Below are 116749 nucleotides of genomic sequence, written 5' to 3'. Positions count from 1 at the left end.
TTTCCAAGTCTACTATTCGTCTTTCCAAGGTGTCCGTACGGCTCACGATTGTGTTACATTTCTCCTCTATCTGATCTAGCCTAGTTTCAATGCTAGTAACCCTCTGCAAGACGGCGTCTACTTTAACTCCGTTCTGCTGAATTGCATCCAGGACTTCCCGAAGCGTAACATCTGGTTTTGACTGAGCAGACCTACGATTACTGACTGTGCACGTGGTACATATCCATCCCTGTTTCTGCTCGGTCGTGAAGGACTTAAATGCAGACTTTGTCAAAGAGCTACAGGTGCCAACGTGATATGCGCATCTGCACTCAGAACAATACACTCGTAGCTCATTCTCAGCTACAGTAGTCATACAGACGAAACACATTTCTTCGTCCGTAGCACTCATTGCAGTCTCGAGGAGCGCACTACCTTATGTACAGTGTACAAAAAAGGAAGTATGGATCTTTCGCTCACCTATACAAAATGATACACCATTAGAGACCACACTCTACTTCGCTCCAAGAGACTGCAGAGCCAGGGCGCGTTGCATGCTGCTTATAAGGACGGGTCTCCCGTAAGGCGGCGTTGGCACATCATTGTTTTTCGACCTTGACTGGGGCGGTTTTGCGTAGGCCAAGTTCTCGGTGCTTTGAAGATAAGCGATCCAGATTGAACAGGAACAGGTACGGGAACAGCAGCAGCTGAAGAATCTATACAAAATGATACACCATTAGAGACCACACTCTACTTCGCTCCAAGAGACTGCAGAGCCAGGGCGCGTTGCATGCTGCTTATAAGGACGGGTCTCCCGTAAGGCGGCGTTGGCACATCATTGTTTTTCGACCTTGACTGGGGCGGTTTTGCGTAGGCCAAGTTCTCGGTGCTTTGAAGATAAGCGATCCAGATTGAACAGGAACGGGTACGGGAACAGCAGCAGCTGAAGAATCTATACAAGATGATACACCATTAGAGACCACACTCTACTTCGCTCCAAGAGACTGCCTAGGCCTAGGCCTAAATCTAGGCCTAGATGGCTATTTGGGACCCAACGCGGCAGAGAAATGCTTGCTCTCGCTCAAGCGATTTAGCGATCAAATCGATAGGTTGAACCGTTGTCCCTCACCGTTGGTCATGAGTATGGAAGACCACTTTCGGCACGCGAGCGCTACACACTGCGAATTTTGTGGAATCGAATTTAACCGACATACGCGGAAGGTGTCGCATCACGACCACACCCGCTTCGTAGAGCCCGGTTCTTCGAATTTTGTCGCGACGCTGTGTGATACGTGTAACCTTACGTGTCGTAACACCAAAGAACTCGTCGTGTGCGTGCACAACCTGCAGTACGATTTGAGCTCCCTTCTCCGCCACATGCACGTTCTAAATCTGGGCGAACCGTGGATCTTAGCTTCGAGCTCGGAAAAGATAAGAGGGTTCAACATTGGCGATCTCCATTTCCGCGATACCACGCAGTTTTTCAACCTGTCCTTGTCGAACCTGGTGGAAACCCTCCTCGCCAGCGGTGGCTAGAGCGCGTTTCATTGTACCCGTCAAATGTATGGTGACCGTTTCCGGCGCCTCCTCAGGAAGGGCATTTACCCGTACACCTTCGTCGACAGTTTCGAAGCGTTCAATTTGCCCACACTACCGCCAAAGGAAGCTTTCAAAAGTGACCTGAACGACCAAGAGATCACGGACGAGGACTATCAGTACACCCTAGAGATTTTCGAATTGTTCGAATGTGAGAACCTCGGCGGTTACACGCGTCTCTACGTCACGCTCGACGGTTGTCAGCTCTGCGACGTCGTACTGTATTTCAGGAAGATTGCGCTAGAGACGGATGGGATGGATATCTTACGTGCCATGTCCCTCGCCAGTTACGCGTGGAGCAGCGCTCTGAAGCTCACCAATGTCAAACTCGAGCTCATGAGCGATCGCGAGATGTATGAAACGATCGAGAAGGGAATCAGGGGAGGCATTTGTAACAGCTTCCACAGATACTGTAGGGCTAATCACGAGGGGTGTGAAGATTACGATCCCCACCAAGAAAAGACTTTTATCCAGTACCTCGACGTGAACAGTTTGTACCCGTACGCGATGACTTTCCATCTCCCAACAGGAGGTTTTGAGTGGGTGGATCCTTCGAGGTGGAGCGAGATTGATTTTCTCAACATTCCTCACAATTCGGAAGTGGGTTACGTGTACGTGGTAGACTTGTCATATCCAGAAGAACTGCACGCGCTCACCAGGGATTTTCCCCTGGCACCCGAACACAGGTGCGTGGACGAGAACGAACTGTCCCCCTACCAACGCCACCTGAAAGATGCGTTGTCGCTGAACACCCCTCCCACCAAGAAACTCTTGCTGACGTGCTACGACAAAGAACGCTTTGTCGTTCATTATGCATTGCTCGCTCTGTACGTGAGGTTGGGCATGAAAATAAAACGTGTTCACAGCATCCTCTCGTTCTGCCAAGACAACTTTTTGCGAACCTTCGTGCAGAGAAACGTCGCGTTGAGGAATGCCGCGACCACGAAATTCGAGTGACTTCTGTACAAAACCATGTCGAACAGCACGTTCGATAAGTCTATACAAAATGTGAGATGCATGAATAGGTACGCTATAGCCTACGACAAAGAAAGCGCGCTCCAAAAAGCTAGCTCCGTCGACAGTCAGCATTTTCACATTCTGAGTGATAAGTGCATCTTGTACGAGATGAAGCAACGCCGCATCAAATGCACGCACCCCCTTTACGTGGACTTTGTCATTCTTGAAATATCCAAAGTCCGAATGTACAGCTTCATCTACGAGTCGCTCTTTTCTCGCTTGACATGTCCAGTGCAATTGATCTATAGCGACACAGACAGCATATTTTTTTCTCTCACGTGTGAAAGCCTGGAAGAGCAGCTGATGAAGATTGAGAGTGAGTTAGATCTGTCTTCCTATCCGCCAGACCACCCACTTTTCAACGACGAGCACGCGAATCAGATGGGGTACTTCAAAGGCGAGACGGGGGCGGAGTTATTCAGGAAGTCGTAGCCATCCGAGCGAAAATGTACAGCATCCTCTTGGCTGGGACACACAAACAGATCGCGAGAGCGAAAGGAGTTAAGAAAGACGTGGTGAGGAAACATTTATTGCACGAAGTGTACCGAGATTCTCTGTTCAATGAAAAGGCGGTCTCTCAGAAGCAGTGCACCATCCAGAGTATAAAGCAAACGATGTACACCATTTCGAGACTCAAGAAGAGCTTGGTCCCCTACGACGACAAACGCTATCTCGTGGATGCCGTACACTCCTTCCCTTATGGGAGCTGCGAATACGGTAAGCTTTCCTAGTGTTTTGACGTGTATCTGATATGTAGTATCAAGTGTGATAACATGCGCGCTTAGACTTGTGTGATAACGGGCTACGCCCACCACCTTTTCCTATTTAAGCACATGTCACGATCTGTCTCTTCTTCATTGCAACCGCTTCTCATGTAATGTTCAGTTGGGGTCCGCACGCCGCGGACCAATAAAGTTTGTTGTGTCTGTTAATGGTGCTGCTTCTGAAAGGCATGACATAAATGGCGACGAGAGTTGGACACCCTGCCTTGCTCAACTTCGTGTTCAGCAGCGTTTTGGATATTGTGCCTTTTGGGATACTATAAAGCGACAACATGACGTCGGTGATGAACCGTCTACAGCACACCGCACCATGAGCACAGGTACGCCTTTAATTGGCAGTATTGAGCCATTTGATGAGTCTATATCAGAATGGACGACGTACGAGCACAGCGTTTCATCGTATTTGGCAGTAAATTCAATACCTAAGGAACTGGAGGTCCATGCTTTCATCACTCTCATAGGACCAAAAACTTATCGTCTCTTAACCGACCTTGTTGCACCGTCAGAGCCTACTGCAAAGACTATAGACGAATTAAAGCAGGCGCTCAGAGCACATCTATCACCAAAGCCCTCCGTCATTGCAGAAAGAGCGAAATTCCACATAAGAAAGCAAAAAGCTTCCGAGACTATTGCAGATTTTGTTGCTGCTCTCAAGCATCTGGCACAAACCTGCAAATTCGGTACAAACTTAGACGAAACCATGAGAGACCGATTCGTAACCGGACTCCAGCGAATGGATATACAAAAGTGTCTTTTTGCTGAAGACGAAACTCTGACATTTAAAAGAGCTGTAGAAAAAGCGCTCTCACTGGAGCAAGCGAGTAAGAATGCTTCTAGCTGCCATGAAGACCATAACTTAACAGTAGAAGTACAAAGACTCCAAGTAACTCGCCGAAAGACTGAACCACCCCAGAAAAAACCACAGCGCACATCGTGCTACCGCTGTAAAGCAACCGCACATATCAGCAAAGACTGTCTGTTCAGCAGTGCGAAATGTTTTCGATGCGGGAAGAAAGGTGACATTCAACGAGCGTGCTTATCAAAACGAACTGTGAAGGGAATGCATGCAAGAGGCACGGCGAAATCTTTCCGAAATCTGAGCATAACGAGTAGCGACTGTTCGCCGATTCAATTGAACAGCTTGGAAGGCAGCATTGCTCCCATATGTTTTGAAGTTGACATTGAAGGCCAAAAGGTGAACATGGAGCTCGACACCGGCGCTGCGGTGTCAGTCATTTCGGAAGAAAACTATCTGCGAATGTTTTCTGATGTCAGCCTAAATTGTACAAATGTCGTTCTGCGCACGTACACGGGCGAAATGTTGAAGCCGTTGGGAGTACTGGAAGTGATAGTGGAGTACAGAGGTCAACGTTACAGTCTTCCTCTGCATGTCATCCGTGACCATGGTCCATCACTGATTGGGCGCGATTGGCTAGAGCATATCAAATTTGACTGGACTAGCGTGCATAAACTTGACGCATCAAGAGCGCTGTAAAACAAGAGTTGTTCTACAGCCATATCGGAACTGTGTTCAAAGTACTCTAGCTTATTCAAAGGCGACCTGGGCCACATAAAGGGAGAAGTTGTAAAGCTGCACTTGAAAGGAAATGCTCGGCCATGTTTTTTGAAGGCGCGCCCAGTAGCGTTCGCGCTAAAGCCAAGGGTAGAAAAGGAATTGAAAGACATGGAAGCAATGGGAATTATTACTCCTATTGAAACGTCTGAATTTGCGACACCCGTGGTGCCTGTCGTTAAAAGAAATGGACAGATACGATTGTGTGGTGACTACAAGGTCACGATCAACCCAATTTTAGACAGTGTTCAATACCCACTACCACGAATCGATGACCTGTTAGCCGACCTGGGTGGTGGAAAGAACTTTTCGCGCATTGATCTCAGTCGCGCATATCAACAACTCGAAGTGGATGACGACTCTAAGAAATATTTGGCCATCAACACTCACTTAGGCTTGTACGCCGTCAACTGCCTACCATTCGGGATAACTCCAGCGCCCATGATTGTCCAGAAAGTTATGGACTCAATGCTGAAAAAGTTACCTGGTGTTACGTGCTACCTAGACGACATTCTAGTCACTGGCAAGACAGACGAAGATCACTTGCGCAACTTAGCAGTTCTAAAGACTCTGCTGGAAAAGGGTGTTAGAGTACAACGCGACAAATGTGACTTTTTTAAACCAAGACTGGAATATTTGGGACACTTAATTGATTCTGAGAGCATCAGGCCAACGGGCAAGAAAAAGTCAAAGCTGTTTTGTGTGCGCCCACCCCAAAAGATAAGCGACAACTAAAGTCATTTCTTGGAATGATAAATGATTATGGGAAGTTCCTTCCGAACTTATCGTCTGTGTTGCATCTGCTGAACAACCTTCTGTGTAAAGACAAACCGTGGATTTGGGACTCAAAATGCCAAAATGCGTACGAAGAGGTGAAGGACATGCTTGCTTCGACTGCAGTATTAACACACTACGACCCAGCAAAGCCGATTCCGCTTGGATGTGATGCCTCCCCGTATGGGGTAGGTGCCGTTCTGTCGCACATAGGACCAGACGGCATTAGACCCATTGCATACGCGTCAAGGACATTGTCAAGTGCCGAAAGGAACTATAGTCAGCTCGAAAAAGAAGGTTTGGCATTAGTATTCGCCGTCAAGAAATTTCATGCGTACATATACGGCCGGCATTTTCAACTTCTGATGGATCACAAGCCACTTCAGTTTATTTTCGGGCCAAAACGAGGAATACCAACCATCACCGCTGCACGCCTGCAGCGATGGGCGGTTTTGTTATCTGCTTACGATTTTTCACTTGAACACCGTTCGTCAGAAGATAACGTTGAACCCCACTGCTTATCACGGCTACCACTGCCGAGCACAGAAGGCGAACAGCATGACGATGTCAGTTCTTTTTTTCATCTCTGGATGGACACGCTTCCTGTAACCTGCAAAGATATCGCCAAAGAAACAAAAAGAAATCCCGTGTTATCAACCTTGATGGCGTACACACTCCACGGATGGCCTGCGCATGTCACAGATAAGGAGTTAAAACCCTTCTTTTAACGTCGCCACGAGCTGTCCGTGCAGCAGAAATGTCTTCTTTGGGGACTACGTGTCATTGTTCCACCAACACTGAGCAGGAAAATGCTTGACGAACTACATAATTCCCACCCAGGAATCGTGGGAATGAAAGAATTGGGACGCAGTTACATCTGGTGGCCATCAATTGATGTTGACATAGAAAAGACTGCAAGAATCTGCAATCAGCGTCAGCAGCAACGCAACAATCCATGTTCAGCGCCAGTGCATCCCTGGGTATGGCCAACGAAGCCGTGGCAAAGAGTGCACATTGATTTTATGGGACCGTTCATGAACAAAATGTTTCTCATTTTAGTTGACGCGCATTCCAAGTGGCCGGAGGTGTGGGAGATGTCTTCCACGACGTCTTCAGCGACAATTCAGAAATTGCGCGAAGCCTTCAGCAGGTATGGATTGCCAGAGACTATCGTATCAGATAATGGTACACAATTTACCTCAGAAGAATTCAAAAGTTTTGGGCGCGCTAACAGAATTCGCCACGTGCTAACCGCGCCGTATCACCCTTCGACAAATGGCATCGCAGAACGATTTGTTTAGTCCCTGAAGCAAGGGCTTAAGAAGAGCAACGTTCGTCCTCTACATCTGCGATTGTACAATTTCCTGATGACTTACCGCAACACGCCACATGCCACTACAAGGGAATGTCCGGCAACACTCATGATGGGTAGGCGTCTGCGATCCAGATTGGATCTTGTAAGGCCATCGCTGCACTCCGAAGTCCAACATCGACAGTTCAAGTTCAAGGGTGCCATCAACAGACGTGCTCGCGCAAGAACATTCAACGTTGGAGATACAGTGCTTGTGCGAAATTACCGGGGCCACCCTAAGTGGTTAAGAGGTGTGATTGTTGGACAGTCGGGGCCAGCGTCTTTTCAGGTGAAGGTATCAACCCGGACGGGAGTTCATGTCTGGAGAAGACATCAGGACCAGCTTCTGACCTCTGGGTATCCTGATCAAGTTCAGCACCAAGGATCATCAGCAAACGACCTGTGGTGGGACTCTACTGGAAGTTCCGAACCTGGCACATGCAACGCGCCTATCGAAAGACAGGCTGCGGTCGCCACGCGACGATATCCTCAGCGTCAAAGACGTCCACCCGACTTCTATCGTCCAACATGAATTGCTGCAATTTTTTAGTATTAACTCATTAAGTGGTTCTGTAAACTCACTAAGTTGTGGCATCAAATGAATGCTTTATTCAGTGTTTGAAGAAAGTTTGATTTATGGCTTATGGTTTCTGAACTCTGTGGCTATTTTATATTTGTGCGCAGTATAGCATTTAATGCGTAAAAGAAAAAAAAAAGACGAATTGTATAAGTGTCTTCTGTATAAGGGTGGAGAAGTGATATGTAGTATCAAGTGTGATAACATGCGCGCTTGGACTTGTGTGATAACGGGCTACGCCCACCACCTTTTCCTGTTTAAGCACATGTCACGATCTGTCTCTTCTTCATTGCAACCGCTTCTCATGTAATGTTCAGTTGGGGTCCGCACGCCGCGGACCAATAAAGTTTGTTGTGTCTGTTAATGGTGTGCTGCTTCTGAAAGACATGACAGTATCGCATTACGATAGTACTCCCTCTTTGTGCAGCACCGGAAAACCCGGAAGAGAGCCCGAGACCGTCGACGTCAGGCATCGAATAACCGTGGAACAAAGAGCTGCACGCGCATGTAATCGAGAATAAAAGTTCTAGTCGAGACATGCTTCTCTCTCTCTCGCAGACAGGAGAAGTACGGGTCATCGTGGCAGTGTGGTAGCGGAATGGGTGTACGAAAAGAATTACCATTCTGTCATCGTGCTGGTGCAGTGACCCGCGCAATGACGGCGCTGCGATGAAGATTCCCCTTTTCTGGCACGTCTGATCTCAAGAACGCAGCATTACAAGATGATCAGACAAGGAAGGGGGGGTGCAGGCATCTATTGACCAAATCTTTTGTTTGTATTCAATAAAGATGTTTCAGTGAAAGAACACACAGAGTCTCGTCAAAGTTATTCGGACTGTTTAATGCGTTGCATGTCAATAACCAATCGGTATTTCAATAAATCAATGACCAAATTGGCGATGTAGACTGCTTGCAAATGTCGCTGCTTCCGCAGGGTGTGCTTAATATGAGCGATGGCACGAGCGAGAAGGTCCACGATGTCTGCAGCGATGTAGTTGAATTCTGCGTTAAATTCGCTCATCAGTCCCAGGGGTCCGTCAGGAACCGTTATGCAGACGTTCTTGTAACGGGCGTAGATCCGACGCACCATCTCCTGCAGCGGCCCTGGCGAGATCTCTCCTATATTGCCAAAGCCTACCATGTCTATCACGTAGCGAAAAGCAGTGATGACGAGCTCGTTGCGGGGACTTTCGCTGTTGAAACATCCCTTCTCCACTCCTTCCCAAGAAGCGTGGGTGTGGGAACAATTTTGTAGCAAGTGGTAGCTGAACATCTTCACGTAGTGATGACGCGAGCGCGGTGCACGCTGCCTTTATACAGATAAACGCGCGCGCAAAGAAACGAGAGTGAAACCGAAACTCAGAAGCCACCCGTCGCCGCTAGGAGCGCGCGCGTGCGCGCGCAGCAGAGAGTGGAAACCGAAAACACCCGCGGGCGGCGCAAGAGGGCGCGCGCGCATCCGTAGCTGCCGCTGCGCGTCGCCTCAGTCAGTTTCTCTCTGGCTGTCGTGGAAAGCAGACGTGCACTCCCCGCGCTCGCTAAGTTTCTGGCTGGCTGTCGTAGAGAGCAGACGTGTGTTCCCCGCGCTCGCTCAGTTTCTGCCTGGCTGATGAGCAGTCGCCGCGGGGGAAAAGGTGAGTGATTTGACGCGCTCCTTTTCTCGTATGTTTGCCGTGTTTAGCGGTGACCAACGAGTGATTTGACCGCGCTCGTGTTAAGCCTTTTCTCGCATGTTTAGACTTGTTTTGCGGTGAGCAAGCCTTTTGTTTCATGTTGACGCATGTTTAGCGATGTGTGCCCAGTGGTTCCCGCCTTGTGTTAGCTGCGTAGTGTTGTGACGTTGAGGTTAGGCCTAAGCGATCGCCCCCGTAAGCCTTTTTGCTCGTATGTTTGCCGTGTTTAGCGGGGACCAACGAGTGATTTGGCCGCGCTCGTGTTAAGCCTTTTCTCGCATGTTTAGACTTGTTTTGCGGTGAGCAAGCCTTTTGTTCGTGTTGACGCATGTTTAGCGATGTGTGCCCAGTGGTTCCCGCCTTGTGTTAGCTGCATAGTGTTGTGACGCTGTGGTTAGGCCTAAGCGATCGCCCCCCGTAAGCCTTTTCCCCCGATGTGTACCGTTTTCTCCGTGCTGTTTTAGCAGTAGCGGTTAGACCTTTTCTCTCGCATGCCTAGTCTTGTTTAGCAGTGCTGTCATTGTGCTGTCATTTTTACCTGCCGCTAGTATCTTGTTCTCTGTCTTTCTTATCTAGAGCTATGATGGTGGCGCCATCTGGTGTGATGCCTTGCAACTAAGTGGCCACCTGTCGTCGATCTCTGCTGGGTGCCAACTACCAACATGGCGGGCGCTGGTCACTCGGGTGTTGCGGAGCGGCTTCTTCACCGCGGCATCGTTGATTTTCGAATAAATTGTTTCTCTCCACTCTATTTCTATCTTTTTATTTTATTTTCTGTCTATTTTTTCTTTTTTATGACTACGATTATCCGGAAACGCACAACTAGTCTGGACGCGAGATAGACATTCCCCAATTAGTGTGATGGCTCCCTGGAGGGTGCTGATTAATGTGGGGGGTCCCAATTAGCTCTAATTGCTAATTAATGGCGTCCAGACGAAGGTGTGCGTTTCCGGATAGTCGTGGTCATTCATTACTACTCTCTCTCAAGGACCGGCACAGACTGTAACATCGGAAAATGAAACAATCACAAATGTTGAAAACTTATTTGTTGAGCAACTGTCGATTACAGAGGGGGACATTCTTTTCCATCTCGGAGGATTCATTCTTCGTACCGTTCTCAAGACTGTGGATGACTGTGAACAGTAAGGTGCGCTTCTTGGTGGGAGCGACAGCCAGTACGGTGGCCTCACCGCTCTTAAAGAGCATGTGAATGGTGGGAACAATCTGCTGCATCCTACAAACGATGTGGTTAATGTATTGGTGCAATGTGAAGAGTATTTCAAGAGCATTGTGGCAACAACAGTCTCCGTTTCACGCGGTTGCTTGCTTCTTGGTGGAAAAATTTTCATCGTACCTGGAGACATGTGCCATCCATCGACAGAAACTGGACAAGCCCTTAATTGAGACATACGTGCGTCTTCGAATCAGGATTCACCTGAAGCATGTGTCCACTGGTCAGTTATCTTCCCATTGAAGCAAAACTTGTGCAGGTGTTGCCCTGCCATAATGTGCTTCCACAGAAGAACTGTCACTTGCACAAAGGTCCTATACAGAAAGTGTGTTTCGAAACACTGAATACTGAATTAGTTGTATAATTACCTGTGTTAATAAAAATGAGTGACCATTTTTCTCAGAATACCAGAGGTGAAAATCAGTGATTATTTTGGTCAAGTGAAATTAATCTATTTTTAATTATTTCTCACCATAACTGGTAACGCACAACAAACTGGTGACAACAACAAGGTTAACACGGTGACTGTCATGGGAGATCAAGTGTTTTAGCCACCTCATAAAGGGGGAGTATATGCATCTGTTGAGGAAAGGGCCTCATAAGATGCAAGATGATGCATAAGATGCAAGGGCCTGTAAGATGATTAAGCATTGAAAACAGTGCAAAAACGGAAAGGCATGCATGACGGAAAATATAAAAATGTGCAGCGTATAATTTCGAACATAAGTTTAAATTATAGCAAAATTGTTGTTTATAAATAAACAATGCAATGCGCACCATCGCCGTACTTTGCACAGTTTTCGCTCGTTTTGCATTAACTTCCTCTTTCTTTATGTGCGATACGCTTACGTTCGAGTATTTTGTTCTCCATATATGTTTGTATATGCAAGTACTTCAGTAACGCGTCGAAAAAATGACCAATACCGCCTGTCCCAAATTCCCATTTGCGTTATTTACATGCTGTCACTGAAGCGCATCCTGCGCTTGGCCACGTAATGGCGGACGTCGTAGCAGACGACGGAGTTGTCCTCACCCTGCAAAGAGGGCGCAAGCAGCAACCATCGAGGCACCCTACCTTCCCCCTCTCCCGTTGGGGATGAAGGAAATACGCGTCTTCTAAGAAGCACAATGAACAAAATAAAGAAAAAAATGGCGTTCCTTCACGAATTTTTTGCGGGTGATCTATTGAACGGATTTTTGTTCTGAAAACGGCTACGATATCAGGTGACTGAAAGGAACAGATGTTCTCATTAGGACAACTTTGTAGCTTTTATAATTAAGAAGTTAATTAATGAAAGTTAATTAAGACATTGCCTTTGGAGTTTGCTAATGCCCTGCTAGGGAGTGCCCTTCAGCATATGCTATATTGCAATTGATTTTCATCTTGGAAAAAGTGTTATATATATTTTTAAAAAACCTGTTCACACTTAGCGTGGACACCCTGTATATATATATAATCGTTGTTGCTTTTTGCGAGTCCCCCCAGTATATTTGGTGCAAAAATAAACTGAACTGATATAACTATGGGACGTACACCTTCTGCACCGGGTTGACCCCGAACTAGCCCTGGTCCTCCCAACATCCATGCCACGGCAGCTTACGTCATTGTTTCACAGGCTCCGGCTCAATGTACCATACAGTGCAAGACTCCTGGACAGGCTTGGGAAGGCGGACTCTCCTAATTGTCCAGTCTGTGGCTCAATCGAAGACGTCGAACATATTATAGTTACGTGCCCAAGATACTCTGAGTGTCGTGACAGACTTGTAGCCGCGTTAGGCCGGGTTGACAATCGACCCTTCGGAGTGCAGAAGGTGCTGGGCCCATGGTCACCGAGCACTCAACTGCCAGCTTTGCGAGCCGTTACACAGTTTTTAAGGGACACCAAGCTGTTAGACGGGCTATGACCCTGTCTGTGGCGTTCGTCGCCGCTTCGCGACATCTCCAGTGGGTGTGGGTGGATGTGTCTGGCATTCCTTTCCTTAGGTGATCTGGGGTAGCCGGCCCTCGTGATGAGGGCTACAATCCTCATTTTTTTTCTTTCAAACATCATCATCATCATGGGACGTACAGAAATTCCACGACTCCAATGATTTGTCCTCAAATGCGCCCATGAATAGGTTAGCATAATTCGCAGAAACTGTTGAGCTCATCGCAGCTCCATCAATTTGTACAGCTTGGGACAAAAGTTTACGGAACACTGCACCTGCGTATTTCTTCATCGGAGCGCTTCCCTGCTAGCTATCACGAAGCTATCGAATAGGAAACGGGTGGCGGGCTATTCTATCCACTTCTCAGTATGTATGTCCACTCCTTTTTGCTGCTAGGTTGTCGCTCCATTGAAGAAATGCGACACCCCGGTGTTCCGTAAACTTTTGTCCCAAGCTGTACGTAGTGTGCGTTTCAAAGAGTAAATTTGTTGCATTTTAAGACTAATTCCAGCAGGGGTAATATAGCAGCACCCTCAAGAATCTCAGACGAGTGTAACATCTGTCTAAAGAAAGGGAAGAAGACCGCAGGTACAGCTCATCTTGGTGAGAAGAAGACGAAGCTCTTTGGCCATGGTGACCGTGGACCGTACCCTGGCCTACGTGCCCTCTGCGACTGCACGTAATGCGGCCATCGTATGTGGATTTACGGGTCTACTAATTCTAACATGCTACCTCATATTTTCCCCGCGCACTGGCATGCGCCAGATTTTGCCCATCCGTGCGGAAAACGGCAATGCCAGCGATGAAGGAATGAGGGAGCGACTAAGAAAATGCTCTTGTCCTGAAGGTAAGACTAAGTTCCATAGATTGAACTTAAGGGTGTAGTTCCGTATCGGGACCGCTGTTTTTTAAATATTAGCGCGAGCGTTTTTTCGCAACTTTTTTTGCCAGAACTCGAGCAGTCATGTTCGCTTGGTCAAAATGAAGCAATCTCGCAAGTTTGCGTGGCGCTTTCAGAGCGCTCGGAATTTGCCAGCTAGCACTTTTTTTGCCTGGCCTCAAAACGATCGAGCAGCAGATTGCTCAACTATATCCGGTGTCGTCACATCCGCACTGCAACGGTGGCGAGTGCCCTCATTGGCCCGCATGTTAAAATCACGTGGTTTAGCAGACGACAGAACTCGAAGACGGGCGACCGCGACGCCCCTAGCGTGATCCAAGTAGATTCCTTGCATTCATGTTCGGGTGGCAACGGTCACGTGATCCAGCTCGGTCGCAGACCTTGCAATTTCTGAGCGCTCTGCCGTGTTGCTACGAAATGACCACCCGAATTCGCTATTACATTGGTTCGTGGTGCGCTCTATTGGACACTTCGACGGCCTTTCTAAGCCTAACGGATATGGAGGACGCCATCTTGTGAAAGGGCGAGGAGTGTAACGACACTGTGGGCCACCTGTAGGATAAAATATGAAATCGTCTGCTAATCAGTGGAGCAGTGTCACTGTAGTAGTGTTAATGAAAATATTGAAAGTGGTGGAGAGTGCGACATATTTAGTCAATATTTGAAAAACAAAAGGGACATTCGGAAACGGAGAATATATATCAGGTTTTAATGTTCAAACAGCAGTATATATATCAAAAAATAAGGGGGAAATAGAAACAAGAAGAGAAAGTCTCATTTTTTTACTTGGCTGAGGAGGAAAGTGAAGTTCTGGGAGAAGTGTCCAAGGCGAAATATCATAGTGCCTGATGTGAATGCGAGACTGATATGTAAGAAGATTGCGGAAACTATAGAACGTGCAGACTGAGGAAGGTTAGGTCAGGAGAGCGTTTTACGTATTTCACACGTTGGCGAGTGAGACGGTTGATGTAGAATATGCATCCGTCGAGACTGACCTTGGATAGGTCAGGTTGGGTTTTTACGTATTTCACAGGTTGGCGAGTGAGTGGGTTCATGTAGAATAAGCATCCGTCGAGACTGACGTAGGTTAGGTCAGGTTAGGTTTTTACGTATTTCACACATTGGCGAGTGAGTTGGTCCATGTAGAATATGCATCCGTCGAGACTGACTTAGGTTAGGTTAGGTTTTTACGTATTTCACACGTTGGCGAGTGAGTTGGTCCATGTATAATATGCATCCGTCGAGACTGACCTAGGTTAGATCAAGTATGGTGTTTACGTATTTCACACGATGGCGAGTTACTTGGTCCGTGAGCTGGTCCATATAGAATATGCATCCGTCGAGACTGACCTAAGTTAGGTCAGGTTAGGTTTTTACGTACTTCACACGTTGGCGAGTGAGTTGGTTCATGTAGAATATGCATCCGTCGAGACTGACCAAGGTTAGGTCAGGCTAGGTTTTTGCGTATTTCACACGTTGGCAAGTGACTTGGTCCATATATAATATGCATCCGTCGAGACTGACATAGGTTAGGTCAGCTTGGGTTTTTACGTACTTCACACGTTGGCGGGTGAGTTGGTCCATATCTAATATGCATCCGTCGAGACTGACCTAGGTTAGGTCACGTATAGTTTTTACGTACTTCACACGTTGGCGAGTGAGTTGGGCTATGTATAATATGCATCCGTCGAGACTGACCTAGGTTAGGTCAGGTTGGGTTTTTACGTACTTCACACGTTGGCGAGTGAGTTGGTCCATATATAATATGCATCCGTCGAGACTGACCTAGGTTAGGTCAGGTTGGGTTTTTACGTACTTCACACGTTGGCGAGTGAGTTGGTCCATATATAATATGCATCCGTCGAGACTGACCTAGGTTAGGTCAGCTTGGGTTTTTACGTACTTCACACGTTGGCGGGTGAGTTGGTCCATATCTAATATGCATCCGTCGAGACTGACCTAGGTTAGGTCAGGTTGGGTTTTTACGTACTTCACACGTTGGCGAGTGAGTTGGTCCATATATAATATGTGTCCGTCGAGACTGACCTACGTTAAGTCAGGTTGGGTTTTTACGTACTTCACACGTTGGCGAGTGAGTTGGGCCATGTATAATATGCATCCGTCGAGACTGACCTAGGTTAGGTCAGGTTGGGTTTTTACGTACTTCACACGTTGGCGAGTGAGTTGGTCCATATATAATATGCATCCGTCGAGACTGACCTAGGTCAGGTTGGGTTTTTACGTACTTCACACGTTGGCGAGTGAGTTGGGCCATGTATAATATGCATCCGTCGAGACTGACCTAGGTTAGGTCAGGTTGGGTTTTTACGTACTTCACACGTTGGCGAGTGAGTTGGTCCATATATAATATGCATCCGTCGAGACTGACCAAGGTTAGGTCTGGAGAGCCTTTTACGTATTTCATATGTCGGAGGATCAGTCATTTCATCAGTAGATGATGTGTCGGTAAATGTTTTCCTAGGGGCTTCGTCAAGGTTTGCCAAGAGGTTTCGTCAGTGTTCAGCTAGGAGCGTCGTCAATGTTTGGCTACTGCCTTCGTCAGTGCTTGAAACTCTGCAGAAGGAAAAATTGTGAGTGTGGGAGTTTATGGTAAGGAATAGATGCAAGATTTCATACTCACATAAGTCTTGTTGAAACAAAGCATTGTCCTGATACCGGAAAATGAAGTGAGCGGATTCTCAATGTATTGTTTTTAGTCCAAACCTGGATATGTGTGCCTAATGTCTTCTAAAATTTTGTCGAATGTGTCCTGATGATGGCGCCTGCAATCTCTACTAGATGAAGAAACTCTACTAGATGGCGGCCCATGTTCTCAGTTTTGACTCCCCTCTTTGCCAATTCTTGTCTGAAGGGCCTCCACTGAGATTCAGTTTGGTTTGTGTTGGACCCTGTGTCCGGATCAACGTATTTAAGCTATGATTAACCGTTAAATGTTCGAATCCGTTTCGATCGAGCCCCATGTAGCCTTTCCAGCAATCAGTGATGATCACAGTTTTGTCTTGTACATTGTTGATTTGCGATAGTGTTATCGCATCGCGCTTATTATCCCTGCAAACTTCCAATCTTAGCTCATCTGTGTGGATATTAATCAATCCAATCACCCATGTCCCTTCTACAGCCCTCCCCTTATTATATTTTTGCCTCCCAATTTTGCACTCATCTACTTCTACGACATGGTCATCCCCTCCCAATTTTTCCCATGTCCGAATACTTGGATTTTAGACTTTTCTCGCACACTTCCCTGCAGTAATTATACCAATCAGCCACAGTTTCTCTTGATGTCTGCTTCTCAAGCGATGTCTCGATTATAGCTGTGTCGTAGGGGTAGTCTCTACTGAACGCGTAAGTTAATCCGATCACCTGTCTTGCTGACAGACGAGAGCCCTCAAGCCAGGTGTTCGCTGTCGCTTATTGTTGAAAAGGCCCATTGTCCCCGTGATTTTTGCGACACCCGAATCTGCCGATTTCATTTTCCGTTACTTGTATCGTGAGGACGGTACCGCAAAAGGGGCAATTCCTCGTCCTCGGGACAATTCCGTGCTCGTGGAGCCAGTGCAGGGAGCTCTCCTTGGTTTGCATGAAAACACCTAACTTCATGAGGTTCGTCATAGTGGGAAAGTACAGAAGCGCGTTTCTGTCGTCTGCGTTCTTTCGCGTGTGCGCGCTATTCTTGCGTGTCATGTGATATCGTGCACTCTCCACTAAAGAGGGCGGTGTCGCGCTCCCGGTTGGGTAGTTCCTGTTCTTCTGCCTCCTCGTCAAACATGGCGGACTGTCTTAAGGAAAGCGGCTATAAAAATTAATTTTCATATGTTTCACAGGACATTATACTATGATTTTGGTCGTATTTTGCTCCTTATGTTTTGTTCTTGTTTTGTTGTAAAAGCATCTTTTTTTTAAGCCAGTGGTCCCGATACGGAACTACATCCGAACTTAAGCATGTAGTAAGAGAGCAAAAGTACGAAAGTCCTTACTTCTAGTGTGAAATCAGACGCGGGGAGCTCTTGGCTTCTGGTTCGGTGTATCCACTCGTACCATTTCCACATACGCGGTGCCCTAGCGGAGAAATGACTGAGCGGTACCTCGTGGAGCTCACTGGTTCGTGCCAGTGGCTCACGCTGTTGTATATGTTTCACAGATTGAGAAGGGGGGTCTGGGGGGCGCCCCCCGCAGGTACGCACTAGGCGGTGCGAGCATGAGACTGTGCCTGACCAAAGATGGCGGATATCAGCCCCACTTTCATAGCACAGCCCTTTTTTTTCTCTCATTATGTTTCAGACTTGGTGGGAGCGAAGAGGGATTTTCACATACGTGACGCGCTCTGGTGTTTGCGCGAAGGTACACGAACAATCCGGAGAGGAGAAACAGGCTCTGACCGCTCTAGAGATGCGGCTAAGAAAGCTTTCATTGCGTTCTTCTCTGGAGTGAGCGTAATGGCCGAACAGTCGCTTCTCCCACTACTACGCAACTAGTCCAACTCGGCAGCCAAACTGGCGGCGAAGTTTAGATGGGTTTGCATAGGCCAGCTCGATGTTCAAGCATGTTTGCACTTGCTTTTCCTGTGCATAGCATGTGTAGGAGGACTGAACTGTGTCGAAGCTGTGAACTTCAGCTAAAAAAAACAAATAAAGGACTGAACTGACCCGAGAACAACAAAAAAGCGGCCATACAGACCAGAGAGTCATACCGAACTCGAACTGGAAACCGTTATTTTGTCTGAACCGGAACTGAACCGAACCGAAACGGCCGACGCCATTTCGGAGCTGAACCCGAACTGAACCGTTGAAGGAATACCGGTAAACCGTTGAAATGACGGTCCATAGGGAACTAAGGGTGGAACTTTGCATGTTGCGCTTGAACTTAAAAACAATTTTTTTGTCTTTCCCTCTTCTTTTATTAGCTTCGTAGCCTTCCTCTTGCTTGCTGAAAAAATCGTGACCTAGATGAATGCTGTGGATTTACTGCAGTCGCGAAATAACAAGGAAATGGCAACTGAAAACTTTTATGACTACTAATGTCTAAAGGCATACTCATTAATACGTATATATAAGAATTAGGGATCAGCGACAGTTTTTGTGAGCATTCATGAAGTGACATATATTATACTGATATACTAGCTCAGCTATACTAGGTGCATACACCCTAACTGTAGAAATGATCGCTGACACATAGTGCAATCACAGAGAAACTGACACCTCTCCTATGACGTTTGTGTTACAAACACGTGCTGCATTGTAAGACCCCTTTGTAACGCAAACGTGATAGGAGTGATAGGACAGCTGTCATTTTTTCTTTTACAGTGCTATGTGTTAGGGATCATTTCAACAGTTATCGTGGGCATCCTGTATGTAAATGCGAGTACGCGGACCAACCGATGGATACGTCGTCGGCTGTGTGACTTTCCGTCTTTCAAATTTTCTATTCTTGGTATGTTTGTTTATGTGCTTTCAAGCTATCCCAGCAAACTATCCGAGCTCAACTACAGCATGCGCCCGTGTGTACGACGCTGCAGGATGAGCTCCCAACATGCGTGTGTGAACTTACATAACCCCTCAGACTCAGGACTCATGAACTGCATGCGACGTTGTTATGGTGTCTCTTTCCTTCTTTCCCTCTTTTTCGTCTTTTCCATTTTTTTTCCTATTCCTTGTTTTTGTGGAATATCAAGGCGGCTCTTTGCATGGATAACCTTTCTTTTTTCTTAATAAAAATATTCCCCATTAGAAAGTGAACGACCAGCCGTCCTGGTCAGAATAAAAAGAACATACCAAGCTAGTTTTCTTTGTGCAATTGAAATAAGAGGTGCAACAACCCTACTGACATCGTATTTAAAACTTGGCAATGGGTCGAAAATGAGTCGCACTCTCTGTTTGCACTTGCTCTTGCCCGTGCTCTGTCTTTGTGCCACAGACTTTGTGCCACTCTAACGGCGACATGGTAGCACGGCGGCAGTCTGTGATGACACGATGACTCGCCTTTTACATAAAGACACCAGGTTCAGAATGGCACCATTTCAATCCAACTACCATGAAGCGTCGTTTGCTGATTAACCTGTATTCGCGTCTTCTGGCTGGCAATAAATAATTTCAACGACTTAAATGACTGGCCAAGGTAGCAGGCATGGTTGGCCTGTTATATTCCTGCCGAGATTCTGCGAACCGGGTGGGATAGTTAACCACAGCGAGATGAGCTACGTGCGGGGACAGTTAACTCAAACCGGTAATTCGTGGTATGCTCCTGTGATAACCTCTGCCAGTCTCGTCCTTCATATCACGCAGTCTTTCAAAACCTTGAACGAACCTTTCTGTTCACTATAAGCAGTGTACCATACAAACGGAAGTCTGCTTTAACCTACCTGTTGTGCTTCATTCCCACCCGTGTTCCGTGAACCGATTCGTGAACCGAACAGTCTGAAAAAAAGAAAACGGTGCAAACCATTATGGTTACCTTCCGGAGCTGAACCCTTATCGTCGAACATAAACCCGAACCGAACCGATAAACGTTTCGGTTCGACTCTTTGATACAGACAGCGTTTTAGGGAGAGCTGGCACACAGAAGAGAAATACAAGCATTATTTGCTCATGCCGATGCCTGGCGAACCTTTCAATGCCTGTTGCAACTTTCGCAAATGCACAATTAGTGCAATGATGGCCAGCAGCCTACTCAAGATGACGTTCAGCAGCGACACCATGCAGCCCCAGTACAATAAGCACAGCGTACGCTGGCCTTGTTCGTCTGAACATTGCACGATCAATGTGCTACGAACATTTAATGCATTGTCTCATTGGATCACTTTAAAGGAACCATGAAAGGATATTTGACAAGCCCACGATCATTTTTAATCTGCTCCCCTGTGCCGTTCTTGGGCACTAATAAAAATTATTATTATTATTAAAGCAATCACTCTGTGAAATATGAAGTTGAAAATCGTCCAAATAGCGAAGATATTCTATATTAACCACCGGCGTGAACAGCAGCCGCTACGGCCCGTCTCCGCACGGCGAACTGGCCGTGACATCATACACAGAACATGTTGCCGATTAGTGGACGGGCTTTTGCGCGCAAACTTTGCAAACAAGCTTGCATACTTGGCCATGAAATATGTTTTAATCTGACCCGGAGACAAGATTGTACCTAACCGTTTACACAGAATCAGACGAAAAATGTAACATAGCTGTTGACTGTCAGCATGGTTACCGGAGGACGTTTTCCTCTTTGAACTTCTTCGTGAGAACCTACCTCCGTTAGTGACATTTTACGAGCTGCTGAGTACCGAACGATCCATAGACGCTGTGTGTGTCGCATAATATCTTCCACAATTGCTGACAATTTGCGTTTCGCCATATTTCAAGTGATTTCGACGGCAGATATACGACGTCATTGTTGTCCGAACCGAAACCATGCATCCACATGGTGAGCGCATGCACCCACATGACGTGCGAGATACTTGTCAGTCGAGGGTTCGGCACAGCATTTCCGTGCAGAGCATTTATTGTAGAACTTTCCAACGAGCTGCACCATCGTGTACTTGAATCATATAGAGCACCTGTAAGAGGCGTCTCCATTTTCCCTGGAAGAAAATTTGGAAGAGAGTATCCAGGAGCCCATTACGGAACTCGCATCCCAGCTCCTTTCCGCTGAAGATGTGTCGATGCAAGAGGGAGCTGTCACAAAGGAGCACAAGGTGAAAACCTGTTCGCTGAGCTCTCTTCACTTGCTACGACCTTGCTCTCGTTGCCATTTCTACCACTGGCGTCTAGATATGCCTTGGTGATATGAATGGCGTCAAAAGCGAGTAATGTAACAACTTAGACCTGGACACGCTGCACGGTCTCTTTCATGTCCGCAACGGGCCTCTCAAAATAGAGAAGTGTAGTGAATACCGCCTCCAAAAATTATGTGCTGAAAAAAATTGGAATGATGCCTTCATACGAAAGAACTGAGGCGCATGCACTGAAAGCTGCAGACGTCAACATCAAGGATATTGCGGCCGTTCTTGGGCGCAATAAACTCATTCATTCATGATTTGCGTGCGTCGACCACAGCGCAGGCACTGTCCTTCGTCGGTTGCAGTGCTGTGGCATTTCGCACGCGCTTGGCGGTGCGCCGAAATAGTATCGGAAATACCACCCTGCGCACAGGCGGATATTTCTGCACATTATGAACTCCGTAACAAGTCGTTTTCTGCATTGGGGTATGGCTGCACTGTGATAACTGTTGAGACCTTCGTTATTATGAATGCTTAGTTGCAAGTAGTTGAACCGATCTGTTTCTTTACTTTTCAGTTTCTCCTGTCAGCAAGCCTACGAAAGGTTTGATTTCACGCTCTTCTATTCCAGCTTTTCTCGTGGAATTAGCCTAGAGTGTTAAACGAGTCTGCTTTTTCTACAGATTTTCCCGTCTATTTTAGTCCAAATGCCAACTGAATTAGTCCAGGTGCCACCTGAAATAATCCAAGCGCCATTCAATTTAATTCGTGCGCCACCTGAAAAAGTCCAGATGCTATTCAATTTAATCCGGGTGCCATCTGAATTAATCCATGGTGTTTTCAAGCAATATAACCATGTGTTCACACACGGATATCTTTGTAGAGTATTTTACTGGAAGAAAAAGTAAAAAAAAGAAACTGCTGATGAAACTGAAGTTGTGCCGTGTCTTATGTGGAACATTCGCACGACGCTGAGATATTGGGAGCTGGAGCGGAAGTATAGCAAACGACGGCACTGGTGCTGTCGTCTGCTACACAATATCTTCTCACTGAACTGTTGGATATTCCACGCGGTCAGAAGAACGCGAAAAGGCATGATGCTCATAGCAGATGACACCAGTGTTCCTGTTGACTGCGAAGGAATATCTTATGACTCTGCCGTAGGATATTCCCTGCAGTTTGAAGAGCACGGAAAGATATCCCGCTTAGTCACAGGGTATTCCGTAGCAGACGACAGGACTAAAGGTGTCGTCTGCTACGTGAGCCATGCATATTGTACTCTTTTAACCGCGTGGAATATCCTGCAGCTCAGTGAGAAGACGTTCTGTAGCAGACGACAGTACCAGTGGTGTCGTCTGCTATGGGAGTCATGCCTTTTCGTGCTCTTCTAACCCTGTGGAATATCCTGCAGCTCAGTCAGAAGATATTCTGTAGCAGACGACATGACCAATGGTGTCGTCTGCTATGCTTCTGCTTTAACACTCGATATCTCGGCGCCGTGCAAATGTTCAACATAAGAGGCAGCAGAATTTATGTCCTGTCAGCAGCTTTTTACTTTTCCTTCCACTACATGTCTCTAGAATATTCTGCGGGAATGTCACTCATGTGAGTACACGGTTCTAGTGCTTAAAAACACAATGGATTAATTCAGATGGCACGCGGATTAAATTAAATGGCGCTCGGATTATTTCAGATGGCACTTGGACTAATTCAGATGGCACCTGGACTAAAATAGACGGGAAAACCTGTAGAATTCCTGCGTGGTTTGGTTTCACTTAAACAGTATGTATAGGATACGTATATGCTTTTCAAGTGCCATAAACGTACGGGTGAATGCTCTCCTGGATCAAAGATTTTCCTAGATCTTCATATCGATTCGAATTATCGCGCGTATTGTCATTATGAAATGTGGAAGGATGGAGTTAGCCGATATTTAGGTCATGTATACGAGGATCCTTTAGGATACGTTCTTTGGCCGTGTCGCTGTGCCACACTCGTTTAGTTTTCCATATCTATTTGCGTCTCGTTATATGAGCGCTGATAGAAACTCTCTATTTCATAACTGATAAAGGCTTTGGTCTAATTCGTGTCGTTCAGTACGACGACATAAAAACGCGCATCTTTCCAGTCCTGAGAACAATTGCAGGACTAATTTGCAATGCAAAGAGCATTGCTCTGGTACAGCTAACGCATCTTTTTTTCTCAATGTCATGAATATGTGTAGCACATTGACTAGTGTCAAACTTGTCACAATCATTGCACTTTATAATGAACTTCCGTTCGCCATTTCACGTCAGTCAACTTGCACCTAAATCTGCCAACACATGTACCCGCAGGCTGAAACTGTACTAATAGAAATATGATACCCTTTTGCTCCCTTGTGCATAAGGTACTGTCAGCTTTCTCCAGTAGCAGAAAAACAAGAGCTTTCTTGCATTTCTCTCTATCGTTTTTGTTTTTAAAGGGACCGTGAAAGCATATTTGACAAGCCTACGATCATTTCAATTTGTTCCACTGTACTACGTACAACATTCACACTGTGAAATATGAGATCGAAAATTGTTCTAGTAGTGAAAATATTCAATATGAACCACGGCCGTGAACGGCGGCCGCTACAAAATAAAAAAGCGACGTCAACTTTGCTTTTATCCAGTATGGTGATCAAGGTGAAATCAGAGTTTTAGGAGAACGTACAAGTTTCACGATTACATTTTCTAAAACGATCGCAGTTGTGTCGCGACGTAAAACCCCGAATTATTATTATTTATTTAAAAAAATGATAAGCCAATCGCTTGATTCCTTTGCAGTAGCTGACATGACGTTGATGATTTATGATTAACTAACAGCGATACGGAGTCTGAAACGGATGGCGCTTACGCTTTCTGAAACTCCCTAATAGCGCACCCTTTGTCCGACATGTAAGCCCCTGCTCTGGAATACATGTGTGGTTTCTAGCATACAAGCAGTATCAGTCCAGTCTGTACAGTAGGCCTACTACTTGACATAGAATAGCAGAGCTAACATGATGTAAACTGTGGCAGACTTGACGGCCTACGACCCCAACGACGTAGTTGAGCTTGCAAGCTAACTGCATATAAAAACCATTGTCTTTGAGCAGAGCATTAAAGTGCAGCCAAGCTGGTGTATCGGTATCGACGGTATCATTTCCCAGAGTTTGACGAGAGGGTATGGACACAGCCTAATCCTATCTACTTGTGTTTTGCATCTCTGTCCGTGGAATCTCCTGAAGCTTTGACAAATGTCCACACCTGACTTGTTCACCTTAATTTTTCATGGACTTCGTAGAACATTAAATGAATCGAAGCTTCTGGAAAGTGATTGATCACGACATGGTTCTACTTACTGCGCAGATGAGGTTGCTCTCGACCAGCCACCATGAAAAGAGCGAAATCTATGATTTTCATAGGGAAAGCGACACTGCTAAAATGGCGTCTTACCTGCAAACAGTATAGTTAAATTATTCATGCACTGATGCACAGGATCATTGTTGTGAGCATGTTTGTATTCCTTGTGCGAGTTCTTGCATTCTACACACTTCAACTGTAGCACAGAATGTACATTTAGAAAAAGAAACAGTAATGTACCGTTACAATATTAATTGGCGGTACTTGCTGCTTGTAGTGTGGTCCGTGAAAGAGGGCATCAATTCGACTATGCACGAATGGAGGCCGTACCAGATCTACTTTGTGGGAGATCATTCATACAAAGAAGCTCAGCAATCCGGCGACTTCATGAAGTACGCCGAAGGTCTCTTAACGCAGGCAAGTGTCTCGTGTTCCATTTGAGTAAAAAATCTAGAGGGAAGTTTAACCGCAGACGTTAATGTTACCTCTTCAGCAAACGTTTACAAGTATTCGTGCGCATAGATAGTCGAGTGGCCTCGCGTGCGGTTGCCACCTACAAATACGAAATAAAAAGCGGAAAACCGGATATATGCTGTTCACGGGATTATTGTTGTTGTTGCTCTCCTGTATGTATTGGCGTCGTACGTGACTTTCAAGTCAGGCGATAGTTGATTAGTGCTTATTGGTGATCGTACCACCTTGTTTTTACCTTGGCTCCTCAATGAGGGTATTGGTAGCTGTACAAGGAACGACCAATTCCTGACTTTCTTCACAAATTACTCTGCTTTACAAGTTTGCTGCATCTAGGGAAAGCAATCTTCACAATTCATTCTAGGCAACACTATACATCAACAAGTTGATCTTGGATTGCGCAGTGAAGCTCCTTGTTCTAGGAACGACTGTGGTAAGCACTTATTGACGACAGAAGTAGCATGATGAATAATGCTTTTAAACTGAAATATTCTGGAACAAACCCTGTCAGTTTACACACGAACAAGAATGGAAATACCTGCGGTCAGAATCACTCAACCTGACTGGATTCCTTTCTGAAGATGAGACGGCGAGGATATCTGATATAGTGATTGCACTGTCAAGGTGAGCATTGATCCACTCATCAAATACCAATTCATGCAGCGAAATACAGTCAATGAAGGGAAATAAATACACTACGGTCATGATATTTCTCATGCTTAACCTTGTCACCGCATGAATTTCACGTCCAAATCACTCAGCAATCACCTGCCAGGTATGACTCTGCCCGCGACCAGAATTTCGCTGAATATTTTTTTTCTTAACCCCAGAAACGTTCACAGGACATCCTCAATGTGACGCTTATTGCTGCACATTGCCCTGTGTTGTGATTTAAGTGTTTTCAGTCTCTCTTTGGCGCAACATTTGTATAGTTTACTGGCTCAAGTCGCGACGCGCTTCGTGCTTGTGTGTCAAAGAGCTACTTCATGGCGCTGTGTTATGAAGTAAATCTGCTAAGCGGGAGCGGAATATCATTAGCAGCCACAAGGGAAACAATTTGCGAACACAATGCGAGTACCGCCACGTCACAAAGGACACTTACACCTCCGCCTTTGGCTTGGCAGTTCGACAGCGACGGTGACGCTAAAGGGGCACTAAAATGCAAAGAACAACTTGCTCTAAAATGAAATTTCGTGTTTCAATTAGTGTAATGCAAGCAAAATTAGTTCACAAAGCGCTACCGTTTATAAGAAAAACGGAATGAAAACAGAGCCGTCTTTGGCGGCTACGAATGGCATCGCCGGGAGGCAAAGATTGGCGTCATCCAATGAGAGTGCAGCAGAAGCGCGCGCATAGCTACCGTGGCCGTGTAGATTTGGAAAGGGTACGATTGTAGTGTTCCGTATATGCGCGGCCTGATGCGCACTACTGCATTTTTGGATACCGATACACTGAATTTTAGCCCACAGAGCCGTATCGAGGGGTGTGCGAGAGGGGTACCGGCCCGGGCGTCCTCACCGGAGAGGGCGCCGAACGGCATGTCCAGGCAGGTTGGTTGGCCGGTATAAAGTAGGAATGAAGAGAATTTGAGTTTACAGTCTCGGCAGTGTAAATGCGTGTTTTCTTTTCCTTGTTTACAAGGCTTCTGACAGTAGTGAGGGAGGGGGTGAGGGGCGCTTGAGATTTGCCCTGCCCCTGGCGCAAACTCGCCTGGCTGCGGCTCTGGTAGCCCACAACAGTTCTCGCAAATGTTCCATTGACAACGTTTTTATTTATCGTTAGATCCTTCGGACAGTGACGCCAGACCGCCTCGCAACGCGCACTATGTTTTTCAGAGAAACTGCTTCATGGCGTGGCGCGTGCGTGCACGCGCAGAAACTGGGCTAAACAGGGCTAAAAACACCGATGCACGAGCTGAAACGACGTTCACTGTTTAACGCCGAAGCAAGAAAGAGTCCGGTATAACGTCCGGTATAACTCCGTAACGGAATCAATGTTTTGAATTATAATAACAAGTACGAAATTGACTTAGCGTGCAACGTAATTTGAAGTGGACTTGTTTTTGGATTTTAGTGCCCCTTTCATTTACGAAACGATCTGCCCGCTTACGTACTGTAGTCATAGCCGTGCGGGGCATGTGTAGTTGGTATAGAATTGCTGACCGGCATCCCTCCAATATGTTTAATGCGAAACAGTAGCCAGCACACACTACAACTGCTCAGCCGAATTTAACCAGCTGTCTCGTAGCCATTAGAGGCGCATGGAAGTGACACTTAACATGGCTCGAAACCCTGTCTCATTCGCGAAGATGTCCACCAGGAGTCACCGTGCAAAATATTTTCGCTCTGCGGTGTATTGTCACTGCGGAAAAAAATTTACAAAAGACAGCCAGAGATGTGACAGTGTGGTGCAGAACCTGTTCAGTGCATTTTTCTTTCTTTTTTTTCTCAGCTCACGCGCCGCTTACACATGCCTGCCCAAGCAGCACAGTGTACTGAAAGTCGAGTGCAATAGGGGTGGACGGGTAGGTGGAAGGCCTTGAAGACACTCGTGAAGCTAAAGAACGTTGATAAGACACATACCGTCCACCCCTATTGCACTCGACTTTCAGTACATTGTGCTGCTTGGGTGAGCTGTGCTGTTGAGCGTTATTGGTCACGTGCCGAAGCCCACGATGCGTCACGTCATTTTCTCGTTCCCCGATGCGCTCTTTGCACGGGGAGAGGATTTTTTAAAGGTGTGTGGAACAGAGCCTTGCGCTAGCTCTGTAGGTCACCCGCGCTCATCGTTTTTCTCATTTTAAGCGCTAACCGCATACGACGAATTCTCGACGGAAAAACGGCCACCGTCACTGTTTTTCCGGTGAGCCGACGCGAGCAATGGGAACTTCACCGATTTCTCGACGACAGCGGTAGACAGAAAAATTCGTCGAAGAGCGGAAGCGGCCGCTCGACGGCAGCCAATAAGACCGCTCCGCGCGCTGTCGTTCCACGAGGGGCGTGCCGGACCAGTGGCGGGCATTTCGGATGCCCGTATGGCTAACCTGGGAAGTGGGAAGGATGCTGTCGTCTACTCGCTGCTCTCTGATGGCGCTTTTGTAGCGCTTGCTTTGCGAATATGCATGCTGTGACAGCAAGAACTTCTTCTGTGTGCCACTATAAGTTTTCTATGTGTAGCAAAATATTTATCACTTAATTTGAAGTCAAAATTTAACACGGAGTAACGAAACGCCCGCGAGGACGCCTCCGTCCGCCGCAGTAGAAATCTGTGCATGCGGTTCATCCCACCGTTTTTCCGTCGAGAAATCGTCGTATGCGGTCACCGCTTTATTCCTTGCGGAAGACGCCCCACCGAAAAACAACGAATATTTTGGGGGTCACTTCCATGCTACTTAAGGATTTCTGAACTGAAAATGTTGGTGACGGTATCAACTGTCACCAGTACAGTACAGCTGTACAGCTGTACAGAGCACAGCTGTGCATGCAGTTGCAGCAACACTGGACCTCGTCGTTCTCCTGGTCATCAGCATTACTTCGACCTTATGGTCGACGTTACAGCAGCCCTATCTCGCTAAAGTGGATGCACCGATCAGGCACTGCATGAGCGTGTGTCTCCTGAAGGTGAAAGAAACGCTGTGACGTGGCTCACAAGTGGTGTTGCAGGGACTGGCGGCAGGGGTGGCAGGAAGGCATGTTCGAGTCTGACTTTGGCAGCAAATCTTGCCGGTTCGTAATACGAAGGGTGAAATGGTGATTCTTGTGCTCCGTCCACCAGGGGCCGTCGTACGGTGACTGCAGAGGCAGCTCCGTGCCAGTTTCGAAACTCTGAGAGAAAGGGTGTAGCGCCTACTCTGCGGAGGCGGTTGACGTCAGCGGCATTGTAAGCTGCTGATTTGTCCTAGTACGGAAGGAAATCACCAGCGAGGTGGATGGACGTGCCGTCGACCATCTGGGACGGTGCACTGCCGATATCACCCTTGATTGCCGAGCGGATTTTGTCAGAAGGCAGATTTATGAGCAACTTAAACACTGTACTCAAGTTACGCAATCGTAGCACTTTTGCGAGCAAGTTGGCATCTTACTACAAATACCAGGAAGATACGCAGTAATTTGTGTCCTAACCTCAGTTAGATTTAGGTGGAACACTCATTTCTTAAGTTGTCCCTAACATATTCCCGTTCATTTTCTTTTTCCTTTTTTTTGGGGGGGGGGGAGCAGGAAGGGCGGCATAACATTAACTTCGTGCTTTTTTCTTCTTGTATTGGTTTGGTTTGAACATCTAGTTGTTTGAACGTTTGGTTGGACATGTCTCATAGATTCCTGGCGAGCCAGGTCGGCTAGAAATGTTATCAATTGCAATGAATGGTTCATAAAACACGTTGTCCGATCGCGTTCGGTTTTCTTTTCGTTTCGTTTTCCTCTCTCTCTTCTTCATCCCCTACGCACGGCACACATTACAGTATTAGAACCCCCAAAATGGAAAATTCTGACCGTCTGATGGATGTGTAAAGCCTCAGAGAAAACATATCTGCACCCTTCCTCCTCCCACAACCACGTGCTGCGCATGCGCACTGGTAGATGGAAGACCTCTCTCTCTGTCTCTCTCTCCAATCAGCGCGGCGGCTTGCGCCGATGTTGTGGCTGTGTAGTTATGGGTAGTTAGTAATAGTTAGTGACAGTTAGTGAAAGAATAGTGATAGATGGAGGTGGATAGACATGGACAGGGGTGGATAGTGCTGGATGGTGGTAGTGGATGGCTGCTGGGTCGGCTGTGAACAAAAAATACACAAGAGAATACGAAGAGCTACCGCATTTCCGCCGCATTAATCGTCCTTTAGTCTGCTTTAATTCCGTGTTAGCGCTGCGAAGCAACTGGGGCTGTCAGCGGCGTGCAGATGTGGAGCGATGGAGAGAGGACAGGAGGGGTTAGTATCCGTCCGTGTGGAAACTCTGCCAGAAAATCCAGGGAACCCAAGACAGCAAGCCGGCGCTTGCGTTCAAACCCACGTTACCACCCAGTCTCGGCTAGGAAAGCTATCATCCTGACCACTATATCATGTGAGCTATTAGCAGTGAGTTTATCACAGAAATGTGCATGTTGGCACGCTCTTGATGCAACACTAATATGTAAGCATAGTCACCTGCAATGGTTCAGTGAACATTCTTGGTTTTATTGAATGCTAAGGACCTCAGAACTCGCGGTCTCGTAGCCGGACAGGAGCGTGGTATGTGATTAGCTGGTGCGCCGGTGCACTCGGTGAGGACAATGCCAATTTGTGGGAATGCCATGAGAAACCATGTTGGAAGATGATACTGGAGCAGTAGTGGCACAGATCAATACTAGCAACAGTGGTAATGTAACGACCAAGAATGACGTCATTTCTCACGTCACAACGTCACCCAAGGCAGCATCCGCTCTGCCTTCAGATAAGGAGCATATCTCTAGGGTAACTATGACGTTTTCTAATAAGATATCTAAACAACCATATCATTCACAATGACATTGATCACATCGACATCATCGAGGGCGATGTCAAATGATCCTGATGTCACAAGCGAATTTTAGAAACCGAACTCAGGCGTTTTGCGTTGCAGTCTCGCAGCTTAACCAAAGCATATCTAAACAGGTAGCGCAATCCCCCATAGGCCCCTGTGTCTTCAGAATGACGCCATGATAGAGACTGTCAGCGCGATTCATCCGTTGGGCGGACTGCTGGCATTGTAAATAAATGACGTCAGAGATGACGTCAGCAGTGTGAACAAAAAGTAGTGCATAATTAGCCATGGCACGTTTACATTCGCGCACTTCGTTTGCGGTGTATTCCCTTGTCCTCACCCAGGCAACAACACCAGACGAGAACGCAGAAAAATGTGTCATATCAGGTTTAATTAAATATATCAATTCGAAATATATAAAGTTATCACTGATTTTGACCATCCCAAACAGAACGGCATCGTTGTGCCCACACAAAAATTAGGAGGGTTCACTTAAGGTCCATTTCTCACCTAGAGCTACACGTACACGTAGTGATTAGACGTTTGCATTTATTAAATGAGTGGCCATTATAGGTACCAGGGTGTCGGAGCGAACCGAAAACCGGAACCGAAAACCGAAAAAAACGCTATTTTGGTGCGAACCGGAACGGAATCGAAACCGTATACGTTTTTTTTTGCTCAGGAGGGAAACCGAAAAATATATTTAACGGTTTTCGGTCCAAGAAAAAACTTCGCCGGTTTGGACTACAGATAGGCAAATGAAACAGACGTCGTGTGCTCTGAAGTCATGTCATGGATACCATACGAGGGCTACGGTTACGGTGGAATGTATGTTGGTATACTATGACCCTTAGGCTCCCTTTGTAATGGTTTATCGTTCGCGCACGCACACAGACTTAGAGGTACATGTAACTCTCTAGCAATGTGCCGTAGTGTTCGTTTTAATTTGATCCCCGCAAACTCTCCTCAACTAAACAGCGACCCAAGGGGGCTGCATAACGTGTTCTTTATCGGTAATGTCGCGCAACGCGTCACTTGTTGGAGAGCAGCTAAGTTGAATACATTTACGTATACGCGAGGGCAAGCTCGTGTGAAGTGGCAACTCTTTTGTGGACAGGACACGAAGAAAATAAAGCGGAGCCGTCGAGCGCGTTTGTGAGTGAAGGTGTTCCTCGATTTGCGTCCTACTCGTGCGGTGGTGCTTGCAGGCTAGACAGTAGCAACAGACATTCGGATGGGACGCGATCGCTCCAATCCAGCAAGAAAGTAATTTACGTATGACATCACGACAAGTCCGTTTGTAGCATGTGCTGCAAGAAAGGAGAAAGTCCATTTGAACAGACAGTAACCTACAGGAACCAGGAGCTACCAATTTCACAGCTGTCTATTAATATTAAATACCATGTATGCGGAATAAACGGGTTTACATTTTGTAACATTGATTTTTTTTTTTTTTGTGGGGATGAATATTCCCAGGAGAAGCGGAACCGGTTAAAAACCGGTATGAACCGTTATTTTTTTGCTCCGGAGCAGAACCGGTACCGGATCGTTTATGATGTAACCGGAACGAAAACCGGAACGAAAAACGTTTCGGTTCGACACCCTGACATTGCAACAAAATATAACATCGTTGGTGCACAGCTGATTCCTGCTAACACTCATGCTACCATGGCCGCTCGTCCCATAGCGAATTTTTTTTTATCGCGGGGCTAGCAACAGGGGATGTATTGTATTCATCTGTTCACACGTGTAAATCTTGGTCTACAGCTCTGAGATGTGAACGTCGCTTCCTGTTTAGCCCAAAAAGTGTAAGAACTCCGCATTACAATGCACGGACACACGGCACGGATACAGAGACGCATGGATAAACACGCCCACTGTGACACATGCGCAAGTGTGTGACACATGTGACACGCATGTGACACATGGGAGCAGGACACGGAAATGTAATCGGGTGGTAGATGATTTGATATATGTGCACGTGTGGGGTAACAGAAAGTTTTTCCTACATTGAAATTACGAATAACCTATTACTACACACACAAATCATGCCCACGTTGTAGTTTCTTTTTTTTTTTTTTTTTGTTTACGATTGCACCTCTACTACCAACACCCAGGATCGCTCGTGCCTCATGCTGATAGCTTTGCCGATGGGTCTGATTTGGTATTTTCTCTTGTTTTCGCTACCAGCTTAGATATACCTTCGCTTAACCACAGGGCCAGGTTTTTCGAGAAAACCTAACTGTTTCATAGTTCGGCTCGCTTAGGGCAGATGGCGCCACGATGGCGCCAGAACATTTTCAAAAGAGCCGCCACTAATGTGAAGCAATTTATTTCAACAGATGGCGCCGCCGACACAGCATAGTTCGATATCTGTTCAACATATGGGTATCGGTTTACCAACGGATTCAACAGATGACGCCACTTTCGCGAGATTTGAAAGTCGCCGCCGATATGGGCTTCCAGCTCATCAACCGCTTCTACAGCCGGCGCACATTATTACACTGACTCATTTCACCGGTATCAACACTACCCGTGGCTACCCAAACTTGTTGCAAATGTTAATTTTGCAAAGTTTACAAGCATATCAGCATAGGGAACCGATGATGTCAAGGGGAAGAGTAGGTGTACGGATGGTGCAAATTATTTGTCGAAGCATGAGATATTGTGACAAACTATAGGGGCGATGAAATCTGCTGAGAGAACCACATGGACGCGTTTGTCCGACTGTGAACATCAGAGGCGTTTACCAAGCCATCCTCGAGAACCGGCAAGTAACGGTTCCGGAAATTGCAGCACAGCATAACATTGGGCTGCGTTCACGGGCAACTTTTTCTAGTAACCCGAGCAAACATCTCATGAACAATTTGGAGAACGCGTGCAGGTGTAGCAAGTCGGTGGCTGCACCCACAAGTAACATTACGGCAACCGGAGAATGTGGGTTCAAATCCAACGAATGGTGTTTTTTTCTTTAGCTTCTTTTAAATTCCGTGTTAGCAGCAACTGTGTCCGAAGCAACTGTGGCTATGAGCGGCGTACAGACGTGGACAGGACGAGAGAGGACAGCAGGAAGGAGTGGGGGACAGGGGGGGTTAGTATGCGTCCTGGGACGACTTCAGGGGGAACCGTGCCGGCATTTGTCTGGAAAGTCTTCAGAAAACCCAGGGAAAACCTCAGACAGAACAGCCGGTGACAGGATTTTCCTGAGCTGCTGTTTATTAAATCTTAGCGTGTTTTTTTACGCCAAAATGTCATCATTATCTAAAAAAATGGCTATTGCTATTAAAAAGTTATTTCTCAGCGGTACCTGCAGGAATTGAATCCATTCAAGAACATTCTGGATGAACAGAATGATGTCGGGCGTAACTATGGCGAGCGAAAACATACGAAGGGTGTTCACGTTAACCCAGGGAACACATGGTGGGCTAGTAAACGTCTAAATGACGTCTAAAAAAAGAGATAAGGAATGTCTATAGAATGTCTAGGCAATTAGACCAAATGTCTAGTATCCCTCCACTAGACGTCAAATAACACGTCTAACGTTACGCCACCTAGCCATCTAGCCCTAGACATCCGATGTCTATGTACCTAGCCGTGATTTAGACACTCTTTTGACCTGGATGTCTGGAACAGGGTCAGACACTTAACCATGTATTAGACATGAAGTCTACAGCTAGACCAATTTTATCCCTCCATTCAGGCGACAGGTCTAGGGTTATACATTTCCTGTACCTTACTTTAGCCACCTTTAGACCTACTTTAGACCATGACTAGTCCTGCTACCGTCCTGGCATGCATTCATGCAGAAATATGATATAATTGATAGCAACACGGATCTCAGCATAAACATTTATTCGCAGTAAACCACACACGAAGTCTACGGTACAAAACTCTTGTCTAAAACTGGATTGACTTTGCCGCCAAGCAGGCGTCTTGTGTTTTGACTGAGGAGTGTTGAACTGGCAGCAGGGTGTTGATGGCCACCTCATTCCTTTCTTCCAACGAGTGATTGTTGGTGCTGCAGCACTGCCTCCAATGACTCACTGTGGCTAGAAAATAGAACAAAACATGTCAGAAAGCATTATGTAGCCTGCTAGTTCTAACTAGTTTGTTTAGTGGCTATGCACACTCTTTTACGGGATGCTTGTCTGGCCACATAAGAGCAAAAGCTGTATCAACATTGATCTGAGAGACACAAAGAAAAGAAGCTGCACGTACAAAAATCACAGAACTGTTACAGCTACACAACACAAATTGCAGCAACAGCTGAAAATCTGTTTGCGCGTCACTACCTGATGTGGACGCTAGAACCCTGCACCATCCGCGGATGGAAGCGAATATCAGTAAGATACTTGCGGATTCGGATGAGAATTTATCACTTTCTGTGGTGTGCGGATCGGATGGCTCGAGGTCGGATGCGGATATACCGCATGCTGTAATTTTTCTACTAGCAATTTATTTGTATTGCGCACCGACAGCGAGCGCATGCCCAGGTTCACCTTTAACCATGCACGGCCAAGACGGGAGAGAAGGCATTTTGGCGTCCACACGAGCACCGGTGAGGAAGCGTTCCAGAAGTCTCTCCATATCGCGTTTGTTGAAAGGTTTACCTTTGCTTGTCGCCATGAGTCCTTCCATGAGAGCATGGAGGCATCCGAAATTATACCAACATTCTTCCGGCTGTGTTTACGCGTCCTTCAGAACTTGCGGATCTAAACGGTTGTGTATGCAACGGTGCGGATCAGATAACGTGTACGCGGATGCTAAAAATCTTATCTGCGCAGGGCTCTAGCGGACGCTGCCAGGATCTCGGTGAAATGAGGATGTAACAGCTGTCGCTGTGAAAGTACATCAATGTGACATGCGTTTTCTTGTGACACACGACCTTACCTGGTCGAGCAGGCGACTGCTAAGCACTCCATGATTGGCGCAGCACTTCCATCACTCCATTACGCTAAAAAAACATCTGTGCTGCTCTCATAACTTTGGTGCAAAACTTCTGTACAGGATAAAAATAAACACTGTGTATATTATAAAAGACAATACAAAGCAAGAGCTGTATCACTACGTCAAATATTATAAGTACGTACAAGTAGCATACAAGTTTATTCACATGACATCATCCGCAGGAGACTGCCACTGTCGCTAGCAGGCAGATTTGCTGCCATCGGCCTTATTGTAGATTTCAGTCAAGCTGTTACCCATATTATACTCACCGTATATCTGGTGTTTAAAACTTGTTGATCTGTGATTTGTAGAATCTCTGAGCAATTTCCATATTTTTTGTGTTAATAGTCACCTAAAAGGCATAATGCAGCGAACAAATGCAAGGACTAAACATTGAGGGACCTATAGTATGGCGCTGAGGTGACCTCAGTGAATAAACCTTGTAGGAACTCAAATCTTGCACTACTACCCGGTAGCTGTTTGGGTGAAGTAAGACGGAATGACATAGTCACGCTGTTCTCAATACAATACCAAGGATGTCTCAAAACGACCAAGCACAAAAATACTAGTTTTGTACCGTTTGATGAATATTTTGTCTGCTGCCCACACAGGTTGTGCAGTTCCTTAGCAAGCTTCTGGCAGTCATTTCTTCTACATCGCACTTCCCTGCTGACTTTCACAGCATCTGAAAAAAAGTTTGATTTCGTTAACCACAAGACAACCATGTAAATGGAAAGCAGTTAGAGTCTTCCACCAACTATATTTGCAATACTTTGTTGACAAAAAATTTAAAGAGGCTCCCTCCAGAGTAAGATTAGGGGGTACATCGAACACCAGGAAGATTGGAGGACAACACAGTCACACGTCAGTGACAACTGCTTCCCCTCACCTCACAGGGAACTGTTAAGCTTATGTGCAAATAGCTGTTTCGTAGGGTAGGTTACCACTATTTTCATATCCACCGATGCAAGATAGTCCAAGCACCTATAAAAAGAAAAACCCAGTTGCTATGAAACCATGATATGCAAACAAAAGTACTTGCGCAAAATTTTTAGTGTGTAGTTTCACTACCAGCAAAAAATGCAACAACCGAAGTCGGGCTGACATGACAATGAACTAACCAGCATTTATGTTCCGGCATGTCCGCCCTGCAAACCGTAACTGTCGACTTTCGTTTACTCAAGACTTCAACAGTCATCGAAAACTCGTTAATCTCGATGGTTAATTAGTGATACCGTATTTATTTTAGCACCAAGACGAACCAAGGCACTTAATGAAACTTTGTACTGCCGAACATACAACGTTAATCACTACTTTGAATGCAAGTGCAGTCAGGTCAACCCACACTTCCAATATGCTTCAATCGGTGATACGAAGCCGAAATAAAGGAAACGATATTCCGATATTATGCCACGCATCTCTACTACATGCGGTTTGGTGCACAGAAACAGGCACATACTTTAATGAAGAGTGAACTCACCCCTTAAACTTGAAAGCCAGAGAACAAAGAAACGTTGTCCACCACAGTACTCTGGCGCTGCGCTTAACAGCTTTTATCATTGGACAGTACGGCGTACGTTCTCGCTATGCTCAAAAATTGCAAGACAAAACGCGCGGGAGATTAGAACTTCGAAAGATTTTCGTATAACAACCAGTGGAATGCAGCATGCAGCCGCGAAGACCCCAACTGCTACCCGTTGCGCGTCCGGAAAGTTTGAAGTTTCAACCGTTGAAACTGAACTGGTTCGAACTGGTTGGATGGATGGATGATGGATGGTGATTGGGTAGACGGGCAGACGTCATTGTCATTGCTTTAGCTCGTGCTTATTGAGTACTTATTTTTTGTAATATCTTTAATTTCCGTGGCCGTTCATTATAATTGGGTGGTGGAGGTTAAATGTTAAATAACACATATGCCAATCCAGCGGAAGTGACACCAACATCATCATCATTATGCAATTGCCACCGTTGTTGCAGCGACGAGTGTCGTATTTTGTGATGTGTGTGTTGAAAATCGCTGTTCTTTTTGCAAACATTTTATGAGTGCCTTTGCTACTGAGCTACAGGTGTGCCTAATATGTAGCGCATTGCCTGTTCAGCGGTTTCAAAAAGATACCATGGGCAGTTTCAAGATTTTTTGAAGGGTCCTGAAATCCCTGAGTCACGTCAGATTCCATTTTACTGCTGCAGCTGTGTAGCTTGTGGGAAGATGTTATGTGCAGTAAACAAACATCTGCTATCTGCTGCCTACGTGCAAAGTGCTTCTGTGTTTGTGGAGCTATGGTTTATAGTGCTGCGCTGCACGATTCGTCAGAGTCGTCGTCTTTTTTATTGACGTTTCAGTGATTCAATAATTTAGTTGCTGATTTCTTTAAGTTGGTGTAGCAGTTGGTGCTAAGGTGTTGGTGCAGGGGAGTTACTAACGTACAAAATTTACATTTACCAGCAACGGTAACGCCATCAGGAACGATAGTTCAAGAAACATTGCTCCGAACAAATGCGGGCTTTCGTTAAGAAAGATATATATTCAGTAAAATAAAATATTACTTCACAGCACTTAGATTCTGGTAATGTCTTCTAGTTGTGGATGCTGTCAGTGTATATGCATGTCAGTGAGCCAAAAACACTCGGATCATCATATGTATGGACATTATTTAAATTATCTACGTACCTCAGTCAGACTGCCTTCATCTGACTGATCTTTTGTTACAATATATGGGCATACAACTCACATAGCATGAAAGACTACATACTATCCATTTGGTCATAATATAATTGGACAAAGTTAATGTGGTCCATTCCTTTAATAGTTTCTGAAGGTTGTTGCAGAGTCCAGTTTTATTACCTCAGTATGATCATTTGCAAACAGATTGTACTTGCTGCTCCACACACGTGTGATGGAAAGTAAGAGAATAAGGAATTTCCTTCATGTATGAGGATCATCCAACAAAAGTTCCTCTGCTGTGATCAAAATAATAAACCTATAGCACAACATTGAAAAAATTTATGTACAGATTAGAGCTCAACGTTACTCCCTAACACAGTCACCTTATTTAGCTGTACATTTTTGAAACTGTGAGGCATTCATTTTGCATTTCACCTGATCAATTTGTGTTTCATGATCACTTGCGAATTGGTGACTGCCGAGGGGTGCTTTGAGAGGAAGATGGAACAGCAAATTGGGCAAATTTTCATTGAAGTAGGAATCGTCACCTTGAGCACGAGGAGAACGGAAGTATACAGGAAGCCCACGAAAAGGAAACTCACGTTTGTGTCTCCTGTATACTTCATTCTCCTCATGCTCAAGGTGATGCTTCCTATTTCAACGTTGTACCAGCTCGCTTGTGTACTTTTTCTCTCTTTGGCAAATTTCCAGATGAATTTCTGGAACAAATCCTGAGTCTTTCAAGACGAGTGCAGACAGCGTTGACGTGGTTGTACTACACCCTTCCAAGTCCTGTGCGTTTTTGTTTCATTGTAGTTTGACGCTTTCCCAGGATCTCGCAGTACATCTGCATTTACTGTCATTGTGCATGTGAGATAATCTACAAGTTGCACACAATGATAGTCCTAAAACATTGTCGGCATAGCCTTTCCAGACGAAAACGCGAGCTTGACCTCCTTCAGAATGCTTTCACCGGGCACCCACCATGACTTCCTATGGTATTTTGTCTCAGCACTTGCATAATGCATCCAGGTTTCATTAATAAAAATTGTTCCAAGAAATTCATCTTGACCGTCTTGATACCATTGAAGGAAAATGCAAGCTGCATTTATTCGTTGCTCTTTACAAATGTTACCGAGCAAATGTGGCCCCCATCTCGCATAACTTTTGTTGACCATGCTGAAAGAAATTTGTTCTCATTAGTATCAGAGTGCAGTACTAGTGACCCGCCAGTCTCCGTTAACAATTCTCGGAATTTCAGAAAAGAAACGTCGTTTCGTGGTGTTATAGCTGATCTCCCACTGTACTGTTCATTGTGCAGATTTTCACGACCCTGTATAGAGGACACACCATTTCAATGCCTGTAAAGTGTTTTGTATAAACAGGTGTTAACTGTCAGTGGATATTCTCTAAAGTACTCTTTCACTCTTTTATTCTTTAACGAAAAGTAGGATAACTCTTCCGTACTAGGATAGTCAGACGTACTCGGAAATATTACATCCATGCTTGAATGCCTGACACATTAGGTGAACGGCACTCCATTAACCAACATCTGCAGTGCCGGGATGTCACACCCAACTACTACACCATTCAGTTTGTCCTAGTGGTGTTTCCTTTAAATAACAAATATCGGGAAACTTATTTTTGGATGGCCCTCCTAATTCCAGTTCTCTTTCTGCATTTGGCTACATTTTTTGGATTTCTTGTGACGACTCTTGTGGACAGATACCAGCATGGAAGACTTAATAACAATTGGGGTTTACATTGCGAGACAACTGAGATCATGAGCGACGCCACAGCAGTTGGTCTGTGGATTGCCCACCTGAGTGTCCTTAAATGTGCAATGAAAGCTCACCACATAACACACCGTATTTAATGTTCCTTGTGGAAGATGGCATGTCTAAGCAACCTGTATCCTGGCACTAAGTTGCTGCTGTTTTTGGCCGGGTTCGAACCAGCGATTTCGGGATCAGAAGGCGAACAGACTCACTCACCAGGGCCGGTTCACGGACAACTTGAACACCACAATTATGTTAACTCTGCCATCAAGTAATTCAGTTTCCTGCATATGTTTTGTAACAATTGAACTTCAGTTTTGTAAGCCTGAAAGCTAAGCTTAGAACCACCTCTTATAATATAGTGACTGTATTTGATGTGTGAATGTGTTCACACCTCTTAAAAAGCTAATAAAACAAAAATCTTAAATGATTTCTAATATGTGGTACATACAAGGCCAGCTACAAGACGTCTACAATTAGACGTCAATTACTAAATGTCTACAAGATGTCTAGTAAATCACTAATTTTAGACGTCTAAATAATGGTAAGACTTTTAGACGTCTAGTCAACGTCTAGTTTGGGCACTATCCCTAAAGTCTAGGGCTAGAACAGGTCTGGACGTCTAGTTGACTACCATGTGTTCCCTGGGAAACCTTGACTTCTGTCTCCTGAGTGCACAAATGTCTCGCGCTACTTCTTTTCGTCATTTTCACACGGGACACGAACCCGCGTTCACCACGTGGTGGTCCAAAGTTTCTGAAAAACAGAAGACACGTGCAGGACAAGGTAGCCGACAACGAGGTTCGCGCGCACATCGAACAGCGAATTGTCATGAAATTTCTCGTGAATGCAGGAGTGAAGTCATCTGAAATTCATAGAAGACTTCAGGATCAATATGGCCACGATACAGTTAGCCGCAGCCAAGCGTTTGAGTGGTGCAAACGGTTTCGAGACGGCCGTACATCAGAGCAGGACTATCCGACCGGCAGAGAAGACTGGAAAGCTCCCAAGAGGTAAGGTACACCGTTCCGACACTGAAGGACAGCCGTTCCTTGATCGGATCATCACGTGCGATGAAACGGGGGTGCGCCATTCACTCCTGAGTCTAAACGCGCATCAAAACAGTCGAAGCATCCGGGCTCGCCAGCTCCCAAGAAGTTCCGAAGCAGCTCGTCTCCGGGTAAGATCATGGCCACGTTTTGCTGGGACAAGGCTGGCGTTGTTCATCTTGATTTTCTGCCCAGAGGTACCACCATCAATAGTGCATATTACTGCCAGGTTCTCAGGGATGTGCATAATGCGCTGAAGCAAAAGCGGCCGGACCTCATCACCAAAGGGGCCCTCCTCCTACAGGACATTGCACGCCCGCATACCGCGCATCTCACGACACGCACCTTACAGGAACTTGGCTGGGAGTTGCTGCCACATCCCCCTTACAGTCCAGACGTCGTCCCCAGCGATTTCCATCTCTTCGAGCCTTGGGGGGCGTCACTTCAGCTGCGACGACGAGGTCAAGAATACAGTCCGATCATGGCTGCTATGCGCCGATAAGGATTTCTACGCTGCTGGCATCCAAGCCCTCGTGAAACGCTGGGGCAAGTGCATTAGTGCAGCTGGAGATTACGTTGAAAAATAAAACTAATTTCTCGCCTGTAAGTTCATTTTAATTTTGCGAAAAATGAAAAGTCCAGGTTTCACGTGAATACCCCTCGTACATTCACTCTATAGGAAAACTACCCCACCCAGTGCGAAACTCGTTCCTTTCGTCATCGAGAAAAAATACAGCAACCACAAAATCACCAAAGCAGCACGGTTCATTAGCTTACAATCCTGAATCCGGCTTTCTGTCGTCTTCACACCACAAGCCAAACCGTGAAAAAGCCCCCAACCCTTAATGAGCTGTCGTAAAAATAATTATCTGCTCCACCTACGAACGCCTTGTATGTACTTCAGCATAGTCGGCATGTACTTGTATGTATGGGTCACCACCAGGGAAACACAACTGTCGCTACAGAATGGCAAATAACAATACTGAAGTCAGATTTCCCCACAACTCTTACGCACACACGACGCGCTGGATTCCGGACATTATTGCTGTTGTGTTGATTTCGGTAAAAGCTGGCCCAGGCAAAAGTCTGGAGTGGGACCATTTCAAGGTAGATTATTCATATTGGAGTTCAGGTCCCTCTTTGAATGTGGGACCATTTAGTGAATGGGGCCAGCTCAATGTGGAACTAGTTTTATTATGGTTGTCTCGCGACGTAAACCCCCTATTGTTATTATTATCATGATGGCCCCAGTGGAAGTGGCACCAGTGGAATTGGTCAGGCGGTCCCCTCTGCTAAGTGGTCCCGGATAACGCCACTTAGTAGCTGGGACCACTGAATGCATGGCCAAAAATAATGCGTAAAAATACACATATTATTCAAAGAAATATTGTTTATTCTGCTAAAAGCATACACTGAGCAGAAAGAAATAATCAATGCATCTCATGCGTATTACCTGTAATAACTCACTGCGTCTAGACAAGGCACATTACTGTGTTGATTGTGCGATGCACTCAAGGACCACTGGAAGCATGGCGTTTTGTTGACTGCCTCACATCTTTTGTTTTCTCCGAGAAGATGACAACCCTGTCCTCCACGCATGTCGCGAAATGTATCCCCTTATTATCCCCCATCATATGTTCCGAATGTTTATAAACTCTTCTTATTCTGTTTCACAAGTTCCTCCTAATTTCCTGAAATGAAGCATCTAATTCGCAATAATCAAAGCATCACGGTAAGGACTCAAACCTTCTAACACCAGAACAAGCACTGTGTGCAGTCCGTTTGGCGTGTCTTCGTCCGGTTCTTCCCTGTACGCTGTGTACGTCTTCTTAAAGGAGCATGGAAAGGAAACTTGAATGGCTGAAAACCGTTTTTAATTTGTCAAGCAGTGTGTAAAAATCATTCTCGTAAAATATTTCGGCTGAACAATATTTTGTTACAGCGCAATCCGATTTATAAAATCGCTTCCGTGGCGGGAGGCTCGCGCGCTCCAGCCACAAACCACCCCCCGTTGACTGTGACGTCAAACGTTAAACGTCCTCTCAGTCGCTACGGAAAATTCGTCTGCTTCGGCCACGGCATGCTCCTTGTTGAGAGCGGTTCATTATGTTCTGTTGGTTTGAGGCATAAAACAGAGGTGCAAACGAACAATAAAACATTACGCTCATAATGGTAACGCGATCGTGTGTCTTATAGACATTGTTTTTGTTTATTATACACGTCTCCAACTAACGAAAAGTGCCAGCGTCTCACATGAGGCAATAAGCAGGGTGGTGGTTCGTGCTGTTCGCGAAGCGATGCAACATGACGCGACTCACCTCGTATTCGTTGCTGGAAAACAAGACCAACAAAGTGCGTTCTTTCTGTTTTCAACTTATTGAACTAGTTCAACGATCACAACTTTCACTCGCACTGCACCTGCACGTCCCCATTCCCTTTTTGGAGGAGTGCTGACCTCAATCCACACGCGAGTTCCCGATTTCGTTGCACTGCGTGTCTTCACCGTGCAACCGAAAAGAATCGACTGGCGGCAGACTGATCAGACGACCAATGTTTCCGACGCCATGTTCTGTAAAAAAAAGAAAAGAAAGGTAGCCGTTTCTGATGCGCATCCGTCTCTCGGCAGAACAACGAGCGCGAAAGGAGCCCGCCGTCACCTTGACAATTGTCGGAGTCTGATCGCAGCCGAGGTCACTTGCGAGCCCTAGGAGTGGACGCAACGTAGAACGTCACATCGTGACGAAGGGGCCCGTCATTTCTCACGTGTCTTCCACGGGAGTAGGAGAGAGCTCTCCGCACTCGTGAGAATCAATCGTGCTGCGTGCGATATTTTTCTGCTACGCTCATATTTCTTGCGTGAAAACGTTATTTAGTGATCGGACATTCCATCACGATCAAAAACTAATTTTCTTTTCTCGGTCTTAGACTGCTCCTTTAACGTCAAAACTCCTCCGGGATATTGACAATGTGTTTCACAGGAACCAATGTTATCGCATTGTCTTAGAAAGCGCTCTAAAAATCACGTAAATGCTACACACGGGATGCGACGCGTTCAAATTCCGACTGGCACTCTCGCCCTTTCGGCGTTTGAATTTGAATTTGAATTGAAAGCCGCCCGCAGTACCGTGCCCAGTTAGAAAACTGTTTAAATGAATCCACTTGTAAGTGGATTATGATACCAGAAATGATACTTTCAGCTAGAAATGACTTCCATTTCCAAATCTATAAATACATGAATGCACTTGCAAGGAGATCCACTGAAAAGTGGAAGCAGATTTCTAGGTCCAGAATCAACTTGCAAGTAGATGACGGAACCAGAAATCGAATTCCATTCTAAAGAGGGCTCAGGTGGCAGCCATAAATGGACCAGGCCTCAACATCATTCAAATTATTTCTGAACAGGAATGTATTCTGAAGCCTGTATGAATGAATCTGAAGATGTATAAAGAAGGTAGCTAAGACAATCAATTCCCACCCCTCTGCTTCATTAATTTATCACGCACATTCACTCCACGCCGTATGTAACAGGTGTGATAACAGATACATGGTACATATATTCAGTTTTCATGCGGTAAAGTGACAGCACTGAAAAAATAATGTGATATTCCACAATTTGATGCAAACTTCGGTGATACATCCAGGTGCGAAATTACAAAGGTCATTATCAGTCGCTCTTTCTCATTTTTCCAACAATGTAAATCCGCACAGTAGATGGTGTGTCGAACTGTGTCGATGGTGTCACCATGTACTATGCACACCACAGTTCGAGGTAACTCTTTACTGTAACTATAAGTTCCTTTTTTTGGTAACTTGGAACTAACTCGGTATTTTTGCGCTGTGGCAACTTTCTGAGGAACTTGTTTCTTTTTCAGGTAACTTTATCAATGTAACTTAAGCTAAGTCCCAAGTTATTTTTAATTCCCTTTTCACTCACGTCCACATATTGTCTTCCTTTCTCTCCGGTTCTTTCATGGCATTTTTTGCCGTAAAACGTGATATTCAATCAATGACAGTATTCTATTCAGGAAGTAAGAACCGCTGCCATTGAACTGAAGCTGAACCATTGTGCGGCCACAGGGAGTAAGATGCAAAGCGTTCGAATAGACCACTGCTAGAGAAACTTCATCATGACGTTGGTAGACAGACTAAATCCGAAACAAACGAAGGAGAGGGCTGGGTTCCACGAACGGGCACATGTTCGCTGCCTCCCATTGAAAGAAAAGTAGGACCGAAGGTCGCGTCCCTTTCAGGGGCCGTCGTAATTCCCTCAAGACCGTGGCTTTCGGGCGCGACCTTGTTCACCTCTAGCTTCGAGCGTAGTTCAATTCTACAAAATTTGTGGCGTCCTCCAACACTATGGCGTCATTCGCTTACAAACAGGGAGGGGCCATATCGTTGGACTTAAACGAAAACGATCTAAGCGTGTTGCACTCCTCCGCAGGCAAATAAATGTGTAACTCAACTGCTCACGCGCGCTGCACCTGTGTAGTGCTATTTTGTGTCCGAAGTAACTTGGAAGTAACTCGTTCTTTTTTTAGTAACTCCGTAACTGCGACTTACACTTCAGGCTGAAGAACTTTATTTTTATTCATTTATTTTCAGTACCCTCAGGGCCACAAGGACACAAAAGAGGGGCTTCAATACATCAATACAAACGCATACAAGCAGTGACAAAAAGGCGCACTGGGCGCTCAAAGAATGCGGAATGAACAGACTGTAAGCATATAAGTGTACATGAAAAAAAAATTATTAAATATTACAAAAGAGCCACAGTCTCAAGCCTCAAAATAAATAAAGAAGCAACAATTAACGTATAATATAAAGACATAGTACATAGAAACCGGCAAACAGGAGAGCATGGATGCGAAAATGGGTTATGTAGAAAACAACTCTGTAATGGAATCCCTAGAAAAGGGCAAGTCCTGTATGGTAACAATGTTACTCGGTAACCTGTTCCAGTCACGTGCGGTGCGAATGAAAAAGGAGTCGGAGAAAGAACTAGTATTTGCGTGATGGATTTTAACTTTTCGAAAGTGATCCAAGCGGTGGGAGGTACACGTGGGCGATGATATGTAAGAGGAGAGGATGAGATCGTCATGATAGAATATTTTATGAAAAAGTGATAAGCGAGCAACTTTACGACGACAGGCTAGTAGGGGTAGCTGTAGATGGCTGTTTCATAAGAGAAACACTTGCTGTGCGGTTGTAGTTTCCCATGATAAGATGTGCTGCGTGATTTTGAATGGATTCTAGCATCTTAGTAAGGTTATTGCTTCCGGGGTCCCAAACCGAAGCAGCGTACTCGAGCTTGGGACGCACGAGGGATCTGTACAGGTGCAGTTTAACGTTTGAGGGAACCATATAGAAAGTGCGACGAATGAAACCCAATGAGGAGTTGGCAGAACTGCACATGAGGGAAACGTGGGATTTCTAAGAAAGGTCAGCCTCTATTTGAACCCCAAGTTATTTGTATGAAGTTACGGACTCCAAGGTGGAGTTGCCAATTGTATAAACGGGAATATAGGTGGCGTTACGGCTGCAGGAGATCCTTAAATGCTTGCATTTGTTAATGTTGAGTTCCATGGACCATGTCGAACACCAGTTATGAAGCGAGGCGAGATCAGACTGAAGAGAGTTAGTATCTGAGCTAGAATGAATCGCTTGATATATGACACAATCGTCAGCGTAGAGTGGAATGGAGGAAGAGATGCAGTCGGGGAGGTCGTTGATGTAAATGAGAAAAAGTAAGGGGCCTAGGACAGAACCTTGGGGTATGCCGGAATATACTTGGGACTGTGCGGAGTTAGTTTTGTTAGCAGTGACAAATTGTAAGCGGCCTATCAGGAACGAATGAATCCATGAGATAACTTTAGGATCGATATTAAGTCCAGCTAATTTGAGAAGTAAAAGTCTGTGCGATACCTTGTCGAACGCTTTACTAAAATCCAGGAATAAACAGTCACCCTCAAGACCTCTGTCTGCAAAAGAGTGGATATCATGAATGAAAGATACTAGTTGGGACTCACATGAGAACTGTTTACGGAAGCCATGTTGATAGGAGTTGAAGAATGAGATAGATTCAAGGTGGTTGACTAAGTGAGTATAGATGATATGCTCTAAGATTTTAGATGGCACGCTAGTGAGAGATATGGGTCGGAGGTTAGTAGCTAGATTCTTACTCCCGGACTCGTGCACCGGCACGACTTTTCCAATTTTCCAGGCGTCAGGCAAATGCCCAGTCTCCAAGGATTGTTCAAAGATTTTGCTGAGAATCAAAGATGAGTACAGCTTGGTGTTTTTCAAAAACTTGGCATTTATATTGTCAACCCCAGCGCTAGAAGATAGGCTTAATCTGCCTATGACCTTGGCAATTCCAGCCGGACTGAATGTTACGGGGAGCTAGAACAGAAGGGACGGAATTGGTAGTAGAAAAAGTACTACAGAAGATGGGGGGGGGGGATTGTTAAACACGTCAGCAATGTCGGAATCAGGGACAGCCGTACCGTTATTATCCGTTAAAGATAAGGAGGAGGGCACCTGTTTGTTGACAACGTACCAGAATTGTTTGGGATTGTTTGTTAATAACTGCGGTAGAGTTGAAGAAAAGAAGGTAAGCTTTGCGTCCTTGATGGCAGTTTTGTATTGCCTAGCAGCTATCTTGTAGTCTCTAGCTAGCGAGTCTCTTCGTCAGCTGGACTCTCGCCCATTCTCCCTATCGAAATTGCTTGGTCCCTGGCCTAATCCAGCCCAGCAACGCTCTGCGCTCAAAGCTCTTCTGACATTTCTGGACACCATCGGACTTCGATCGTTATTGTGAAGGAGCTCGTTATTTTATTCCCCACATTCCCACTAGCAATGGGGTAGAGTATTGCCTCTGGCGATGAACCTCCCCGCTCTCCAAAGCCAAAAATAAAGTTGTTGTTGTTGTAGCGCAACCAGTTGGGTTGGGTTCGGGAATGCCGTAAAGTTTTGAAAAGCCTCCTTTTTCGATTTCTTAGTCGCCTGATGGTGCGATTGAACCATGGAGAATCAGGCATGGCTACAATTGTGGTGAGAGGGATGAATTGATCAACAAGGTCGTCAGCCTTATTTGTAAATGAGGTCCAGTTCTCTTGAAGCAGGCGATCGCGGAACTCATCGATGAAATTGTCTAAAAACCTGCCTAGTTCGAGATTGATGATGTCGAAATGAGCCCTCTTGTAATTCCGGATGATTTTGTTATGCCTCACTCGGTAAACACATGGCAGGTTGATGAAAAAAGGCATAACAACATGGTCGCTTAAGGCAGGCAGGTACAAAATATCAGACACCAAAGCGGGGTGGGATGTGAGGACAAGGTCAAGAATATTTGCACTATCTCCAACTATCCGAGTTGGTGCAGTAACTAAGTCGTGACATATATCAATTAAATCAGCAGCGTCACCAGAGCTAACACATACGTGAGGCGAAGGCGAGCTCCAAACTATAGCTGGAAAGTTGAAGTCGCCCAGCACGAACAATGGTGTATTAGGAAAACGTACGTTTATAAGGTTTAATGCGTCATACAGCTCGTTAACGAAAAACCAATTAGAGAGTTTTAGAAGATCGTTGATAACGTGGCTTGCGTCGAACCGTATCAACCGGAACCAATCAGTGGATAAGATTCTGAGTCACGCACCACTGCGATTGGTTCCGATAGGCACGATAACTTTATCAACGGTATACTAAAACTCACTATTATCTGAAGGAGGACGATAACAAATGCCAAGAATTACGGGCTTGTGTAAGCAATCAGCAGTTATCCACAGGGTTTCAAGATTGCAATCTATATGTATGGGAGAGGAGGCAAGACTATTTGACACTGCAATCAATCCGCCAGCACCAGATCTGCTCGGTCTATCAGCACGGTATATAGTGTAGTGTTTACAACAGGAAAAGAGTTCAGAGTTACATCCCAAGCAGCACAATGTACAGAAAGTCGAGTGCAATAGGGGTGAACGGGTATGTGGAAGGCCTTGAACAGACTCGTGAAACTAAAGAACACTGATAAGATACATGCCGCTCACCCCTATTGCACTCGACTTTCAGTGCATTGTGCTGATTGGGATATTTTAGCTGACAGCCAGGTTTCAGTAAGAAAGATAATGTCCGCATCGCATGAGTCGATGACGGAGCAAAGGTCATCTCGTTTATTGATTAAACTACGGATGTTGGTATACAGTAGAGATATTCTGGGGGTGGTTGAGCGACTTCTAGTGGCCGTGTGATGGTGATGGTTATTGGGAACGATTTCCGTCACGTCTAGGACGCAGGCATATGGGAGATCCAACATTTTGGGGATCACGGGAAAGCTCGACAACAGCATTGTTGTTGGATGAAGACGAGGAGCCGTCGACGTTTGGGATAGACCTTGCACGTTCAACTATGTTATCTTATCTCGTGACGAGGAAGCCACTGCAACGATTGGAATATCCCCAGTTCTTTTGGAAACGCATTGTACAGAACAGCTGGGAGGATCGTACATGTAACAATGGTCACCAATCCAGAGCTTGTTGAAACGGAGTTGAAACTGAGTGTTCTGCGCAAGTCCATATTCGAACAAATTTTTTCCTAGCTAGTCTAGTAGCCGGGCAGAACTCCTCCTGAATGGAATATTTAGCTTCGACTTTTGATGCAAAATGGCTTCTCGGAGTTTAAAGGAAGAAAACTTTGCGATAATGGGGCGCAGTCCGTTCTGCCCTTAAGTCCCTATGCGGTGAACACGTTCGAAGGCATTGCTGGGTACAGGGATATGTAGTTGACAGATATGGAAGGCTACAACTTTAGATTCAGATTCAGTCCAGGATGCGGCAGGGGAGTCGGCGATACCACGAAATATCAGATTATCTCTTCGAGATCTATTTTCAATGTCGTCAAGACGGCTACGAAGGTCGTGGTTCGCTGCCTTGAGAGCATCCAGTTCTTGATGCATCAATTCGACAGCGGGTTTCATTGTCTCAACAGAAGAAAGGCGCGAGCTTAGATCAGACAATTGATACGAGATTTCATGCTGCCCGGTTTGAAGAGTTTGAATGGCGCCGAGAATGCCTTCCTGTTGTCGGCTGACAGAGTTCGTCTGGGTTTTGAGCTCCTTTAACACTGCAACCATATCGGACAATTGCTTAGCCAGGGTGTCGTCGGGGGGACCCGGAATAAGTTCCACGTCGCCACTTAGCGCGAGTACCATGCCAACAGCACTGAAGCATTCAGATATGCTAAAGTGCATAACATGTGGGCATGGGAAGACTAACAAGTAGCGGCTACTGGATTTCTTAGCATACAGAGAGGGCAGTGTACCAGCCTGTTGGGATAATAGGATAGAAGAATGAGGCAGCATCGTTGACACAAAGTTCCCATGCCCACTGAAGCAGCGTTCACCAAACCAGTTGCTTAAATTGTCCGGGTGGCGGATAGGTGGTGGGACAGTCAAAGTCGATGAAGACGAGAGGCGAACAGGTCTTGTAGCACTGACACGAGGACTAAAGTTTTGCGGGAAGGTCCAGTGATTCCGTACGTCTGATAATGCGGTTAGGTTAACTGCACACGAGGCATCAACCGGGCGTGGGAGTGCAAACAGCTGTAGGGATAAGAAGATAGCAGCATGAGGCCACATCGTTGACACAAAGTTCCAATGCCCACTCATTCTACTCATCAACTTCATTACTAACTTAGTTACATTTTTCACACGGTAACTTAACTCGTAACGAGTTCTTTTCGACAGGTAACTTCCCGATCTGTGGTGCACACCGTGGTTCACATTTAGGATTTGAGGATGACTATTCACAACCGATCTGCATGATACATCGCCGGTTACCCTTAGTCACAATAAGTCGTAATGGAGCTGCAGGTGCTTAAGTTCAGGAACAAGATGCATATCAGAGCACCTCGCTACACAAATGTAAATATGTTCACATTTTTATGCGGTCTGACAGGGTGAAAAACAGGAGGAAACACCTAATTTACAAGGCTGTGTCTTAGACGCAGACTTGTGCGTAACGCGTTACTAGTAATTTCGTTACTTGTAATCAATTACTTTTTTAGTATTTTTTTTGAATAATCAGTTACCTTTCCGAGTAATCGGTTACTCAGTGATTATAATGACTTTTCCAGTAGAGATTAACTTATCTTTCAGATGTTCTGCCCCAAGTCAAGCCCCTCGTCATCGTAATAACGTACTGGAATTTGAGGGTACTCTCCCTAATCCCTTCCTGCGCCAGCGTGGTACTTGAAGCATTGGAGGTTTAGTGAGTAATGGGGAAGTTCCACGCCAATGTTCTCTACAATCAGATCAACGTGCACTTAGTCACTAGATCTTAGTGCACTAAGATCTACCTGTCTTAGGCGTTTTTTGTTTGTCGTGCTATTTCAGTTGTTCCGCTGTTAAACGTTTTTTCTTTTCTTTTCTGGGGCACACAAAGACGGGTATAATTTACCTGAAGGCAGAGTAACCACCGAAGTAACGCGTTACTTTTCAAATACTTTTCTACTCTTCTGCTTCGTTACTCAATTACATTTGGAGTCGAGTAATTGATAACGGTAATCGATTACTTTTTGCGTAGAAGTAACGGTAACGGTAATCAATTACTTTTTCCGAGTAAGGGGCACATGTCTTAGACGCCAACAGAAACTTTCAACTTCCAACAGATTGTGAGTTGATGCCGATGGCGCTTGGTCGCGTTTGACGATGAGAACACTATAGCTGGGTGATTCCACGTGAGATCAGGCAGATTGGTCCCAACGAACCCCCCCTCCCATTTTTTTATAAGCAATAAGTAGAAGCCTAGCTTATGAAAACCATTCCAGGACAAAAATAAATTGAAAATTATTTTGGGAGTTTGCGTAAAAAATAATTACGTGAAACGGCAATTTTGCGCAGTGGTATTTTCGTCAACTTTTGGACGTTGTATCTCTGGGGCCATGAGGCGCAGGGGGAAAATATTTTTGTCACAGAATATATAGATTGTCGTTAGTTGGCCGCGTACTTTCTACGGTCGCAGCTGTGGCAGATAATTTCCTAAACATTCTCAAGCGTGGTACAGAATGATGCATTTAACGCTGTTGATTAGCTGAAAACGGGAGGCGCACGCCTTTTTTTGGGACACTTATGTAGTTAAGTATGCCGAAAGGCTTATAGTCCCGTTTTCAACAAATGAACAGTGATAAAGGCATTAATCTGTACAATGGCTGGCCGTCGGCCTGCTGTACGGTGAAGCTCTATTTTTAGAGTGCAGGTGGTCTCATGGTCACGATGGCGCTTTCCTTTTCCTTAGACGCTTTCGGACTAATGTCGGTAGAGTTCCTTTAGAAGTCGGTCCAGGATGCACATTCCCCCATGGCGCCAGTCGTGACGTTGCCCTCGTTGTCAAGACATTGCCTATTTGCATAAAAGCTGAGTGTGTTGTCTCAATCCCAATCACAATAATCTAGGTAGTGCATTCAGTTCGCGCCCACGACCACACAGGGGAACAAACAATGCGTCCGATTGAGCGTGAGACAGCTACTTAATTTTCATGCAAAAGGTAGTCAGAATGTGGCTGTATATATACTTCAGAGATGGGCGAAACATGCAGCTGACACTGACACCTCATGCACGCGGAAGGCACGCTCACACGCTAGGGGTCACGTGAAAAGAAAAAAAAAACATTTTATTTCAGAATAGACACACTGCGAGCTAATCGGCGTGCACGGAGTTCAAGACCCTCCTGGTGAATGAATCCGTAGAAACCCTCCTAAGATGGCAGCCTTGCTCGAAATGCATCTCGAAATACAGGGATGTCCTGAAGAAAGGAATAGTAACTGAATAGAACTGTCAAGCCTAATGGCTTTTTATCCCGACTTCTATCCGCAAAGAAAAAATAAACTGAAACTGAAGAATGAGCAAAAGAGTTTCATTGGTGTTGGCGTTGGCGACTCGGTATTTTTTCACGCGCTATTCTGAAACTTACTAATAAGGGTTCTGCAGGCCTTAAGCATAAGTGGCCAGTTTATATCACTACACATTAAAAAAGAGATAGCTGAAGACAAACGAAATGCAGAACATAATCAGAAGAAACGGCGCAGTGAAGTAAGAAGAAAAATAGGCCGCAAAGACTCCATTCTCGGGAGCTACTCAAAAACGTTTGAATTTTTCTCTATCACTGCAACTTGTCATTTCGCCTGGCAAAGAATTATAGCGCACAGATTTGAATGTTAACTGGTGAGGGACGCTTATTATGCAGAATAATGCAGGTCGCGCACGTGGTGCAACCGCGCATATGATTGTCTGCTTGGCAACAATTCCCCATGCATGAAGTTCGGTATTTCCTAATGCTTTCGGGAAAGCAAAGTGGTTTCCGAAAGTGTGCTTGCGTTCATCAGCAGGGCAGAGACACAGAGACAACGCGACACACTTGGCTCACGTTTATCATCCAGTCTTCCTGTGTTTACGCGATTTCATTGCGTTGATCGTTCTGAAAAGAAAACACACTCCAAAGAACTCACCGATACGTCCGTGCTTCACCGGAGGGTGCCCACACGACCACCCTGTCGGGCACACGGATGCGAACGGTACGATCTCATATATTACAGGCACTCGCATTGATCACACCCACAGATTCCTCGACGTGTTCCAGTAACATCAACGCCTGAGTCGCCCGAGTATTCTCGAAAGCGATTTAAATAAGCCATTGTTAGGAGATGGAACAGGACGCGAGAAACCTCGTGCGTGTTCTTCGCTTGAGCTGGCCAAGACTTGCCCATTGTTGGCAGCTGAATGAGAAAATATAGAGCGTTCAAACAGCGAAAATATCAAACCATGTGTCACGGGCAACGGCCGCATCTGCAGCAAGTGTCACACGCCGTCCCAGGCTATGACACCTCGATCACCTCGGTGACAACCGTAAGCATGTTTCCCGTAGCTCCATAGGGAATAAGTTCGCTCTGTGGCACTTTTCAAATCCAAGTTTGGGCTGGCACAGAAGTGTCACACCTGTTTCATGTATCACTAAAGTGTCACAGTTTTTAGAGTGTGAGCTCAGCGAACCAGTGGTGCGCTTTCTCCAATGCGTTCCATTTCTAAGATATCATAGAAAGCTGTGATACCGTTGTGAATTAGACGTCGAACTGTCCATGTGATTATGTGTGAGAGTATTCCATGGCGTACCTTTAGTGCTCGGAAGGAAAGATGTCTATAGGCCTCAGATGTGGTATGTCTGACAGACAGACAACTTCTTAAGATCGAAGCAGTCTACAGACAGTGTCCGTAGACTGCTTCACCCAATAAAAAAATCACGGGATTTCTTTTTGAGCGAAACGGAACTTTCGGTGGGACATTGAGAACAGATATGACAGGATGCAAGGCAAGCCATCCCAAATCCAAACATATTTTTAACTATCCCCTCATTAAGAGTTGTATTGCATCATGTGTAAACATATGTGAAATGCAGTTCATCCAAATATCTTGTAAAAACGTAATTACAGAGACGGCCTTAGATACGACTGACGAAGAATCTGCCTGTCCGGCAACGTCAAATTGGGCAGCAGGCAAAATCCCAACCATTTCCCTTAAGGAGCTCGACCAAATACACATCCAATTCCGTCGAAAAAAAACGTGATTCAATCCAAATCCAAATCATCTGTCAAAAATGTGATCCAATCCAAATCGAAATTCTCGTCATATTTTCTCCGTAAATCAAATCCCAAATCAAATCCACGAGCCCTTTGATGGATTTAAATCAAATCCCCGGATTTAAATCCGCGACACTGCTGTACGCACCTTGGTTCACATTTGGTATTTGAGGATGACTATTCACAACCGACCTACATGGTACACTGCCGGCAGACATGTACAAGATACTCAGAAATGTATTTAAGATAAGGTAATAAATACTAACGTTAGAATGTAATGAAGATAAATACATGAAAATTAACGTAATTAAGATAGAGTACAAAATACTTCAAAAAGTATTTGAAATGCAATTAAGATACTATTTATCCTTGAACGCAAAAAGTCACCGGTCACTGGTCAATGCGGCAAGTCGCCGCTATGTGACATGAATCACCTAAAGCCCGCGCACTACGCTAGCCGCCATAGCCGTCATAGGAGTTGTGATAGGAGTCATCTAAACATAAGTCCCAAAAAGATGACAAAGAGATACCACATAACTCCACTAAGTATATGTGACCCAGAACAAAGCAAACTTCTAGCAAGTGCCTGCTCGGCGAAGTCAGAATTCGGCGTCACCGCGTCAGGGCACACAAAATAGAACCCTCTACTGGCCAAGGACTAGTACACACGGGGCAATTGATATCTAAATGGGAACTTCCAAGAAGGGCCAATGTCCGGGTCAAGTCCGAGGGACTTCGAGGAAGTTTTCACTGAACAAGCAAGATAATGGAAAGACGAGACAAAAAGTTTGAGAGGGAGATCAAAAATATGTAATTAGAGTATTGAGTAGAAAATACCATAAAATGTATTTTAAATAGAGTACAAATCAGGGTGTCGAACCGCAAAAAATACGGGTTCGGTTCGGGTTCGGGTTCGCGTTGTTTTGATTTCGTTCCGGTTCAGTTCCGGTTCGGCCACACCAGAAATCGAACCGGTTCGCAAACCGGTTCGCAGCCCCGAACCGGTTCGCGAACCGGTTCAACGCTTCCGTTTTATATTTTCCATAAAACTGCTTTTATCAGGAAATGCGTGGCTAATAGCTTACTGCTGTTGTCTGCATTGACGTCTCTAGCGGTGAGGTAGCCCTTTAGCGAGAGAAATGAGAAATGGATGAACACTTATTACAACTAGAGTTCACGCTGTTGAAGCGGTGTAGTCCTGCTACTTTCTGTTCCCAAAATCTCTTTTTTCACACGCACAGTGCCAGCAAGATACACTTGAAGGAAGCCTAATAAGATGGACAGCGTAACATAGACGACAGTACATGCCGGCACACTGCCTTCGCAATCGCCTTCGTGAATCGATCTGAAACCGTACTGAAGCATGTCGAAAATAAGCCTGCCAGCCTTACTCTGTCCGAGCTCACAGCAGTGTACTAGTTAATCCACAACACAACGGCAATGTGTCACGACACAGCTGCGCTACCAATAAGCAGAACCACATTTACTTTTCAAACCACGACCAATCAAACAGTCACCGTTCTGCGTACGCTCCTTCTCCACTTCTCATGTTTCTGACTTGTTTAATTTGCACTGCTCACGTGTAAAGGGAAATCTTGGGCGCTTATTTGATCACATATTCGTCCTGTAGAGCTATATAACTGGCCTACTCCATTCGTGTTTCATTCGTCCGCGTGGCACCTCGTCTCTGAAGAGTGCCCCACGCCGCACCGCGTGCGTGGGGCGCTAGCCGCGGCGCTCACAAGGGCAACTGCGCTTCAACATGTTAAAAAGACGCTGAAAGTATACTTACTATACGTCGTCGTCTGACTGCTAGGTGAACATTTCTGAAATCCATAGGCGCGTGATGATGATACCAATGTGTCTTCGTTCGGGGATAGAGAGGAACTCTTATGCTGACTTCTTTTATGTCCGAACCGTTTTGTTGCGAACCGGTTACCGCTATTATTTTTTACGGTTCTGCTCCGGTTCGGGTTCAACAGTGTCATGAAAATTTCGGTTCGGGTTCGGTTCCGGCAAAAATAACGGTTCGGGTACGGTTTTCGGTTCGGGTTCGGGTTCGGTTCGACACCCTGGTACAAATACACAAAACAAAAAGTATTGAGTAGAGTACCAAAATACCGCAAATTGTATTTAAAATACAGTATTTTAAATACAATACTCCAAATACGTACAAGTCTGACCGCCGGTTACCCTTTATTGTCACCATCAGTCGTAATATAGCTGCTGGTGCACAGGTTCAGGAACAAGATGCATAACAGAGCACCTCGCTACACAAATGCAAAGATCTTCACATTGTTATACGGCCTGACGTGGTGAAAGACAGGAGGAAACACACAATTTACCAGGCTGTGTCTAAGGGCCAGTTCTCACTTGGCGACGCCCGACGCGGCGTCGTGAGCGGGCGGCGGATGTAGAGGAGCATTTCCGCCGCCCCGTCAGCGCGCACGATTTTCATGTTCCCACCACAATGGCGTTCCGCCGTCCAAAGCAGACGAAAAACCAGGAGGCGTGGCCTTTCTGTGTCACCTAATTGGTTGCCAGCTGTCGTTCTCGGGAGCTCTCGTGAAAGAAGTTCGGCATGGTAGTTTTTTTTTTTTTTTTCTCAACGTCTCTCCTCTCCCGACTCCGGAAATGCGCTTCTATTTCCACCGCCCGCTCACGACGCCGCGTCGGGCATCGCCAAGTGAGAACTGGCCCTTAGACACCAACAGAAATTGCAAACTTCCAAGTTTACAACAGATTCTCAGTTGATGCCAATGGCGCTTGGTCGTATTTGACGATGAGAGCATTATAGTTATTGTTGCGGTTTCGAAGTCCTCGAAACCTCACGTCGCGTAGCGTATTGCACAAAACGTTTTGCAAGCTAGTCATGTACGTGGAGTTGTGTGCATAACTTCGCACACATTTATGCTTTTGTTTTGTTTGTTATATCGCTATTTTGATTTATTTATTTTCGTTGTTAATATTTGTGCCCATATTAATTGCGCCTATTAGTACAACTAATTTATGATCACAGGGATCTGGCACAATCCATCATTGGTCTAAAGTGAAACCTGGCTGCAATGGTGCAAAAGTCCATTTGCACTCAACTTCAATCACATTGCTGCAAACTGGAATTTCGTCAAGCCCACTTGCCACTCTAATGGAACCACTTCAATCTCCAAAGCTTAGTGGATCCTGCCCAACTAGAACTTGGTTCGAACAAGTTGGACACCACCTGGCAGTCAAGTGGAAATGCTTCACCCGAACTGGAAGCAGTTTGTTCCACTAGAAGCCACTTTGGTACACAATTGGGTCCACTTAAGACCCCAGTTCAAATTTCCAGCTGGGAGGCGTCTTCATACTTCTTGCATTTGCATTGAATCAGCCTCTGCAATTACCTTTCCTTCTTTGTTTTTCTTCTTCTTCTAATTATTGAGCGTAGTTTTTGTCATCATTTGAATGTGTCTTTTGACATTTTGCTGGTACTTTGTCTCATAACATTCAGGTTTAGATGAGAATACTGCAGAATTTAAGTTACAGCATATATTTTATCGCAGATGCAGCTGGATAAAAAAACAATCTAAACAGATAATGCATGTGCTAAAATCGATCAAAATAATAGAGAAAGAAAACCAGAAGGTTACTATGGCAAGAGTGGACCCCTCTCCCATGACATCTCAGAAGGGGAAGCTGTCCTTGACATCTTAAGTGGATTAATCGACCATTGTGGGAACAAAGTGGTACCTGTGAGGCTCCAGCTGGAACTTATGGAACCGTCAGAGCCCAGAGTGGTACCAACGATTTCACCAAAGTGGAACAATGCCAATCCACTTGGAAATTCAGCTGGGACCACCCACATTCAACTGGAACCAGCCTAAATTCAAACTGGGAGTAGATTTACACGTAAAATGAATCCCACTTGTGTGGCGACATGCTGCACGTGGTGCAGGGTAGGGATGCGGATAATTTCGCCCACCTGGGGTTCTTTTGACGTGCGCCGGAAATCTCCGACACACGCTGCTGGAAACAATATTTACCTCAACCACATTGCCACCGTCCTGGAACCATTCCGGGACCAGTCCAGATTTTCGCCTCGGGGTGGTAACATTTTACCATGGCCATAATAATGAATATGATTATATTCATGATTTCGTAATATACTGTAAACTTTTTCACACCTTTAAAGGTGTGCGCTATGAACATTCAACCTGGTTGCGTAACATTGCATCTCCAGAATGATATTTTGCAAAATTTGGAAAGCATTACTAAAGATCAAGTGTCAGTGCAAATCTTGCTTTCATTATGTCTTGGATATCGTAGGTACGAGCTAATGCATATATGCATCGCTATCGATAATCGAGCACGCGCAAGTGTCTACAATACTGTTGAACAATGTTGAGATGTTGCAAGACTGAATTTTTGGAGGACAGACAACACTCGAGTAAAGAAAATTTGTGCGAAACCGTGCTCCATTATGATGTTACCAAAATTACACCTAAAAAGGCGTGCGCCATGCACGTTGTTACACCTTTAAAGGTGTGAAAAGATTTAGAGTGTACCCTTTATTTTATTTGAAGTTCGCTCTCTCTCTCTAAGCCTCGCCCTCCCATTTTCTTTCAGCTCCCCAGTCAAAGCTACAGATGCAAACTTCTTCGGTAAGAGCATTCCCTCTACTGTGATTCTAGCGATTTGAGGCACACTCCCCTTTCCCTAGTTTCTGTCTAACTCTAATCGAGACTTCCTCTGAAATGGGGAACTACTCCATTTGTTTGCGTCTAATCATGAACGTTCCTAAGTTCCTAAACTTCTATTTGACTCATATGTCTCCGTTGTAGCGCAAGAAACTGCTCACAAAGTTTGAAGGGTCGTGCCCTATAGACGCATATTTGGCCGAAACATAACATGCCGAGCCAGGTTCAGCAATTTTGCCCGCGATATGTTTCTGAAAGCGGAATACTTTGTTCCAGTACGAGCGTGTACATATTGCGACATTCCCAGGGTTAACACAAGTGTGCACGTTGTTATAGGCCAGCCTAGTTGAAATTGTGGAATGAAAGCGTAATGAATCTTGCATTATATAATATTATGCATTATAATATATAATCTATGCATTGTACTAGTAGTATGCGATAGTGCAGCAGGACCATGGTGACTAGTTAGCCCATAGCAATGGGTCCTTGGCTTCGTCTGCGACGGTCACTTGCGACACGTTACCGATCGTCGCGCACTATCAATCACCACGCACCCCGCGAGCCGACCCTTGAACGCAATGCCGATGTACACTTCCAATTTGTTATACTTTATGTTTATACTTCTTATTACTGAGAGTTAATTAATTCATCCAATGGATGTAACACACAAGGCACATGCGGAATCTGGCCACGATAACTATTTCCCCATTAAAGCCACCAAGATCGCTCAGAATTCAAAAAAAAATTTTCCCTCCGATTTTTAACACGGACCTTAGTTATTCACTTAAGGGCAAACTTTCTTGACATGTTTGGATACAGGCACTCTCTCAGTGTGCAGTAACGTCCAATATGTTCACATCAACCGAAATCTGAGGAATTTTAGTCACAGTGAGGAAACAGTGAGGCCTAACCGCTTTCATTTAATAAAGGCCCACAAAAAATAAAACAAGCATGCCTTGAATTTTCGTTCTGGATCCATCGCTGACGCAAGGCGTAATGCCAACTGGGAGATGCAAGTGATTGTGGTAGGTGTGCCTGCAGATTACATCACCTGATATGATAGGAGGGGGATTTTTACGTTCCATAACCTCTACATAACTACATATAACGACGACATCTGACTGCCTTCTTTAGATATGCAACTCCTGACGTGAGGAAATCTACTATATCTGCTGTTACACAGATCATTTCTTTCTTACTTCAAAACTTCCTCCCAGCAGCCGTTCCAATGTACATGTGCAGACATTTTTTGCAACACATGCAGATCCTGCTCACTAAGGTTCTAAGGTTGGGTAGTTGGTTAATGACACGGAAGGATCACAACAATGCAACCGCATACTCTCGAGTTTTTAAGGGCAGCTTTTGCTGTCTATGATGTCTAGATTGCACAGTTCTGGCACCAGAGATTCTTGAAGGTTTTGTTGCTCTATCTTGACAGCCCACACTGAGGGGACCATGATGGATTTTGGCGTATATGTGTAACAAGATCACAAAGCACTTGGCCTGACCCGGGAATACGTATCGGCCGCATGTGCCAACTTCATAAGGCGAAATATCGGCAACCTACGGGCACTCTGTTACTCCCGGAACACACAGGTGATACTTTGCGAAGCTTATGAGAAAGGGGGAAGGAGTTCCAACCTTTTTTCTCGAGCCTTTCTTTTGCCAACTAACCAAAGCACACGCATGGCTGCAGCCTGACAGGGAAGGAAAGGTGTGCAAAGTGTCATTAATCTCCTTGAGAGGACCGGCCTTCAGGAGCAGGCGACTGAGAAGTTGGACACAGGAAAGAGGATCGCGCTTCATACCACCACTGCATACCACCCAGCCGCAAATGGATTTCCAGAAAGAGCGATTAGATATATTAAACAATACTTTGTAGTCTACCCTGCTACGAAGGTGGGTGGAAATGCGCCCTCGAGAGTGCAGTAAAACATCACAATAGGTCCCATACGAGTCTCTTAGTTGCAGCCCACATTTTGTTGCCTTCCAAACAGTCCCACATTTCCAAGCTCATCAGCAAATGGGGTTAGCCGGCTGTCTTGACCTCAAAGAACACCTCAAATGCTCAGAAGAGCTAGCAAGGTACCAGAAGATCATGAAGAGCATGAAGCGCAGCTCTTTCAAGCGTTACACCGTCCCATGTCCTGGACATTCGGGAAGGAGACAAAGTAGTTGCTTGACGAGTACCTCGGGCTACCTTTGGCGGACCCTACACCGTCGTGAAGTTAATCGAACAAGGAGGTACGTGCCTCAATGCTCTGAGTTACCGGGGGCCACAGGGTACCGCTTTAAAGGGACTGTCCTGAGCTATCATGCAAAGTTTGCGGGCGTTGTTATACAAGTTCTCGTGTTTCCTGGAGCCACCATGCAAAAGCTTTCCTTTGGATTCGGCCCTGGGAATTGTTTATTGAATTTTGAACTTTGGACACTACCCCCGATTGAAAGCCGCACTCCGATCACTGGTGACGTCACCGGTGTCGAGTTCCGGTGTCTGCTCCGCCGTGCCTCGGACGCCTGTCGCCTGTCTAGCAGTCACCAGTGGCTTTTCGTACTTTCGATATTTCAATACGTGCCGCCTTTCTGCTAATTCGACGTTGCTGAACGTGTTTGTGGCAATGGGAGGACACAGGTTCACTGCAAGAACAACAAAAAGCACACAACAGGAGTATCATTTTTCGGTTTTCCGAAGTGCCAGCGTCGACAACTATGGATAGCAAAGGTTCGTCGCCTCGGATGGCAGTACTACGAATCAAAGCGACCTCTGTTCCGTGGACTTTACCGCGGATTGCTTCGAAGAGTCTGACAGACCTCGGCGGGGGCTCGGCATATCTCGTCCAGGAAAGACGAAACCACATTTTGAAATCTGACGTGGTCCCTTCGGTTTTCATTGATCCTCTGGTTGGTCTCAACGCATCTTCATCGCATCAGCTTCTTCGAGCTACGATAGGCGTAAGTCCCTAACTTTCCTGATCACCTCAGGTTCACATATTGTTTACTCCACATCTTTGATTGATGCACAGGAACACGGCCACGGTGCAGTGCCAGTTCCTTTTGAAGAGACAAGTCAGTATGGTGAAAAATAATTTTGAGCTTTTTAAAAATTTTTGAAAAATACGTATTGAGCCGCAATATTTGTCATCGGCACATTTCCTGAAACTTGTATCGCGCTCCCTGCCGGAGTGGTACTCATGAGTTTGCCCTATGGTTTGCCGTAGTCAAGATCGTAGGGCAACTGCATGGGCAGTATCGGGGAAATGTGTGCTGTGTTTTCGTAGTTCAGTTGACAGAAGGAAAATGGAAGAAAAATATACAGATGAGACAAAGCCTGCACGCGCTGATGTATTCTGGTTCTTTTTTTAAAAGGTGTATCACAACCCTCCCCACCTGACTCCTAGGAGTCTGGTGTGCATTACACTGCATCTTCAGGTAGTGACAAAGGTGGCACAATTTCTGTTCATACTGCATCATTGGGTCTGAAACTCTGCAAAGACCCGTTGTAAAACCATATTGACTAACTACAACACATTTTGCATTCTGGTCGTCGGATGCAAACTAGTTGTTTATTTTACCCTTGCATGTTTAACAATTTTTACTCCAAACATCAGTTTGGTTAAAAGTCAATCATAATGTAACTATATCTCGGTGTTTGTGTATATGTGGAATATAGCAAGTCATTATGGTCCTGAAAACAGTATTTTGTGCACAGTCAAACTAGTCACTCGCTTTAAAGATGTAAGTTGCTCACTGCAATTCCGTCCCAATCACAGGGCCTCGGCATGCAATGAAAAATGCTGCAACACATACAGATGAGAGACATTTGGAGGAAAGCCCACAGTCAAACAATGGAGACCACCCGCACAAGATGCAACCACTCATACAGTGCCTACAGAGGATCCACCTCGTTTGGTCATAGTGGAGGTCCCTGAGCCATCCGATAGTGTCCAAGCTCTCCCTAGATCATCAACGCTTGCTGTGGAGCCTTCACCTGTTTCCTTGTCAGTTTCATCACCAGGGCATGATGACACAGCCGATATTGTCAGTTTTGAGGAGGAACCCAGGAAATTAAGTGTGCAATATCATGCATATTTTTTCAGTACTGTTCACATTGCACTGAAAAAGCATGGGGTGGTTGGGCTTGTCATACTGAATACAAAACTGTTTTGTGTTACAAAACTAGCGAAGGCTATAGAGTGCCAATCTAGTGGTAAAACATAAATGTGGTTAATTTTATACATCTGTGTATGAGGCCGTACTGATGATTCGCTGCCATCTGATATAGGTCAGAGGCTTCGTGTGATGACCCGTCTTACCAACTTAGCTCGGAGCTTAGCAATGACAGTGATGCAGAGTGAGTGCACAATTTTTTACTCCCCCTGTACATTACCTAACCTTCTGCTAACCAAACAGGCGAATAGATGTGGTAGATACGCGCCATATTGTTGATGAGTTGGATGGTGATGACTAAGTATTACAATACATTGTGGGAGGATGCTCTTTACCTTCGCTGTCTGCTTCATTATCATCTGCAAGAAAGCAGTTAATACTTACATTCCTTTACGGCAGTGGGGTTTTGCCACCTGACTCCCCACTTGCTCTTATTATTACAAATATAGCAGAGATGCTATAACAAACTAGCAAAGGCAGGAAATAATTGTGTGATACATTTCCTGGAGCGTTTTCTTTTTTTTTTGTTCACAGTGTGGGGTTGTATGACTCTTGAAGTTTTGTCATGTCAGTAAGATCAAATATTACTCTCAGGTCTGTAGCGCAGCCTTCACCAGTGCCCGACATGTCCATCGAACTCCTAAGACTATATAGAACTCCTAAAGTGTGCACCGGGTGCTCATCATCACTCACAAACGTGCAGCTCACAACAATGGGAACGCTTGCAATCACTTGTGAGAATGGCCACAGCAACCAGTGGAACAGCCAGCCACTTGTTCATGAGAAACCTGTGGGCAATATTGCAATGTGCCCAGCAATCTTTTCTCTGGTAGCAGCATCACCAAGTTGCTGCGCCTGTTTGACATCATGGGCCTTGCTCATATACACCGGAGCCAGTACTTCCTCTACCGCAAGTGCTATTTATTTCTGGCAATACAAGATGTGAGTTAATGCTGGAAAATTATGTGTACTGAAACAGTCATCAATCATGTGATGGTCATGAGTTCCAGTGTTGACGACCCCAAAATTCAGATTCAAATGTGGCTCTGTGTCATTTGTCGTCGTTGCTCAGCTTACTTGCTATAATAAGAATCCACGCCCATGTTGTGTATGCCAGTTACATCATTTAGTGACTGCGGAATAGCGAGACTAAGCTGCAACATGCACAAAGAATTTTCTTATCTTTTTTTTTTGGTTTGCTGAATATCATTTTAAATATCAGTTTGTGTCTTACTTGTTTCACATGGGTAAAATAGGAATATCTTGCATTGTGCGCTAGCATAAAGGTCATTGAAAAAAATGTTCAAATGCGGAGAAATTAAATATCGCAAGTATGCTGAACAATAATTGTCCTCTCTTCTTATTTGCACAATAAAATGAACAAACCGCACAATACACACCAGCCTTACAACTTACCTACTACGCACTACGTGCTGACGAAGAGGCTTACGACGCATTATCCTGCAATGAGAAAGAACGTAATTATACAGAGCAGATAATGTTAAGAAATCTTCCCTAACTGGTTAAGAACTGGACACTATACACACACGTTGTGATTTAGGATGTCTAGGACAATGTGCTAGACATGTAATGCCTAATTTTGAAGCCACATATGTATTTCATATCCGTTATCCCTTCTTGTAATATTTATATTATTAGTTTTCAGTGCAGATGTTCCAAATCGCTTTATCGCTCCATCCAATTCAAGTCGCTGTAAGGGCTGCCATTGAAAACGTCGTCCTATTACCATTCCCGGAGCAATTTACTATAAGCCTGGCAGTATGTAGCATACTGTGACTATTGGTCAGGCGGTGGAAGAATGAGCGACTCAGAACTCCTATCAATAATTGTAATGTTAAAAATAGCTTTAACTCAAATTTGCAGTCCCGTTTCACGTGGTTACCTTATATTTTGGTCCGGGCTTTGACACCTGTAATGTTTCCCCGAAGAGCCATTAACAACAACAACTTTATTACAAGATGATGACTTCGGAGTTCCATCGCCAGGGACGATACTCTGCCCCATTGCTGGTGGCGATGCGGGGAATGAAATGATGAGCCCCGTCACAATTAGGATCGAAGTCCTATGGTATACAGAAAGAGTATGGTTTGGGAAGGTTGGTAGTGTGGGCAATGGAGAAGAATGTGCTCTAGGGGCCCTATTCTCATCTAAACTAATCGACCTCGATTACTTTACGTCACAAGCTGTAGGGCCGGGCTTCCACGAAATACTCCGCCCTTAAATTCCGCCCATTTCAATTGAAATTTATACCTAGTTTTCCTTCGCAGCCTCTCGGCCCTAATCTCTGACCGTGACCCAACGTCATTTTGACGTAACAGTGACGTAAAAGATTAGTTTCAAAGCTGAAAAGTAATGCAACGAAAGACGGTCGATTACTTTGAGCGGCGATGGGTTTCGTGATGGGTCCGCATGTGCATTTCCGTATATTGTGTTGTATAAAATCTGTATGTGCTCAACACAACAAAGAATTCATATCTATCTCCGTTTTTGTTTAATAATGATAGAAAAGCCCCGCGTAACACAGTTTCTCTGCGCCGATCGCTGGCCTAATGCGTGAAAGTGGCGGGCTTTTCGAAGCGTCGTCAAAGCCGGCGTACAATCAATGTTATTGCAACATAGCGGTGTGCACACAAAAAACTCATCGATCAAGTTCATTGTTTGTTGAGTAAAACTATCAATGCTCATTTGCGGTATCATTACCACCCCCACAGCTTACGAGCAAAAGAAGCATATTGAAATGAGAGTTATCATTTCGCATAGTGAGCACACAAACACACAGACTAATATAAAGAAAAACTCACAAACAAAGTTCAAGATTTAAAGCACGAACCGATTTCTGATAAACGTTTACTGCCTCAGAGTTTGTTGCCTGCCATCAGTGCCATCTCACGGGCACATACCGAACTATAAATGTGAAGTACAATCACGATGTCACACAAACATTGTCGTCTTGCACACCTGTACGTCAAGAAAAATGAGAAACAGCAAAAAGAAGATTACGAGCGTGCTTTTCCGCGCATTTTTCACGAGATTCAGTTTTACGCCGGTTGAGTTTTCTGTTTCCGACACCAAAGAACCGAAGCAACAAGGCAGGGCTGGCAGACCGCAGGTGTGGCCTTCGGATTCTCAGGAGGAAACACCGATAAGGTGGGTCGCTTTCCAAGGTAACAGGTGGGGCCATTGGTTGAAAAAAGGTGTCAACCAGTTTTAATGTTCACACCTTTTTCGATTGTGCACCAATGGCAGAAGAAATTTAAAGTAATCGAGGTCGATTACGAGTAGATACGATAAATTACACTATCTCTGTTCCTTAGTGTTACGAATCACTCAGATTTCAACAGATATAAAAGTGTGCGCAACTGCGCATTGGTTTTGATATCTGAATATGAGTTCGAAGCTTGTGTTGTGAATAATTAAGTGTTCAGATTAACATCTGCAGGAAAAAGAAATTGTTCATGTTCTGCCGAAATGTTCAGAACTTTAAGGTGATAAAAAATCATAGCCAACGTCATGCCTTGTGGGTAACATGAATCGGTTGAATTCATTACAACTGGCAATATAAACGTTTTGATGGTGTACATCTGTGTATCCTTTCTATGGGGAAATGTGCAGAGGCGGGATGCGACGGCTCAGGGGGCGAGCTGCCCGGCGGCAGGAAGGGATCTGGCAGATGTCTATCGGCGGCGGAAAGTTGTCTATCGTTGTCTATCAGTTGTCTAAGGCGATTAATACGTCCCTGCATTGTTTGCATGGAGAGATGCGCGGTGTCGGCTCACGAAAATAATAATGGTGCGCGATATTACACAAAGTATGGTGACATGTTGCACGTGCCGCAGGACGGGACTGCCGATGAATGAGCGGTAGCGCGGGGTGATTCATGGCATGGGGTTATAGGGTTGTGGCTATAGATACCATGATGCAAGTGGCTGTTGCAAGGACGCCAAGTACCTACCACTATGGGCTTACTCACTACCATGTTCCATCTGCACTACCGTATACTACTGACGTATACAAAAAGTCATGCGGTATAGACACTGAAGCAGGCAAGTGGAGGTGCTCTAGGACAAAATAAGCCCAGTAAAAGTAAAACTGTTTTTGTACCTCGTGCACATTTTCCATAATATCGAGAAAATTGCTTCCTGGTATGGTACTAGGTTGGTGCTGTTCTGCCGCAGTAGTTTACGGGTGCCATGTAGATAATGGACTCCAGGTAGGCGGATGAAGAGACATGTGAACCCCGTAGAGGTTCATACCATCGTAGGAGGGCAAAGTTTATCCTCGGACCTGTATCGTTTACGCCGCTTGTTGCCACAGCTGTATCGGGACATCAAGCTACAAATGATGACCAATATCGGAGTTTGTGCGCGCATACGATAAACGACCCGCCAATTACAATGTACGGAAGCCATTTTGCACCGAACAAATGTTAGTCGTTTGTCACGGACGCGTCAACCGTTACAGGCGCACACAGTCTGCGAGTCAAACGCATTTGTTGAATGTAGGATAATGTATGGCATATAGGCCACCACGCGTAACTTCTCAAATCCAGCCTATAAACTGCAACGTGTGATAGAGACAGCAATGTGTGCAACAACAATAAAAGACAAACCTATAGAGACCCAAATAGCACGCACTTCCAACTGTGTTACTACGCACTAGCTGCTTGTCACGTGTCCATCTGTCTTTTGTTCTTGTTGTTGCACTCGTACACCATGAAATTAGAAATGATTCCGGGTGTGTGTAGAAAATAGAAACAATAGTATTCCGGGTGTATGCAGGGTAAGGTGGGGCAAGATGAGACAGGGACAAAACGCGACATTTTTTGCTCCACGCCTCCTGTCTCAGAGACGCGCTGCCCCATGCGCTTGAAACCTTACTCGTAGGTGGCTCTGCTTGTCCGCTTTATTGCACGTGAGAATCGTCCGGATTCGTGTTCGCGTTGAAGATAAAAAAAGTCAGTTACTTCTAAAGATCCGCGAAAAAGGCGCGATTTTCTGTTGTCCTTCCTCTTGTTACCTGTGCACCAGCGTTTCGCAGGCATATTCTGTCAATGTAAGTCCACATCCTATTTCTTTATTCATTCATCTAGATATATGCAAAATATGGGCACTCTTGGTTATCCGCTGTTGAACAGAAAAAATAATGCATCCGATGACATGACTGGCCAATGCGCAACAATTTAATGTAATTCAAATTTAATGTAATTTAGAAACTGATAAGTCAACTATTAGGTGGCTTTACGCTTGCTCCTCAGAGATTTTCTTTTTTGCATTTTCCCTGCAATTATTTTCCTGCAAAATTTCCTGTTTCCTAGGATGTTTCTAGCAAAACAGAATTGCACGCAAAAGCGAGCGACCTGCGACAAAATGGACTGGCGGTGCATTGTTTGCAAAGAACGGTGGAGCAAAATAGTACCGGGTTCTGCGTGGTTTTACTCCACATCATGTGGGCGGCGGGCTCAAGGGGGATGCGTAGAGCCCTACGGGCTTTACTTTGTCTGGTTGGATTGCAAAAACTGATTTGTAGAGTTCATTACCACTGCGTGTGTCATTTCGCCCCACGCGATGTCTCGCCTTGCCCCGAGGGTTGGGGCAAGATGAGAAAATGTTCTTGTTCTTTCCTTATTCTGGACCGGCTACGTCCGTTCTGCATTTAAAGGTCAGAAGCTCTAGACCTCTGAGAATGTGCCCAACGCTCGTTTTTTAAAGACGAAAAATAAAAAAAATCATGTTCAATTGCTATTTTTTTTCTCATCTAGCCCCACCTTACCCCACTCCAGACATTTTTCTAACAAATGCACTAAGGTTCATCACATTTTTAAAGATATCGTTTAACATGTTGTCTCACATATTTCCGCATTCCGGTTTTGACGCCCTGCTTAGAACATAAAATGTTTTCCCTGCAGCCCAAAAGAGCGAATCTCTATGCACCAAGGACAAGTTCATCGTCATTATTACATCGCCGTTCAATTACTATGACTTGGATTCCTCCATTAGTCTCGCCCTGGTTAAAACGTAAGCATGCTGTTTGGAAGGCGTGACATTTATAGCAGCTACGCTGTGATTTAGTCACTGTGCAGGGTTTCGGAAGGAAGAGCTTATTTACTTGTCACAAATGGTTGGCACCAACCAGTAAGTCAGAGCGTATAGCCTATTGATACGGGCTTACTTCGCAGTACTGCTCCCAACGATTTCTTGAAATACCGAATACATTCTGAATGCAGTTATTTGTTGAATGTAGGATCCTTAATGTATGGCATACTCCTAGCTTAGAGGAGCACTAATGTTGCTGTTTGTGGGTCTCATAGGCTACTGGAAGCATGTATATTCTGTGCTCAATGGTCATTGGTTCCAATTTACTCGCACTGAGCGCATGAAGAAGTACAGTTATGCGCTATATTGCCTTGCGCGCCGACTGGTCTGTGGAACGAGGAGACCGTGTGGTGTAAGGGGCAGCGCAGGAACACGACAGCGCTGTGGCACATACAATCGTACAATAGCGCAATTATACGAGTAACACTGCTCTAGCTTCTGGCGCACGTGTCTGCAATCCGACCTGTGTGCATTGCTGCGCTCGCAGGTGGTAGTAGCAGAGATCAAAGGAAGAAGTCACTGAAAAGGTTAGTCAGCTGTAGAACTCGAACCCTTCCTTCTTTCACCATTTATTGGTCTTAGGTACTTGGGGCCTTGTGTGTTTGTTCTTTCTCTTTGTTCCAGCCTCAGAACATCAATTTCCTAGGTGTTCCGTAGTAGCAGAGATATTCCCGGGATTTTCATCTTGGGAGGGGGCGGGGGGTGATGGCAGTGCCTGCGGCTTTTGTGGCATTTTTTGCCTTTCCTTCCGGTATTTTGTGGGTGTTGGAACATTATGGGGCATTAGGCTCTGCGGCGGACGCTAGGACAATCCCTGTGTAGTAGCTCTGGCTGCGGCTACTACAGCATCTCAGGATATGTGTCCAAGCAAGGTGTATATGTAGCGCCTCAGGCACGTGGGAGCTCGTACGACGTTCTTTTGACAGAAAACTGCGTGAAGAGAGCGCTTCCGAAGAACTCAAACGCTACTAAGAGTTAACTGAGCTGGCACTGTATTCAAGCATCCATGCACGATACATTTAGAGCAACATTTTAGCAACTCTTAGGCTCAGCATGGCGGACACGAGGGAGTTCCATGTTAGTTAGTTTATTGTTAGGTTAGTCCAGTCTCGGTGTTTGCAGTTTCCTGTCCCGGCTAGTCTAAGTTCGCCGTTGGGAGCTTCCCGCGCGCGACTATGCATTTTTGAGTGTATTTATCGTGTATTTACAGTAGTTTATTTTGCTACGGGGATCTCAATCACTTGATTTCGATGTACATCTCCAATGTTTTGATTTTACAGGTTGGGCTTTCCAGGCCACCCCTGCCTTGGAATTAGTGTACAAATGAACTCATGCTGCAGAGTGATGAAAAACTTGTATAAGTAAGTGTCTGCACTGCGAACTACCCTTGCTTACCCGTGTGAATGTTGCCTACTTGTTTATTGCCTTAGAGTAGAGCTGGGATCGTAATTTCAACAACTTTTCAAGTGAACGAAATTATTTTTAGTGAGTTACTCATCCGCTGAGTGTCCAGCAAATCTACACGAAGGACGCGAACTATAGTAGTGCCCCGCACGAATGACCTGAATGCCGAGCAAAGCAAAGCGGGACTTGCACCACGGAGCAAATAGTGCCGTTTGTGAAATACACTTGTTATAACAAATGTGCAAGATTGACAGTTTGTCTGAAAGCACACGTGCGCACATTTTTTTTTTTTTTTTGTACACTTTGCTGACGTGTTCTGCCAGAAATTTTGCGCGTTTGCATATTTTCCAAATAAGTACCGGATATGCGTCGTCCCTTTCGTGTCTTCCGTGTGCACTCCTTTTGGTTTTCAGTTACGCCACATCAACTCGCCCAGCTTCATGGTGACAGCCCCCTTTAGTCGGCGTGACTCATTTAGATCACACTTTGTGGGGATTTGTGTATGATTTTGGTTGGCAAGGGTGGCGCGCAGTACTCTCAGGGGCGCAAACCTGTAGTAGAAATCTATTGTAGCTGAAAACTCACGTGACCTCCGGACCTGGACCAATGACTGAGGACTAGCCACCCCATTTTTTTATTTTTTTTATTATGTCGGGAATGACGTAGATGACGTGTCATCCGTTTCTCTCTCAACTCTCTTCCTCTCTGCTCTGCTTCCCGTCTTCTTTTGTTGTTCCTTGTTTTTTTATCTTCCGTTCACTGTATTTTTTTTCTTTTTGTTCGCGTTTGTCGGAATGCAGTGGGAGTTACAGGAATACGACGGAGCATTGGTTGTTTTTGTCACGTGAAGTATTTTATTGTGCGACGTACGGTTATAAAAGCAAGGCGTACACAGCATGACTGCGGTAACGAAAACAACATGACTTTAATATTGCTCCAGAATTTGCTTGAAGAAGCCTGATAATGTGGAAATGCCTCTGGCAAGGACTGGTACTGGGGACTGGAGCTGGCTGCAAGATAAAAATTGGTATCAGATATACAGCTATGCATGTGAAAGTTGCAATGTAAATAGAAAGAATAAAGGTGCTATTGAACGCAAAAAATAACAACGGTGGTAGGGTTGGGAGAAGCTCGCAGCCATGGGGTGTGATGAGGGACCTTAGTAGAAAAAAATATATTTTATTGCGCTACTTCACAATGCTATATTCAAGCCGAATAGCCTGACAAACTTGGCTTTGCCGCTACGTACAGAACAGCTACTAAGTCAACGTAGGACGAAACTTGTCGAGCGAAATCACCGAGAATCAGACTTACAGTAGCGTCATATAATTATACCATAATCCATTAACATTACCATATACCATTAAATTATAACATTTAGATGATACTGTTTGACGAAAAGAAATATAGTTTACCACCATATCTGCAAAGCTACGCTGTCAGTCTCGGTCACAGCGTATTCCGGTCCCGATTTACGGTAGCTGTTAAGCAACTTATTCACAATACACGAAGCGAATGTGGTGTTGTAAGGCATCAAGCAATGACAAATGACTTACCTGTCGGCAGTCGCTGACCGGGTATCGGGTACGAGGCGATCGAAAGCTCGAATAGTTTGAGCAGAAATGTTGCGCAGGCGTCTTCCTTGGTCTGACTGTTCGAGGGCACCCACATGATACAGCTTGCGTTTTTAAACAGGAAAAATCAGAACTCATAGAGCAACGTACCCAACCGCTACACAACACAACACGAGCCGTCCGAAACGGACGCGTATTTACAAACCCTGACCGATAAGCGACCTCGGCGGCGGCGCCAGCTCGGAGAACCCAAAACGTGAGACGGGCGCCTCCGCCCGTCTTGGAAATACGGAGGAAAGATGGCGGCTCGCTAACCAAGCGCACTGTTGAAAAGTTTGACGCGATCGCGGGAGAGATGATGTTGTGCTGCTGTGTGGAGCGTTTTCGCACGTTGAGGTGCATAATGCTGACATTGTTGGTGCTCTATGGAATGTCGAGGAGAAACGCGTCAACTGCGCGAAGAATAACAGCCTGATGGGTTGCACTCGCCGTGGTGGTTGAGCTAGTTGAACAGACAGCCGAAGAGGCCACTTTGGTGGTTTCATTCATTGCCGGTGCTGAGCGTTTCATGTGAACAACGTCAGTTTTCTGTTGTGAGCCTAGCCATAAATGTGTGCATCTGAGGTATACTTTTTACCGGCTGATGGATGACATGAAGTAATCGAATCTTCTCCTTAGCCAAAACAATGCCGGCAACAGACTTGAACATTAGATCACGTGCATGAGATACGTGCACCTCAACAGATGATCACCGTTCTGTTGGAAAATCACAACGTGTATTACATGTGACCGTTAATGTGTACACAGCCCGTCCACAGCTAGCAAAAGGCCTATTCTGATCTAAGCACTGCAAGAAAGATCTTGTGTGTGTGTGTGTGTGTGTGTGTGTGACACCATGAAGACATCACTAGAATAGTGCGAGAATAGAATAGAACAGCTGATCGTGATGAAAAACTGCATATATACTTTTCTGACTACTTTTTATTTCAAGGAAGCTGCAGCATCTGAATTGCTGTGTGATACATCTGTTTCTAAGTGCTGAGCGTCTCGAGCACAGATAAGCACAAGCTTGCTAGTTGGCTAATAGGATCGGCGGAATACATGTTTGGACGGTATTGCTCGAGCAGCCAGGGAATGTCTGTGCGCAAGTGTGTGAAGTAGAGTCTAGTGTGAAGCACTCTTACCTACGTGAGGATTGCTGGACTTATTCTGTGTACGATTCTATCTTTTTTTACATATATAATTCAGGGTTTACGTCACGAGACAACTACAGTCATAAGCGACACCACAGTGGTTGTTCTGTGGATTGTATGATTATGTGTGTATGTCGTGATCGAATTGCAAAAAAGAAGCGTGTGGTTGTTGCAGAAGTGTCCATCGCTAACACGTGGCAGAAATTTGCCTTCTGGACCTAACGGAATCAGTATAGGGCAAGGGCGGATTTAAGGCTCTGGTATGGTGTTGTGTGGGCGGGCGGTCCTAAGAAAACTGGGCACCGCCGCCCACCTAGGAACAACGTTGCATGGAAGGCAAGATGGTGAAAGGCGGCTTGCCAGCCATTGCAACGTTTGTCATATTTTACGCGAGTGAGTGTGAAAGAAATGTTTTTGTGAAACTGTGTGGAGTATTTTCACCTTTTGCAAAGCATAATGCTGGCATTGTTTGTGCTGTTGGAATGTCACATGGTCGCGATATAACGGAAGGGCAAAGGGATTACTTGGAAGGAATGTGGAGAATAACATTTTTCACTTGTGGTGGTCACAGATGTGTACATTTGGTGTATATATTTGCAATTTGATAGATGGCTGTACTTGCTTGAACAAACTCAGTCTGCCTCATTGAACAAATGGAAATATGGTGGCACGATGTATTCAAGCACATGCCACTGTATGATTTTTGAGGGAAAAACAAACTTGGACGTGCCATAGGTGCTCATGGGGTACTGCAAGGTGAAAGTGCATTCGGTTGAGGGACATACGTGGCTGTGCATCGCGTGAATATTATTGCGTGCAGCCCATGTGCATCGTGCACATCCCGCTTGAGATCTGCCTCTGGTGCCTTACTGCTGTTTGCGATGTGTAGTAGAGACGAATTGTATTATTATCATGAATAATGGTAAGCTAATATCATCATCAGGCCACATTCATTTAGCTCAGCTGGTAAACAGACGTCGGGCTAGGATGTCACCTCTGGACGCGCGTGGTTGACAGTCACCGAGAAAATACTGTTGTGCTCACCACGTGATCACGTAGTAATGTCTTAGCTATCCATGAAGTATATTCACTTTCATACCTTGTATGGTAGGACAAATTTACAACCGTGTGATCCCACTCTTTGTGTTTAGCAAAGACAAGCATTTGACAATGCTGCTACCCAGCATTCATAATAGTGTGCAAAATGTGAACAGTGCAAGAAAGACCAATGTTTTCCCAAAACATGGCAAAGTGGGCTTGCATGGACGCCTTCAGCTTATCGAACATTTGTATATGCATTATCAGGCATGCTTGACATCTCAGGGCGGCAGAATTGCAGTTCACGTTCTGTTTGTCAGAATTACAGGACATGAAGCCATTCAGTGAACATCAAAGCAAAACATGAAGGTTGTAAGTGCACGTTGCCATTTACAAGGTGATCTTTCCTGACCATATTTTTTAGCAAGTAAACACTGTGCATTAAAGCCAAGGGACGTTCGTCTGTAGTTCTCCGTCGTTCTAGATATTTCATCAGCGCAGTCACCTCTGCTAGTACAAGTATGCGTTGATCAATCAGTTGGGTCACCTCCATTTCGTTCGTTCAGATTGCTGTCAATGCCCGCTGCAGTCTTCACGGTCAGGTCGGTGCAGTCGTTCAGGGGCGTTCAAATAAATGTTCGGTATATCCTGGTCACGGCACCACTTTGTAGAAGACAGTACAACGAGGTGGGCGTCGTCATCCTCATCAGGAAGGATTTAACAGGTACACAACATCCCGTGAACGTAGGCAGTGCTTCCAAGCTCATATATAACTTACAAATAAAATGTGAATAATTTCCATTGGGTGTCACCAATCGTCGTATCACCAACGAAGTGTTGAACGAAAGAATCTACACAGGCACCTGCGATAGCTGTTTTTCTACACAGTCTGTGATGATGAGTAGGTGTATGCAAGGGAATCTGACACTGTGGAGTGAACATGAGGAAGAAACATTCACATTAACATATTTTAACACTGTGTCTGTATATCTATCTTCTTTCTCACATTCATCCCATGTTGTGTGACAGACAACGTTATGATCACGGCACAGTAACCCCCGTGCAGTATGCATAATCGTTGTAGCTGCGAGAACGGGTTATAGTCTTGTAAAAAGGGGGACGGGTAGCAGCTCGGCCATATCTGAGCGCGCCAGCATCACTATACACATGATTACACAGTTCTTCACTAGCGAAATTGTCTCAATCTCAAGCACTGCATCCAGAAAATAGACAATTGAGCCGGATCACAGCACAGAAATTGGGACCAATGCTCGTGTCTCCTATGGAAAGCTGCCTGAGGCAGTTTATTATATCAAAACGACCGTGTCAACAGTTATACAGCCACAGGGAATGCATGCGTAGTGAGTTGTAAGCAGACCTGTAATTAATTACAAGTAATTGAATTACTGTAATTACTTGCTTTCTGAGTAATTCATTACTTCCAGAATTACATTGGGTTTTATGTAATTATAACTGTAATTGAATTACTTTTACAAGTATCGCATTTTGAATTAGTTTCGGCATTACTTACAATGCTATCTGGGAAGGCCCAATATTTAAAGTTAGGGTCAGTTCCACACCTTTTTTTTTCCTTTCTTTTTTTTCACAGTGATTACCCAAAGACTCAATTCAGATCGGTACATTTTTCGGTGCAAATTTTTTACATTCGAATGTGGAAGTGGCAAAACTCTTGCACCATGGGAAAAGGAGTATGAATTGCGGGTATTGACCCGCACTTCAGGGTCGTTAGGGTGCTTGAAAGATCGTCCTTGTGTGATTGAGGTGTTCATGAAGTACAATGTTGGGTTGTCCAGCAGAGCACCAGTGGAGCGTCTGTTTTCGGTTGATGGTCTTGTTATGACAAGGTGACGTGGCAGCCTTGCAGACAATTACGACTGAATTAAAAAAGGCAAGTTATACCAAAGCTGTTGGTAAGGCACTTGTGCCACCTTTTCGAGTGTATTGCCATAGATTCCCCATTTTGCCACCTCTTTACAGCTGATTGAAAATGCTCAAGGAAGTAGCATTTCCTTTCCCTTTTCCGTAATGGTGACATTGTGCTTCGTTCATAGGAAATGCGACTTGAAGTACCCTACTCACAGTGACACTCGTTACAACGCCAGACATGTGTTGTGTGACTATATGCATCACCTAGACCTGATAATTTACCATAGAACACCATCTGCTGGACATTTACACTAAGAGTAACTAACATGTCTGTAAGCAGCCTCACCTACATAGCGTTTGCTTTGCATAAACAAAGTTTTAAAAAGCTTCTTTAATGGGGGCATCCAACTTTTGACACCACATGCAAAAACTTGAAAGTCTCGCATGTCAAAATGGACTTTGTATGGTGAGTGCGTGTCCCAGTGCTTACAGACACTAATCTGATACATAGAACTTGCTTTTGTTTGTTAGTGTTATAGTTTCTTGTTTGTTCTAAAGTTTGTCAGTGTTCTCAGGAGTAGTGTGTGGTATATAGAATACATTGCATACATGTCATGTAAGTCAAGTTAAAATGCCCACCTTTCCACAAAATTAACATTACAATGTCTATTTGTGCATTAGTAGCTGTCTGTTTACAAAGCATAGCCACTGTTCCATGCTTTTGCTTTGTGTTTGCCTCTCTCTTTGTGTTTAGCTCAATTGATGTTGTGATGCCACACGATAGGTGACAGACAATATGTAAGCATTTGATGATTTGAATATCTCCTGGGTGGTAGCACCATGCAGTGTACCTTGGGATCCTTGTTTAGTGTCTGCACAAGCCAAGGAAAATCAGAGGTACACTGCATTGCCCTGCCTGCCTGTCATCTATTATGACTGAGGAAGAGAGCTCTCAGATGTGGCATCCAACAATGTACCCGACAAGTTTGAAGTATACTCCGCTGACGTGTGCTAGCTGCAACAAATACAAAGGAAAATGAAATATGGAAAAAATTATATCAATAACTTCAAAGAAACTATACTGCAATAGTTAGACCTAGGAGAGGAAGGCACATTTTTGGACTCGCAACAAGAAACACACAAACGAAACAGTTCAGGAAACACACTAGAGTAAAATTCTATTCAGGATGATGCTGTGGTTGTTTTAGGGATCTTTGTGGCTATTATGTGTGGACAAAATCAAACTATGCATATTTGATAATTCAAGTGATTAAGTTACCAAGAAACTTTGGTGCCATACGTGATAAAAGCGAGTTTTCAGATTCGTTGTATGCTACCATGCAGGGAAGGATAACGGACATATTTTGGTTACCGTTTCCATTTTCGTTACTTCTATATTTTCGTTTCCGTTATCCGTTCCTGGTACCGGCCTTTCAATTTCGTTTCCGTTACTGTTTCGGGTAATGGAACGGTTACAGAGCTGCGGGAGGATAGCCCTTCCGGCTCTCTCAGCACCCTGGTTTGCCCAAGTGCTGCTTCGATGTCACGCGTACGCTCTACACAAATAATTTCACGTCGTTGGGATGCGCACATCTTGCAAGATAGAAAAGAAATATAGGAACATGTCTTCAGCCTTCAGTCACTCGGAGTCCAGCAACTCCAGATGGGCATAACCTTCATCCAATGTCGCATTTATAGCGGATGCTCTCAGTAGCAAATAATAGTGCCATGGCCACGGTGAAAAAGAAAAAAATACAAAATCAGTAACTAAAAATCGTAGGCTGTCACCATCGTGCTATGGTGGAGTATAGCCATGTGTTGATGTCATGGAGTTATCAGGACTGGGACAAGGTAAGTGACGGATGCACCCTCGAGATCCCTTATTGTGCCTTCTTTCGATGCTCTCGTGTACTATGTAGAGCATTACAGGGAATGGAGTCATCAAAATACAAAAACAAAAAAAATGAAAAGTCACTCAACTTCCATCGCACAACAGGAATAGCCCAAATTCAATACTGGACGATAAATTCGTTTCCGTTTCCAGTAATGGAGTACCGTGGTATGCGTTTCTGTTATCATTACCATCTCCAATTTCCATTAACGGTACCCTTCCCAGCTACCATGTACCAGCGAACGTACAGGCGAGCTCGTTGTGTGTCTGTTGGTTTCCTGTTTTTGCCCAAGCTCAGGCTTCTTATCACCATCGACATGCAAATTACTATGTTTGGCAAGTGGTCGCTGAAAGTACCAGTCTTTGAACCAGTGTTTTGAGGATGCCTGCTACACTGTGGCTCTATGGTCTTGCATCAGGGACGCTGCTGTCCTCTTGATTGGAATGTTTCGTGATTCTCAGACTTGAGTATATGTCTATGAAGAGGTATCACAGTGAAGAATGGAGGTTGGTCATGCGCTCTGTATTGCCACTCAGTGTATATATATTACTGTGCAAATAAAGGTTACTAGCTCACTACGTCAGGTGGTGTGGTCTGTTTCTGGGATCTGCTCATCACCCCCGGACCCACCATCAAAAATGAGGAACCAGTTGTAAATGGAATGATGTAGTAACGGCAGGTGATGGAACACCTCTCATTTGCCCTTAAGAAACACAACATTGAAGTCTGGAGTGGCAGCACTAAGGTACCGTCAACACTGCTGTTCTCTTTTGCAGCTTTATTGTTATGAGCCAGCCTGACTTTCAGTAGCAGATTCTCTCAACTTTACATAGATCATGTCAGGTCACAGGTCAGGATTTTCACACATAGGATTCAGAAAGCAGGGAGGTGCAGGTTTATTGAAAAAAAAAAAGGAAAAGTGTCTACGGGATTGCCAGCACTTGGCAGGTTTGCAGTTATATATAATTGTTGTTTCACTTAAGAGTGAGCCAAATTTTTCCTTTCAAATTTTTTTAAATTAATTGAGATAATTAGGCCAATTAAGGATGCACAGTGATAAACAGCAGCTGGCACTGAACATCAGCATTTCCCATTATTAGCCCAACTATCCTAATTCAACTTGAAAAAAATTGAAAGAAAAAATTTGGATCACTCTTAAGTGAAATATGCTGTATGTTTTTGTTCTGAATACACAGCATCAGGTATCTTGGGGTTGGTGGCACTCAGCCAAGGAGGAGAATTCCATCATGTAGCTGCACTTACATTGCATGAAATATTAACATTGCCTCAATTAGATGTTAATAGTTAACAAAACAGTTCATAGCTCATTACTGCAGATGATTGACTAAGTGTCATATTTAAATATCCTTAGCTCATAGTGGACAAGCTAGAAGTCGCACACCTTATTTTTTTATTTTTTATTTAACTATAATGCCAACCAACTGAGGTCGGCAAAGGCATGAATGTACATACATCATTCAACGTACAACAACATTTCACTAAGTCGTATATGTAGCATGTAATCTATCACAAAAAGACTGCGACGACTGGGCACATACAACACTGTTTGGAAGAGCATTCCATTCAATAGCGGTGCGGTGAACGAAAGAATACTGGTAACAATTCACCCTCGGTCGAAAAGTGTCTACATGCCGGCAATGGCGAATTCTGCTCTGTTGAGTGGAACTCAGCGAAAACAAATTTCGATAATCAATTTTCAATTCGCCAGCTAAAATCTGAAAAAACATCATCAGTCTATGCAATTTCCGACGGTGTGCCAACGGCTCAATACTAACCTGTTTGTATAGAGCAGTAACAGATGATCGCATATCGTATGAGCCGCAGATAAAGCGAAGGGCGAGCCTTTGCACGCGTTCCAACTTCCTAATATTGGACACTGTGTAAGGGTCCCAGACCACGTCAGCATACACAAGGATAGGGCGGACGAGTGATTGGTACGCTGCTAATTTTGTCGTACGGATACTGTGTCGCATGAAGCGTGTAAGGTACCAGAGACGCTTACTTGCTCTTCTCGTGATGTGATTCACATGGTTATTCCAACGCAGGTCTAAAGGTATTATAACTCCGAGATACTTGTAAGTATCGACAACACGGAGTGGCACGTTATTTAGCGAATAGGGGTAAGAAAGGGGGCAGCGTTTGTGTGTAATTGTCATTTGAACACACTTAACCGGATTCAAATCCATCTGCCATTCCGTGGCCCATTCAGATATGCGATCCAGTGAGTCATTAAGTACTACCTGATCTTGCACAGAGTTTATACTATTGAACACAATGCAGTCATCTGCATACAATTTGCAATGTACTGATACACGTCTGACTAAATCATTAATGAAAATAAGAAAAAGTACGGGACCGAGGACGGAACCCTGCGGTACCCCGGAGCGCACTTCTGCCCTGGACGAACAACAACCATTGACGACAACAAATTGCGACCTATCCTTCAAGTAAAATTCTAACCAATTAACTAAGCGTTCGTTATTGATAATATAAGACAACTTCTTCATAAGTTTAACATGGCAAACACGATCAAGTGCTTTCGATAGATCCAAAAACAGAACATCAACCTGACCATTATTATTCAATACGTCGGCTAGTGTGTGAACAGTTTCAATTAGCTGGGTAATAGTTGAAAACCCACGCCTGAATCCATGCTGAGCATTGGTGAAAAAACCGTCTTGCTCTAGATAACAGATTATGTGATTACAGACATAATGTTCAACTAACTTGCTGCAAACCGGTTGTAACGAAACCGGTCTGTAATTGAGAGGACACAAAGAGTTCCCGGACTTAAAGACAGGTACAACGTGTGCACACTTCCACTGTGTTGGTATCTTGCCTAGACACAAGGATTTGTTGAAAAGCAAAAACAGGTACTTGGCACACCACATCGGGAACCGTTTTAAAAATGCAGCAGACAGGTCACCTTGACATTGTGATTTTTTTTCAGACAGATTTAACAATGACACCAAAATTCACAATATCAGCCTGCCAAGTGTACATCAAGCTTCTATGTGCCATTTTAGTTGAGCACATAATGTTGTACTTCTGTGTGGAGGGTACTGCCGACTTACACACGAGTATAAACTCCGTTATTACCAATTACTGCCAATTGCAGTGATACAGCTCCCCGTGGGGCGGATTTAAGGGGTGGGGGCGCTCAAGTGGCTGTGTTCGTTACTTAAAAACCCAATCTCCTGGATGATACTGTGCCATACCTTAAATCTGCCCTCGCCTTATACTCATTCCTTTAAGCCCAGAAAGCGAATCTCTAGCACTGCACTGCAATGCGTTAGCCATGGACACTTCCGCAACAACCACATGCATTCTGTGTGCAATTCACTCACTACACACACACACAATACGTCCAGTAATCCTCACGTAGGTAAGAGTGCTTCACAGTAGACTCTACTTCACACACTTGCGCACAGACATTCCCTGGCTGCTAGAGCAATACCGTCCAAACATGTATTACGCAGATCCAGTTAGCCAACTAGCAAGCTTGTGCTTATCTGTGCTAGGGACGCTCAGCACTATTCTATTCTCGCACTATTCTAGTGATGTCTTCATGGTGTCACAAACACACACACACACACGCAAGATCTTTCTTGCAGTGCTTAGATCAGAATGGGCATTTTGCTTGTGCAGTGTTGAGACCCAAAACTGTTTTTTTTTTAAATTAAGGGTACGGGTAGACGTCGGGCCAATTAATTTATCAGAAATGCATGCAGATTCATGTGGAAAAATTACCATATTGCGTAAATAACGACAAAAGAAAAGGAGGCCGTCAGCTGGTGTACGTCAACTTCAGTATCAGGACGGGCTGTGTACACATTAACGGTCACATGTAATACACGTTGTGATTTTCCAACAGAACGGTGATCATCTGTTGAGGTGCACGTATCTCATGCACATGATCTAATGTTCAAGTCTGTTGCCTTCCATTTCTCTGGCTAAGGAGCAGATTCGATTACTTCATGTCATCCATCAGCCGGTAAAACGTAAACCTCAGATGCACACATTTATGGCCAGGCTCAAAAGAGAAAACTGACGTTGTTCACATTAAACGCTCAGCAACGGCACTGAATGAAACCACCGAAGTGGCCTCTTCGGCTGTGTGTTCAACTAGTTCAACCACCACGGCGAGTGCAACCCATCGGGCTGTTATTCTTCGCGCACTTGACGCGTTTCTCCTCGACATTCCATAGAGCACAAACAATGTCAGCATTATGCACCTCAACGTGCGAAAACGCCCCACACAGCAGCACAAAATCATCTCTCCCGCGATCGCGTCAAACTTTTCAACAGTGCGCTTGGCTAGCGAGCCGCCATCTTTCCTCCGTATTTCCAAGAGGGGCGGAGGCGCCCGTCTCAGGTTTTGGGTGCTCCGAGCTGGCGCCGCCGCCGAAGTCGCTTATCGGTCAGGGTTTGTAAATACGCGAAACGGACACCGGTGACTCCGTGGACGCCGGTTCCAGTCGGCACAGCCGACGCGCTGTCTCCTGTTTGAGTGCTCGCGAACAAATTTGGAAAGTGCCAATCATCGCTCAGGACACGAATTCATCCTCATGGGAACCAATAAGTAATCACTAGCCACCGGATGTCTCCATGACGTTCAATTTATGACGTTTTCTGACGTCCGATGACGTGAAACGCATGAAGCGCCTCACTTTATCCCGCAAAGGAACTGGCGAGTTTCGGGTCCTTGGTAGTGTCTTCCGGAAAACCGGCGCCGTGACGTCACGCTAGTTGTCCATCGGCCGCTTCGCTTCTGAGCTGGTGCAGTCAGTGGAGCCCCTCTCACCTGCGTAGATTGTAGATTTTACACATTGCGCAGAACCACCATGCTAGCCCTTACGCAGAGGCAATAGCGTACGATTCCTAAGATGTACAGCTCCCGTCAAAGTTAATAATAACACTGGAAAAAATTCTGCCGCATTTCCGGGCCTGGTAACAGCCACCCTGGGAGCACTGCGGGAATGTGACGTGAACAAAATCTTTGCGTTAAACTTACAGCATAATTTTGTTCAATCAAGGCTTCCTCATAGCCCCAAACGTTGCTGTAATAGCGCTCGGGAACGAGACCACATTTCTTCCAGTGTTGTTATTAACTTCGACGGGAGCTGTACTAAAACTCACTACTCCCACGCCCGGTCGACATAACGGTGCAGTTGCCGCACGTACACCTAGCAACGACATCCCCCATACAATTACATCCCCCCTTACATCTGACGATGTCCCCACCAGTTGTTAGCTCCCTGTGGCGTCAACAAAAGACCTTTCTGGTGCGAGAACTCCAACTCCGTGGAGCCGCATAGAGCCGCACATTGTCGTGCAGAACTGGGATGTGGCTGTGCAAAGCTGAATGAGATTCGTGTTGCACTACTCGTTCTTCCCATGATGTCAGCGGTCCCAAAAAGTCGATGTCATTGGCGGCATTCGAATCCTTCATTTTGGACATCGCGTAGCCGAAGAGTGTCTAGCATTTACGAAGCGCTAGCAGGCGATCCGGCATGAGCCTTTGCTGGCCGGCTGTGGCCGGCGTCACCTTCACTATTTGATCCCAGTTCTAATGAGGAGTGTCCTTCGTCTGTATGACGTGCGCCCAGGTGCCCATCATGTATCTGTCGTGAAGGCGAAGGAGGGTGTTCGCACGGGAGATCCGGGGAGGAGGCGGGCTGTTGTAGGCGTCGCAAGTTCGCTGCGGTTGTACTAATTGTGTGCAAACGGTTGTCGTGCTCCTAACATTTCATACAGCCCAAAAATAGAAATAGAGTTGTGTGCCTCTAGACTGCTCCTTTCAAGTTATGTGCATTTGGCGAGATGAAACGGAAATAGTTGCAAAACGCAAAAGTTCTGCACTGTACTGACGATTTCTTGACAGTACAAGTTGCTGAATCAGGTCACCTTCACTTTTTCTCTGAGTGTCCTCGGCGACCTCACTGAATCAGGGGCAAACAAACTATTTATTTATTGGAAGGGAGCTCAGGACAGAAGCCGCCGATATTTCGAACAGAGACTGTTCTTCAGAAGAAGAACAGTCTCTGTTCGAAATATCGGCGGCTTCTGTCCTGAGGCAACTCCCTTCCTACATTCTACCGGTTCGCTGGATTTCTACCCATCTGCTATTTATTGGTATTTTAATAGTGCCCATGAACGGCAGTTGCCTAGTTAATAGTGCACTACTGATTGTAACAAAACCAACAGCTTAATAGGTCATGCCTATACCTGAAGCTCCACCCACTTTTACAGCTTTCCGACCAATGAAGTCTTGAAATATGGGGCGCTATCAATCAGCCTATCCTCACTATTTTCCCCCCTATCCAACATGGGCAGCGCCATTTTGGGTGGCAAGTGGATTGGATGGGATTGAAATGAATACCACTCGCGATCTGCAAAAGTAGTGAATTGTTGGTGCAAATTTGATAAGCGCCACCTATTGAGCGTAAGGCACGTCGGGAATTGTCGTCTGCTTCCGTCGTTGTACCGCTGCCGGCAGAACCACCTGCTGGGACACGTTCTGTTGTCGGTATGATTTTCAAACAAATCTACATGAATAGTTGGAATATAAGAGGCAAGAATGTTTATATCCATGAAATCCAGCTGTTAAATATAAGATCGTACAGCACAGCGCCGTTTTTGTTATGATTTCGTTGTGATCGCCGTGTTCACTAGGCCTAACACCGGCGACAAAACGTATTATTTTCAGTTAGATATCGATGGATGAGCATAAGTTGAAACTGATTTCCGAGAAATTTATATTAGGATGTACATTTGCAGCGTAAAATCAGGTTAGTCTGTGAAAATTTTTTGTCACGAAATCCCCGCTTCACTGTGTTTGTTTTCGTCGCCACTTTGGGTGACAGTATGGTGTCATGGCGACCCCCTTGGTAAAAAGCAAACCAATCAGAGGAGCGAAACTGTGATTGACAGGTCGAGCCTCTTTTTGTGACTCCTCCCAATGGCCAGACTCCTTCTTAATATACGGCTCTGCCGCATTTTAGCCCACGATGCGATCTATCGTGCGCGGGTGAAATGTTCCTTTAGTTTACAAACAGCAGTTGACGGCCTTGAGCTTACTTTGACATCTTCGGAAACGCTCTGGTGGACAATACATGGATTATCGCACAACAATCACGCATGCTTCTCTATCCCACAGCGAGCATCACATTAGCCGTCTTTGACCCTCAACTGGGTATAATACCGGTGCGGTGCGGTGCGGTGCGGAAACAAGATGGCGCTACTGCTCTCCCTTGGACCTCAGTGCCGATACTCTGAAGCGAAGCTTATTTAGTGACTCTAGTGTGATATTGGCGAAGTAAATAACGGTTTCGTAATGCGCGCAATGAGGCTGAGCTTTCTCGTGCATACAGGTGTTATCTTTTCCACATGTAGATTAAAAGACAAAGATGTATAAAAGAAAAAAGAAAAACGCCGAGTTCGGGAACGACGCTGTCTCGTCTTATTACCCAAAATAGGAAAGTGTACGTGTAATTACACTTCCTAGCTTTTTTCTTTTCTTTTTTTGTAAAAGATGTCACTATCGTTTTACCTGCGTTCAGCGTACGCGAGTTGTCTGAAGACCACTGGTGTACATCAGTAACGTAATGGTGTAAGCTGGGGAGAATAATCATTTCTACAGGAGGATCTCACGGTGTACTTTCGGATCATCTGCATATTGGGGAAGGTAAGAGCGCTTAATGCAGAGGGATAGGCCGTTCACAAAATGTTAAACAACAAAGGACCGAGATTTGAGCCCTGAGGCACTTCTGACAAAGATCTGTATGGATTAGAATAATAACCGCCTATACGCACATAGTTCAGCCTCATACAGAAGTAAGATGCAAACCATGTGCAAATTCTATCAGATATGTCGTAATGTGACAAGTTTCGGGAGCAGCGTTTGACTAATTCTGCCAAAGGTCGTCGAAAAGTCGAAATAGACAGGATCAACCTGAGAAAACCATGACAACGTTCGCCCTATGGTGCTGGGTAGGTGACTGGGTAGGTAGATTAGTCACTACTGACCTGCCAGGAGTAAAACCATGTTGGGTTTCTACCAGTGATGATTTAAAAAACGGAGAAGGCTTGTTATGTACCTTTTTTTTTCAAAGACCTGCGGAAGACCTGCGAAAGACGAGGGAATAGTGAAATACGTATGTAATTAGAGGCAGATGTAGCAGAACTGTAGTTGATATGTGCATGGGTACAATAATAGAGCTCTTCCGAAAAGACGGAAGTACACAGAAATTCAGGGATCTGTGAAACACAGTAGTTAAAATTTGCGCTAAAGCTGTTGCGCAGCCTTTGACACTAAAGTTCAGGATGTTATCAAAGGCACAAGTTTTAGATGATTTTAGTAGCTTGGACAGCTTCATCATCAGAAATTGTGATATTTAAAGGCATAAAATCGTGGATGTAGAAGGCACTGAAGTGCCGGAACAAACATTGCCACTATGGCAGTGTATGGCATCACAAAAATAATGAGCAAAGGTATTTGCAACCATGAGGGGGTCATTTTAGTAGCTTGGACAGCTTCATCATCAGAAATTGTGATATTTAAAGGCATAAAATCGTGGATGTAGAAGGCACTGAAGTGCCGGAACTAACATTGCCACTATGGCAGTGCATGGCATCACAAAAATAATGAGCAAAGGTATTGGCAACCATGAGGTCACAGATGCCATTATCATAGGATAAACTTATCTGATTATGTTCAAGGGATGTCTTATCCTTGACGACTTTCCAAAACGCTTTGTGGTTGTTATGCAATGATCCCCAAACTGATTTCTGATATGCGTGTTAATCTCAGGTATACGTTTTCTTTACGCCGCGACGAACAGCAGAGAATTTGTTATACCAGGAAGCGTCAAGTGTCTCCGATGGCAAAAAACTCTGGCACTGTCTTTGACATGTTCGTAGCTCCAGGAGATGTGGCAGCCAGGAACATAGCATTGGAATGAGTGCCACATTCGTTGCAGTTTAGTGACACTTCCTGGAGAAGAGACCGAAGACAGGATCGCTGGCGGACTACCATGCCGCGAACAAAGATGGAGGGCTCATGCAAAGTGAACAGAACACGAGGCCCTAACGAGATGTCAAAAGCACATGATTGTGTACAATCCAAGCTATCGGAGTTATTCTCGAGCTCGTGCAGCGCGTGCTGCACTTGTCTCCCCGTCGTCGTTGTCGTCGGTCTAATTGGCAACTCCAGCAAGACGGACGCCACCTAGCGCTCAAGCTTAGAACTTCTGAAAACAGGTCACGACGTAGTAGTGGTAGTGGGGCGGCCCGCTTCGATTGTACGGGAGACATTGCGAGTGTTTTGCGTGCGGCATGTGTCCACATAACAAAAAACGTGTGTCGAAGGAATTCTGTAGCGTACCGCAGTGTCTATCAGCCAGATGGAAAGATAAATCAATATCTTTCCATCACTTCCCACACGGTAACGAAAATCACTCCGACCAGCCACAGCGTCGAACAAATCGCCGCAAAGCATGGATACATCGCCTTCGCATCGGGAAAACTGTCACCCCAACGATGCTTGTCTGCTCTAAACACTTTCGTGATGAGGACTACATCTTGCCACGTAAGTTTCACTTACATACAGCTTACGTACACGTAAGTTTCAGTTTACGTACACTTCGTTCAGCGTGCAAATATCGTGGGTGCACGCGCTCTGTAACTTTCCTTCGGTGTCTTCTCCCTGCCACAGAAATTCCCACGAAGACGAGGCGACTAAAGAAGACGGCAGTGCCGAGTCGAAACCTCCCTACAACATCAACGTTCAATGCCAAGCGAGCTGAAAGAGAGGCGAGGCTTGGCGATGAGAGACTGGCTCGCAAGGAGCGGCGTTCTCAAGTCCAAGAAAACAACGTAAGTGCAACCATGTGTTCATGGTTCATGTTATTCACTTTAGCCTAAATGTATGTATTTGAACCACAACACCAAGCAATGGAAACGACCAGAAAACCAAGTTTGTGCAACAAAATTGTTGTTCTTTCTTGAAAGGTGCACTGTTGCGGCTGTGACGAAAACACCTTGGCCGAGCCCCAAGATGACAGACAGTACTCTGCTGCTGAAATCGAGGTAGCAGAACTGATGCTGTCATTAGAGAGCACCATCCAGAACGAGACAGGAAGCTCAATGCCATCTACCACCCAGGAAAGAGCAGTCCAAGTTACCTCAGGTGACTTTGCACAAAAGTTTACACTCATGATAAATGATGCAAACATAACATCCTTCACTGGTCTGCCATCACTAGCACTTCTCAATTCACTTGTACAGTGCTATGAAAACATAGTTACTCTTTCTGCAAGGCACCAGCTGTCAGCAAGAGAAAAGATTGTGCTGACAATGATGAAATTGAAACATAATGTATCAACAACATTTTTGAGCAAGCTTTTTGGTTGCTCGCTTACAACATGCTCAAGTGTAATTACGCACACTGTCAAAGTTCTAGCCCAGGTTTTGGCATCAGTTGTAGTGCTACCTGATAAGGACGAGGTAATAAGGAATATGCCGAAGCAGTTCAAGCAGTTTCAAAATGTCAGGGCAGTTCTTGACTGCACTGAAATCCCAGTGTCGCAGCCAAAGTGCCTCAGTTGTGCACTTAACGTGTACTCTTACTACAAGAAGGGATTTACATGCAAATATATGATTGCAGTTACACCTGGTGGCATAATCGCCTTTGTTTCTAAGGGTTACGGGGGTAAGGCCTCTGATAAAAAAATATTTGAGGACAGCGGTTTTGTCGAAAAACTTGAACCATTCAGCGATGCACTTATGGTGGACAGGGGATTTTTAATTGATTCAATCTGTGAGCAACACCTTGTTAATGTGGTGAGGCCACCTTTTAAGAAACAGATGAAACAGTTTCCTAAGCGTGAAGCTCTACAGACGCAAAGCATTGCTTCCGCAAGGGTTCATGTGGAACGTGCAATTCAAAGAATAGAGGTATTCAAAATCCTGTCAACCAGAGTGTTGTGGAGCATGGTACCTATCCTAGATGATATCGTTATGATCACAGCTGGTGTAACAAATCTGTCTGCACCGATTTTTGCACCGGATAGATTTTTGTAGGACATTTGTGCAAGGTACTTCCAGAGGAGATATCACCGTACTACACTCAGTGAGATTTCATCTGAAATATTTTCTTCAGTACAAATGCTCGCTAAAAGTTGTGATATACATTTTCATATACATTATATTTTTGTGATTGTCTTTGGAGGTTTTTCTTTACAGTGACTTGTGTAAGATGTTCTCGTGCGTGTACTTTTGGGGACACGGTTAGCTAAAATCGCATGTCAGTAGTTCCGCGGCCCGTATTACCTCAGTTGAACTTAAAAGTGTTGTGCCAATATTATATTTGAAGGTGGACCATGTGCTGCACGTGTTTATTACTCGAAAGAAAGTCTTGCAACACCTTGCCATTTCAGATGGGATAAACCACGGAGTGCTGATTTTAGACAGCTGTGTCCCATACAGTACAATAACCAGCTGTAACCTTGTAATTCCTTTGGAAGCTGTGATAAACTTTTTTGTGATATTTTAGTTTCTGTATATCTTTTGTACATCAATGGCTAGCAGTGTACATGTGTGAAGTACTGAGTCTTGTCATATTTGTTTAGTGTGTGCACAATACTGTTTTCTAGATCTACGTATACATCATTAACTGCCTTGCACCTGTAATGAGCTGTAGGTTTGTGAACGAGCTGTGGCACCAGATAGGTTTTCGTAGGACATTGTGCAAAGTACAGGGTGTTACCCTATAAAAGTCTACCCGTGCCGCCATGCCGTATTCGCCAATTACTCAATGCAGGTGGCATATTGTGCGATGTTTATACAAAGCTCATAAGGACATTTAATCTTGGTAAATTTCAAAGTGATGGAGTGCCGCAGCACGAAGTTATCACTCAAAACGTGAAATTCCCATAGTCAAAACAAACAAGATGGCGGCGTTGAGAAGAGCACTTGCACATGCCGCTCCCCACACGACAACGTGTCGCATGTCCTGCCAGCCGGATCGAACTGCAGATTTCATTTCGTTTTCATGTAACCGTCATATTTTGCTCAGAAGTAAGAAACGTGAGGAACGATAAATGCCGACGCATACTAAGCAGACGACACCCAAAAGGGATGTCGTCTGCTAACTGAGAGGCGCCATCTTGGCTGTTTTGACTACGGGAACCTCACGTTTTGCGCTATAACTTTGCGTTACGGTGCTCAATCACTTCGATATTTACCATGATGGAATGTCCTTATGAGTTTTATACGTAGGCAACACATTGTACCGCCTGCATTGAGTAATTGGCGAGCACGGCATGCCGGCGCGGGTAGACTTTTATAGGGTAACACCCTGTACTTCCGGAGGAGATATCCCCGTAATACACTCTGCGACATTTTCTCAAGCTGTGATATATGTGTTCAATAACATTATTTTTGTGATCTCTCTCGACTTTTTTATCCTTTACAGTGACTTGTGCAATAGTTTTTCCTGTAAATATATAATAATGAGCTTTTGACCTTGTATTTACTTGGGAAGCTGTGATATTGTACTTTTCTGTGATATTTATTATATAGCTTTTATTGACCTCTGTATATCAATGGCTGGTCTTGTATATGTGTGAAGTACTGAGCCTTAGTCGTGTCATAATTGCTTAGTGTGTCTGCAGTATCTTGTTTTCTAGATCTGCGTCATTACTAACTGCCCTGCATCTGTGATGAGCTGTAGAGTTGTGACAGAGCATTGATACTATTGCCATTCTTCCAGCCTTGTAATGTGCCTATGCTATTAATTTTATAGTAAAGATACAAGCTTAGATATTGCTGTGAATGTGTTTATACACTATCAGACTTTCACAAAGAATAACATACAAAATATATACATGGCAATACAACCTAATACAAGCAATTTTTTCATGGCAACATAATTCATGTTCACTTTACACAAATCCTGGTGCGCAGCTCATCAATCACATACTCCCGATAAACTTCGGTGATTGGTTTGCACAGGCTATGAAATGCATTGGCATCATACACTACTTCTTGCAAATAATAGTCTGTAAGACCAACATACACAAAAAAGTGCGCTAATGTAATTCCACACACTCCCATCTGTACATTTATCTGAGTGGCATACTCCCTCTTTATGTTGCCCTTTTTATAGTTGGAAAATGAGTTTTCGATTTTTGTTGGGCACTTAATTTCAAGGAGGACTTCCTTGCCTGCGCAACAGTTGCACTGAAATACCACTATACCATCTGGTGAACAACCAATGTAAGGCTCCTTGGCATATATCACAAGCCCGCTGTAGACCTCATGCCCCTGAGAACGAATAAGTGACAAGTATGCCACACGTGCATCTCTTTCTTTATCAATCCCCGCCCACATCTGCTTGGTACAGACCCTTTTGCTACGAAGTAGCAGCTCAATAAGGGGATGCAAATTTACAGGTTTTTGGCTACGCAGTATTGAATTACATTTTGTCATGCAGGCATGAGCAATACTGGCTGTCACCAAACCCTTTCTGTGACTGTGCCATGCTGGTGATTCCGACTGGTTTCGCGTTACAGCTTCGACGTGCTGCACTGCTCCAGGGTTGCTGTATACAGAACGCAAGTGTTGCAGCAGTTGTTCAGCTGGCACGGCTTGCACATGTGGCAGCCTGATGTACTCCAACAGCGGAATGGGATGCCCAGAGTCCAGAACTGTAACATTTGCATAATTGCATGAGCATATCAAATTGCACCTAAAGTACATAATCAATTTGCTTACGATGGTTGTTGATGCCGTTTCCATCTACTGTTTGTGAAAACTGCCTCTTTCGCTTTCTGCAAAACAGCGTAGACTTGACTTAAATGGTCTGGTGAACTTAAGGTACCTGTTCTAAATTGACAAATCCTCAGCAATTGTATTACCGATGTTGTTCGATTGCAGAATCTGGGCAGCCCTTTCGTAGGATGTTTGCATTGGCTTCTTGACTTTGGCGAGAAAGGGGAGGCATTATATCTGTAGCCACGTGACAGAAGTCATGAAGAGGGACTGCTTCATACATTTCTTGAACTTCCTTTTTTTTGGTTGCCCATGCGCACTCCACATCAGTGCAGCTTAGGTGGTTCAACGATGATATCCCAACACTGTTGAGACACAAGGACAGATTAACTGTAGCAAAAGTTTTTGCGATGCTATTAACACAGGAACCACAAGTGATACTGCATAAGCCCACTTGTAATCGTTTAACAAACTGAAAATCTAAAGGCGTAGAGATCCAAGTGCTCTACTCTGCTGGCGGCAGCACCGTAGCCAGAAAAAATATTTCAGGAAGGGTTCTATGGGAACTTTACATGGGAGAAGAGGATTTCCACTCGTTTCCCTCTCCCAAATGCACTACCAAAGGTACCATTTCAGGAGACGTTTGAACACCCAGAACCCCTCTCTCTGGCTACGCCTGCGGCAATGCTCGGAAACGAGTGTCATCACTCATAATGAGAATCTGCGCAAATATGCAACTTGCAATATGCAGAGCAGCCAAGTAATATTTGTAGCCATAATTTGTATCATGTGTCACAAACAGACGCTACGTTTTCGACATGCTGGTGCTAATTACATTGAGAATAAACGTTACTTACTGGTAGCAGTGAAGCAGTAGCGCGGCAATGTGTTTACATTTCTCCGATTGCCCAGCTGTGCAAGAACATAAACATTTGATCACTTGTGGAGTTTCACTGCCGCGTGATTGAATGGAGAACGCGGCTTCCACGGTATGTGGCTGGTCGTATATGCCCGAAGTTTGGAGGCAAAGTCCGACGACTTTTACTTCAAGGGCGTCGGTTTGCGTGATGCCAGCAAGGATGAGGTGTTTTGCTGCTAGCACACGTTCACCCTCAACAAAGCAACGCGACTCGGGCGTGCAAGCGAGGAATTTCATTATCGCAGAAAGTGTGAGCGTGCCTACGGACCTGTTTTCGGGCGCCATTTTGAAAAGTAGCAGCGCCCTCTGTGGTTGTTGGAGTTGCCAATACAACCGTGTCGGACAGCTAGTGTGACGTGGCGCGTGTGGAGAGGGGGAACTGAAGAGGGCGTGTGTTATCTACAACTTTTCCCGCCGTTAGTAATCCTCTTGTCGTACATTTTAATCCTTATGCCATGACATTTAATCCTGCTTTCATTAATTTTAATCCTCATTTCACGTAATTTAATCCATTTCTCATGCAATTTAATCCACGTGACTATGTGTGGGCTACGTGACCTTTTTGTATTTTGGGACAATTCCCATGTCTACGGGTATTGCACATGTTTTTCATTATTAATGTGGGTTTCTGCAGCATAATGGGATATTGTGGGACTGTCAACCTGGATTATGGTATTGTGGGACTATTCCCATGTTTACGAGTTTTACCTATGGTTTACATTACAAACGCGGGTCTCTGCACTGTAATGGGTACTCCGGGACTGCCAATCTGGATTATGATATTGTGGGACTATTTCCATGTGTGCGGGTATTACCCATGCTTTTCATTAGACATGCGGGTTTCTGCACTGTAATGGCATACTGTGGTACTGTCGAACATCATTGCGATATCCTGGGTCTATGAGGGCGTCTACGGGTATTCCGCTTGCTTTTCATTAAATATGCGGGTTCCTGCACAGTAGTGGGATACTGTGGGGCTGTCAATTGCAATTACGATATTGTGGTACTATTCCCATGTCAATGGGTACTACCTATGCTTCTCATTAAAAGCGCAGGTCTCTGCACTCTAATGGGATACTGTGGGACTGTGTATCTCGACTACGTTATTGTGGGACTATTTCCATGTCTACGGGTATTACCCATTCTCTTCATTTAAAATGCGGGTTTCTACACTCGAATGGAATACTGTGGCACTTTCTATCTGTATTACGACATAGTGGAACAATGCCGCTGTCTACTGGTATTAGTCATGCCTCTAATTAAAAACGGGGGTTTCTGCACTGTAATGGGATACTCTGGGACTGCCGATCTGGGTTGCGATATTGTGTGACTATTCCCATGTTCACTGGTATTACCCATGCTTTTATTAAAAACCCGGGTGTCTACATTGTAATTGCACTGTAATGGGATACTGTGGCACTGTCAATCTTGATTGCGATATCCTGGGTCTATAAGGGCGTCTACGGGTTCCGCGTGCTTTCCATTAAACTTGCGGGTCTCTGCACAATAATGGGATACTGTGGGACTGTCAATTGCAATTACGGTATTGTGGTATTGTTCCCATGTCAATGGGTACTACCTATGCTTCTCATTAAAAACGCGGATTTCTGTACTCTAATGGGATACTGTGGGACTGTGTACCTGGACTACGTTATTGTGGGACTATTTTCATGTCTACGGGTATTACCCATGCTTTTAATTCAAAATGCGGGCATCTGCACTCGAATGGAATATTGTGGGACTGTCAACCTTGATTACGATATTGTGGCACTACTCCCATGTTTACGGGTATTACCCATCCTTGCTATTAAAACTGCGGGTTTCTGCTCTGTAATAGGATACTGTAGGACCGTCTATCTGGATTACGACAACAACAACAACTTTATTTTCGGCCTTGGAGAGTGGGGAGTTTCATCGATCTGGATTACGATATTGTGGGACTATTCCCATGTCTTCGGGTATTACCCATGCTTTTCGTCAAAAATGTGGATTTCTGCATTGTAATGGGATACTGTGGGACTCTCTATCTGAATTACGATATTATGCAACTATACCCATGTCTACGGGTATTGATCATGCTTTTCATTCAAAGTGTAGGTTTCCCTACTATATAATGTGACACTGCCGGACTGTGAATATCGATTACCTTATTCTGGTACTATTCCCATGTCTACGGGTATTACCCATGCTTTTCATTCAAAATACGTTTCTGTACCGTAATGGGATACTGTGGGACCGTCAACCTTGAGTACGATATTGTGGGACCACTCCCATGTGTGAGGGTATTACCGATGCTTTCATAAAATGTCTGGGCTTCTGCTCCGTAATGGGATACTGCGGGACTGTCGATCTAGATTACGATATGCTGGGACTAAATGCTTGTATACGGATATTCCCCTCGCTTTCCATTAAAAACGCGGTTCCTTGCACTGTAATAGGATACTGCGGGTCCGTCAATCTGGATTACGATGTTGTGGCACTATTTCCCTGTCTATAGTTATTGCCCATGCTTTTTATTCAAGATGAGGGATTCCGCAGTATAGCTGGATACTGTGGGATTCTCTATGTCGTTTAGGTTATAATGGGACTATTCCCATGTGTGCGGGCATTACCCAAACTTTTCATTGAGTATGCTGGTTTGCTCTATCTTGGGATACGGTGATCCACATAGACAGTCCCACGGTATCCCTTACAGTGCTGAAACCCGTATTTCGAATGAAAAGCATGGGTAAGACCAGTATACGTGGAAATACTCCCACGCTATCGTAATCCAGATTGACAGACCCGCAGTATCCCAGTACTGTGCAGAAACCCGCGTTTTTATTGAAAAGCACGGGGAATACCCGTAGACGTGCTTATAGTCCCAGGATATCGTAATCAAGGTCGACGATCCCAGAGTACCCCATTACAGTGCATAAACCCGCGTATTTAATGAAAAGCATGGGTAATACCCGCACACATGGGAAAAGTCCCACAATATCGTAGTCCAGATACACGGTCCCACAGTATCTCATTATGGTACACAACTCGTTTTTAATTAAAAGTATGGGTAATACCCAATTGACATGGGAATAGTACCACACTATTGTAATCCGGATTGACAGACCCGCAGTATCCCATCATAACGCAAAAACCCGCGTTTTTAATGAAAAGCACAGGGAATACCCGTAGAGATGCTTATAGACCCAGGATATAATCAAGATCGACAGTCCCACAGTACACTGTTACAGTGCAGAAACCCACATATTTAATGAAAAGCATGTGTAATACCCGCACACATGGGAATAGCCCCAGGATAAAGTATGGCCAGATACACAGTCCCACAGTATCCCACTCGAGTACAGAAACCAGCGTTTTTAATTAGAAGCATGGGTAACACCCATTCACATGGGTATAGTACCACAATATCTTAATTGCGATTGACAGTCTCACAGTATCCCATTACTGTGCAGAAACCTGCATGTTTAATGGAAAGCATGCGGAATACCCATAGACGCCCTTATAGACCCACGATACTGTTATCAAGATCTACAGCACCACAGTATCCCATTACAGTGCAATTACAATGTAGAAACCCGAGTTTTTAATAAAAGCATGGGTAATACCCGTAGACATGGGAATAGTCCCACAATATCCCAACCCAGATTGGCAGTCCCACAGTATCCCATCACAGTGCAGAAACCCCCGTTTTTAATGAGAAGCATGGGGAATACCCGTAGACAGCGGCATAGTCCCACTATGTCGAATCCAGATAGACAGTCGCACAGTATTCCATAAGAGTGCAGAAACCCGCATCTTGAATGAAAGGCATGGGTAATACCTGTAGACATGGAAATAGTCCCACAGCAACGAAGTCCAGATACACATTCCCACAGTATCCCATTAGAGTACAGAAACCTGCGTTTTTAATGAGAAGAATGGGTAATATCCATTGACATGGGAATAGTACCACAATATCGTAAATGCGGTTGGCAGTCCCATAGTATCTCATTACTGTGCAGAAACCCGCATGTTAAATGAAAAGCATGCGGAATACTCGTAGACGCCCTTATGGACCCAGGATATCGTAATCAAGATCGGCAGTACCACAGTATCCCATTACAGTTCAGAAACCCGCATATCTAATGAAAAGCATGGGTAATATCCGCCCATGTGGAAATAGTCCCACATTGATAATGTAATCATGAAATGTAATGAAATGTAATAGTTAGGGCTGTGCGAGTACTCGAAATTTCGAGTTCGAGTCGAGTCGATCGCGTACTCGACTCGACAAATGATGACTCGTCCACTTTCGAGTACTCGATATCGTTTCGAGCTCGCGTTAGATCCTCTCACAACGATTCCACCGTTTGGAAACACTCATTTTGCGCAGCTGTGATATAGTGTACTGTGAATAGTATTCATGAATAGTATTCAAGTACACCATAGCTGTGATTGTTGTCACAGTTCCGCCATCTTGTTTTCACAATTAGCTTCGGCTAACCTCGACTTGGCTACAGACTGACTAGTGGCTATGAATGGCAAACCGGCTTCAACTGGCTACTGCTGGCGATGGAGGCGTCGAGCGCACGGAGGCGTATCCGACATGGCAGGAGCGCATTTCATAGTTTCGTTTCTTCGACGGGAGAGTCTGTTTCGGTTCTGCTAGTTCATAAAACTCGGAGACGGCTGACAAGAGTAAAGAAAGTGCATCTGCACAAAACCGAAAAGGGCTGGAAGCCTTGTGTAGGACTACTTTACGAAATTTCCAGTACGAACGCTTCCTTACCGCGCCCATAGAGAATCGATCCCCGGTGATTGACTTTTTATGAGCGGCGCTACTCGGTCATGTAGATTCGGACAAGTGGTCACATTTGTTGGATACTATAAACATTATAGAATGAGTTCAATTTTCACTTTTATTTTTTCTTTGTGGTAGCGATTTATGAAGTTGGCCCTGCGCAAAGGAGGCGCGTGGAGATGTTATCTTGGTTGCGGCGTGGCGCTCCCCCGGCAGACCTCTTTCACAAATGCGCAATACTCCCATTTTAAGCATATTCTCATTCGATTTCGTTTATTGCAACGCAAATAACGACTCTGAATGCGTTAGACAATCAGATTTTTGTCCCGCATGTGTGGGCATATATCACTTGCACTCTCTCTGTTCTTGCTGTTCCGAAACTAACCGGGGGGAATGGAAGAGTAATGGCACAACAGGAAAGTTAAGCCTGAAACTAATGTTTTCAGCGGAAATTACGACGTTAATTTCCGTTTTACTCCTTCAATGCACTCTGTCACTCAGTTATATGGATAACATGCAGTGTTAATGTTGATGATGATGATTAAGGTTTTTTTGGCGCATTAGCGACGAGGGCCATAGTGCGCCAAGACAATGGTATGGATGGTTAGCAGTTTAAAAGGATTATTTCAATTTAAAAAAAAAATATTAATAAAATAAAATAAAAACAATATATATGAGCTTAGATGTGCTTTAAATACCCAGTGTCTCTTAAAAACTTGTATATATGGCTAAAATCGACTAGAGCTTCATCACCGAGCAGAAGAGCAGGGTGAAGAGGGACCTTGTATCTGTAAAAGAATGGAAAGTGTAGGTGGCGATGATGTTCTAAAAGTGGGCATGTTATGAGTATATGTAAGACAGACAGGTCTGTTCCACAGTGAGGGCACTGAGGCGTGTCGTCCCTTCGTAGCAAATGCCCATGAGTTAAAAAACTGTGCCCAATCCTCAAACGGCTCGATAAAACTTCATGGTGGCGGTTTTCAAAATCTAGTGTAGGTCTGCATAGGCGAGGTTTTACTGTGTGCAGTTTGTTTGTTATCTGCTTATCCCAAAAAGCTTGCCAATCTGTGTGGATGGCTTTCTTCAGTTGCTGCATCAAGTCGTTAAGTGGAATTTCAAAAGGAGTTATATCGTTGCCTAAAGCAGCAGAGGCAGCGCGGTCTACTTGCTCATTGCCGGAAATTCCGACATGGCTGGGTACCCAGCACAGTCTCAGCTGGAACCCTTTTTCTTGTATAATACTGGCCAGGAATTGTGCGCGTCTTGCCAGGAGGTTTTTATGTGATTGAATACTGCAGATGGCACGTAACGAACTCAAAGAGTCTGTGTAGATTACTGCGTGTGTCATGTGTGTTTGTAAAACATGGTTCAGTGCTATGATAATACCATAGAGTTCTGCAGTAAAAATTGAAAATACATTGTTTAGGCAATGTGCCTTTGTGCACGAGCCACATACCATAGCACATGACACTCCTGTGGAAGTCTTTGAAGCGTCAGTATATATCTCGGTGTGGTCTCCAAAGCTCTCCTTGAGAATCAGAAATTCCTGCTGGATTTCTGTGGTGGGTGTTTCCCTTTTATTAAACTTTGCAAGTGAAACGTCATATGCAACTGGTGGTTGCCAGGGAGGAGTCAACTTACTGGCAACCAAGGAAGGTGAGTTGTAACTGAAAAAGCCATAACATTCGACGTCTCGTTGTACACGAATGCTGAAAGGTGGCACAGCTCTGGGTTTATTAAGAAACAGTTGTTTGAAGTTGCTCTGTGTCACTGAAGGAAACGAAGGATGCTGAGGGTGGCCTCTTATTCTCAAACCATAGGACAAGGTAATATACGATCTTCGCCTCCCTAACGACCACTCATTTGCCTCTGCGTACAGACTGTAAACAGGGGTGGTTCGGAAAGCCCCCAGCGCCAGTCGCAAACCAAGGTGGTGTACTGTGTCGAGGGCCTTTAGCGTGGACGGTCGTGCTGACCCATAAGCAGGGCATCCGTAATCCATTTTAGAGCGGACTACAGACCGGTAAATGCGAAGGAGTGTTTCCCGATCAGCACCCCACGACCTGTGGGATATGACCTTGAGTATATTTGTGGACTTTAAGCATTTGTTTTTCAAGTTCCTGATGTGTGCCCCAAAAGTAAGCTTTCTGTCAAACACAACACCGAGGAACTTCTGTTCAGTGCATACGGGCAGGTTTTGACCATTGATGCATACCATGATGTCTGCGGGACAGACTGTTCAGCGGCACTTATGATGGCCGTTGTGACAAACTCGTTTGCCTCTTCAATAGACATGTGTTCAAAATATGAAGAAACAAGCTTTGCCTCGTTCTGGAAAAACCTCCAGTCAGCATCTTGAAGTTTCCACCTTCGCGGTCGCGTCGAGATGGAATTTGTAGGACCACGAAATTTCAAAACTACCGGGAAGTGGTCACTTCCACGAGGATTCTGGTCCACGGTCCAGTCCAGACAATGGAAGAGGGAAGGACTGCACAGTGAAATGTCCAAGCAAGAAAAACTTTGTGTTGAGGAGTTGACGTATGTAGGCAGCCCAGTGTTCAAAATGCAAAGGGACCTTGAAAGAAGAACTCTCTCCAACATTTTTCCTCGCGTATCCAGTCTTGCGCTGCCCCATAAAGGATTGTGGGCATTCAGGTCGCCCAGAATCATGAATGGCTGTGGGAGTTGATTACACAAGTTTTCAAAATCTCTTTGTTCTATTAATTCTGATGGGGGAAGGTACAGTGAACATATAGTGAAAACCCTATCGAGGCACACTTGAACAGCAACTGCTTCCAACCCTGTAACAAGTGGGATTTGTTTTACAGACACAGATTGCGGAAGGACTATAGCCACACCTCCAGACGCACGTGTGGTATTTGTACGGTCCTTCCTAAAAATAGTATGTCTGCGGAAGGGATTGAAACTTTGTTCCTGAAGGTAGGTTTCCTGTAAACAGAAGCAAGCTGCAGTGTATTTTTCAAAGAGATCGTGTACATCATCTATGTTAGTGTAGAGGCCTCGACAGTTCCACTGAAGGATTACCTGTCCCATAATGAAAGTAGTGATGAATAAGAACAAAGAGAGACTGTACATTATGTAGGAGGTGTAACCCTTGGGGGGGGCTGCTTGTGTTTCCCTAGGGACGTACTGCCCCTGCCTCGGCCTCCTTTTTTCGTTCTTTGTTCCTTCCATGGGGAAGGATTGGGGGGAAGGCTTGACGATGATTTCTGCGACATGCAGTCATCATCGTCAACATCCATCGTGTGTGTGGCAGCCTGGGATGAGCCCCCTGTGAGCCCGTCCCAAACTGACAGCTCGCCATCAACCTCCGTAGAGGTTGTGGCCGCTACTTCCCGGCTGCCCACCTGAGCAGCTGGTGCCAGCGGAAGCAAGCTCTCCGCAGGCTTTTCTTGTGTGGGGGGAGTGTGGGGTGGAGACCCAGAAGTCTGCGTCTCCACAGATTTCCGCAGTGGTGCCACTCCCCGGCGCACCACTTCGGAGAACGTGCCTTTTTTGGCAAATTCTACCTGTGTTTTTGCGTCTTTATACGAGATATTCTGCGTCACTTTTACTTTGAGTACTTCCTTCTCTTCCTGCCAACGGGGGCAGGACCTGGAGTAGACAGGGTGGCTCCCTTTGCAGTTCGAACAGCGGACTTCGTTTGCACAGGATTCTGCAGAGTGGTCCATGCCAGCACATTTTGGACAGATCGCCTGTCCTCGACAGACCTGCGACCCATGTCCGAAACGCTGGCACTTGAAACAGCGTCGCGGATTCGGGATATACGGACGTACATGGCAATTAAGATACCCTGCTTTGATGGTCTGAGGAAGCCTGTGCAATTGAAAGGAAAGGACAATGTGTTTCGTCGGGATGTCTTTACCATCCCGACGCATCACAATTCTCCTTGCTGTCACAACGCCTTGGTCTTTAAGTCCTTCCTCGACCTCAGTGTCTGAGCAGTCAAGGAGTTGAGACTCTGAGATGACGCCCTTCACGATGTTAAGTGTTCGGTGTCTGGTCACAGTGACTGATATATCAGAAATATTATTAAGTGAAAGGAGAGCGGAACTTTGTTGCCTTGTGGTCACTTCAATTTGTAGATCTCCTGTGGTCAGCTTTCGAGCATTATAAGATTTCCCTATTGTCTTTTCTAACTCTCTTGCAATCGTGAATGGTGATACCTTAGCCATAGGTTTGGTCTTATCTTCCGAGTGGACTATGAGGAACTTCGCAAACCAAGGTTCAGGAGTCAAGTCGAGGATTTGCATAGCTGGTGCATCGGTGCAGCGCCTCTTTTGGCGCTGATCATGTTTTTTTGTACGAGAAGAATCCATAAAAGAGAAGACTGATTCAGTGCAGGAGGTGTGTCGCCCACCATCGAGCCCAACGAGGGAACGTGTCCCACACGCTAACACTTGCCTCTGCACTATACCCAAGTGCAGCTTCTGGAGAGTGAAAGACTGCCCAAGGTTGACCCTTGCCGCCAAGGATGGTGAAAAGAGGAAAAGGAGAGAAAGAAGGAGACCAAGGAAGAGAAAGTAATGAAAAGGGAGATGGCGACTAACTGAATAATCCTGGCCGGGCCTTCCAGGACCACCCGACTATGGGAAGCAGGGGCCAAAGCGGTGTGTTGCTTTCCCAGAGGGGCCCCGAAGGGTCCAAAACAACCTCAGGGTCCACTCAACCGCCAGGATCCCCCTTTCCCCAGACACGGGAAAGCCACGCACAGCTATACGTGGGGGTCTCCCTCCTGCGGCGACCCAACCGTTGGTGCAGGAGGGGGCTACTGCGGCTGCTGCCGGGCGATGGGGGCGCCACTTTCCCGACGCCGGGAGTGTTAATGTTATTTTCCACAACTCATGAACTTCTTGATCCAGATGGTTGATATTTTCATATATTATTTCTGACAAAGGTTGCCACATTTTGTATATTTTAGAACTTGTAGATTGATATTTTTGTTCAAGATACAGGCGTATATTCATGAGGGTGTCTGCTGTTCGCACCAATCTTTTGGTGTCCCAAAATCAATTTTGGAAATACAATGATAGCTTTCTTTATGAAACTTACATCATTAGATAGGGCATTGATTTGGCTACATTTTCCCATATAGCAACATATTTTGAAGTGATACCGTCAGCCACAAAAAAAAAATATATTTGTAAAACCACCCAAAAATGGCTTTTTTTTTGTGGCAGTAAGGAAAGTGTTAAACTGCACATTGTAGAAAGACCAGTTTTAGTACCCATAACTTTTAAATGTTTTATGGTTGTAATATTCATTTAGCAATGTTGTCCTTAGGTGGCACATTTTTTTTATAAATCTCATATAGTCTTCACCCACTTCATTTTTTGTTGTCAACTGTAGCACAAAAGAACATTTTTAAGGGGAAGTTGGCCAAAAAGCGGTGCTAAAGCATCTTGAAATTTTCTATCTTCCTGCTTCTACACATTACCTATTATTTAATGGAACGCCAACTACTCGAACTCGACTCGATCTTCGAAACAGTGATTTGGTATTACTCGAACTCGACTCGAACTTGAAAATTTTGCTACTCGCACAGCCCTATAGTAATAATGTAAAGTCCCATAATCCAGATTGGCAGTCCCGGAGTACAGTGCAGAGACCCGCGTTTGTAATGAAAACCATGGGTAAAACTCGTAGACATGGGAATAGTCTCACAATACCATAATCCGGGTTGACAGTCCCACAGTATCCCAGTATGGTGTAGAAACCCACACTAATAATGAAAAACATGTGCAATACCCGTAGACATAGGAATTATCCCAAAATACAACAAAAAGTCACGTAGCCCACACATAGTCACCTGGATTAAATTGCATGAGAAATTGATTAAATTATGTGAAATGGTGATTAAACTTAATGAAAGCAGGATTAATTCGGATGGCAAAAGGATTGAATGTTATGGTATAAGGATTAAAATGGACGACAAGATGATTAATAAGGCGGGAAAAGCTGTAGATGACCTTTGTCAATGGGAATTTGATCAGAGGTAGTTTGGCAGCGCTGAAGGGAGGTCCCCAGACTATGTAAGTGCAATAAATAGGCAAGAGGAGCCCGACACCTTTTATGAACCTTTCTTTGAGTCACCTTGTCCCAATATTTCCCTTACTTTAACCAACTTTGACACTTTTGCAGACGCGCCCTCGCCGCACTCGACGGGTCACAATGTTTCAACACGAAGAATACGTGTTGCAGTCCCACTACATTCCAGCTAAACAAATTCGACCGAAGCAGCTACCAGTGTGATAAGGTCCCAGGAGTCAAATTAGCCAAAGTAAGTAGGGTAAAATATGCTGCGGCGTGACACCAACGAATCGGTGGCATGCTACGTTCCTTCAGGACTGTTGTGCTTTAACGAAATTGCTAATTGTAATATGTCTCACGCATCCGTTACACCTGGAGAACGTTCGAGATTGTGAATCTGAGTGTCACTGGCAGTAATGATACAACGTGAGAGGACTCTTTAAAGGAACATGGAACGATCCGAGAAGAAATATGTCGGGAGAACTAGAAATTAGGATTACAAGCCCTGGGACACGCATTCGCACAAAAACGGCGAGCGTAGCGCGTAATCCTGGAGCGCAAGAGAGCTTTCAATCTCGCGGATCAGAAAACCTGCTCTCCAGGGCTGCAAGTCTGCAACGTCATGTGCCTCGCCAATACTGAGGCGAGCGACTTGTTGCTTATTTTCTTTCTGCATTTTGCGTCTCCCCTCGCGCGTCTCGGCCTGTCGCTCTCGCTAGCAGGTGATTTTTGGAAGCCAATGGAGGGTTCTCTGTCACCTGACGTCACTAGACGCGAGGAGCCACTGGCAAAACCACCTAGAGAAAGCCTGATTAGTCATAGACATGACGTAACAACTAATAGTCAGCCACTCAGGATCGTATTTTCAACGGCGGTAGCCAATCATGAACGAGCTCTCAGCGTCGTAGCTATGGGGACAAACCACCCGTCGTCTGCGAGCAGTGATTGAATGTCCCCGCGTACTAAATGGGAAAAGATTAAAACAAAGTTCAGAACGCTCCCATATCTCTCTGATGGATGATTTTCCGGAAAGCGTATTGCACTTTTTGTCTACGGATTCATGTCTGCAGGTTCAGTACAGTTAGCTGCAGTCGTATCCGAGTGCTTGAATTCATGGAACGGCGAATCGTAGTAGCAGACTAATTCTGACTATACATGTCCATGTAGCCCAGGAAGGAGAGGATGCGTTGCCACTGGGAGAAGAAAAGCAATCTTCTCAGAAAAATCGCATTTCACACAGGAAATATTTTGCGTGACGGTTCCTGAAGGTAGTATGCTGATGTGATAGTAATAAGGAAATACATATTCCAAATCATTTCCAAGCTCCTTTAACGCGCCCATGTCTAAGCGACCTGTCGGCTCCGCTCACTTCCTCGTCAAGTTAAAGGGGCACAAAACAGTTATACAATGCACGCTTTTTCTTAATATATTGTCCTACGTTGCATATGCCGTACCACGGCATATGGTACGGTGGCCTATCTCGGCTTGGCACATATTCCGAGCGGACAAAATCACGTCCACCTTCTGGCTGCACGATCACGAATTGCACCAATCAAACAGATGTCGCTGCTCGACTCGAGCTCCTCGGAGCACTTATGTCTTCTCGTTTATGTAAATATCTACAAAGCAATTTTCGGTTTTGGGCTGACTCGACAATTACACTTCATTGGATTAAAGGAGACCCTGGACGCTGGACGCCTTTTGTTCGCCACAGGGTCGTGGAGATACAACAGAGGGTCAACTCTACCGATGCAAATATGTGCAAGCGTATATGAATCCCCCTGATTTGTTGAGCACTGACCACTGACCACGTCGCAGGCTGCGACGTCTTTGGCGCATTTTATCGTACGTACGATCAGGGCGCGCGATGGGGGGGGGGGAGTAAGGCGACCGCCTTAGCCCTCGAAGCCCTCACCACGAAGCCCTCTACCAGGGATTACCTTTTTTTTAAAATATCAAGTATGCACTTAATCGCGCGCGCAATCTTCGACTAAAACATAAATTAGAGGTGAATGTGTTGTGCCATTCCGTCGTGTGATGAGAAAAAGTTCCGCTTCTAAAAAAAATCTGCCAACCCTGCAAGCTATAGCGAGGGTTTCGCACCCTTCTCTCCAGCTGCCATTTCCCGTACTGGTAAAACTCCCACTCCGAATATCTTATAATTTCTTATTTTTTTCATTACTGCTGGTGTGAAAGAGGCCCCGCGATGTGCCTTTGCCTCAGGCCTCGCACACCCCTAGCACCGCCCCTGCGTACGATCATGCTTCAGAATCCGACCCCTGAAGTCCGCAATGTTCCATTTCATGGGCGCATTATATCTTCAGAGCTGTAATGTTAGCGATGTAATCGCGATGTTCCCACAGCTCTCGTCGTGCGCAGTAGCTTCTCTCACCCGGGCCCGCCCTGGGTTAGGGTTTCGAAATCTCCCTGATCTCCAGTAACTGAAATGCAGTTCTGCTACTCGTGCGAGACGTGTGACGTAGATGCTCTCCGAGTAGGAAGGACAGACTCACGCGAATTATGCTCTTTCAATTACATCGTTACCTCGCTCGCTACAAGTAAAATGATTATACATATGGACGTTGTGAGCCAAGTTCTTTCATGAGGCACGATAATTGGGAAGTATTCGACGAGCTGTTTAGTGCTCCTTTAATACGAGAAGCGGCGGAAGGCAATGGTGCCCCACCTATCCCTGTTTGCGTCTCACTGTTGTTTCATATAACTGTCTTGCACAACTCCTTTTTAGTATTATTAGCATAGTAGGAATCTATTTTATAGCTCTGTGGAGTACATACAACATGCGCTTTCTGTTACTTGCAAAAAAAGAGACACGGTTCGTTCACTAGGCAGATTTCGGAGTTCAGGGCATTAAATTTATTTGATTTAAAATTTGATAAAATGATTATCAGTAGGTGGCAACATTCTCCTACAGATAAATATCGTTTACAGTGTTTTCTTTTTTTCTTTTTAGCAATCGCACTTTCTGTGTCAGAATTGTTTGACATGGTTGGTGATACGCCCTGAATCTTTATCTTGCAACTGCTTCCTTTTAAAGATGTCATGTCTGTTCGCGAGAAGCCATGTACATGAAACATAATTTAAAACAGTAAAAGGTTCCGCAAAGAACAGGTAATATGTATAAACGTTTGTCATATTCTCTTTTTGCAGCCTAAGGAAATTATCAGCGAATGCGTCATTGAGTGTACAACCGATGGATCTGTGATCAATGTTCCAAACGGAGTTGCCTGCGAGGACGACACACGCTTCGCGGTATGTCTGGACATTTATTTCTTTTGGACAACCACTTTCGTTTAGGCCGTCCATCCATGACCACTAGAGGAGCTAGGAAACCGCGAATGCTATAGCACGCGAAATTTACGCGCGGAACAATACAACACACATACAAAAAAGGGCGGCGAGCGGAATATAACGCTATCCAGACAAGAACGATTTCGAGTTTCATTTTTTTCAGTTTCAGTTCGAGTTTCAGTTTTCATTGATTTCAGTTTCAGTTCGAGGTTACATAAAGTTTACCCAGTACACAAGTTTTCACCCACTTCCGTTGACGACAGGTCGGTTTGTACATATCGAAAGGACTAACAGGATGGTGCGATAAGGGAAGTTATCAAGCCCAAGCTTAGCCATGTGATGACAACAGGACAGAGAAACAGGACAAGAGGACAGGACATTCAGAGAAACAGGACAATTGGCTTATTATTTCTAACCGTTACAGTGAACACCTCTCGATCAGCTAAAACTAGCTAGTGGCGGTGGTCGCCCTCGTCAGTGTGACGGCCAGAGAGGCTTTGTCTGCCGACAGCTCACAACAGGGTGCGGGAACGTCATTCTCCGCCTCCCGTGCCTACACGGCGAGGTCACGATACACACTTTATGATTCCCTTGGTTTGTCCTGAATGTTCCCAGGAACTTTCGGTGGAAAAATATCATTACAACTCCTCTTCAACCACAAACGAAGCAGCAATCAGAAATATATCGTAAAAAGCACTATACATAGTGCGAAGAAGAACCATCACCAACGCTTTCTCGATGAGCGTCACTGTTTAACTGTTCAACATGATAGTTCCATTACAGGTCATCATATATTAATATTACCAAATACTTACATTGTCTAACTTTCTCTAATGTAGTTAATTCCCCGAAACATGCAATCAGAATTTGTACTTATTCCTGTTCTCGATATCAACATCACTTTGGCTTTAGTTACATTCACATCCATTAGCCATACAGTGCACCACACCTCCAGGGCAAAACATTAGCCTGAAACTCGCGCAATCTTCAATACAAGGTAACAGTCAATCAACCAATCGTCATCGTCATCATCAATCATCAGCATACAAGCGAACGTTGCAATTAAGGTTTCTCGGAAGGCCATTAATGCAAATTAAAAATAATAGGACCCATGTCGGAACCCTGAATTGTATTGTCTATGTGTGTAACGTAAATGTGTGTGGCTATCTAAATTCCGTCAGAGGTGACCTCAACGCCAGCGTGTTCTGAGTTCGTCCGACATCTGACTAAATGAATTCATCACCCAACTTCACACTAAAAAAAAACAACCGCTACGATCGGTTTGGGAGCACGATGCAGAGGCTAGAAAGATACTATGACCGTTGGACAAGGTCAGAGAGAAAACATCACATTGCAGCAAACAGGCCCACACCTGTAGCGTTACGAAGCAAGAAAAACTAAGTTGTCTGGAGACTTTATTCGGTGATTTCACGCCGGGTCAGGCAGGTCAACGTCCCAGACTTTTCCCTTCCAATATATATTGAAGCCTAGTGCTGAGGAAGAACACTGGGCGAGGAAGTAGCTAAAAATATCTTCTAGTTGTTTTTTACAAAAATATTCTTTAAGAATGACCATTTCGAGCGCTGCGGTTCCTTACAATTTTCGGGACTTGTATTTTCGGACACCACAGTTCATTTCCTTTTTTCCACATTTGTTGCCTATGTACTGCTGTACTGTTTACTGTATGTTTGAGGTTCTAGGGTTTGCAGGTCTCTACACAACAAACTGCAAAACACGCAGCTTCTTAGTTTACACCCTGGGTGTGACCTTTGTCAAATTACGGCGCCATAAAACGCTACCACGGCTTCGACACCACGCCATAGATGTTGCTGTGATGCGGTTACTCTTGAGAATCCTCAAGGGAATCTCGGCCACTTCTGAACTGAAAGTGTTTATACGACGCTGCACGAACTTGTCATGGACAGCTTGAATGGGGAATATGAACCACGTAACGAGCGTGCGAATATGTAAAATACGCTAACAAAGTTCCGTGCTTCTACCTCACCACACCTTACTAAAGGCGAAGGAAATATGTCCAAGATTTTTGCAACAACGTGTTTTATGTGAATTGAAAGGGAGTTTTTAAGACAAACAGAATGACCTCACTTATGGTAGCTTCCTGGCAATTGCAGAAAGGCAGTTACGCGCCGAAAAACTACGAGTTTTTTTTCATCTAGACACCGGCAAAACCTGGAACCTCAAAGATAGAGAAAACAGTACAACAACACATAGGCAATAAGTGTAGAAAAAAATTAACTGCAAAGGCTCAATGGTTACGAAGATACGAGGCCTGAAAATTGTGAGGAAGCGCAGTCCTCGAAATGGCCATTCTTGAAGATTATGTTTTTCAACAATCAACTAAGATGTTTTCAGCTATTTGCTACGTCAATGTATTTCCTAAGCACTAGGCTCCAATACATATTGGAACGAAAAAAATACTTGGCGTGAAATCACTCTACTATCGCCTGTTACGAATCAGTAGGACGAAGATGAAATCTGTTACGTGAATATAATGCGGATCCGCGTTGAGCAACGCAAATTCATGCACGTATTTCTTTCAGGACCAGCCTGGGTGCATCGGATCACGGAGAAAGGTGAATACGTTTACTTTCCACTCCATTGAAACGATGCCAACCAGGGTTGCGGAATGGGGTCTCCCATTCAGTTCCAATTCCATTCCGAGGAATGGAGATTTGCGATAATTCCATTCCTTGCCGTTAATTCCCTCAATAAAAGAAAAGGACCGGTAACCATACTGGCAAGTCCAGCAGTGCTAGAGGAGACTGACATTACCAAGCACGGAAAAAGCACAAAGACAAGGTTATTTCACTCTTGACCGTGTGCAGGTGTGGTGGAAAGGGTGCGAGAGCAGAAACCAGCACGTTGAAACCAAAACTGCCACCAGGGCACCCAAACCATTCCTTTCCCATTCCTAGGACAGTTTCCGCAATTCCATCCCAATTTCATTCCGGGCTGTGCTAAATCTGGAATGATCCTGAAATCATTGCAACTCCGGAGTGGCAACTCCTCAACCCTGATGCCAAGCCTCCCTACGTGAAATAGTTGTGCTGCCTAGTGCTGATAGCAACAGGTTATTTGGGGTTGGCCGAGAACCCTGAAGTACAAATCCTGTCCCCTGTGATCATGGCTGAAGACTAAACATACACTTCTCAAAGCAGCACTAACAGTCCCGTCCACCGATTTTTACTTTTTGTCTGTGGCGGATCTCGCGAAAAAGAAACACGCTTGCTTGAGCAAGAACCACCTCAACGCGTACACACCTCACACAACCGGCGCACAACACCTCAACTCCTTGAGAGAGCCCTACAGTGACGTCATCTCGTGACGTACAGAATATGCTGCGAGTAGCGCCGCCACGCGTCCGCAGCAAACACATTTTCAGTTGGAAGAGTAGCACCGTTCCTGTTCGCTACGCTGATATTTGTCACATTGACCTTATTACGTCACGTCATATGGCCACGGAGCCACATGAAGAAGTCAGCTCGAACGTAGTCCCTTTCGGAGTTCTGCGCGGAGTCACTACGGCTGTGTTCCTACCACACATGCAGCAGGTCCTTCATAATTTTGCGGCATGGCGTCTGATCTCAAAATGGAGGGGTCATGGTTCAATCCTTCATGCCCCAGCGAAACTGTATGCGGTCACTTGAAGGTTTAATAAGTACTCTTGTAGATCATGTCCCACACTTTTAGGTCTCAATGTAATTCTAGCCTCGCCCTTCAGCTCATGCTGTATCCATGTTAAAAGCACGTATACGTACAAGTGAATTCTCTAGAAGCAGCGCAACCTGCCGATCATCTTATTGAGACGTCGCGGGAATTCGCGTGGGGTCTGTCTGGTGTCGCGGTGGTATACAACAACCCAGAATCGTGCGTAAGAAATGCAATCTGGCTATTAGGGGGAGCCCAAATAGATGTTCGACGTGTCAATCAAACTTAAGGGCTTTTCGTTGGTTGCGGTTTTCTGAGGAGGCCGCCATGACACCCAAATTTTCAGGAAATAGCGGCGCATCTTGGAACGGCGAAGAGAGAATTTCATGTCTTTCAAAGTTTTCTTCTTTCTTTTTCCCCACAATTTACATTGATTTCGTTCCACAGGTATATGTACTCTTATCGGTATATGTAACTGTCTTGGAAATCACTTTAAAATTTTGGTACAACTTATCTCCTGTCGCGCCGCAGGCTATCTCACTCTCGTGGCCATCCGCGTTCGCTCATCAACAGGAGAGAAGTACTCAACAGAAAGCCGGTTATTGCATACCATGCAGTTGCAACAAAGAGAGCCCCAGCTCCGCTGAGCCTGGCCGATAGTCAGGAAAAAACCTCGAGGCCGTCGCTTACGTACATTTTAGAGCTTCGAGGAAGGGCCCGCCTTCGCATCGCATGACACTTTATCAGGACGGCGTGTCACAAAATATGCCACACTTTTTATCACCACAAATTACACTCCAGTACCGATATTCCGCTGAAAAGAATATGTTCTGTCGTTGCTCCTTGGCTAAGCATCAACCACGACCCCAAATAAATCGCAAGCAAAACGCCACTGACAAGCAAAATTTCGCGTTGTATTACTGATTGTTGTTTATTTTTTATTCCATCTACTTATGATTAAAAGATCTTATCAGCAATTCTCTGTGTACGCAAAAAACAAAACAAAAAAAAGGAAAACACGCGATTCTGCCATTTGATCGTCTCCCCAAGCGGGCCTTTCTTCATCCAGTAGCAGTGATAGAAGTACCGCAAAATCCATTATGTTGTCGTTAGGGTATCCATATTGTCGTTAGGGATACCCATTTCCAGTTTTCACAAACTTTCGGCATCCAGTGCATATAGGTGAAATATACCTTAGATAGTTTTGTATTGATAAGCAACTGTATTTCGGCTTGCGACTGGCCAAAAAGCGGGTGGACCTCCATGTATAGGCAGGTCCCATAAATGGGCAGATTTCCTTAAACCAGATCCGATCTCATTTATGCATTGTTGAGGAACGCTAAGAAAAACACGGCCAGCACAAACACGGCGTTCAACTGCAACTGACGAGTTTAATGAGAGCAAGCTGGGCCCCAAATTAGAGGAGAGCAAGCCGACCTCACTCGGTGAAAGGGAAAGCGGTTTTTAGCTGATATTATTTTTGCCTTTCTTTCTTTTTTTTTTTTGCCTCGTCGCCAAGGTGGGATTTGTGCTGACCTAGAACGCTGGTCTTTTGCCTCCGAAAATTAATCCTCTACGAACGTCCCTTCACCTCGCTGTCACTCCCTGTCGTCAAGGGTAGGTGTCGAATTGGCTCACTCGAGCAGTGTCCTGGAAACGCTTATGAGGGATTCCATGTGATGCTCATTCCTAAGGTTACGTTCAGGAATTCTTGTTTGGGATGGAACAAATCTAGAATTTCCCGAATCCGAATCAAAGGAAGGTTCTGCAAATACACGAATCTTATGAATCTCGGATCTATCGAATCCTTTCTAAAAAAGAAAGAAAAGTTTTAAAAAACCCAGGGCAAAAACACTACCGACAAGTGGTTTGAAGCACAATTTGATTTATTTGTTTGATGGAACGCAAATTAAATAATCCACTCTCAGGAGTAATGTAATAAGCATAATACTAATCGTTATTATTATTATGTAATTTATTTAACAAGTTGTTCACCGACTACCGGAAATACCTCGTCTCTCGTGTCTGAGTTCTTTCCATATCAGACTTTCGGCGGACTCTGGAGGTGCCAATTTTAGAAAGAAACATAAAAATGTGGTTGGTGGAGTCGAGAGATTCGATTCGCCGTCTTGGGCATTACCGAATCTCGAATCTATGCCTAAATTTCGAGGGTTCGCGGATTCGATTGGCCCATCCCTAACTCCTGTGTAACCAAAAAACGATATTCATTGTAATATCTGCTGCTATGAAAAGCATGAGCTCCAATTTTGTATACCTGAAACAACAACTTTATTTGCGACCTTGGAGAGTGGGGAGTTTCATCGCCACAGGTTGTATACCTGGAAAAGCGTAAACACGTCTTTATAGCTGCAGCTACAGCTACGTAGCTCTGTCATGACGCCATAGGACACCATGCAATAGGTGTAACTATAAGCACCCGCGATTGACGGCCCAAACAGGCGTACATCTGTTGCACATTACCCTCAAAAGTACACGCGGAGTCTCATTTTTTGTTTTTTTTTCGCTTTGATATTTCCCACGTGCCATGTGCAACTTTAATATGACATCGTGCTTCTCTTGTTACTGTCGACGCAGGTGTGTCTCAGAGGCGAGTGTAAGCTGCCTTACGACGATATGATGAAGCTGCTTTACTCCAACTGGCAAACTGACCTCAACGCACTCCCTGCTTGTGGTATCCCGTCAGCTCCATAATCTACACTGCTCCAGAAAGGCGTTTCGTAAGGTGACGCCACTGAGTTGGGGACACTGCAGCCCCCCTCCCCGTCGGTGAATAAACATAATACAATATTGAGCACCAGGCGTTGGATGAATTTTACTTATGACATTTTCAAATAAAAAGACAACGAACAATTTGTATTTCGCAGTGTTTTCCAGCGCCCTCTTCGCGGAGCAACAGTACTACGACGTTGAGAGTGGTTTACAGAGATTGCGATAAAATCCCTCGTCTCACAACCTCAATGAATGCATCCTCGCGAATAACGATCTGCTGATGTGCATCAGGGATGCGGGTTTCACAACAGAAATCGGAATCAAATAAAATTTCCCATTTTACCGATGGCCAAAAATCATATGAGAATCACGTCAAGCAGGTACATTGTTGGCGGCAAATCAGATAACTTCCAATCCGGAAATATAGTTTCCAATTTCCATGTCAAATCAGATGCTTTCTTCGAATAAGAATTTATCAATCCGCCATAAAATCCACTATTACAAATATTTTGGATAAAAGCAACGGTGTAACAGGGATCTCTCACTAAGAAAAATGAGCGATGAGTACGTGTGGCCAGCATAAAGTGATTGAGAGCAGAAGTGGAATACATTAAGGTGTAAATGAGTTCAGTACTTAGAAAATGAAAACAACACGGCGGAAGCTTTTGAGTGATAATTTATTATCGCTGAGGAAACATCTTTTTTTTTTATTTTTGTGTTAGCGCCGCTAAGCAACTGCGGCTATGAGCGGCGTACAGACGTGAACACATGGAGAGAGTACAGCAGGAAGGAGTGGGGAACAGGGGGGTTAGTATGCGTCCTGGGCCGACTTCAGGGGGAACTGTGCCGACATTCGTCTGGAAAGACTTCGGAAAACCCAGGGAAAACCTCAGACAGCACAGCCCGTGACAGGATTCGAACCCGTGTCACCTCCCAGTCTCTGCGTGGAGGAAACATCTGCACCAGATTTTTCGACAAAGCACAGACGGCGCTTTCGAAGTATGCGTCTTTGAAGTTCTTCAAACAGCAGATCGGTAGCACTTCCTTAGCAAGTCTTTCTGTTCTGTCTGAAGCAATGCTGTTCTATTGGCACCTTAAGGGTAGAGTATGACGTTCCCAATGACAGTTTTGGCGCGGCATTTGGATCAAGGTCGCTCCACGAAGGAACGCACCCCCCCACACCCTAAACCAAACTCATCAGATTTCACCGGAACCTCCGTGTCAGGCGATTTTCTTCCTGCTTCCGGTTCCTGCCGCTTCCGTCCTTTCTGTTCCGCCATGGCGGAGGCTCCCGCCGCCGTGTTGAACCCATGCCTGCTGGTATTTCACCTCCCATGCCAGCAGATTTACTCCTCCACATGAATCACTAATCACAACCACATCAAGCTCGGATTCAACGAGTAAAAGCTCGGACGATGAGAGGGAAGTCATTTACAAATGTGCGTTTCGTGCAATGTTGTACATGACGGCTATATTAGTACTGCTGCTACATTTTTCAGTTGCGGAGTAGCGATCCCGCTACGTTTTAACTGACCTTTTTCACATACGCATCATTTGATTGCGGCTGTCCAGCGAACCACCCTCCAAGACCGTGAAAACAAATCCACCTGGGTTGAACAAAGGACCACTCCGGACCAAAACTGGTTCGGCGTAGGGCCGATGAGCTCGCGCTGTTCACTGGTCCCCCCTTCTGTCGTCCCCAGACTGCGCCATCAAATGAAAACGGAGATAACCATCTCCGGCGCCACCCGCATAAGGGCACCCACATAAGCAGTTGTGAAAGAGGTTTATTCGTAGCGGGAAAACTATTTCCATTACAAACACGAGTACCGCTACTCTTCATAATATGGAACACGCGCAACACACAGAAAAAGAGCGAACGGCGAAGCAGATTTTTTTTCTTGTTGGTTTCTTAAAGGGACCATGAAATGATTTTCGAGAATTCCGAGTACTCTGCAGGAAACCGTTCTCATGATCCATCACTATCGTACACACATCGACTTTTAGCCGTATTCAGTACAACAGGGGCGCAGTTATCAGACAAAATTAGCAGGGCGTGACCGCTGGATATATGCCTTCGAAGTGGGCTTACGTCATCGCCATCCAATCCTCTCAGCCAACTGTGAACGACGAGGAAGACACACCCCGCCGGACCACGTGGATGCATGGTTTCGGTTTGGACAACAACGACGTCGTATATCTCCCGTCGAAATCACTTGAAATATGGCGAAAGGCAAATTATCAGCAATTGAGGAAGAGGTTATGCGACATCTATGGATCGTTCGGTACGCAGCAGCTCGTAAAATGTCACCGACGAAGGTATGTTCTGACGAAGAAGAAGTTCAAAGAGGAAAACGTGCACCGGTAACCACGGGGGTCGGACTAGCCCGGAGAAGTATTACCTCAGCGCCGCCGACATACTTTTGGCATGGAGTCTGTTGCTTTCCTCTCGGGTGTCCGTCCGCTAAGTTTGGCGGACGTTTTTATTGTGTGACGTGCTCCATACGGTGTATGCGATGTGTTTGTCATGTACATTACAAGAATAAAGACACAATAAGAGCTTGCCAATAATCATCTGCCTGTTTTTTGTCATTCACCTGTCACTTTTGTGTGCATGTGAAACGAATGGTTTCGGTTTCCCCTCCCCTCCCTCGTCTTGGTACTGTCGCCGCCATACGTCGTCCATGCTCGCAGACAGCCGAAAATGCCGGTTAGCTGCGCGAAGTGCAAAGTCAGATACAGCAAATCCTGCGGCGTGACGTTTCATTCGTAAGTATTAAAGAGCGTACCCAATTTGTGACGACCTTCAATGGCATATATACAAGCTAAACCGCCTTTTCCCGCATGCGTGCAGAGAAACGCAACTGGCGGCAAGCGTCCGGAAAAGTCCGTACTGTTGGCCCACAAACTGCAAAGCTCCGCCGTATTTGGGCGGGGAAAACTCGTTGGATAACATTGTCCATGCCAAAAGTTTGGCGGCGCACGGGTGGTATCAGGAGGAGCCTATAGGTGGTGCGCGAACTCCGTTCTCTAGAATCCTACTATATT

The 116749-nt window shown here is 45.1% G+C and overlaps 2 protein-coding genes and 1 long non-coding RNA gene across 6 annotated transcripts; 2 read left to right on the top strand and 1 right to left on the bottom strand.

The window, feature by feature from the left end:
• The first annotated feature begins 13091 nt into the window (after positions 1 to 13091).
• LOC135392883 (uncharacterized) lies at positions 13092 to 113785 on the top strand. 4 transcript variants are annotated; one of them, XM_064623548.1, is made up of 12 exons: positions 13092 to 13329; positions 21690 to 21716; positions 24755 to 24894; positions 25313 to 25381; positions 25460 to 25572; positions 59111 to 59145; positions 69275 to 69383; positions 70742 to 70822; positions 104105 to 104243; positions 107162 to 107263; positions 109864 to 109896; positions 113567 to 113785. In XM_064623548.1, the coding sequence occupies exons 1-12, from the start codon at positions 13113 to 13115 to the stop codon at positions 113681 to 113683; spliced, it is 1182 nt and encodes a 393-aa protein (XP_064479618.1). In that variant the 5' UTR covers positions 13092 to 13112; the 3' UTR covers positions 113684 to 113785. The 4 variants fall into 4 exon arrangements, with proteins under 4 accessions (XP_064479618.1, XP_064479620.1, XP_064479619.1 ...); XM_064623549.1 differs by lacking the exon at positions 13092 to 13329 and adding an exon at positions 15908 to 15974; XM_064623551.1 differs by lacking the exon at positions 13092 to 13329 and adding an exon at positions 15926 to 15993.
• Positions 34281 to 36942, bottom strand: LOC135391389 (uncharacterized). Its single transcript, XR_010421918.1, has 5 exons — positions 36871 to 36942; positions 36280 to 36374; positions 35968 to 36075; positions 35334 to 35442; positions 34281 to 34492 (listed from the first exon to the last, which is right to left on the bottom strand). It is a non-coding gene; the product is annotated as an uncharacterized LOC135391389 (long non-coding RNA).
• On the top strand, positions 88969 to 89552 carry LOC135390479 (uncharacterized). The gene has a single exon (XM_064620183.1). It carries the CDS (start codon positions 88989 to 88991, stop codon positions 89550 to 89552), a length of 564 nt encoding a protein of 187 aa, XP_064476253.1. The 5' UTR covers positions 88969 to 88988.
• Positions 113786 to 116749: the final 2964 nt, after the last annotated feature.

This window comes from Ornithodoros turicata, chromosome 4, assembly GCF_037126465.1.
Source record: "Ornithodoros turicata isolate Travis chromosome 4, ASM3712646v1, whole genome shotgun sequence".
Classification (NCBI taxonomy): Eukaryota; Metazoa; Arthropoda; class Arachnida; order Ixodida; family Argasidae; genus Ornithodoros; species Ornithodoros turicata.
The sequence above is the reverse complement of the archived record's forward strand: the minus strand, read 5'-3'. Positions and strand labels throughout refer to the sequence as shown.

Bases quoted from the DNA above. Each gene is read 5' to 3' on its own strand.
- LOC135392883 (XM_064623548.1), top strand. From the start codon at position 13,113: ATGGTGACCGTGGACCGTACCCTGGCCTACGTGCCCTCTGCGACTGCA. The intron at 59,146-69,274 runs GTAAGAGCATTC...TTTTCCCTGCAG, and splicing joins TACAGATGCAAACTTCTTCG to CCCAAAAGAGCGAATCTCTA. The intron at 69,384-70,741 runs GTAAGCATGCTG...TTGATTTTACAG, and splicing joins AGTCTCGCCCTGGTTAAAAC to GTTGGGCTTTCCAGGCCACC.
- LOC135390479 (XM_064620183.1), top strand. From the start codon at position 88,989: ATGCCGAAGCAGTTCAAGCAGTTTCAAAATGTCAGGGCAGTTCTTGAC.